This window comes from Epinephelus lanceolatus, chromosome 11 (assembly GCF_041903045.1).
Source record: "Epinephelus lanceolatus isolate andai-2023 chromosome 11, ASM4190304v1, whole genome shotgun sequence".
Classification (NCBI taxonomy): Eukaryota; Metazoa; Chordata; class Actinopteri; order Perciformes; family Serranidae; genus Epinephelus; species Epinephelus lanceolatus.
The window spans coordinates 42,428,130-42,572,308 of record NC_135744.1 but is presented as its reverse complement, the minus strand read 5'-3'; the positions used below and the strand labels follow the sequence as shown (position 1 = coordinate 42,572,308).

Below are 144,179 nucleotides of genomic sequence, written 5' to 3'. Positions count from 1 at the left end.
CCAGGCAAGTTTCTGAGCCCGTAAGTCACCACTTCAAGTCACAACTCACGACTTCATAGCATTCCAGGCAAGTCACGCCAAACTGTCAAAGCAACATGGCGGACCGTGCGGGGTTTATGTTTGTTTATGATCACTTCTGTCACCAAAGGTGCCGGTTCCTTGCTCATTTGAGCGAAACGGAGGAGAAACGGCACATAAGGTCACAGATGCTTTTATACTTTTTATTTAACGTTATCTGTGTGTTTGGAAACGTATTTTGTTTTGATTTATTCTTGCACTGGAAACTAGCTGTTAGAGCGGCTGCCAATAATGCGTTAACATTAGGGTTATTTTATGTCTATTTCTCACCGTGTATCACTTGCATCAACACTGCATCCATGGGGCTGCCGTTGTTGTTTAGAGGAGTAAGGTCATTGGTTTAGAGGGATGTGTGACATCAGAAAGCATAACTGGGAGTACATCGATCTGGTACGAGTTCACGGGTGGTAAGTTACGGGTTTGACTGCCGTTCCAGTGCACTTTCACGGGTAGAAGGTTGTAAACACACAAGTTACAGGTTGCCTGGAACGCAGCATAATTGCCAGTGACTCCCACCCAAAATGGTTGGTGCGCAGTGCAGAGTGGCCGAGGCTAACATTAGCTAACCAGTGGAGACTGGAAAGTGGGCAGTTAGCGCTATGTTAACAGTGATGCAGCAAAGAAAGACGAAAAATAATCAATAATTCACAAAAAAGTCACATTTTTCTTTTAAAAACATGAATAACAAAAAAGTTTCACTGTTTAAACTTAAACTGTCAGTTTGCCAATTTTCATTATTCAAATGTATTTAAAGAAGTCATCTACACTTTACATGTTAAGATATTCCTCTGGTATTACTTGAACTCTGGGTTTGTGCCATCCAAAAGTTCAACATCTGAGTGCACCGAACAACTTGTGTAATGTAAGAACTGAGTAAACATTAAAATTTCAAGTGGTAGTGCTGGTATTTTGAAGCAGGGTTGTTGCCTATCTGGAGTCAGTGTACATACAGTAGATGGCAGTTAGCTTACCCCCAGTTTGGAGAAGCAGACAGGAGTACCACCAGAGCCTCAGTGAGGTGGACAGGGACAGCAGAAAAACTGATAGCACTTAAACTGATACAGATTTATGCTGCTTTACCTATTAAACACAATCACCACTGACACCCTATATTGTTTTTGAACGTAACTGAAGTACATCTCCACTATTGCCCCGGACGTCTTTCGTTATCTCCAGGGTAGTTGGTGGAGGGCCCCTCCATTTTAAAAAAAGTACTTCTGCCTTGAATCGATGCTGTTGGAAAGGCGAAGTTTCGGTGTCGACACCGTAGCCTGATGTGCACCTCTCCAAAAATGTACACGCCACGGCAATGCAGACCTCCTGTTTATTTCCCTCAGTGGAAACAAAGCTTTTTACTTTAATTTCACAGATAAGAAATAAATTGTGAAGACAATAAAGCCTCCACTAAAATAGCATTTTACGTCTTGTGTGTGATTTATCCTGGCAAGTGGCAAGTGCAAGTGTTTGTCTGTGAATGCTGCGAGTTATAGTGAAGCTGATTTGTGTACTTGTGTTTGAAACTGTCTCTATTAAGCCATGTTTAATGCGCGTTTAATGTGTGTTTGATGCATTTTAACTTGACAGCACTTCACAGAAACCTCCACCGCCGACTAGTGTTTTGGAGGTGTAACTGCACAGTGACACAGACACACCACCACACAAGTATAAATGCTCAAAAGGTGTAGGCCATGTGCGTAGGGTCTGCCACACAAGAGTAAATCCCCCTTAAGAACCCATGGGGTCTCTTTTTGGCACATCATCATGAGGCACAGTGTTCCATATTGCTTTTGCAAGTGAATGAAAAAATAAGACAATAAGAGTAAAGCAGTTAAAGTTGCCTACAGAACCAGTCAGCCCACACACACACTCCGAATCTCCTCATCAACCCAACCCTTCATCTCCCCTGGGCATGGGTGCAGATCTGATGACAAGTTTGGGGGGGACACAATCAGTTGTGATTTTTTTTTTAATTGCACGCATGCAAATCATGCCCACAGAGCGCTTAAGATTGCCAGCATATTTCACGATTTCGTAGAGGCTCATCACCATCACCAATCATTCAAAAAGCACTACAAAGAGAATCATATGCTTACCTTTACTGTTTATTTCTCTTAAACAGCCAGTAGTACATGGAACCAGCCATCACCCTCCTTTTCACTGCTTCGCTGTTAGTTAATGCTACTTCTAGTTTCAGGGTCTCAGGCATGTTACGTCCACTCACGTTCTCATCTCTCGCCTCTCACGGATTCCCATTTCTCCTCATCATCTTCCCTTTCTCCCAGTATATGGGACTACTGTATACATTTATTCAATTTCAATCATTTAAGCTATTTAGAATTGGGGCGGGGGCAATTTGTGTTTTTCAGAATTTGGGGGGGACATGTCCCCCCCCCCCCCCCCCGGGATCTGCACCCATGCCCCTGGGCTACGATCGCAACATAGATGTCGAACTTACAATGAATGATGGCATAATAGATACTAAACATGAGTCTATGAGGAAACATTTATACCCAGTTTAGACGCCCCTAGGAGCAGCATGGCAGAAACTGTAAGTGAAACATTTGGCAAAAAATTGGATGTTCAGTATCAGAGCCCCAAATTCAGTGTAATACATCAGACTATCTTCTGAAAAAAGTGTTTATTAGAAAAGATCGGCCTACAGAACTTCCGTAAAGATGGATTAACACTTAACACTATTTTGCCCAGACCATGTCACTGTAGAGCCTTAAAACTTTGCTTCTGACCTTGAAAAAAAAACAGTCCACTAAATCCACGACAGTATATTTGTAATACATGATGAAGCGGGGTATTGGGATCAATCAAAACTATGACACATTGCAGTTTCTCCTGGGTTGGGCCCTTTTTATGAGTTAGACTGACTGGACTGTCACTACACACTGTCTGCAGGGCAACACAAACACCACCCACACTATGATAGTCACATATTAGTTTAAGACAATCACTGCCCGAGGTGTGTGTTCACCTCCGTGTTTAGAGAAGCTGGAGGGGAGGGCGCTGCTACAACACACATACAAACACACTTAACCTTAACCTGAATCTTCATCTCAAAATTTAACGATTTACATTATGGGGACTTGTGTTTTGTCACCTCCCCAAAAATGTAACTACATGTCGTGGCGACACAGACCTCCTGTCTGTTTCTGTAAGCTGAAACCTCAGTGGAAACAAAGCTTTGATTTACTTAAAGGCTCTCTAAGTCTTCCTAAGCTTGAAAACTTTTTGTCACATACAGCAAACATCTCCTCACGATCCGCTAGCTACATGTCCTCAGAATATGCTGTGAAAAAGTCCAGTCTCTGTAGGCAGCCCAGGCTCCGCAAATACATTTGGGTCCAGGCTGCACCAACCAGCCAGCGTGAGACCAGCGAAAGCAAGCACACGCACATGAACGCGGTGCCCATGTCTCACGGTCTCGCACAAGCACGCACACATGAACGCGATGCCCAGAGAGGCAGTTAGAGCTACAGGCTACAATGAGGCTAAAAGGCGAGCTAGCTCCGTTGTGTTTGATAACATTATTGAACGTAAACAGAAGTGAAGTGTTTTTGTTGTGCAGAGCATGTGCGGAGCCTGAGCTGCCTACAGAGACCGGACTTTTTCACAGTATATTCAGAGGACATGTAGCTAGCGGACCGTGAGGAGATGTTTGCTGTATGTGACAAAAACTTTTCAAGCTTAGGAAGACTTAGAGAGCCTTTAATTTCACAGATAAGAAACAATAAATTGTGAAGACAATAAAGCCTCCACAAAAATAGTATTTTAAGTCCTGTGTGTGATTTATCCTGGCTTCATTTGAGCAGAGGAAATCTCTGCTAGTTGCTAGTTGGTTAATTTATACAATGTAAAATGCCATAGGCTTGTGCTAATAATGTTAGCATGTTGTATATGTTTGGAAAACGTGTTTAGTATAAGACAGTTGTTTTGTTGGTGAACCTTGTGAGCTGTAATGGAGCCAAATGTTGTACCATTACCTTTGTTAAATTTTGTTGTTGTCCCTGGATATGAGAAAAGAAAAAGTTCACTAGCTGCTTGGCTAATTTATACAATGTAAAATGCCATAGGCTTGTGCTAATAACGTTAGCATGTTATATATGTTTGGAAAACGTGTTTAGTATAAGACAGTTGTTTTGTCGGTGAACCTTGTGAGCTGTATTGGAGCCAAATGTTGTAACGTTACCTTTGCTAAATTTTGTTGTTGTCCCTGGTTTTATATGAGAAGAGGAGAAGATCGCTAGCCGCTATGCTAATTTCTACAATGTAAAATGCCATAGGCTTGTGCTAATAACGTTAGCATGTTGTATTTGTGGGGAAAATGTGTCCAGATAAAGACAAGTGTTTGTCTGTGAATGCTGCGAGTTATAGTGAAGCTGATTTGTGTACTTGTGTTTGAAATGGTCTCTATTAAGCCATGTTTAATGTGTGTTTAATGTATGTTTTGAATCAACTAAACTTTACAGCACTTCACAAAAACCCAGACACCAACTAGTGTTTTGGAGGCGTAACTGCAGAGTGACACAGACACACCACCGCACAAGTATCAATGCTCAAATGGCGCAGGCCACATGCGTAGGGTACGGTGTAAACTCTGCATAGAGCTGACGCACAAGTATAAATCCGCCTTCAGAGGTAAATATTCAGAGGTGAGATAAGGTCACACAGGCCAGTCACAAGCAAACCTCAAGTTACTGTGGTGAGAATCAAGTCAAGTCATGAAATTAAAGCTAATGTTCGATGACCTGATAAGATAATAAATTAGCTAAAAAGACACATTCATGTTCCTTTCTTTGTAGGTTTTCTGATGATGGGTGAAGTTGGTTGTGGAGGTTTTTACATACTGACATTCACACACTGATTTTCTGAACTCTTGCTTCATGTTTATCTTTTGATCTGAAACCCAGATGTCTTCAGTGTACAACAAAAAACAAAGGAAATGGCCTTGAGTTCCGGTAGTATTGAGGGGACTGTATTTAAATGTTCTCTGGGTAGCTTTTACTTGTGTCAACTATTTTTTATTGTCAGTGGGTGAAAAGATTGTAACTTAAAAGCCGAGACCTTCCCCCAATTCCTGGGTTGCCTGTTACAGCCTGTGGACTGACGCCTGTGTAACAGACTCAGGCTGAATTTTTTGAGGAACTCCAAAGGATGTGACGTTACGCATGTTCCTGAGTGTCTTGCCTCTCTTCAGGTTTGCTACAGCCCTACAGTGTACAACAGTAGCTAACGTTAGCTAGGAAATGGAGTCAGCTAACATCAATAAACGACCAATATCCACCACAACACAGTTGCGTTATTTGCATTTTGCGGCGGCAGCAGAGACGGACCTTCACTTAGTGTGTTGTAGCAACTCAAATTCAGCCCGAGCAACACCAAGCACGGGGGTCTGACACCGGACAGCCCTGTTGGCCACCCTAATTCACCACTGGATCAGCAAACTTTCTGTTGCTGCTGTTACACAGGTTATACCCAGTGCTGCCGCTGGCCACCAGCTCGCTGTGAATTCCGGCACCGTGGTTTACGGTGACTGAATTTGAGTTGCTACAGCAGATAAGGTCTGAGCTGCAGTCCACTCTCCTGCCAGTGAAGTAGTGTCCTAGTGACGGAAGGATGGCGGACAAGGTTAGCTTCCTAATTCTTGTCTCATAATACTTTAACAGTCAACCTCCTTAAATGCTACATGTTGACAACGTATTAGTGACATTGAAAATCTAAAGCTGTTTCAGTTGTGCTGCTGATGAATTTCCTCGTCATGTGCTGCGGTCTGAAATGAAACGCAGTCTATCAGTGTTAATTTTGACAGCTATTTTAAATTTAGTCTGAGTCTTGAGATGAAAATGTTTATTAGTTTTAGTCACATTTTAGTCATTGTTGGAGGGGACTGTAAGTCTGTGATTACTCCCACTTACAACACATGTTGACTGAAACTCTGCGATGTAAAAAGAATTGAAGTGAACTTTGATATCAGTTCGAAGATCAGTGTCAAGTTCACAGAATAGCATAGAATATCTTTATTGCCGTACATGTGCAACAAAATTGAATGTAACCTCCTCAGTTCAAATAAAAGTAAAAAACAAAAGAGCTTATGAAAACATTTAGGAGATCGTACCGGCTGTAGATGTTCGCAAAACAGCATGTTGTCAGAAAGAGTAACAACACACGTACAGAAACAGCCATATGAAGCACCAAAAGAGAGAGCAATGAACCGCTGCGTCTATGCACGCCGCCATCTTTAAGTTTTAGCTGTATCTTACATTCTAGTGGACATTTTTCACAGATTTCAGATATATCAGGCTGAATATGGGAGAACTGTGCGTGTGATGCAGTTGACATCTTGGGTCTTGGGTTTGAAAATTTCATGTCATGGGCAAGATTTTTTTTTTTTTTTTTCATCAATTTAAAGACACAAGAGACAGTGAAGCATTTAGGAAGTTTAAGTTGGTGTTTTGACCAAGTATTGGGTCAGTAAACGCTGTTCTTAGGTGTGTGTGATGTTTTTAAAGTGAATATCTCGAGGCATTAATTCATTAGAACCAATGATTAATCCGCTGTCCCTGCTCCAACACCCCGGGAGTCTCAATTATTAAAATAAGATCCGAGTGTTTGATCTCAGATGTTCCACCTGTGAGGTGTGTTCTTAATCAAACAGTGTGAGTCACTGACAGTTCACAGCGTATAAATGATTAGGTTGATTCAAAGGAATTGTCACTTTCTTCTGGATCCTTGGAGCTGAAAGTTTATGGTTACAACAAGCCGAGTGCCGTGGTGAGCTGCCTGCAGAGCCGACTGCAGACCCGCCCACATGGTTTCACTCAAGTTCAGCCTGCTGGCCTGTGAGTAGTCTGATCTTTGCACCATCAATACGCCATATCTACAGAGAAATTATACCCAGAGTTAAATATTAAAACCAGGTATTTGTGTTGAGAAATTAACATTCAGAACTCCATTTAAAAAATAAATGTTTTTAATGTTAACGCTCTCTAAAAAAAGATGAGACAATCTAGAGCCAGAATTATTTCTTGAACTGTTCTGAGGACATTTGGTCCATGCATCTCGATTTAATCTGAAGTTTAGACTACTTTGTCCTTGACAGGGACTTTTTGACTTCATGAAAATAAAAATGGAAATAGATTTTGTCTTGTTTTTTTTCCTTTTAGGGGCTGTCAGTGTTTTTTTGTTTTTTTTCAATATCAATTCATCTACCAATCATTTTCTTGATTTGATTAAATATTACATCAGTCAAACTGTCCCAGTGTCCTTGTGTAGTCCTAATGTTAGAAAAGCTGAAACCAGTGACTGTCAATTTTCCATCAGTCGGCTAATCAACTGATGGAATAATTGCTGAATTGCTAATTTTTTTTCAAGATTAATATAAGGTTGCACTAAAACTAGGACCAGAGAACAATAAATTTCATACATTTCCAGATATTAAAGTGATATTCCACGCTCTTTTCTATTTTTAATCAATATCTTTGTGTATTGATCTGTATGTGCAGTGACAGGAATGCTGTACTCGTGTTGTAAGTGTTATTGGAGTGTGTTAAATGTCTGAATTTAACTGTTTGTGTGTGTGTGTTTTAGTGCTGGCCATTGGACTCATAGCATCAGGTAAGAATTTAATATGTCACGTGTGTTTCTACCTACTTAACCTACACTGTGGGGACATGTGCAGTATGTTACATTACGAGGACTCTTAAAAAAAACACAGGTGCCCATGAGGTAGATCATTCAAGAGCAACTTAACAACCTGTTTTGGCTCAAATCAACCCCGTCACAAATGCATTTCAAGTCTGACACACAGAAAGAGCAAAATATTGTCAGGTGAGGTGTGGTTGCTCTACAGACACTGAGGTTTGTGCTATCGCAGTTATAAAATTCATCACCCTATCTAACAACAACAGATAATTCTTTTTGCAAATACCTGTCAAAATAAAGTCTGTGATAAAGTATGACCATAGTAAGAAGAAATGTGAAGACGACTGTCATCTCCTCGAACATTATGCATGTTTTTCCTCACTGCTACATTTTCACTGTGTTTTGTCTGTGTACACTCTACTTTTTTGTCCACATGGATGTTTGCTTGGTCATCGATACAAACTTTGGGAGCTTGTGTACTTCAGATTTTAATGAATGTAGCTGTTCCTACTTGTAACTGTTGCTTTTTGCTGTGTGTCATCAGAAGAAGCACAAGCACGAAAATGCGAAGGAGGCAAAGATGGAAAAGGAGGAGGGGATGACAGTGACAGTGACAGCAACAGTGGCAGTGACAGTGACAGTGGCAGTGACAGTGACGAGAGGTCAGAAGATATTTCCAGACTCGTTTTCAGTATTTCTCTAACTTTATCACCTGCACATTTTCTGTCTTTCTGTAATAATTATAGATCTGGTGCAGCTGTTAGATCATGTGTCAACAGTTAGCTTGTTTTCCTCATTATCTCCACAGAGTGTCTCTGTTTGACTGACTTATTTCTGTCAACTTTTTATGTCACATGCTGATTACCTTGAGAATTCCACGCTGGTATTTAATATTATGGCATTGATCTCAGCTGACACAACACAGGAATAGACACATTTAGACTAAATGAGTATTGTTACTTGCTGTTGCATCCACATGCAGCAAAAAGAAACTTAAATTAATTGCAATAACTTTTTACATTTTCAGCGACTGGAAGTGACTTTTTGTAATAGTTTTTAATGAGAATGAAGCTTTTTGCTCGCTGTTTTTGCGCCATGTGCCTCGTGTTTCTGCGCTCTAGGCGCCTGGCTCTTTTGTTGGAGCGCTCTGAACTCCTTGAGTTGAAAAAACTTCACCTCAGAGCAGAAAAGCGCCTCACATCATCTCTGCTTTTTTCCCATTGTCCAGCTGGATGATCCTTCTGTGGTGGTCACAACAACAATTTTACAGTTGTAAACAAACAAACAGTTGTTGTTGGTAAACAATGGAGGAGAAACTGGTGGTAGTGGTTGCCGGATACCCAGAGCTATACGGCCTGACGATAGACAGCAGGTTGTCAAACTGCCCCCGAGTCATCCTAAAATATGCCTGATAACGTCCATGATGGAGGAGAAGCTCCTGGACCAACTGGTGGTACTCCCCATGATCCAGCCTCTTTTTTTTAAGGGTCTCATGTACCCACACAGATCTCTGTTTATCTGCTGACAGCCTCTCACCCTCAACCAGAGCTACACACAGCACCCTCTGCCTCAACATGGCAGGAACTAGCTGAGGTCAGAGTTTCAGAGTCGTTAGGGTCATGCATAAGCTCTGAGTTTCATAGTTTTGTCATTAGGGAACAAAACAACCACTCCACAAGCGCATGGCACTACACAGGAGAGCCAGCTCCTCAGGTCGAGACTTAGCTTTCCATTTACATCTAAAGGAAAAGGGACATTCCTTCGAGGACAGCAATGTTCAGATCTTGACCAAAGATGACAGATGGCTTGAAAGAGGCATGAAAGAAGCCATCAACGTCAAACTGGTATGACCATCATTAAACAGAGGAGGTGGCCTACGACACCACTTACCACCCACCTATGATGCAGTCCTGAGTTCCCTCCCGAAAGAGCTTAGTACCCATTCATACCTGGACCCATCTAACCCTAATGACCCTCATGATGGCTGACTGGTCAATAACTCACAGGTGACCCTAATGACTCCGAAACTTAGAGCTCACACGTGACCTCAATGACTCTTTTTTTTTATATATATATACTTTATTAATCCCCGAGGGGAAATTCAATTTTACACTCTGTTGTCAATTACACACAGGTCTGAACACACACACATGCACAAACTGAACCTATACATGCACTAAGTGGTGAGATGTCAGAGTGGGCTGCCCATGACAGGCACTCCGAGCAGTTGGGGGGTTTGGGGGTTCTTGCTCAGGGGCACCTCAGCAGTGCCCAAGAGGTGAACTGGCACCTCTCCAGCCACCAGTCCACACTCCACATTTTTGGTCCGGACAGGGACTCGAACAGGCGACCCTCCGATTCCCAACCCAAGTCCCTATGGACTGAGCTACTGCCACCCTCTGCAAGGGTTCACACCTGCACAGGGTTTAAAGTCTGTGACTCATAACCAGTCGGTTTGAGCTGAAGAAGCCTCTTAAATGAGAGGTGAAACGTCTTCAAGAACCTCAAGCAAGTCCAGTTGTCTACAGTACTGCACTTAAATAATGTGATGCAGCTTGAATATGGCACTGACTAGTGAACAATAGATCCGAACATGACCAATAAACTGCTGCATGATCAAATGAATAATCAATTATTCCTCTGTCTTCCTTTTCAGTTTAAAAAAAGCACAGTATCCCCGCGGGGTATATCCCTTCTCTCCAAGACAACTGTATCCACCCCCACCACATGGATGTCCTTCAAGAACAGCCATAAACCTCTTATCTGCAATCCTGTCACATTTCAAAGCATCGCCACATCCTGGACAAACCCAAATACCTGCACCACCTCCACACCCCGAAAGTCTTCACATACACATATCACAGCTTGAATATCCTCTGCCACCTGGTCCCTCACCTTTAGGACCTCTGTGGCCTGGACTTCCCGCACCACCTGTAGAACCTCTGCCACCTGGACCTCCTGCACCACCTGTAGAACCTCTGCCACCTGGACCTCCTGCACCACCTGTTGAACCTCTGCCACCTGTAGTACCTCTGCCACCTGCACCTCCTGCACCACCTGTTGAACCTCTGCCACCTGTAGTACCTCTGCCACCTGCACCTCCTGCACCACCTATAGTACCTCTGCCACCTGTAGTACCTCTGCCACCTGCACCTCCCGCACCACCTGTAGTACCTCTGCCACCTGTAGTACCTCTGCCACCTGCACCTCCTGCACCACCTATAGTACCTCTGCCACCTGTAGTACCTCTGCCACCTGCACCTCCTGCACCACCTATAGTACCTCTGCCACCTGCACCTCCCGCACCACCTGTAGTACCTCTGCCACCTGCACCTCCTGTACCACCTATAGTACCTCTGCCACCTGTAGTACCTCTGCCACCTGCACCTCCCGAACCACCTGTAGTTCCTCCGCCACCTCCACCTCCCGCACCACCTGTAGTGCCACCGCCACCTCCACCTCCTGCACCACCTGTAGTGCCACCACCACCTCCACCTCCACCTCCTGCACCACCTGTGATGCCACCTCCACCTCCTGCACCACCTGTAGTGCCACCACCACCGCCACCTCCACCTCCCGCACCACCTGTAGTACCTCCGCCAGCTCCACCACCCGCACCACCTCTAGTACCTGCGCCACCTCCACCTCCCTCACCACCTGTAGTACCTGAACCACCTGTAACTCCCTCAAAACCTCAAGTACCTACAGAATCTAAATCTCCCAGCAAACTTCCCAGCATACCTAAAAAGCCTAGTGGACCTATAGTGCCTATACAGCCTAAACATCCTAAAGAGCCTAAAGATCCTAAAGAGCCCATGAAGCCTATGCCTAAACATCCTAAAGAGCCTAAAGATTCTAAAGAGCCTAAAGATCCTAAAAGGCCTAAACATCCTAAAAGGCCTCAACGTCCTAAAATGCCCAAACATCCTAAAGAGCCTAAAGATCCTAAAGAGCCTAAAGATCCTAAAAGGCCTAAACGTCCTAAAAGGCCTAAACGTCCTAAAAGGCCCAAACATCCTAAAAGGCCTAAACGTCCTAAAAGGCCTAAACGTCCTAAACGTCCTAAAATGCCCAAACATCCCGGCAGTCCCAAAAAACCTACACATCGTGGCAAACACTCTGGCATTGGCAAATGTTGTTGCAAAGGTAAACGCTGTTGCAAAGGCAAGCAAAACTGCAAAGGGAAGTGTTGCTGCTGCAAAGGACAATCTTGCTGCAAGTCACTGGTGATCTGTGAGGGACGGAGCGGGAAGTTAAGATGCCGTAAGTTACTAGCTCCTGCACACACTGCCAGTTGTGTGCCATGGTGTACATGAATGTGTCTCATTGTTGCTCATGATTTCACTCTGTCTCTCTGCAGCTAAGGGGACAACAATCCAGCTGCGGTCCGCCATGTATGGTCGACAAAGTGGAGGTGTTTGCGCAGCAAAACAGCTGGAGGGAAACCTACAAAGCTTGACCTGCAGAAAAGATATCACCAACACTGTGACCAAAAGGTAAGACCACGTGTAGACAGACAGGTAACAAAAATAACAAGAAAAATGTATCAGATTGATCGCAAGTTTTTCTCTTTCCATCCCACTCTTCTAGCTGTAACAAGAAGTCCGAATGTGATATCAAGGCATCCAATGCACTGGCGGGAGACCCCTGTCCACTCACCAAGAAATACCTGTCTGTTGGTTACCAGTGTGTCTAAGGGGTAAGATAGTTTTCATTTTCTAATGTGTCTCAATAGTTCCGTTTCCACAAACACTTTCTGTATAGTACCTTTGGAACCAACAGTAACCCTTCAGATGCCATAAGTTACTAGCTCCTGCTGGTTCCTAAAGAGCCAAAGTTCCTTAAGAGCCGGTGAAGCCACTGCCTGTGAAGTCTATGCCCAAAGGTCCTAAAGAGCCCTGCAGTGAGAGTCTCTCTCCATGGGATATTTAAAAATAGCAGCTTTGTGCATTTAGTCCTTCTCAGGCAAGCTCAGGGGTTTAGTGTTGCTGTAGCCCACAGGAACGATGCTCTGCAACACTTTCTTTTTTTCCCCCAGTGAGGATTAGAATATATGCAGTTCACATAATCCGGTCCAAATTAATAGATATAAACGTGTGAAGATCCACTCATTACTAAAAGTGTCTGTCATCCAAGAGAGACAATAAAAACTAATGGAATGGTCAAAGTTGTCACAGTGAAATTTAAGGTGTGCTGATGGATTCACGTTGTCAACTCAGGCATTGAGTAACATTAAACAGGATAAAACAGGATTTATACTTGTGCGGCAGACCCTACACTGTAGCCTACGCACATGACCTATGCCATTGTGAGCATTTATACTTGTGCGGTGGTGTGCCTGTGTCACTCTGCAGTTACGCCTTCAAAACATTAGTCAGCAGCGGGGTTTCTAGGAAGTTTTCTGGGGGTTTAGTTGTCCAGTCCAGTCCAGTCCACTTTATTTATATAGCACATTTCAAAAACACAAAGTTACCAAAGTGCTGCACAAAAATACACATACAGAAATATACAGAAATCCACATAAAAATATACAGAATATCCACATAGGACTATACAGAAATACTCATATGAAATATACAGGTCATAGATACAGAAGCGAGACAGACAGTACAGCAAGCTCAAGGGATAAAATGACACAGAGACAGGTTGGTCTACTCGTCAACCAGAATCAAAAGCCAAGGAAAACAAGTGGGTCTTGAGGCGGGACTTAAAAGATTCTACAGTGGGGGCCATTTTAACATGGGCAGGCAGGTCATTCCATAGCCTAGGGGCAGCAGAAACTGCTTGTGTCTTTCTACCGTTCCACCATGGAGAGCATCCTCACATACTGCCTCTGTACGTGGTTTGCCAGCTGCTCAGTGGCAAACAGGAAAGAACTCCAGAGGGTCACCAAAATGGCTGAGAAGGTCATTGGGTGCCCTCTGCCCACACTGGAGGACCTTCATGGCTCTTACTGCCTCAGGAGAGCCAACACCATCCTGAAGGACTCCTACCACCCGGGCCACTTCCTGTTTGAGCTACTGCCATCGGGCAGACGGTACAGGGCCATCAAAACCAGGACAAACAGACTGAAAAACAGCTTTTTTTCCAGCTGCTGTAAGAGCCCTAAATAACTCTTGTCTGTAATATGTGCAATATACTGATACAACTGACACTACCTCTATATCCACTGTATATATACACACTACAGCCTCTCTGCACCTTATGTACATACCCTTTTCAATCTGTGCTTTTTAGACTGTGCCTATTTATTGTAATTTATCCTGTCTTTTTGTGTTTTTATTTTTACAAAGTTTTTATATATTTGCTTTGTTTTTTTGCACTGAATGGCCTGCACCTTACCTTTCGTTGCACTTGTTGCAATGACAATAAAGAAAATCTGAATCTGAATCTACCAAGAAGGCGCGGTCACCTCTCATTTTCAAACGGCTTTTTGGGACCACAAGCCGCAGCTGATCGGCCGACCTCAGTGACCTTGAGGGGATGTACACTTTTAGGAGGTCAACGATGTATTGGGGAGCTCGCCCATTCAGCGCTTTAAAAACAAACAACAAAATCTTAAAATCAATTCTAAAATTGATCGGAAGCCAATGGAGGGAGGCCAGGATGGGTGTAATGTGCTCACGCTTGTAGGTACCTGTTGGGAGACGTGCTGCCGCGTTTTGAACAAGCTGCAAACGCGCTAGGGAGGCCTGGTTTAGCCCCACATACAGTGCGTTGCAGTAATCCAAACAGCTAGAAACAAAAGCATGGATAAGCATGATTCAAAACACACATTAAACATGGCTTTATAGCGACAATTTCTAACACAAGTACACAAATCAACTTCACTATAACTCGCAGCATTCACAGACAAACACTTGTCTTTATCTGGACACACTTTCCCACAAATACAACATGCTAATGTTATTAGCACAGGCCTATGGCATTTTACATTGTATAAATTAGCCAAGCGGCTAGCACACTTTTCCTCTACTCATATGAAGCCAGGGACAACAGCAACATTTAACAAAGGTAACATTACAAAATTTGGCTCCATTACAACTCACAAGGTTCACTGACAAAACATTTGTCTTATACTAAACATGCTAATGTTAAATTAGCACAAGCCTATGGCAATTTACATAGTATAAATTAGAGTAGCAACAAGCAGAGATTTCCCCTGCTCATATGGGGCTAATGATTGACAGCTGGTGGACAGATTAGAAAAATAAGGTATTGTTCTATCCCTGACAAAGTGTAAAATCTTGTATTTTACAGATTTATAAAGTATATTTTCAAACCAAAAGGATTTGTCAAGATGGAAAAAAAACTCAACACAAAGAAATGATTCTCGCCTCAGTCAGAAAGACATATTCATATGGGGAAAAAAATGTGCCGAGATGTCAAGACTTTGCAGTGATTGCTTTCTATTGATACAACAGTGCACGTAAACAGCGTAGCCTTTTAAAATATATGTGTTAATTAAGAGGATTTTTCTGCCCATAGCTGTGCAACTTATGACGAACAATGTGGTTTTCAGTTAACATTTGACTTCATGTGTATTGTTGTCAATATATTGCCTGTTTATTGGTCTTATTTTTATGTGCATCACTTTTTATTGCATCCTCCTTTTATTAATTGCAGTTACATTATGTTCTTTATTTAGTGGCTCAGGTGGCTCCTGAGTGACACTCATGTCCTGTTGGAATAAGTTTTAGACTTGATACTGTTCTAATCTCGTCTGTCTGTGTGTCTTTTACAGAACCAGTCCTGTCGCTTAAATGGGAAGAAGGGTTTGGCCTCATTGTATGAATCTCTCTATCATCGTGTCCCAACTTTACACAACAACTAATTTGAACTGATAACAGTCAGAAACTGACTAAATAAAGTGTAGTTTAAAAGAACTTTGTTGGGGACTAAAATCAAATTTTGGGGTGTGGTGCTGTTGGACACTGTTCTGTCACTAGGCAACACTAAAACAAAATTAAAATAAATTGTGGTGCTCCAGATTGTTCACTACAAAAACAGTAATGACTAAATACATTGGAGTAAATTTTGGTAGTAGCATTAAAAAGTAATAAAAAGACAAAAACAAACCACAGCGGTAAACATGGAGTCCCACAGGGCTCCATTCTGGGGTCACTTACTTATGATTATAATATTAACTCGCTTTGGCTTTTAAATTTAAAATTGGCAGTCTGTCATGTTTATCGCTTAGTAACTGCAGAATTAATACTCACACATGACTACATCATATCAAACTGGGACATGGTGTCAATGATCTGTTCTTTATTTCTTTCTAAAACATGGAGAAGCAGCCGAACCATCAGCAACAAACCAGAATCAAAGATATGTGATTAAAGACAATTAAATATATATTATCATTATAATTACACTCATTACTATTGTTGTAGTAATAACTATTATAATTATTGTTGGTGGAAGTGTTATGTGTTTATAAATATATATATAAATAGTTTATTATATAGGTATCCTGAGTTACATGCTGTGATGTAGCCTGCTGAAGGACTTAAGTTATTGCTCTTTTTTTTTTCTTTCACTCTAATGGATGGGCTTGAAATTAACTTTATGGATCAAAAATGGCTACTGATTTCTAAAATGACCAGCCACTCTGAATTCTCTGCAGTCAAAATTTCAAATAAACCAAAAATCACAGGTAAAATTTAAAAGAATTCAGAGGATTTTGGCTTAAGTCCAATTCAGTAGGGTTCTGTGATATTTACAATCTCACTAACACCCCCAAATGTAAACAAGTTTGTACCCACATTCACCATGGTTACTGTGCGTTAATTTCAAGCCCTGCTGGTGTCTGTCGTCTTAATAAGAAGTAATAAAATTCAAATTGGTGTTTGAAAAATAAAGAATCATCTCATTGGACCTGTGCTGTCTTCGCTGTCTAATAAACTGTTTGTACGATGACTTGCTCACAATAACGAATGTATGCTAACAAGCTGACGCTCACTCTCTTAGTTTAGCGTGTTGGCATGCTAACATTAGCTAATTCGCAGCAAATAGACCCTTTAACTGTTAGCAAACAGTATGACATTTTTTGGTGAGTGGGGCTTAGCTGGAGGCAAATAAATTCTCCACAGACATTAGCTAGCGCTAGCTAGCAAGTTCTGTTGACTTGTTTTAGACAATGGAGGAAGACGATAGGAGTCCTGCATTCAGAAAAATTAATTCACACTCTGGCACAAACTGGACAGTTTGTACATTCAGAGCACTGTCTGAACGTGCCGCTCGGTTGGACACTTGAACAGTTTCCTCTGTTTTGTTTTGCTTATGAAGCTAACGTTAAGTTAACTAAAAAGTTAGCGTTCCAGAGAAATCCAATATTCCTCTTAATCCCTCCCCAGTTTCTGATGAGGTGGACATGATAACCCTTAATACACATAACGTTATTCATCCCTACAACAGGAAATACTTTTTCCCTAACCTGATATGAAGTGTGCGCTGCACATGTGAGCATTTTTGATGACGGCCTCCGTCCAGTCCTTTGGTCTTATCACATTTAACCATAGTTGTCTTTGTTTTTGTTGACGGGCAGTGGCGACTGGTTTTGAGCCATGACTCCTTCTATTCTGGCTCCCAATAACACAACAAGACAAACACATTTTAACACTCCTATGGAGCCTACAGCCCTGTGAGGGAGAGGCAGCTGCACCTCCAGCTGATAACATGATGTCATCGTGATATCGGCCTTAAAAGGGTCTATACAGAGTCCAGCTGAGGCTGATGTGAATGTCATTAGTTTTGCAGGTATTTAATCATAAACCAAAATATTTTAGAGATGTCAATGGTCAGCCGTTGATCGGTTAACTGCTGAGAATATATCTGACCAGCTATGCATGTTGGTCTATCCACCTAATTCCTAGCCCCCACGATACCTTGCGTGAATTATGGGCATGGCTTCCTGCACTGAACCATAACTAAGCAATATTACACCAGAAGCTGTGTTTTGATGTCATTTGTAGCACAACAGTGATGTGGTCAGGGCTGAGGTTTGTACGCATCACTGAAATGACGTTAAAGCACACTCTGTCGTGCCTTTATAAGTATATTGGAGAACTTTTGCAAATGCAGTGGTTAAGGTAAAGTTCTGAAATTGTTCTACTGAGGTTAATTATTCTATAAATATTTATATAACAGCTGCAGAAACATCGTGAGCATTTGTCAGATCATTTGTTTTTAAGATATCCTAAAAACCTATTTTTAGGTGTCGTTTTGCTCATCAGTCTTTCAGGTCATTTGAAATAAAGAACAAAAAATGTTTCAGATATTATTAGTTTAATGAACGTTGACTTCTGGTGTGGTTATGTTTATATATTAGACTACATAATATTCACAGGATTGTGAAGAGTTTTTCAATAAATCTTAACCCATATACATGAACACATATGGAGCATGTGTGTGTCCAATATGAACCAAAGCAACAGCCGCAGCCTCATCTTCTTCCAACTGTTTATCAAACTGAGTCGGCCGTATGGATCCAAATAAACAAAACCATCAATAGCCCCTTTTTCCACCAACATTTCCAGGAACTTTTATTCCCAGGAATTTATTTACCTGGGTAAAAGAATTCCTGGTAATCTGTGTGGTTTGTGTTTCCACCGCACCTCAAAGTTCCGGAAAATGTATTCAAATCAGGCTCATGGCGTAGATGATTCGCTGTGTGCCCTGTATTTGGCCCCGCCAGCTTATTGGCTGGTTACATGGTGGTGTAGAGAGTTGGGGCTGTTTGTCTCAGCCAGCAGCTCAGTTTAAAAGTATTTTAAGATAAGTGTCAAACTAAGTTAGTCTACATACAGACAGCTGTCATTTGAGCTTATTAGTAACAATTCACTATCAGCTGAACTAGCGTGTTGTCCTTGTGTCAGACATAACGTTAGTGTCTGTGGATGAGAGACTGTGGGCGGAGCATATTGAATATCACTGTCTACATGTTTACATGTTCATGCTGCTGCATTGTAGCCTATCTGCTCTGGTGATCCAGGTGTGCTGTTTTGCTGAATCGAGCACATTCGGAACTACTTGTTGCATAACCTGCATTTTTCGATGGCATTGGTACCTAATGGTATGGTAATCTTTTCTAAAGTCATTTGGAAACAAAACTTGTGGAACACATCACCTGTTACACCTCAGACAGTTTAATGTGATCATACCTCTGTCATCTCTGACAGCCGTCTCAAAGCGTTGATTGTTCAACTTTTCACCAAGCACATTAGCAATTAGCTTGCCTTGCTACGTTAGCATACTGTTAAATCTTGCTCGAGCTAGCTAACGGTAAACATCTGCTCCTTCCTAAAGTTCCCAGATAGCACACATACATCTGGCCGACGTCGGCCTGAGGACGACACATCGGCCCTGAATTTATAACGTCTGACAAGCGTCGGCCGCATGGGCGGATATCTTTAAATTTAATACTCTTTTGTCCCAGCTCATCAAACGTCTCTGTTACGTCGGCTTTGGGTCGGCCCAGTGCCGTATAATGTCTGCCCACATACGGAAGTTGCCACAGAGGCGGGATTTCATCTCCGCGATGTTTGTTCGGAACTGAGCTCGCAGCACGCAGCATCTCATCGCAGTTGGTTTCAGGTAAGCTAACTGGAATAAACTGGCAGAAAATAGCTTTGTTGTTTCTTCTGTGACCGTTAAAAGAGGGTCCTGGTGAGTGGCGAGGCACGACTGGGTGTATATAGCTTAGCACATGTCCCCACCAACTAACGCTATCTTTCGTTAGCTGTTAGCTAGTTTAGCGGTTTAGCTCATGTTATGCTAACAGGCTACAACTGTGGTGTTTTCATTTTATTTTCCCTAGTTGACGTTATCTGCTCATCTGGTTATCGTGAGCACTCCTTTTTGGTTAAAGTGGAAGTGCCCGGAGCTGCCACCCGTGGTCCCGCGGTCAGGCAGGGCGGGCCGACACTGTGTATCCCAGAACGGGTGCTGAAATGTCGGTGAGACCAGCAGAGAGGAGCGCGGAGGTGGAATAGTGAAGTTTAAGGATGCCTTCAGTATGTTGTTAATGTGATTTTATGGGCAATTTATCAGTCAGGTCTCCTCCTCTGCAAAGCAAACTGACCCGGTGGCTACAGGTAGTAACGCAGTTTTGAAACCACTGTTTTTCCGAGATGAAGGACTGATTGTTGAGCTGCAGCTTATTTTATTGATCGTTTGAATGTCGCGTGGTGGTCATTTTCGATTAAAGGCTGACGTCTCAGCGACATCTTGGCAATGAGCAAACACTCTCCCTGCTACGTCTTAACGATCTAAACTTGATACATCGGGCCGACGTCAGCCAGATGTATGTGTGCTATCTGGGTTGATTTGTCATTTCTTACAAACTCAAAAAACAGACACTAACACCTTTGGCGATCATTTAACGTAATTCAGTATTAATTTTAGCTCAATGCTACTTAAGAAACGTGATGTTCACCAGCTAAAGCTCCGCTCGTCTGCCTTAAGGGGGATTTAAACTTGTGCGGCAGAGCCTACACTGTTGTGAGCATTTATACTTGCGGTGCAGTGTGTCTGTGTCACTCTGCAGTTACACCTCCAAAACACTAGTCGACGGCGAAGTTTCTGTGAAGTGCTGTAAAGTTGAGTTGATTCAAAACACACATTAAACACACATTAAACATGGCTTCATAGAGACAGTTTCAAACACAAATCAGCTTCACTATCCACCTTATTTTCAAACACGGAAGTAAATAGTGATCAACTTCCGTTTTTTTGTGCGTGACTTCCGGTCAGCCGCTTTCCCTCATGCTTTCCCTTACCGGAGCTAACGGTGCAAGCTAATTTTTTTTCAATTTTCAGTTGTTTATGTTAGTCAATCAGTTAGTTAGTTAGTTAGTCTGTGTATTTTGTACAACGTTAGATAACTGTGCCCACGTTTCCGTTATAACGGAAATTTATTCCCTCTAAACTATGAACCAAAAAAGCACAATCTATCCCGAGTGAGACAAACTGCTTGATCCCCGTCTCCAGTGTACCAGCAGAGAACCTGCAGAACCGAATCAGTGAAAAAACACACCGGGCTACACAGCCTCTCTACCTGAGCAGCTGAAGCTGCGGCTCGCACCCTCGACACACAGACACACAGACGGTGCTTCTGCATGCCAGCCACACGTGTGCGCAACTGTGATAAATAAATATGTGAGGTGTACGCTGCTTTTCTATCTTTTTTTCCCTTTTCTTTCTTTCTTTCTTTCTGTCAGCGACATACACTCCTAACACAGGACGGGTTGTTTTAATTGACTGAGTTGATCATTAAGCCATAGTGATGCGCGGATCGGCTCTGATAGCACCTGAATCAGCATGTACGCATCAACCATCCAGCCGTTACAACATGATTGAGCTAGCAAAGCAGTTTTGTGTTACTATGTGTGGTATTTATTCAGTTTTGGGAAATCACGATTTCTAGAAAGCATCAGTGGCTGCAGCTGACAGGGACAGCTAACGTTAACACTAGCAGCAAAGCTAACATCAGGACGTCATCTGTTAAAAGCCTCCCGTTGTCGGATACGACATGAAACTACTCCAATTAGCTCAATCATGTTGTAACTAAGACATCCGCTGGAGAAAATATTTTTTTCACGGGCCACTTTGTGAGTTTAGTGAGTTATTACAGACACAGCTAACGACTAACAGCTAACGGTTAGCCCAGCTAATCTAAGATAACCATGTTATTAATTACACACAGAGAAAATACTAATGTTTGTTCAGTCATTGTGTTTATAGACTTTACAAACATCAGATTAGTCTAAACGGTGATATAGAGACGTGAAAAATGTGATATGTACATAAATATAGCTAAACTCAGCAAGGTAAACAACAAGGGGATTCCCATTTACACAGTGGTAAGAGTGCTGGACCGGAAGTGTCGCACAAAAAAAACGGAAGCTGGCTGCGTTCTGTTTTGCCTCCGTGTTTCCGTGAAAAATAAGGTAGATAACTCGCAGCATTCACAGACAAACACTTGTCTTTATCTGGACACATTTTCCCCACAAATACAACATGCTAACGTTATTAGCACAAGTCTATGGCATTTTACATTGTATACATTAGCCTAACAACAGTTCACAAAGTTTGATAACTGCTAATTCATTAAATCAGAGTTCTGCTGACTGAAGTGTGACGCTGAATTTAGCAGCAGATCTCAATAATATCAGTAATTTAAAGTAGTAATACAGTAGTTTAAATAAAGTAAATAAGTAAATATTTATAAGTTAGAATAAATATATAATGAACAACTTAAACAATCCATACTTAATTACCGTCATCTACTCAGTAAAACCCCACAGGAAAAAATAATAATAAATGTCAAGTCCCCGTCGGGGAATCGAACATCTGCTGACAGGAGGAGAACCTGAGAACGAATTGCTGCAGTACCATTTTTAACCATTACACAGGGGTCTATGGACCGGTGGCGCTGTTTCGGTGTGTTTAATAAATGACACACAAAAGAAATGAACAAATGCAAACGTGTGTTGTAGAGCTGCAACGATAGAAAGACAGACGTGATGCCGTCACAGACACAGGGTATTTTATTTTTATTCTATAACTTTAAAATGGGGAAATAACCAGTGTGTCACTCTGCAGTAGCGACAGGTTGTAGCGCAGTACATCATCTTCACCACAAGATGTCAGTCTAACACAGTCAGAGGGCTTCACCCAGTGGCAGCAGTATTTACATTGTTTTAAGAATGAAAAGAAGTTCATACTAACAGAGCCATGAGGTGTAGTCTGCCATCAGTCAACAGCTGTTTGACTTGTTTATGTCTTATAGAGCTTCGTTCTATGTCCTTGTCACTGCTAAGCAAACCTTATAAAAGTAAAACAGTAAAACTGGATTTTTCTCAAAGTCTGTAAATAGAGCTCCAGATCAAGATGTTACAGCAGCAGGGAGAAGATTATCACTAGTGCATGAGTTTGAATATCTGTGTGTAGTAGTAGATTCACAGCTGACACTCAGAACATGAGTTCTGGGGGGTGAGGTAATAATTTAAGAGGAGAATTTAATTTTAAAAAAAAAACATGTCTTCAAACAACTAAGAAGAATCTGTGTATTTCAGTGTGTGGGGTGGAGTTGTGGAATGAGCTGTGTGATGAGTTATGTACATATTTGTGTTAAAGAGGAAAATAAACACACACGTCACCAAGTAGATGTGAGGCCGAACATGAGTTGTAGCAAGTTGCTTAGACGTACAGTACAGGCCAAAAGTTTGGACACACCTTCTCATTCAATGCGTTTTCTTTATTTTCATGACTATTTACATTGTAGATTCTCACTGAAGGCATCAAAACTATGAATGAACACATGTGGAGTTATGTACTTAACAAAAAAAGGTGAAATAACTGAAAACATGTTTTATATTCTAGTTTCTTCAAAATAGCCACCCTTTGCTCTGATTACTGCTTTGCACACTCTTGGCATTCTCTCCATGAACTTCAAGAGGTAGTCACCTGAAATGGTTTTCCAACAGTCTTGAAGGAGTTCCCAGAGGTGTTGTTGGCTCCTTTGCCTTCACTCTGCGGTCCAGCTCACCCCAAACCATCTGGATTGGGTTCAGGTCCGGTGACTGTGGAGGCCAGGTCATCTGCCGCAGCACTCCATCACTCTCCTTCTTGGTCAAATAGCCCTTACACAGCCTGGAGGTGTGTTTGGGGTCATTGTCCTGTTGAAAAATAAATGATCGTCCAACTAAACGCAAACCGGATGGGATGGCATGTCGCTGCAGGATGCTGTGGTAGCCATGCTGGTTCAGTGTGCCTTCAATTTTGAATAAATCCCCAACAGTGTCACCAGCAAAACACCCCCACACCATCACACCTCCTCCTCCATGCTTCACAGTGGGAACCAGGCATGTGGAATCCATCCGTTCACCTTTTCTGCGTCTCACAAAGACACGGCGGTTGGAACCAAAGATCTCAAATTTGGACTCATCAGACCAAAGCACAGATTTCCACTGGTCTAATGTCCATTCCTTGTGTTTCTTGGCCCAAACAAATCTCTTCTGCTTGTTGCCTCTCCTTAGCAGTGGTTTCCTAGCAGCTATTTGACCATGAAGGCCTGATTGGCGCAGTCTCCTCTTAACAGTTGTTCTAGAGATGGGTCTGCTGCTAGAACTCTGTGTGGCATTCATCTGGTCTCTGATCTGAGCTGCTGTTAACTTGCCATTTCTGAGGCTGGTGACTCGGATGAACTTATCCTCAGAAGCAGAGGTGACTCTTGGTCTTCCTTTCCTGGGTCGGTCCTCATGTGTGCCAGTTTCGTTGTAGCGCTTGATGGTTTTTGCGACTCCACTTGGGGACACATTTAAAGTTTTTGCAATTTTCCGGACTGACTGACCTTCATTTCTTAAAGTAATGATGGCCACTGGTTTTTCTTTAGTTAGCTGATTGGTTCTTGCCATAATATGAATTTTAACAGTTGTCCAATAGGGCTGTCGGCTGTGTATTAACCTGACTTCTGCACAACACAACTGATGGTCCCAACCCCATTGATAAAGCAAGAAATTCCACTAATTAACCCTGATAAGGCACACCTGTGAAGTGGAAACCATTTCAGGTGACTACCTCTTGAAGCTCATGGAGAGAATGCCAAGAGTGTGCAAAGCAGTAATCAGAGCAAAGGGTGGCTATTTTGAAGAAACTAGAATATAAAACATGTTTTCAGTTATTTCACCTTTTTTTGTTAAGTACATAACTCCACATGTGTTCATTCATAGTTTTGATGCCTTCAGTGAGAATCTACAATGTAAATAGTCATGAAAATAAAGAAAACGCATTGAATGAGAAGGTGTGTCCAAACTTTTGGCCTGTACTGTATATGTTATATTTATTTTTTGTTGGGCAAAGATAATTGTTAATATTTATATCATACATTTAGAATAGTTTATATTTGTAAGTCATGGATTATTAGTAATTTATATCATATAATAAGACAGGTTCATATTCTGTTTGGTCATTAATATGATATATTTGGGTTAATGGTAATAAAACTGTATATTTAGAAAAGCCTAAGGTACAGGTCGTCTGTATAAGGAAGGTGCCTGTTTCTTTTTTCACTTCATGACTTTTGGAGCAGGGCTTCGATTTATTATGTTTATATTATATATATTTCAACAACCTGAGTCAGCTGTGTCACCTGCTGTCATTTAAATAATCATTATGGGAAAATTAAAAGATGTGCCTCCCTGTCGGGGAATCGAACTCCTGTCTCCTGCGTGACACTTATACTAACGAGGAGATGACACATACGGAGGCCTCTACGTGGGAGCCGTGAGTTCGATTCCTGGTCAATGCAACACCACCATGTTAGACTGTTATTGTAGTGTTAAGTGAGATTTATACTCGTGCGGTGCAGTTACACCTCCAAAACATTAGTCAAGGCTACAGCATTGGCTCCGTGTCGACGCAGAGCCTACACCGTATCTACAGCGTCGATTCAACACAGAAGTATAAATTCTGCCTTAAGGGGGATTTATAGTTGTGCAGCAGACCGTACGCCGTAGCCCACGCTGTTGTGAGCATTTATACTTGTTATATTGCTTTGTGTTTTCTTCACTGATGCTTCCTGTTTGCATTATCCCTTTGCTACTGTAATGGACGAATAAAGGATTATCTTGTCATTCTGCACAGTGAAGCTCAAACATCCAAGTGATGTAACAACAAGCAAAACACATTTTAGAGTATTTTTCATTCTAGTCAGTTACCATCACTTTGTTGCACAAAATCTGTGCTTATCTGATTATTGCACACCGAAGACATGATAAGATAAGATGACTGTCTTTAACAGAAGGCTCTTTTCACATTCATCCGCTAAAGGAGGCAACTTTCTCTGAGCACATTTTGAATCTGAGTTTGAAACTTCACATACAAGATGATTTTGTGACATTAAAACTAGCTTGGAAGCCATTCATGGTCCAGTATCCAACTTGTTTCCAAATGCACACGTGTGCTGTGGAAACTTAAAACCTTTAGTGCAGATGTAGTAAGAATGGACCATGGAGACACTTTGTGTCCAGCAGATGAGCTACTGAAATGAAAAATATTTGCATGTTCATAGAATTTTCAATGAGGGCAAGACAACATTTAAACTTCCTTTTGAAAGAACTGTATTAGACACAAATAATTACTCCAGGCAACAGACTTGTTAAAAAAAATCTATTTTAAATAAATCAGATGGGAATCTCTTAGTAAATTAATAATAGTGAATTCCATGTCATATTCAGATTCGTGATAACAGAAAATTAACAAAACTGAATGCCCACGGCACACTTTCAGAAATCACTGTGCTGGTCAAACAAATGTTGGTGACAGTTTCCTGCAGAAGGAGATATTAAATCTTAGCTATACTTTTCAAACTAAGCCTGCTTGTAGTTAAAAAAAACTGAACTGAATAAAAAAAATCAAACTAGATAACAGTGATAATACTGAGGCCGTGACATAGGCCTGAGCCTTTGTGACAAATAGAAATAAATCAGCGTATCTGCCTGCTTTACATAAGCTACAGCACTGACATTATGCCATAAAAACACACGCACAACACACAGTTTGAGACACATTTTGTGATATTGCCCATGGCACTTAGAACACACAGGTCTGTTGTCTTTGCGCTGAGTTAACAGTGACTGATTTTTTGTAATGTGATACTGTGGCCACAAGATGGTGCCACTCAGCAGAAACTTACCTGTGTGATTCAATATTTGAATTTACCCTGACAAGTTAGACTTTAATCAGACTTTAATCATTAAAAACACACCAACACCCATGTTAATAAATCCACACTTTAAAGCTTCGTGGGACGACATGAGCCGAGCAGAGACAGATGAGGTGTTGCGCAGCAGGGTGCGTAGAACAGGTTATGCAAGAGGTGAGGGACTAAACACCGCCCATCAGGTGTGTGCGCACGGTGACTCACGTTTTCACCACCGACGAGCACGTTCACAAAAAGGACTTTACCTTCGATAGTCAGCGGCGACATTTGCGTTCAGTAACTGTACATGCCGGGACTTTCACAGAGGGATTAAGCCACCGGAGCTGAGGCAGTATAAATGTTTTGTCCCATGTGTCGGATATGGCTTCTGCTTCTCCTGGGAGGATTCGTGGTGCCAGGTGAGTTTCAACAACTTCCTGGAGAGACAAGACGAGTTTCTTGTGTCTGTCCTCAGGCTAAACAGTGATAGACAGCCGCCACAAATTCCACAGAAGAAAGAAAGTGTTAAAAGTGATTTTTGGACTGGTTAGTATGACCCAGTGTCCACTGCAGGTCATGAAGAGACATAACAAAGTCTGTAGGGAGATTGTTCAGTTTCAGTTGGCTCAGACCGACCTTTAACACGAAGGCTACAACTGAGTAGTAAAACTACTGGCAAAAAAGACTACAGAGTATCAGCGTCATAGGCCTACGGCAGCAATTATTTGTACACATCCAGAATGCTATGTTATATGGTAGTTCTTGAGGCCATGGATTATTTTCCTATATTGGATTGTTCTACAATTGAATATGCTTATATCACTATATATTTTTAAACCACTGTTTTACCATTCCTTGTATTGTATACTGTATATGTATTTCTTTCTCAGTATATCATTAATCCATAAAGTTATCATCACTGGCGGTAAAAACATTTTCATCAATATTCTTGTTTTGTTTTTTTGTTTTGGTTTTGTTTTAAGATAGCCGTACTGTGTTGTGATCCACCATGTAGGTATATGGAGCAAGTAGGTCCAATAAATTGTAGATATTTTCTCAGAACCAAATTGGCCCAGTATAATAATGGCGCTGTGTCTCATCATGGGCAAACAGTCAAAGAAAGAGGGGTAAATACATTTTTAATACAACTAAGTTCAGGCAGTCAATAAATCACAGCTGTATATGTCCACAGGTTGAATCACTGGTGCCCCCAAGGGGGGAACAGGGGGGCCATGTCCACTCTGATGCGGTTGGCAATAGTTGGCCTTTGTCAGCCCTTGTTAGCTTTTTCGTAGCTCGTTCAGCATGTTGCATTCGCCGATGGGCTCCACTGTCGTCAACACCGATTTAACCTACTGAATCAGCCGAAAAAAAAGTCCACTAGCGCCAACGAGGGCTAACAGTACGGGATGCACTGCACTGATGGAGGCTGCGGATGCTCACCAACAGGCCAGCTTTGACAAACGGCCAACCGTCAGGGCCTTGAGCTTGAACAAACGTGTTATATATGATAAGATTATGTTTTTAGCCATTGAGGTCTTTAGCAATGGATGATAATTGTTTGTGTCATTGTTTGGTCGTGCCCAGTAAACAACACTGGGTTGAGTTGTTAATGTGCTAACTGGCTAGCTAGTCCTCCAGTTTCCTTTTTCAAGAGAGATTACAAAATACAAATAACAAATACAAATACTGCCGTTTGCTGGTACAGAGAGTTATTTCCTCTCACGCAGATCCAGATCGTATGTACTAGTTGGCTGTTGACTGTAGTCTTTATGGTGTGTTCAGTGCAAATTTTGGTCAAGACACAGGTGACACGAGGTGAAACAGTCAGCCCTCAGTCACCATTAGTTATTTGATATCGGTTTCTAAGGAAAAGGAAACTACCCTATCCAAAGAACAATGACACCCCTGTGCCACATACAGAAATGCATTAAAACAGGATTGTTGTGGAACTCAAAATGATTAATTTATACAATATGAATACATCAGCATGAAATTCGTTAACTCTCCATATTGACATAGTTTGAAACCACAGTAAACTACAACAGTGTAATCAAACCATAGCTGTCAAGTCTCCCGTTTTGGCCGGGAAACTACCGTATTTTACCCCTCTTTCCCGCCGTCCTTCCGTATTAGTATTTTCCCGTTAATCTCCCGTATTATAATATAATTAAAAAAAACAACATTCCTCTGCCTCTCCAAACTGAACTCTGTCACTAGCCTCGCAAGAACTGCCACCTGCAGTAGCCTGGGTGGCAGTTGTCGTGGGGTTAGTGTCGACAGCGGGTCTGGTTGACAAGTGGTTATTTTAGATTTCCTGTACACCCAGGGATGGTTTTTGCTATGGGCAATGTGGGCGACCGCCCAGGGCGCAATCTATGTGAGGGCGCACGAGCACCCTCCAAAAAAACCCCAAAAAACCAACAACAACTCGCCAGTTTTTTAGACTACCGCTCATTTCCACGTCAAGTTAGTGGAGTGGGCGCTGGGGCACCTCTATTATCACGTTTCAACCAGCAGCAGAAAGGAAATGCGAATCTTGGCGGTTGTGGGTTGAACAGGGGTCACAGACAGGAATATGGCAGAGGCTAATAGTGCTCTGCGGCGCAAGATAACGGCTTACCGGCGACAGAGAAGTCTGAGGGATGGTTCGCCCAGGGCGTAAAACTAGCCAGGACCGCCTCTGTGTACACCTGTCTTAAAATATAAGGGAGGGCGCCAGACAATTTCCCTTATTTTCAAATCCAAAACTTGACAGGTATGAATCAAACCTCTGAAATTCACTCATGGCTTTTGGTTTTGATGTGTCACCCCAAGATTTTCATCTGGCCGCCTCTAAAAAAAAAATGTGAAAGAACACTAGCTAGACGAAATGCGTTGCTCCACTGATTTGATTGTTGGAGCTGCAGTGACAAGGGTTAAAAATCCAGTGCCAACTTCAGTGTTATTTAGTGTCATTTCAGTAGATTTTGTCAAAATAAAATTGAAAATACAAATAATGGCCCAACTATGTGATGAGTGGGCAATTACATACAGTTTGTTGGCTCTGAAGAACACATCTTTCTATGATGTTGAAATCAGATTTAACTTTGCTCAAGTATCCTGCCAGTTGTGAAGAGGACGGAGCTGTCAGGACAAGTAAGCTTGGACATACTTGGTGTGGTGCTCTGGGCTGTGTCTGATATTGTGATTAACTGGTAGTTCTGTCTTTGCTGGAACTAAAAACGAATCTATGGAAGAAATGATAGACTTTGAAACTTGAGGTTGAAGCCAGTCATTCGTGGAGCATTTACCATGAGAGCATATCTAAACGTAGAGTTATATTTAAGGTTGTCTGTCCGATAAGCACTCTCATGACCTCACAACGGAGAGATAGCGTGGAGCAGGCTTTGTAACAAAAGTAATCATTCCTAATGTTCCCAGGCTCTTTACAGTGAGGGGATATCATGGAACGACTGAAACTAAACTTTAACTTTTCTTTTAAGCAGCACAGACCAGTTAATATTACCCAGTTAATATTAAAATCACTTTTATAGGTACTTTATGTATTTTATAAGAAACACTTCCAGGCTTGTTTTTGCTCATTCATCACATTCCTCTGTCACTTTATTCCGAGAAGATTGCTGTCTGTTGAACAAGTTCATGCAACTTTTTTGGCTTTAATTCAGTTTTACTGCTCAGTCTGCGACAGGCTACAACTCTACTGAACTTTGTTACTGACAGGAATGTCTAATGCAGTGTTCAGGAAACCACACTCAAATGAAAATATAATGAAAAAACGATCAATAAAAACATGTAGTTGCTGGTCAAACTACATTATCAGTCTAAATCTAACAAATATTATCTAAAATAGAAAGAGTATGTGCATCATTTAGGAAAACATTGGTCTTGAATTCAAGATTAAATATCATCTGCTGATGCTTCCTGTATTCTACACCCCTTGATTTCACTCTCTGTGGTTTGCAAACAGATGTTACATATTGCTGCCAGTTTTGGTTGCAGTGAATGTCATTCAAATATAGCGTTTGTTTTTTGTCCCCCAATTTGGTTAAATACACCGACACATTCAACCATCTTTTTCCTTCTGTGGCTCAGTCAAAACACATTTACTGTGGTCCAAAGCCTATAATCAACTGCACATTTGAATACATTTATTTATTTAATAAAAAAGATCAAGAGACAAAGAAATTAAAAGTAGACAAATTAATGCTTCATGACAAGTCCCTGCAGATTCACCGCACAGAGACACTGACCATGTCCTACTAAGTACTATTATCCTTGTTAAGATTAGTTATCCTCTGCAGTCACACATTTTATTTTATCCTTCCCTGTCCAGGATTACAGAACATTCTTGGCTTCTTCTTCTGTGTGGTTCATTAGAAGGAATGCTTTAATCTGCAGGACGAGTCTGCAGGTCTGTTCTTCTCTGCAGCTGACAGACAGTGATGAAGATTTAGCTCACATATTTAACTTTGCCAAACCTCTGGAAGGAGATGAACAGTTTCCAAATTGCACTCACTCTAGTATACTTTACCAAGTTAAACTTGATGGAAAACTGTTCATGTTGGGGTCACTGATGAGGTGTGTTACTTAACGGGTGAACAACAAACATTATTTTCAGATAATTTAATATTCCCTGTGTTTTTAAGACTCCTGTAAAGGCGGTGCTCATCTAACCCTCTGTACTTGCACACGCATGCAATCATTAACCCATAGTAGGTGTAGCTGGTGCTAGGGTATTTGAATTATTTGCTCTCCTGTTTGCTGAAGCACTGAAGTCATGTAGAAAAGTGAAAAACACAATCTCATGCAGTGGCTGCAGAGTAGATTGTGGGCATTTGTCGTCACAAGAAACTGACTCACATTTCTTAACTAACAATAAAGACCAGATATTTAAAACTTTCTAGGTCACTTTGTTCTCAACTGTCAAGGACCTTTTCTGTGTTAAAATAAGCAGTGATAACTACAGCATGTGTGGTTCAAACAGCTCTGCTCTTGTTTGAATGGTTTCATGAATTGCTCTGTAACAGAGGGGTGAAATAAGAAACCTGGGCTGTTTGAACTATAACTTGTGGTCTGTGCATGAGTCAGGTAGAGCAGGTTTGTCTGTAAAGTTAAGCTAATGTTCATGAATATTCTTTCTCACTTGTTTTACTTTATCACAGGGGTGCGGCATGTCAGCGGAATAGATATTTACACTCCGACAGAGGTGGAAGCAGTCAATGGGACCAATGTTAAACTGAAGTGCACTTTCAAGTCCAGTGCGCCAGTGTCGATTCAGTCCGTCACAGTGTCCTGGAATTTCCGACCCATAAATTCAGGATCGGAGGAGTCGGTGTGTAGAGACTGTTTTTATGAAAATGCCTTGAATGAGTATTTATTGTATTTTAATATCATTATAAAAGGGACAGTTCACCCCAAAATCAAAAACACATATTTTTCCTCTTACCTGTAGCGCTAATATAAATCCAAATTATTTTGGTGTGAGTTGCTGAGTGTTGGAGATCTCAGCTGCTGAGATGTCTGCCTTCTCTTGAATATAATGGTACTAGGGGCTCAAAGCACTTAAAACATATTTAAAAAACTCAACAGTTATATCTCTGTCTAGAAATCATGACCCGATTACTCAAGATAATCCACAGGCCTTGTTGAGAGCAGTTTCATGTAGGAACTTGTCTTCTACCAAACTACACACACCAACCGTATCACCACGCCGAAGGAGGCTTGCATCTACTGCTAGCTCACCTAGCACCAAATGCAAAAAGAAATACATATTTTTGATTTTGGAGTGAACTGTCACTTTAATGACATCTACTAATGATTACTTTTTTAACCATACCTTTTTATTTGCACACATAGTAAAAACAACGTAGAATCCAGATAAAATAATAGAAAAAAAAAATAAGGATGTGACAGGAGAGGTCAAGAAGCTATAAGCTTATACAACGGACCCCCCCTCAACTTAAGATAGAAAACTATATGAGCAAGAAAAAACAAAATAAAGAGAAAAAATACATATATTTTAAAAAAACAAAATGAAACTAAACTAATATAGTATAGATTAAGGCCCTTAAAGGTTCAGTGTGTGGGATGTAGTGTCCTTTAGTGGTGACGTTGCAGAACTGAAACTCTGTGGGCCAAGTGCGTATGAGAACTATGGTGGCCGATGCAAAAACGCAAATGGCTCTTTCGGTGTTTGGTTAGGCCATTCTGGGCTGTTGTTGAACAACATGGCAGACTCTGTGGGAAAGGAACTGCCCCGTACGTAGATATGAATGGCTCATTCTAAGGTAACAAAAACACAACTATTATTTTCAGATCAGTGATTATAAACTAACTAGTCCATAGCCATTGGTAGCTTTGTCACCTTCTACCTATGCCAGTCCTCAATGCCTATGCGCAGTTTCACATAGATTGACCACGTCAGTGAGTAGAAAAACGTGGGACAGACAGAATGACTGACTGACAGAATGACACACTGACAGTTTCCATGGTTATGTACAGCATACCATACCATGACTTAGTCATACCAAACATTAGAAAACACCAACATTGGTCCACAGGGGGAGCCACAGCGATCGGTCGCATTTTAGCCATTTTGAAGCATTTTTCTGTTGTTATAGCGCCACCCAGTTGCCAGTTAGAGTTAAATTTCTCCAGTCACCTTGAGGCGTCCTGTTCTACATATCTACCAAGTTTAGTAAAAATCCATATGGCGGTTAGGCCTAGATAAGAAATGAGCTCTCTAGCGCCCCCATTTTGTTTGATGGGGTCAATAATGGAGGGGTCCCCTCAGATTATGTGTGGTCATATGCCTACAAAGTTGCGTGGTGATGGGTGAAACCCTTGAGATGTTATACACCTTTATGTGATGAGCCACGCCCTCCGCAATATTCATTGCCTTATAGAAGCTCAGTTTTAGTAAGTTTTCCAACTTTTGCCAAGAGGGAACTTTAGATATTGGTCCCTAGATTATGTTCACCCAGTTTCATGCAGATCGCTCAAACTTCCTAGGAAGAGATCCATTTGAAGTGTTTTTCAAAAAATTCAAAATGGTGGAAAATCTATATAAGCGGAAGTTATGGGTTCTTGAGGCAAATGTGTTCCTCATGAGGAGAGGCATCTCTGTGCAAAGTTTCATGTCTCTACGACATACGGGGCATGAGATATGCCCATTCAAAGTTTGACATTTCAATGGGTTGCTATAGCGCCCCCCTTTGGCCAATTGATGTAATATTGCTTCATTGGCATCCTCCCATGACCCTCTACCACTGTGCCAAATTTCACATGGATTGACCAAGTCAGTGAGGAGAAAAACGTGGAACAGACACACAGAGTTTTCGTCATTATATACTAAGATGAAAACATAGTTCTGAATATTATGTACCGTTTCTGCCAGTCGATCCCGCTACATTCTACACACTGGACCGTTAAAAGTTTTAATAATAACATGTTTATCTACTTTTTTCATCTCTGTTCTTGTAGTCACTCAATATACTCTTTGTGCCCTTTTCTAACAGCTCTCAGTGTACAATCTTAAATTCTTGATGGCAGACTAGGTCACACTTATTCAAAACTGAAGTAGTGGAAAACATATTAAAAAATGATGCCTCGTCCTGCTCATGTGAAATGCAGAGGGAAAGGCCAGGGGCTGGTTTGCTGCTAATGGTGACACATGCATATCTTCAGTTCCTGCAGTTATCAGGAGTTGTCGCTCCAAGCTGAGCTATGGTGGCTGTGTTAGCCAGCTGACAGCTGACACTGCCACAGCAGCGTGTTTAGTACATTCTGTATGAGCAGAATATCCTCATGCATGCTGATTTGTTTGGACTTATTCTCTGTGCAATTTTGCTGGATATGTGTTTTTGTGTCAGGTGTTTTACTACCATGAGGTACCATACCCTCCCAAGGAAGGGCGTTTTAAAGGCCACGCGGTGTGGTCGGGAGATGTTACCAGATACGATGCTTCCATCTCCCTGCATGAGGTGCCTCCGACCTTTAATGGCACCTACATCTGCCAGGTGCGCAACCGTCCAGATGTGCATGGCAGAAATGGAGAGATCACCTTCAGAGTCGTCAACAAAGGTTAGACTGCTTGCACTGCACGATGGGGAGAAAAGTGTGTCACATTTCATCAGCATCAAATATGCTACAGCGAAATAAGATTCATAATGTTGAAGCCTGTATCTCATTTATGCTTTTCAGTCCATGTTTTCTACATGTAGAAGGTGGTACTTTATTCATCCTTGTAGAGATTCTGCTGTATCACTCAGGGCTTTTCACAGGGAGGTCAAAGGTCAGGGTCCTCCCTGGAACAGGTAGGGGTTCTGTGTCTGGGTCAAGAGCACTTTGAATACCCACAGCACTAAGTGAGGGACAGTGTGTCAGATCACTGGGACACTGTTTTATTGTGTAGTCTAATTGCATCTCTAGTTTGTTCTCTCACATTTCCCAGCAGGCAGCATTCAGCTTTCACACACTGTTATCACTGATGTTGGGTCTTGCTGCTTCTAGTTTCCCTCTCTGAGATCGGCATCTTGGCAGCGGCGGTTGGAGGCGCCTGTGCTGTCATACTGATCCTGCTGGGTATCTTCGTGGCAGTGAGGGTCTGCAGGAGAAAGCACATGGAATTCGACCCTGAGATGCAGCCGCGGGAACACGAGCGGAAGGACCCGACTGTGTGGTGAGGGCCAGGGAGCCGGAGCTCCTCTTCTTCTCTGGACTGGTGTGGAGTCTGATTAGCTGTTTGGGTCCACTCTGCTGGAAAAGACAAATGAAATCTGAGGGTGGGGAGGCATCTTTCTCTTCCATGTCTGCTCCTCCAATGTGAACCTCTCAGATATTACTGTAGTTTGTTTCCGTCAGTATTAGAGATGTAATGTGTCACCCTTCCATTTGTTTTGTTGCCAAATCTTGATACACTTTTATATGTTTTTAACAACAGTTGCCAGTGATTGTAATTACTTACTTAATTTTACTGAGAGTTTTTAAAACTGTTAAAGGGATAGTTCAGATTTTGTAAACTCGGGCTGTGTGAGGTACTTAAGCACAGTCTGTGTATTATCTACAGTAGATGCCAATCAGCACGCCTCCACTTTGGAGAGGTAGACGCAAGTACCACCACAGAAGTTAAGCAGTGCACTACTGTGGATAGGGGGCAGCGACAAAATGTATTTTAGCCACCTAAAAAAATAGTCCATCTTAAAAAAAATAATCAATATCAACTTAAAGGCATAGTGCACCCAAAAATGAAAATTCAGCCATTATCTACTCACCCATATGCCGAGGGAGGCTCAGGTGAAGTTTTAGAGTCCTCACATCACTTGCAGAGATCCAAGGGGAGAGGAGGTAGCAACACAACTCCACCTAATGGAGGCTGACGGCGCCCCAGATTCAAAAATCCAAAAATTGAAACCACAAAATATCTCCATACTGCTCGTCCGTAGTGATCCAAGTGTCCTGAAGCCCCGACATAAAAAGTTGTTTGGAAAAACGTCATTTGAACTCTGTTTTTAGCCTCATTGTAGCCTGTAGCACTGACTGCCTCTCTGGGCACTGTGCTCAACGTGTGTGCGCTTGCACAAGACCGTGAGACATGGGCACCACCTTCATGTGTGTTCACGTGCTTTTGCTGGTCTCACACACAAGTGCACACGTGAGCGTGGTGCACAGAGAGGCAGTCAGAGCTACAGGCTACAATGAGGCTAAAAACAGAGTTCAAATGACGTTTTTCCAAACAACTTTTTATGTCGGGGCTTCAGGACACTTGGATCACTACGGACGAGCAGTATGGAGATATTTTGTGGTTTCAATGATGTGTTTTTGGACGTTTGAATCTGGGGCGCCGTCAGTTGTGATGCTACCCCCTCGTACCCACTACTTCACCTTCCCCTCAAACAGCCCTTTCCTTTGGCACTACATTTTCTCAAGTCTTAGACTCCTGTATTCCTACGCAACTGTGCGATGCACTGTATCATGCTGCAGGTCAGCTGTTGGGGTCAGTAAGTGCTGTTGCACGATCCGACTGAAACAAAACTTCACTTTTGGTGAATGGTGCATACTTGTGTTTTTCGGGCTGTTGAAACAAAGAAATGAAACCAGCTGTGGTGAGTTACACTGAATATAGACATCGGCACTCCAACCACAAGACTAAGACAACTCAGCGTTTGCAGTGAACATTTAACTTGAGTGGTTATTTTAAACCACAGCCAAATGAGCGAGAGAGAGACACTTGCTGAAGAGCACTGCTCTGCCCTACCATCAGGTAAAATTACACTAAATTTCAAATACATGAAACAACTTTCCAAACAGCTAGTGAAGTGTGAAGCGTGGCATCTTCTGATTCAGAAAGATCCTGACGCTGTGTCGTAACCAAGTCCCATTCATGGCAGCAGAAGCTTTCTGGGTCTGTTAGCATGCGTTTACAGTTCAGCTTCTGCTCTTTCTTGGCTTCCAGTTTCCACAGAACTTTCCCCTCCTTAGCACTTTGTCGTTGCTGTCATAATCCCGCAGTTTTTTTATTTTCTTGTAATCATTGTCACAAAGTCTGACCCAGACACCTAACCTGCAGAGTAATACAGTGCGCAGTATAAGTGTGGTGAAGACAGACTCTGTCTGACCACAAGTGGTGAAAATATTCTCAACATATTGTTCACTTCGACTGGTTTAGATTTTGTCAAGTGGCTAAAATACATTTTGCTGCTGCCTGCACCCACAGCAGTATATTGCTTAGCTTCTGTGGTGATACTTACATTTGCTTCTCCAAACTAGGTGCGTGCTGACTGTCGTCTACTGTGTGTTATTCACTGACTATGGATAAATACCTCTTACACAGCCCCACTTCAAAAAATCTGAACTCTTCCTATAGGAGATGTAAATATGGAGGGATTTGTACATGCTGTTCTTGGAGCTTGCTCATTGACCTCAATTCACAGCAGCAGTGCTGACTGCACCAAATTTGTTCTTTTATCATTTAAATTATTAGTTTTTTCATGATGCTATGTGTAGAATTATGCTTTATCTGAATCATCAGACGTACATGATACTGCTGCGGTGAATTGAGTCATATCCTCTCGACTGCCTGCTACTGACGGTTTGTGTTTTAAAGCTATGGTACTGATTAACCCTTTTCTTGGTAGAGCCTTCCCTTCTCTCTGTGAAGCAGCAGCTGCAACAACAACTGCTGCTTCACAGTTTGTGCCACTTGAATTTGTGAACACAGGAATTTTAGACCCAGAGAAGCATGAACTGGTTTTGGTGGAGAAACGTTCATGAACTGATGTTTTGGTCATCTCTGTCCTCGGAAGGACGCAGTACATCAATTCTCTGTGGCACTCTGACTGGGTTCGTTGCAAGCTTAGGATTCTGGGTATTGTATTCTTTACAGTGTCTATCTCTGTTATTTTTGCAATGGATGTTTGCTAAGGTAAACCAGTGCGGGCTTTTTGTTATTTGCTACACTTTCCATGCAGCCAGATATCCATGAGTTGCCTGTTTCATTGTTTACCTTTGTGTGTGTGTGTGTGTGTGTCTGCATGCGTGTGATTGCATTTGTTTGCGGGGGCTGCGTTAGTTCACCTGAAGAGGCTGTTCACCTGATGGCTGTGTCAAAGAAGAAAGAGGCTGATAGTTCAGATGATGAAGAGTCTGAAGGCAGCAGTGGAGATGATGATGAAGAGGAAGGCCTTGACGGTGATGACGATGATGATGATGATGACGACGATGACGATGATGATGGTGGTGATGATTTAATCGACATACTCGAATGATTAGAACTATCTTTCCTGTTTTACCATCAGACTTTTTTGCTATTTGTTTACATGATTTAAATGTTTAGATGATGCGTAATTTATTGTACTTTTTTAGAGTTCAGTGCTTCATGGTTTCTGAATTACAGCAAACGTTAAGAGAGTACTCCACTGATTTAACATTGCACTCCTACGACACTGCTGGACTCATGATGTAATTAAAAAAAGTGTCAAATCTGAAGCAGTAGAATCAGAAATATCGTCCTTTTTATTAAACACCTTCCTTGTCCAATGATGGAACCCATTGGTTATCGGTCGGAGGACAAGAACCCTCTGGGGGCAGCTGCCAATATTTTAGCTAGATCCGGTGTAGCCAGCTGTTACGTGGGCCAAGACTGTCATAGGGTAATCTCTATAAACAGATATGTGCATATCAGTGCAGACCAAAAAACAACAAAAAACATATATAAAGAAAAACACCATCACACAATAGCTGATGAGTTCTGAGATTGCATTTTGGCCAATGCATTCTGCATCTCCACACGGACTGTCTACCTGTCACTCAAACGTGATTCGTTAACACTACTCGGACTACAGTGGACAACAAACGGAAACCAGAACACTTCTGATATCAAGATCTTGCCCCTCTGCCTACAGATCCTGCACACTTGTGCAGATATCTGTTTATAGACATTATTCCATGTCAAAGCCTGGCGCCTCCATTACCCACAATGCTCCTCATCTGCCAACAGTTTGGTCAGAGATCCGCATGCGTAATTGCTTGTAGCGGCTAATGTAGCCCCGAGCTTCTAGCCGCACTCAAAAATGAAAAGCAGGCTGCAGAGATACGGCAACTTGTTTCTAACACCCAGGTTTTTTTCATTTTCAAACTCATCAATGAAGACCCAGTTTTCAGCCCCGACTGACACTGACTCCAGTGACATCATGTGAGGCAGTTTATCTGACTAATCACAGCTCCCTCTGCAGCTACAAAAGGCTTTTATAGCATACAATTGTTTCTCACATGCAGTAGCACCCCCCACCTGTCAGCAGATTGATATGTATAAGGGGCGGAGTTCCCCTTTAATATCTGTGTGTTTTATGGATGTAGATTAGTGGATGTGAGTTTGTTGTACATGACTGCTGTTAACTTTGCTCCTTTGTGCTGATTTGACTGGATTTCCATACAGCTACTGCTGAAAATCCTTTGCCTTCGATCAATGTTGTTGAATTTTCATGTGGAATAAATGAATTATAGATTTTTAAAGAGAAGAGCCAGCGTAATTTGGCTCATAGCTAAAACCACCCCTTACTAGTGCAGACAGTGTTTGTGCAACTGCGGTGTTGCCAGAGTAAATGTTTCCTTGTTGGTTCAATAAAACGAAACCAAAATTTGAATAAGAAACAGATCAACTGCTTCACTGTGTGTCTTTGCAAAAGGGTTTGCATGCTACTGGAAAGGAAACAGGAGAGTGAGGTGCTGTTGTGAGATTTATGAGTGATAAACAATTAAACGATTGTTTACTACGCTGGCAATGCTGTGCGAGTGATTTTGTATTTAGATTTTGTACATAATGTAAAATGAGCAGAACTTTACACTTTTTTGTAAATTAAAGTCCTGATATGTCATATCTATCTCTATTTAGCAACACTGCAATAAAGAACTGTTTTTGAAATGATCAAGTTGCATAAGTGTATTTCATTTAAAAGAAAAAGTTTAGTGTGGGGAAACAGATTGGGTGGGTGAGTGTGAAATTCCAATCATCGCCACTCCTCTATGTGTCACACATAACAATGAGTTACAGACACACTTCCTGCCTGGCCTGGCAGAGTAAAGCTCTGAGTTTATTCACTTTTCAGATTGAACAGTGCATAAATGGAGCTGCCTGTTTGGAAATGAGTTGATTTGTATCGTAAACAGGTTGAAATAATATCAGTGGGACCTTTTTTTGAGTAGTTTCAGTAAACACCTACTTAAAAATCATGAAGATACCACAGGCCTCACTGTCACTCACATTACAACTCACTGGAAATCTGAGTGCTTTTCCAGTGCTGTGATTGGAGCATTAACTTGTAAAAACAACAGAGGAGGCATGTAGGATACATCACCCCCTGGTGGCATCATGAACTCCCATTGTCGTAGTCCTGAATGGTATTTCAGTATTTTTTTTTTTTCTTTAACTTTAAACACAAGCCATTTCTTTAAATCCATCCTCTTAGAAAAGAAAAAAACTCAACAGTAGACTGTTACGGAGTCAAGGTGGAGAGAAATGCTAACCTGAAACGTGGGAACCTGTCGGAAGACACAAGATTGTTGTAAACCACACGCCTCTCCACACTGACTCTTTTGCTCAGTGTACATTATACATCTTATGGAATGAAAACATGCCGTGTTGAACAGGTTCTGTTCAACACATGGAGAACATTTAAAGACCTCTTACAGCTGATTACCTTGTTTTTTAACAAATGACCAGCGAGAGGAAGGAGCACTTAATGATGGGTAATAGTTGTCTAACAGTCAATTGACCTATGGCTAAGCCACGCCCCCTCCACTCACTCAGACAAACTATCAACATTCAGTGAGCGGCGCTATGGCAGGTGTCACAGTACACGGCATTTCACAGGAGGCAACTGATGATTTTTGGAGACATAACGATCAGATGTCATTGAGAAGTAACCAAAAGGGCCTAAACTACGCATTGGAGGGATATATTCATCATTTTATTGTTGAGAAGGTCGATGAAAAGCTTAAATTACAAGCCAAAATTTACAGGTCACAGTGTACGCTTGTGAACCGCATCTGGTTGCCGTCACCATCAAAGACAACAAGTTAAAGTGCCACTGAAGTTAAGGTTTTTGGCTCAGAATATGAGAAAAGGATAACGGCCTTTTTACCATCTTTACCAAGAGAGTCTCTCCGTTAGTTTGGTGCTACAGTATTTACACTGAATCATTCAGCATAACGTTTGCCAACCTTTGTTATCTCTGCCATTACAGATAAGTTAATGAAGCTAAGCTCCAGAAGTTAACGTTAGCTTAACTAGAGCCCTTTGGACAACAGCTAACAATGATGTACGATCACCAAAGTACAAAACTAGAACAAAATAGGCTAATGAACTCCCAGCAAACAAGGTGACATGATGAACAATGCAGCTAGGAGCTAACGTTAGGCTAACTTTAGCTAACGTTAGCTAGAGATGTTAAAGATAACTTTATATTTCTTTCCAGCAAAGTGACAATATGTTGCCTCAAACACAATGTTGACTTACCTTAGAACAGATGTAGACATCATTGTTAATCTTATTCACGTTGAGTTGATGTTGTGGTCTAACGTTACCACACAACTTTATCCAAAGGAGACACTTTTCTCGCTTGAGATGTGGTTTAAAGTGTAAAAAATACACCTGGTCGCCCAGCCTCTCAGGATACCTTGTGTCAGAGTTGCATGTACCCCATGCACACCGTTTGACCATTTTTAAACTTCAAATCTCAGAAAAAGCTCATAAAACCGAACAAACTGACTTTCTGTAATGCATTTCAATGGACGTCCAGGCAGAGAATGTCCCAGTGTATGGGAATGGCTATACGCACTGTGATTGGCTCATCGCGTTTGAGGGCGGGGCTTAGCCATAGGTCAATTGATGCATCTGATAATATCATGAAATGTCACAGGGACGATTTTCTGTTCAAAAATTACTTTAACTTTTCTTACTTAAAGTACATTTTCTTGATGATGTGTCTGTATTTCGACTGAGAACTACAGTTGATAACTTTCATGAAAATAACTCTGTGTCATATTTGAAGAAAGAAGAACCTGAGACAGATGATCTGTGGAAAAAAAAGTCATATCCTTCCTCCTCTTCCTACAACCACTAATGGCATTTGCTAGAATCAGTCCGTGTGCTTAGCAACAACCAGTCAGAGCCGAGGAGTCTTTAACACAGCTGTGAATCAAGTCAAACTTCAGCTCTGATTAAATATGAATTCAGATTATGTTCCTGCATTGCCCATTTCTCACCTCAAATGTTTTCAGAAACACAGTTCAGTGTACTGTTTAGCTGTAAAATGGGAACATTTGTGACCTGTGGCCACCGTGTTGGAAGCAGTTGACTGGAGTACCATCACCGCCTATTGGCCAGACCAACTTTTTCATTTTACAGCTAAACAGTACACTACAATACATTTCTGAAACATTTAAGGTTAGAAAGAGGCAATGCAGTGACAGAATGTTGATTCATATTCGATCAGCGCTGCCTAGTTTGACAGTCTGACCAGACGAGCAGTGATTGACCTAACGGACAGCTGCGTTAGAGGCTCCTCGGCTCTGATTGGTTGTTTTGGTCCACATGCAGTAAGGCCATTTAAAGCAGTACAAGATGAGTATAATTTTTTCACACATTATTTGTCTCATTTCGTGTGAATAAAGAGACGTTTTGAATGCAGGGGTTTTACTTGTATTTTTTTTTACTGTGTTGTGCTGATACATAAAAGATCTGAAATCTATCTTCCACCACTGAGTTTATGTTTTCATTTTGTGAGTACTTGTGTCGGTCTACGTCACTAATGTACAGGAGAGCGGAGACGTGTGTCCTTGTGTCATTCCTTTGGGGCAGCACACATTTTGCTGCAGTAAGGGCAAATGACACCTTATATGTGCTTTTAAAGGCTGAGGGTGCCCCTACATGGCATCTATGAATCATAATATGGGGCATGTAATAATTATCTGTATAGTAATAGTAATAAGATCTTGTGGCTGTGTTTGTGTGACTCTCTGTGTGGTTGCAGTTGTCCTGCAGCAGCGCTCGGTCTTTCTGCAGCAAAATGCTGTTGGTTTTTTTTTTCTTTGCAGTTCTGGAAGAGTTCCCACCGTTGCTGCATTGATACTCCAGTGGAGGGGCCTGGAGAGGAGAGCAGTGAGCCCGCAGCCCAGCCACATGATCTCTCACTTTCGAGCTCCACATCCGTAATACCGCCACCCACTCCACCCACTGTCACCTCGCACCACGCTTCATTTATTTGCATGTGCTCATTATGTACCAGAACAGTGGTCATTGTTGGTGCATGTTTGTAATCCTTTCGACTCTGCAGGCTCTAACTGGATACAGTCTCACACAGTTTAATTAAACACGAGGTGAATTTGTTCACTCATGAGCTCATGACACACATAAGACTTTAATTTAGGTATTGCTGCTGGTTTTGAATAGTTTTGCTTAGTCATTTGTGTCAGGTTCCTCCTTCCTCCTCACTATCCAGCTCTACTGAATCTTGCCAAACTATATATATAATGCAAGAGTGTAACAGCTGACATCTGAATTAGACATACTTCACATAATTACCACAAGACAAATGATAGGTATTTGAAAAGTCATTGCACAAGCTACTAAAGAAAAAGGATGCCAATAACCTGCTCAATGAATAATACATCACGGTGTTAAGTGCTTGCATAGTAAGTTAAGTACAGGATATGCTTACATGGCAAATGACTGCATCTGTCTTCATAGGTGAAGTTTAATCTGTCAATGTAAAGTTCAGTACAGCCCTTCAGAGTTGCAGACATGACCTTTTCTTCTCCTGTGAACAAAAAGCTAAGTCCAAAATGGATGTGTAGTTGTCTCCTTGTCCTCTGCCTGTGTAACTGTACCTCAGCTCAGAATGTGCGCTCTGTCACGTGGTCTCAATTGCATTCAGTTAGCACTCATAATTCTTCCTTTGTTTCCCCAATCTGAAGCTCTGATTAACCTCTCACCTGCCATTTGCCTTCTAATACACTAATAACAATAAGACATTATTACCGTATCGTCACCTTCTAATTCCAGTAATGGATGGGCACACTGTACAGTCTTAAGTGTATGACTGCAGTGTTAGCCAGGTCTAAAATTGACTAATCAAATCTGGAAGCTCTGAGCTAAGCACTCCTTCTGTCATGTCCTGCAGTGAGTAGTGCAGACAGACGCTACTGCTCTGCTGCTGATGACTGATGCGGTTGTACATTTATGGGAAAGGAGCTGTCCCATTGTGAAAAAAGACTGCACACTCTGCCTCATATTATAATGCACTTGCAGCTGCATTGCACTGATCACATGAGAGGAATGAACGCCTCATGCTACACAAGACAGTTTGACCTTCTAGGCACTGAATGGGACACACTTAGTACATACATTACTGGTGGCTGTGGGTGTTGATTATCCTGAGGAAGGGGAATGTGAGCCTGTCTTTCAGGAAAAGAGGAGAGGAGACTCATAGAGAAGCATTACTCCGTCTATCTGGGGAGGGAGTTTGAAAATAAAGGACGGGAAAAGCTTTTAAAGTCACATTCCAGGTAAAAATCAGACATTTAAATTGTGTTAGAACAAAAATAGATAGATGAGATTATTCTGTGATGCTCAGTTGTGATATCTTAATGATGAGGTTATCAGTGAAAGAACATGTGTATTTATGAATGGAGCATTCTGATATGGGACTGTGTGTCTGGGCCGGTCCTGGGGCTGCATCACACACACCCCTCCTCAACCTGCACTGCAGAACTTTTCTCTCTGATCTTCACAAACACTCCGACAAAAGTGCCTGAGTCTGCATACACACCCCGAGTCAGGAGATGGGGAGGAGGGTGAGGGAGGGGAGCAGAGAGAGGAGGAGTGAACGAGGGGTGATGCAGGAGAGAAAGAGAAGAAGAGGGATACTGGGGCAGGTGAGGGAGGGGAGACAGAGGGATGAGGGGAGAGAGAGAGAGTGGTGGCATGCAGCCAACAGAGAGGACAGGGAAAAGTTGTGAGGTAGCCAGAGGGACGGGCAATGATAAGAGTGAGCGTCATTGGTGCTCTGCTGAGGAGGGATGAAAGCAGCGGCTTCTCCTCCTGTCCGTCTGTCTTTCTATGTTTCTGCCTGTCTTTCTGTTTGTCTCCCCCTTTCTAATTGTCTCTCATCCTGGCTGGCGCTGCAACGTGGCTGGCTCTGCAGTGAAAGTGCTGGCTGGTGGATTCTCCTTGAGTGAACCCTGACTGTGCGCAGTGTTTGCCGCTCCGCTGCTGTCCTGTCCACACTGACTCAGCTGTGCAGGCAGCCTGCCGGCCTCTGAGCGGACCCCGGCTGCAGGAGCAGGTACGCATGACAAACCTTGAACTTTGCACGTTTTTTCCTTCAGCTTGACCTCTTTTATATATCAGGCAAAGAGATATAGGGTGTGTATGTGGACTCATGCATGCAAACACACTCCATATCTGTACAAAACTGTAACTTTTTCCTGTACTGTCGTTGCCTTTATAGTGATATTCAGTTCCAGCTGAATAACTTTTTCCTCCTCTCTCTGTTCCTCTCCTCCGTCCTCCTCCTTTGCCCTCTGTCTAACCTACAGTCTCTTTGACAGAAGTGTTGGGGGGGCAGGCAGGCAGGCAGGCTCTCTACCCCCGGGACTAGTGTAGCGTGTTGCGCAACTGGGACGTGCCTCATTTGGGCTCCAGACACTCACACAGCATCTTCCAGATTTACTCCACTATACCAAAGAGGCCAAGTTGTGCTGAAGGATATTCTCTGAGCGCTCCAGAGCCTGGACTGGACCCTGCAGCAGTATTTGTTTTGGAGCAGATCTGGCTGCCATGGAGGTCCAGTGGGTTGGGGTTGAACCCCTGAGGCTGGGCCCTCCACACACAGCCCTCGGCCTGATCTTCTCTGTGCTGCTTGGTAATGTCTACCTCACTTTACCTCATCTCCTTTTATTTGCTCCATGATTGCTAACCACAGATGATGTGCATGGTGCCTCCTCATCTCCCTCTTTTGAAAACTTCTTTTTGTCTCTCACTCTTTATTAGATACCAAAAGTTTTTGTTGATATCGGGGCACATTTGTGTTGTTATGCAGAGCAATGATGCTGTGGATTTTCCATATCTGACACTGACCTTCATCAGCTTCTGACTTGTGTAGGTGATGGCTGCAGTTCTCTGTATGACGTGTGTCAGCACACTAGGATTCGCAGGAGGGTTTTGCTTTGGTGACAAGACTAGTTTACTTGTGAGGATTTTCTGGAGGTTGCATGTTTCATCTCATGGGCAAAATGTGCTGCTGGTTCTGCCTGGAAACACACAGAGGAAGAGGGTTAAAAGAAGTCTTTGGCTGATAGTTGTGGCAATCAATCAGTTTGGCGTTATCATGTTGGTTGGATTGGGATTGTATGTCCACAAACTCAAATGTCAGCACATTACAGTGGCCCCTGAGACACAAAAGCTGTGTCAGATGGTTGGCGCTCGATGAGGCCCTGCCGGTCACAGCATATTGGGCTTAACAAGAGATGTATTTGCAGTAACTGTGCAGCAGAGTCACTCTTAGTAGCGTCCAGTAAAACATCAGTTTTATTTGAGTTATGAACTCCTGTTTCAAGCTATATGAGAATGAACTCCTTTGCAGTGACAGAACAGTATCCACATCTGACATTGTTGTTTCAAGTAAGTCGACAGGCAGATCTGAGACTGATGGTGGTGATAAGCTCTTACCATGTGGACTATGGTGCTCTGGATATAGAGTATCAGGTGTGAGTATTGGATTCGGTTTGTCTGAGACGACACCCAACCAGACATCACCAAGAAAGAGTTTCCTTAACCGAAAGAAAAAAACATCCCATTAAAATCCAATTTCAGTCAAAGCTGACACGTCTATATCCTGCGTACGCTGGCATAGATGTTGCCGTCCTGCATTTATCCTGCATTAACATTTTCTTTTAATTAACTATCTTAAGTAAAACAAATCCGTAAACATACATGTTATCTCTGTATAACAGTGTTCCTTCAGCCATTACTAACGGTAAACTTCTTGAAATTGTCTGAGCCTGCCTATGGGTGTGGAGCATCACTGCAGCAGTAGTGCAGTAAGCACGCATTAAAAAGATAAACCACCATGAGACGCTGGTCTGTGACGTTATGTGTACCTTATAACACTCTCAGTTCAGTAGAGTTGATCACATTTTTAATTTTAAATTAAATTAACATATTCAGCTCCCTCATGCACTCATGAGCTGACGTGTCAGTGGAAATGTGTTGCCAAGTCAACATTTTAACGTAGCTATTTCTTGCTCACAGGTGTCATCCTTATTTAGAACAAATATTTTTTCAGCTTATAACAAAAACTGCAGAGTCGACCTAATGTGCAGATGCAGGTGAAGGAGTTGCAGAGAGAACGATGCTGCTGCAGCTGCAGCTAAGCATCATCATTATACTGTGTATAAACCATCAACAGTGCTGTGGTGATCGTATGTGTCTGCATGTTGGCTGCCAACACAGGCTGCTCAGGTTCAGATTTAATTATGTTCGTCTTTATCAGACATCTAGTGTTGTTCCTCGACATCCTGACCATTCAAAACTGTGTATGTCTCTTACACTTCTGTCACACCTCTAATGAGTAGGATTGATTCTCATCCCTTCCTAAAATCTTAGTCTTGATATCTCAAACTAGTGCATTCATGCGTGGTCAGCCAATATTACCTTGTTGCAGATACTGTATGTTTGCATTGGTGTAAATATCAACCGTTAAGTAACAAGAAACTGCAGTAAAGAAATGCTGAAATAAAACTGAGGTCATTTAGAAACAGTGTCACCATTACATTGTTATCCACCGGAGATTTAGGATGTAACTTGATTAGAATTTGTTTAATCGCAGGGATCAACATTAACATCATCTATTTACACTATGTGTTCCTTTTTTTTTAATCATTAGTTTACACAATTTTATCCTAAATATGGAGCTCAGTATCAGCATCTAATAGTTTATTACTGTTTGGATATACTCCGTGTTTTAAAGAAATGATGTGGAGAGCATGCTGATATTCTGAAGTTGACATATATAGGCTAGAAACTGGAGCATCCCTGTTCTACTTTCATCTGAAGCACCAAAACTTTATTGTGGAAAACTTCAAACTTAAAAAGAAACCAACTTGAATTACAGAGCTTAGTATGAAATTCAAAAAGAGATAATAGTAGTGGACTATTGTTTTAAGGGAGAGTAATATCTGGGTGTTGTCAGAGACAAAACACAAAGAGATACAGATACTTTATGATATAATTCAACTTGTTTTGCTCGTGGTCTTGTGACAGCAGCTTCAGCAGCTACAGTGACAGAGACAGGCTACTCTTCAAGGACACACACAGAGGGACACGAGATAGAAAGAATGAAAACGGCATGTTACACAAAAATATCGTAACAGGTTGTTAAAAAAGCCGGAGTGACACTATGAAATGTGCACGAGGAAAGAGATGGGAGGGTGATGCTGTTGTTCTCATCACTGTTGCTATTACTGTTTTTGCAAGCTCACTGTGCTGCATTGAACCAGCTGAGGAAGAAGATTGGACAGAGTGAGTTTTGCGAGATAGCAAGAGTGAGATGAGAATGAATCAATACGCTGTGCCTTCCTTCACTGTGTGAAGCCCCATCTGCTGGTCTTTGCAATGTTATTCCTATTTGCTGCAACGGTGCTTGTCAGGTGTTGACCTTGACCGTGTTATGGGCAAAGTGTAACACAGTGTGCACCAAACAGACGGCAGAATTGTGGCAATGTTAGAGGCAGTGCAGGAAGTACAGCTGCTCCTGAAACCATTCATCTTATTCAGGTGTCAGTGGTGTTTTCTCTGTATAACCTTTGCACGTTTACTAGTTCTGCACAGTCGGCACGAGGCGGAAGCATTAAGCACGAGGAGCTCTGACAGTGTAAAAGAGGGAGAGAACAGACCTACAGGCCAATCTGTCCTTGACCTGCTGAAATTATATACTGTAGCTCTGCACTACCTGTGACCTTGCTGGATATGCAGCTACATGGGAAGGTGGAATACCTGCCAAGGCTAGACCTAATGAGTAAATAGGAATGGACAAACGATAAAAGAGATGGTTTTCCTGCCCATCTGTTTTGATTGGAAGTAAGATTTCATCACTGTGACTTCCTGATGCTGTGTGGTCAGGTGTACAGTTACAGTTCTTACAAGAAGCACTTCAGCTTTCGCCCTCTCTTATTTACAGCAATGTCATAGTGAGGACTTTGTGGTGTCATGTTACTGGGGCTTCAACTACCCAAGTGCCAATAACAGACGTATTATGTATGTATGTATGTATGTATGCATGTATGTATGTTATAATGTGTTCTTAAGTTCATTAAAGTTAGCTTGAATAGTCGTTACGATAAATAATCTATGATGTATGCCTATTACATTGTCCTGTAACATACAGTGTTAGTACGTTAACCTAAAATTATATAAATATTGTCAGAAAAAAGATTTCATGAGATCAGTCATGCATGGGAGAAGTTTTAAGTCTTGTGTTCAAGTGTTTTTTTTTTGTGTGTATGAGGCAGATTCACTGTCACTGTTCACATGTAAACTGGCTAAACAGACCAGACTAGTTTTGTGATGTGATTACAAAACAAGTCCAGGGAGCATGTGCACAAAGTGCAGTGAGTCTGAAGCTTTTAATTTGGAAAAAGATTTAATCACAGATACTGTGTACGACATAATCAATGGCAAATGTAGAACATCTTATAAAGGAAAAAAAAAATCAGTGGTGAGTCATTCCTTTGTGGCACAAAACTTAAAGGCTGAGGTTACAGAGATACTTGCAGGTGTGAATGCTGCATGCTGAATAGCTGACACTACATTGCAATGCTGGCTTTAAACTTTGTATAATACCATTAATGTATGACTGGTGGAATATTTCAAGGTTTTTTGAAAACCTGATGCAATGCTAAATTGCTGGCTTTAAAGGGAAATTTCGGTTTATTTCAACCTGTCTCCTATCGTCCTAAATTTGTTTCAAGTGACTACTGACATAAAAATAATAGTTAGCATGTTAGCTGTTAGCCTAGATACAGCCGGGGCGCATAGTAGCGTCAGACCTGTTAAAACGTAAGTGAACGGGCAACCTTCAAGTGCAAAGTTAGTCCACTAAACAAGCTTTTTTTCCACAAAGACCGCCTCATATCATTAGGATAAATGTCAGAGAACATATAGAAAACAACATGTAAACGTGTTGTCTTACCTTACCGGTGTGCTGCCATGTTTGTTTACCATCTAGCTCTGCTTTCCAAAGCACGACCGAAATATCGCGAGAACAAGCAGCAGCAGCTGGAAGGCAGAACCGGACAGTAGCCTGAAAAGTTCATTCGTTTATTTTATGAAAGATTTAAAGAATAATGGCTGACTTTTTGCCAGACTTTGACTTTGTGGAGGAGGAATTTGATTTTGCAGAGTTTGATGGCCGCCCTTATTTATTTGAGCCAGAACATACTGACGAAGAGCTTCGTGAAATTGAAGAACGGAGGAGGAGAGAGAGAGAGGCGCAACAGGTAGAGGACGAGAGAGGAGGAATGGCTGCTGCAAGGCTGTGTAGCTCTGGAGATTGGTGGTGTACCTGTGAATGCTGTGCCGCAGTGCCCACAGAAGAGGAATGCCTCTGTTGCAAGGAATGGGACCGGTTGCAGCCTTATTTTCAAGGTCTGGATGTGACCGAGGACGAGACACCTCCACCTGGAGTAGTATCCAGCTGGGCTTTATCTAGAGCTCGCCAGATATATTTCGGCCACGCTTTGGAAAGCAGAGCTAGATGGTAAACAAACATGGCAGCACACCGGTAAGGTAAGACAACACGTTTACATGTTGTTTTCTATATGTTCTCTGACATTTATCCTAACGATATGAGGCGGTCTTTGTGGAAAAAAAACTTGTTTAGTGGACTAACTTTGCACTTGAAGGTTGCCCGTTCACTTACGTTTTAACAGGTCTGACGCTACTATGCGCCCCGGCTGTATCTAGGCTAACGGCTAACATGCTAACTATTATTTTTATGTCACTAGTCACTTGAAACAAATTTAGGACGATAGGAGACAGGTTGAAATAAACCGAAATTTCCCTTTAATGTGTAAGAATAAAGTAAGTTAAAGGAATAGTTTCAGCAGTGGAAATGGTCTAATTCATATGAATGACATTGAAAAGTTGAATGATACCCCTAATGTGGAATATTTAAAGGTTTTTGAAAAGCTGATGTTTAAGAAATGTTTAAGAAAGGGTGAATTACTAAGAAAAATTGAAAAAGTAGTAATAGACTTAATTAGTGTGAATGTCATTAAAAGTTGAATGAAACTAATACCGTGGAATTTTTCAAGGTTCTTGAAAAGCTGAAGTTACACTGAATTGCTGCTTTAAATGTGTAAGAAGGTGAAGTAATAGGAATAGTTGGAAAAGTGGTAAGGGGTTTAATTAGTATGGATGTTACTGAAAAGTTGAATGACACCAATGCTGTGAAATATTTGAAGGTTTTTGAAAAGCTGATGCTACACTGCAATGCTGGCTTAAATGTTTAAGAAGAAGGTGAAGTTGTAAGAATAGTTAGAAAGTGTGAATAAGTTTAAGTATTATGAATGTCATTGAAAAGTTAAATTCTAGCAATACTGTGGAATATTTAAAGGTTTTTTAAAAGCTGATGCTACACTGCAGTGCTGGCTTAATTTTGTAAGAAAGGGTGAATTACTTAGAAAAATTGAAAAAGTAGTAATAGACTTAATTAGTGTGAATGTCATTAAAAGTTGAATGAAACTAATACATACGGCTTGACAAGTTCTATCCAAAGGAAACAAATCAAGACTTTTTTTTTACCCTGGGGGAAACTTTTTTAAAGTATTTGTTGGTTTTCTTACAGTGTCAACAAGACTTTAGGAAGTCACTGCTCCCAGGCAAGAAATCTGGCGCAAAACCTCCCAGACTACTGCAACCTGCCATTTTCACACTTTGGTGTTGTTTTTCCACTGGGCTTTCAGCTAATTCAAATGTAAACCCATCAGCAACAATAGCTGACTAGAAGCAACTGACTCAGAGCAAGAGAGTCTGAGGAGGGTGGGAGGGAGGCATAGTGGATGCGCCATTTAAAACACAGACTTTGATCCAGGAGACACTGTCCTTGTTCCATGTGAAACCAAAAGTCAACAAGGTCAGTTATTAACAGTGTCACGTCTGTGAAATGACCTTGAAATGATCTTTTTCTAAACCTATCCAAGTACTTTTGTTGCCTAGTTGCCAGGTATGTAATCATTTCAGAGACTTAACAACGTGTTACAAGGTGTTTTACCAAAGAGATCAACGTGCATCACATAAAGATGCTGAAGATTGCCTTCAACGTCGGTATGAGACGCAGAGGGGTGTGACAAAGTGTCGGTATTTGCCGACCTGGGAATGAGACTGGGTTGCTCATACCCTGTGTAGTCTTATCATGTTGTGTTTTCTATTCCCCTCCCACCTCAGGTGTGTGGTCTGTTCAGGCCCTTGAGATGTCTGTTGGGAAGATTCCCTTCCTGCAGGCAGTGAATGGCAGCACAGTCATGTTGCCTTGCACATACGCCAGCTGTATCGGCATCGAGGATCTCTACTTCAGCTGGCAGTTCAATGACAACGGCACCATGCAGAAGGTATGAACCCCCTGTTTAAGAGAAGGATTTGTGTTCAGAGAACTTATTAAGTGGTAGTTTTGGATGACTGACAGCTTGCTGGTCCTATCAGGTGTGTGATTCAGTGATAGCGTCAGAGGAGGTGGAGCCACATGTAGCTATATATCGTGAACGGGTGGAGTTTGTGGGGAAGAACCATAAAAACAACATCTCCATCTTGCTGTGGAACATCACCTTCGAGGACGGAGGCCAGTACACTTGTTTTGGACGGAACCCCAAAGAGAAGGGCAGGAACCACAGCGCCATCTTCAACCTCATCGTGGTGGACGAGCGTGAGTGATCAAGGTCTTTGCTGGTAATGTGTGCTGATATGTGAGGGAGGGGCCTGCTTGATTTTTCTTACGTTATACATAAACATTTTATTATCATTTTAAGTTATATATGAAGTCGACATAGTTTTAAAAACCTGCCTAAATGATCTTTAACCATTTTTCTGCCCCTTTCAGCAAAATAAAAAATGAGCCTAATTACTGTATGTGGAAAACTGCCTAATCTGACAACACTTTATATTTTTAGTTTAACTATATGCCCTGACATACTATATATTGGCTAATCATAAATGTGGGACAACTCATTGGGGCTCGCTCCACGGCCCCATAGTGTGCATACTGAAGGGAAAATAAAGTAGAACATGCATTCATTCATATGTTGATGATGAAATAAATCAGGCCACATATACAACACACACACACACGCACACACACACACACACACACCAGGATAGCTGATAACCCTTCTTTCTAACTAAGCCACTGTAAGCATTCTCTGGTTTTTAAGCATTTATAATCAGGCACTTCTTGTTCATCACTTCTAATAGGTTTCAGTGCTGTTTTGACAAGATGTTTGATTTAAAAATAAACGTATTAATTAGCCTCTTCTCAATCTGGAAATCCATCGGTAAAAACAAACAAACAAACAAAAAAAATTTTTTTTTCTTCCTTTACCTCTGGAGGCACAGCCCGGAGTTTTTCGACTAATAGAAGTGCAGGGGCCTCGGCAATCGCTCACGCCCTTCACTTCCGGCGGTGCCCCCAGGGAACCGCTGTGTTGTTTACAAATACTTTGGGTAGGAAACCAGCAGAGTTTAGCTATATATCACATTTTTCATGTCACTATATCACCGTGTAGACTAATCTGATGTTTGTTAAGTCTATAAACACAATGATTGAACAAACGTTACTATTTCTGTGTGCACGTTTTGTAATTAATAACATGGTTATCGTAGATTAGCTGGGCTAACCGTTAGCTGTTAACGTTAGCCGTTAGCGATGTCTGTAATAACCACAGACTGTATAAAAATAAGGTAATAACTCAATACACGCTCCGCGAATAAAATATTTTTTTTCCAGCGGATATCTTAGTTACAACATGATTGAGCTCAGCAAAGCAGTTTTGTGTTGCTATGTGTGGTATTTATTCAGTTATGGGAAATCACGATGTCTAGAAAGCATCAGTGGCTGCAGCTGACAGGGACAGTTAGCAAAGCTAACATCAGAACGTCATCTGTTAAAAGCCTCCCGTTGTCGGATACAACATGAAACTACTCCAGTTAGCTCAATCATGTTGTACCTAAACATCTGCTGGAAAAAAAAAATTTTTTCACGGTGACGAGACAGCGTTTTGGGTGGAGCGATCGCTATGGACGCAGAGCTTGCTGCTTCTGTAGGTACACATTTCCTGGGGACACCTGCACGTCTCGGCCACGCCCCCTCCATTGTGATTGGCTAAAGCGCAGCATTGTTCAAACTCAAAGCCCCGCCCTCCCCCCCCCCCCCCCCCCCCAGTCGTCTTTCACACAGGGCTGCCGACAGATTCTACAATGTAAATTGCAGAATCTGTCTTGAGAGATTAGCGTCTTCTTCAAAAGAAAGTCCATCAGAGAAAGTACCAGCAGTAGCTTTAAAAGTCTTAGAGGACCAAAGGTCACATGAGATAAACTCTCCCTCAATCTGTGTGTCTATTTTATATCACTGTATTGGTGTGTCAGGCGTAAAGAAGATGGCTGCAGCCAGGGTCACAACCAGTCACCAGAATAAGTGTACAGTCCCACATTAGCAAATGCAGGCGAGTGACCATTACCTGCTGAGGGGATATCCATGCTGAATGTGGGCGGCGCCTGATGTGTTGTACACAGAAAGCTAGCTTGCTAATAAATACCGCAAAATATGATGTTATTTGTACATTTGCCATTTTCTTATGTTCCATGCCTGTGTGCTGACTCACTGCCAGCCGGGCAGCATCTCTCATGTGGGGCAGTTTGTACTCTGACCAGCCAATATCATGTAGTATTGGCTGGTCAACACAGCAACAATCAGTGTTTCGTCCATACAAACTTTTTTGCCAGCCTGGTCTCACTCCGACGCTTGTCAGTGACTTCCAGCGTCAGACACTGATGGAAAAAAACATCCTTTTATGTCAACATGACACGCGGCTGGTTGCCATCATTGTGTAACAGCACCCGGCATTGTCAGGGGGAAGCGCGGCTGGGCAACAGCGTAAGTTAAGGGGGCGAAAGTCCAAGTAGGATGGCTGGTGGATGAGTCCAATAACCACCGACTTTCACCCGGGAAGCCGGTGTTTGCTTCCCGGAGGAATGTGTTGTTTTTGCTAATGTGTGACTCTGCTACTTCACTTCAATTTGCTTTGCCACTGGAAGTGAATGTTTTATTTGCTCCTTTGCTTGCATTGAATGAAAGTGAATGGGAGGTGAATATTCACTGGTCTAAATTTCGCTAATGTGTGACTGCGCCCTAAATATTGGCATTGTACGTTTCTGCAAACCATGGATATGTTACATTTGTACATTATTATGTTGCAGATATGTTAAAACTTTATATGTCTTTATATTTCAACAACATTATGCACAAAAAACATTCAATTACAGTTGGGAAAATATCATGTTTTGGCTTAAAATACCCGGTTTTGGTGCCACAGTCACGGCTTGAAATGTCACCAATGTCACACTAAAACACTTTTGTTTAACATCTGGCACCTGTGTTGCCTAGCTGACAAACCATCCACCATCCTCTCCACCTTCTGATGACAAAGACAGCTCATATACATGTTGTCAGAACTAAATCACTTAAGAAATGTTGCTATGATACATATGAAACGTACAAATGTAACATATCTGTGGTTTGCAGAAACGTGCATGTCAGCATCTTCTTCTTGCAACTGGTCTGCAGGCCACACTACAGCTTTAATCTCTTGTGGAGGCACCAAACTTTACTGAATAAGAAATGAAAGGCTGCATAGGCTCTCTCTCACAACAATGTGATATGTAAGTGTTTGTTTTGTAGAGCCTCCCTTAACTTTTTCTACATCATCATTCCTCTGGTGTGTTGTTAATGTCTGCAGTGAGGGTGGTGGACAACACGCTGACCATCATCATAGCCTCGTGTGTGGGTGGAGCCATCGCAGCGTTAATGGGCTTCATGTTGCTCAAGAACTTCACTCTCTATGTTATGTCTAAGCTTGAGGAGAAAAAGTGAGTTTTCACAGCCACCTGGATATTTACCAGCAATGCACCTATTTCGTACTGTTTCATCATCAGAGTACATTGTTGGTGCTCGGCAGCATGTTCAGATACTGCACATGCTGAAGTAGGTTTTAAATGGAGCGACCTCAAAATGTTTTTTTTAAAGGTTCTGCATATGTACAGTTCTAACTTTGTCTTCTTTTTTCCACTGCAGTAAGGAGTGCCTTGTAACTTCATCAGGGATCGACAACACAGAAAATGGCCTCTCAGGATCCAAAGCTGATTCAAAGCCGACACCAAAAAAGAAATGAGAAAGTGCATGTATTCAAAACAATATTAGTACCCTTGTTTATGTACCTTCTTTGCATATATGATGCACATGTGTCTGCACACACGCAAATTCATTATGTTCAAGTTGGGAATCCTAAAAACTGCCTGGCTGTGGCCTCCAAAGGGGAATATATACATGTGCACACAACGCTACAACCTGCGCACAATAGTGACTGTGCAGATTATATACAACTAAAGAATAATTATTTAAAATGTGCTCACAATTTGATGATTTATATCTAAAGGATAATTGCACCTACCAGAGCCTCTTCAGCTTGATTTATTTAGGGTCTTAATCTTATCATATTTACATCCCACCTCTCACCTGGACTTCTATATATCTACCTTCTTTGCCCACATTGGTCGACACATTGCCAGAAAAAAAACAAAACAAAAACATTAACGATGTTATCTTTATCAGCAACTGGGTCAGTTAAACATTTGACAAGTAAAGCTAATGTGCACTTTTACCTAAAATCTAACCCTAATGGAACGCAGAGCATAATGTCCAAAAGGTCTCTATGGAGAACACTCCTGCAGAGACTGTGACTGTGGGACTGACAACTCGACACACAACAAACACACTGCTCTGACAACAGCAATGAAGGAAGTGCAACCTTAAAGATTTCACAACAGGCAGGAAGAAAGCATGACAATCTCAACTAAGAAAGAAATAGTCTGGAATCTAAACCTTCAACTGGTCAGTTCCCCACAGTTTTAGCGAGTGCTGAATAATATAAATGTGCAATCTGAGATTTGTTGATCTTTTGACATCCTTATTGAGCAAGTAAACAAACTGATTATTAACCTTTCCTTCAGTATAAGCCCCTGTCACACTGCCTGTTCAAGGTGGCTTTGTCGTGCCATGGTGCCGCTCTGTATGAAAAGTATGATCGCAGAATAAGGGAACAGAGTTGTCTCGCCTCTGAACAGTGAACGGAGGTATTAACAGAACCAAAACAATGTCTGTATAAACAGGGCACCAGCAGGGCAGGATCATGGGCGGCACAGGTGTGACTTTTGACGCTGTGGTATGCATGAGATTTAAAAAGTAGCAGTTAGCAGCTAACTCAAAGAAGAAGGCTGGGAATGTTGGCAAATTAGGAAAACAATGAGGTCTGGGAGTTCCTTACCCTCTGAGCAGAGGACGAGCGCTGCCAATGCATATGTTCTACGTCACACATAAGCCCTTTTTAAACAGGAGTTGTGCAAATTTGCAGGAAAGCCCAATCAGTCTTTTTTCAGCATTGGCAGTATAAAAACAAAATCGGGGAGTGCAGCAAAATGCTGCCTACCTACTTTTGTTTATACAGAATGTGCCTTTTTCGGGGCAATGGGGGGCGTGAGCAGGTAACAAAGTCGGCCCGTCCTTCACCGTCCCCGTCATCTGACGGTTAATGGCCTCTTCGTTTGCGAGGACAAGGAGGGCGCGCAATTCCTTGTCTCCCCAGTTGCTCATCTTTACAGTGTCTGTCAGGTTTGTGTTTCCCTCTTGCTACTAGCTGCTCGCTAATTCCTGCTATCAGCTGTTTCCTGTTTATCCACTGCCAGTGGGTCACACGTGCGGCGTCATCAACAGCTCCTCCCACATGTCATCAACAGCTCCTCCCACAAGTCTTCAACAGCCCCTCCCGTTGCGGACCCTTTTTAAACTAAAAGGGTTCCACCAACATGTCTACCCTACGAGGCGGAAAATTGGGCACCTCAGATCATCTCGCTAATCCGGCTCTGTGTGTCTAAATGCTCGCAGCTTGACGGCAAAACGGCCCAACATTCGCGGAAAATCTGGCAGTGTAAAAGGGGCTAATTGAGTTACCTGTCAAGCCCATCATACCTCTTTTGATTCCGTGATGAAGGCATGCTGTCTAAAATCACACATGGAGCAGCATGATAGCACCGTTGTTTGGTTGTGTGTAAAAATGCAGAGGCAGCATTAAGAAGGGACTTTGTAGCGGCCCTATAGTACAATCTGTAAAAAAGACTATTGTTTTTTGTTGCTGCTGTTGCTGTTTGTAATTTGGCCATTACGCATTAGTTTAAAAGCACCATGGAGAACCCAAGAAGGTAGAATTTAAGACAGAGCCCATTTAAAATGCTGTGTGGACACACAGTGGCAGATCTTTCTATAGGCGACATAGGCAGAGGCAGAGTGGTGAAATTATCTGAAGATCCAACGCTCTGTACCACCGCTTTGTCGTGGCAGCGTCGTTCACCTTAATGTGTTCATCAGTGAGTTATCATCAGTCAGACCCTGCTTCAGTGATTGGTTTGTATTCTTTTTTGTCGAGTTTTTAGTATTGTTTGTTACCTCAGTTCATCTGGCGCTGTGGACACGGGGATGCTTATCTTGCTGGCAGTAGTCGTGTGTGTTTGCTATGCAGTGAGTGTAGTCTAAGTAAAAGCGTGCCTGTTAATGAGCAGTGAGCTAAGTGTCTCTGGTAGATGCTTTCTTTTTGAACTCACTACATTAAAACCAAATTATGTGCACGTTTTATTAAATTATGGGGATGTTTGTGTGAATTTGTTTCACAAAAATGTGCAAAACAGTTGTGTATCATTTTGCACAGTCATGCTCTGTTTATTAAAGTGCTTTGTAACCATGATATATCAATAACTGTCTGTGGCCGCAGCCAGAGTGCAAAATTTTAAAATTTGAAACTGTTTTTCATCTTAAAAACAAACAAACAAACAAAAAAACACTTTTTTGTTTAAGTGCTTGAGACAGGAAATAATGCAATGTAGTTACAGCTGGGCTGAGTCCTAACACCATATTCACAGTAGTTCTTTGATAATATGGTCAACCAAATCAAAATTAAATTTTCTATTGATCAATTTGTGGCTACTTTCCACCAAAACACCCAGCGTGTATTGTCTAATTGTTTCAAACAACTACATTAAAACAAAGGGTGCATTTATAGTGCTAATACAAATGGTACTTACACAGAATATTTTAGGATTCGGCCCAGCTCCTCATCCTGTACCTTCTCTTTGCTTGATATAAAACACAGGTGCCTGTTAATGCTTCTACGCTCCTCTGCCAGCGAGGACGACTACATACTGCGGAACAGTTTATAAAGCTCAGCAAACAGTAATAATACAACAAGCTTCTAAACTGGCCTGATAGACAATCCCCTGAAACAACCCCACCCCCTAGAAAATGAATGCCCCTCTGATGATGCTGCTTTAAGACAAATAACCAATGCATTTTAAGCATGTGCAACATGGGCCAGATTTTAGACACAAAGCTTGAAAACATACTTTTTTGGCAAAATAAAGTGTTCCACTGTACTAACACTGGTAGAGTCAGCACCGAGGTAACTGTAAATCCCATTGTATGCCATGCTAATTTCATTGTGCTAACCCTGTAAGCACTATTTGGTGATGTGGCCCTGGACACTGATTGCCTGGATCAGACTCAACACATTTGCTTAGTATGTGCCTCTTTGTGGAAATGGCTCATTTTCCCCCCTGAACACTTTACGAACCATTCGGTGTTTTACTTTTTGCAATAAATTATCTTTACTAGCTGCACTGCAGTGAAAAAGATAAACATTGTTGCCCTGCCCATGCATACAGAAAATTACCCATAAATTTATACTCTGAAATTAAAACGATTGTAGGATCAGGTTTCAGTTAGCAGACAGAGTAGAGGGGCTGTAGTTCAAGTATTAACTCTGTTCAAGCAGGAAATAAAAGACAGGCAACGCTCTCAGTGCAGCCAAACAGGGATGATTCCTGCTGAGCATCATATTAGGAGATGAATGTCTCTGCATCATCTTTTGCACATTCAAGACACTGAATGTCTGGCTTTAAAAAGAAATACCTCCGCAGAGTGGGACAGATGTGTGGGTGAGCACTCGGTCAAGATATAAACATACCTCCCCAGTCGCAGCAGGTGCGAGCTGAGTGTACTGTACAGTTCAGTGAGTGTCTGAAGCTCACTGTCATGTTAGTGATAATGTGCCTCCACATTAAAGCAATATTATGAAGGGGGTGTGTTGGGCACTTTAAACATGTCTATTTTGTGTATGTATGATGCATATCAGTTTGTTACATGTGTCATCCAAATGAGATTAGAAGAAACCAAACAGCACATATGAGGACATATTCAGGCTGCTTCGAGCTCCCTTGACATTATGCTGGTAGTCGTTCAGTGTGATGCATTTGTTGTTGAAACAGCGTTAAATTGCGAGAGATGGGTCTTAAAGGGGAACTATGCCCATTGTCAAAATTCATACATGTTATTCCTATGGTCTAAGCTACCTGCCGTTTTTCAAAATTCTCCGGCTTTTTTGTGCTTCAAGTCGAAAATCTCTGAACTTTTCACAAAGGCACTGGTGTCATCATCACTGCTGCTCCCTGAGCTAGTGTCTGCATGACATGTCACTCAGAAGCTATCACAATAAAAACAGGAAAGCCCATTTGATCAAACAGACACTGAACGTTGTTGGACTCAGCTGATGTAAAATTCAAGATATTGTTGTCATAGAAACAAAACCCATTTAAAACACTTTTAATGAGGTGATGAAGGGCTCCCCAGTGCTCTGCCACGCCCTGTTCAACAAAACAAAAATGCTGTGTGGACACAAGCCCTAACTGGGTACATGTTCTGTTTCAGGACTGAGATCACTACAGTGAAATAATAAAGCTCATTTGGGGTTTAAAAAGAAGACAAACATTCTGTGGATCCACAAAATCAGGCTTCAAGTCATCATCGTCTATTGAGCAGCTCCAGACTTTATACTTGATGACATCAAAAAGTTTGAGACTTAAAGAGGCAACAGATAGGATTCGGGTTTTTTTTTTTAGCTTGGTGCCACCTAGTGTCAGTGGTGTTGTGTCGCACTGTCGCAACGACCAAATTGACTGTGGGGATCAGAGATAATCAATAAAATATACCAATGATACCAATATGCACAGTACCAGTACAAACAGCTCACAGTAAATGATACCAATATGTACAGTACCAGTACAAACAACAGTAGACACAGTGGAATTATACCAATATGCACATGTAAACAGTCCCCATTCTAGAATAAACGCTACCGTATGGAAACCATGCGGCCGGTTGGAGCTCAAATTGAATGGGAAACAAAGTTCAGTGTTCACTTAGCTGGGCGTAACTTAGCTGGGCGATGTCCGTGGATAGCTGCCTCCGTGAGAAGAGAACAGAAGGAAGGGAGGGGGGTATCACTGTCCGAGGGCTGCCGTAGAATGGCAACCAGGATGTCAGCTAGGAATGAACTAGCAGCCAGTACAGTACAGTCCTCTCTGGTCTAGCTAACATTTAGCCGTGTTACTTACTGATCCATTAGAAAGAAAGCTAGCTGGACATGGGTTTTGAAGCCTCTTTGGTCACGGAGCTCCCTCCATCTCTTGAACGCCTGACTGAGGTTTACTCTTGTTTTTCCTCTTCTTTTATCACTCTCCTTTTTGCTCTTCTTTGCCTCCTCACACAGAGGAGCTCCTTTTCTTTTGCTAGGCCGTTTTTCACTTGTCTCCAAACTTTGTCCGTCTGCCATTGTGCTCGTGACTCAACTATCTCATGCGCAACTCCTCATAAGGACCAGCTCCAGTCCCTGATTGGCTGACCGACCAATTTTGCAATACATGACGCATTTCCTGCCGTAAGGCAGATTTTTTTCCGCAGAATTTCGGCACCGTTGGCAGAAGCTTATTGCAAAGCCACTAAGTAACCTATGTGAACGCTGATAGTCTGATTTTACTGTGGACACTGCCCTGTGCAACCCACATTATTTTCATAATGATATATTTAGGAAAAGATGCGCTCTGTTGCCTCTTTACCTCTCTAGTTTTTGGCTTTGAGAGAGAGTAGCTCATGTTCACAAATATTGACTGGACTTTCCAAGACCATGTAAATAACATACTAGAATTTTGAATTTAGGTGGTGTTCCCCTTTAAAGCAATAGTTTGACATTTTGGGAAACACACTCGTTTGTGTTGTTGCAGAGAGTTAGATGAGAATATCGATACCACTCTCGTGTCTGTCCAGAAATGAAGCTGTAGCCACCAGCTGGTTAGCTCAGCTTTACATAAAGACTGTAAACACTAGCCTGTCTCTGTCCATACGGAAATAAAATCCTCCTGCCAGCAACTCTAAAACTCCCTAATTAACTTGTTATATCTTTTTTTTTTCAATCCATGGTACAAAAAGTGTAAAAACATGTTGCCTGGCAACTGCACGGTGACAATAACACTACATAAATCTATCAAATAAGATCTAATGTTTTAATGAGTGAGTTTAGCAAGTGTTGGTACAGAGATATTGTTGGTCTTGGACAGAACCAGGTCAGTCAATTCCCCCTGCCACCAGTCTGTCTGCTAAGCTAACTGTGTCCTGACTCCCATATTTTACAGGCAGAAATGAGAGGGTTTATTCTTATCTAACTCTGAAAGTGTGATTTGTTTGAACTACTGTTTGAGTGAATAAGTGAATTGGGAAAACAAAGCTTTGGGTAATGTTGACACTGTGTCAGTGAGGGCCTCACGATGACAAGCACCTCTATGCAAATCACAACAGAAGTGACAGTTTGTCACACTGCACCTTTGAGTTACTGTGACAGTTCTGTGAGCAATACAACAGGAGGAGATGTCCTGGATCAGGGAGTTGTGATGAGGGGATGCAGGTGAATGGGGAACATCCAGAGAGGAGCATGGAGTGGACTGGAGCCCCGCACAGATCAGACCCTGCAAAGTGTAGAGACTCAGCACGTCATACTCCACTGCTGCTCTCTGCACACAAATATAGCCTACTGTGCAGCTGTAATGCTCTGGCTCGCCCTCAAATGATGTCTCCATTTTCAACCTCTCATCTGTGCATATCAGCTTGTAATGTCTTTATTATAGAAACTTGAAATCTAATAAAGTTTTGAATAAAATCCATCCTGTCCTGCTGTTTGTATGTGAAGTAGATCTTTGATAACACTGCCTCCTGTTGGGCTGAGGGAGGAAGAACAATGAAAACAGACGACCACACAGGTAAACCTTTACAACACAATAAATACCTCAAACATATGTTTCTAAAAATGTCCACTTTAACCCATTCAGAACCCAATTGACCTATGGCTAAGCCACGCCCCCTCCACTCACCTGGACAAACTATCAACATTCAGTGAGCGGCACTATGGCAGGTGTCACAGTACACGGCATTTCACAGGAGGCAACTGATGATTTTTGGGGACATAATGATCAGATGTCATTGAGAAGTAACCAAAAGGGCCTAAACTACGCATTGGAGGGATATATTCATCATTTTATTGTTGAGAAGGTCGATGAAAAGCTTAAATTACAAGACAAAATTTACAGGTCACAGTGTACGCTTGTGAACCACATCTGGTTGCCGTCACCTTCAAAGACAACAAGTTAAAGTGCCACTGAAGTTAAGGTTTTTGGCTCAGAATATGAGAAAAGGATAACGGCCTTTTTACCATCTTTACCAAGAGAGTCTCTCCGTTAGTTTGGTGCTACAGTATTTACACTGAATCATTCAGCATAACGTTTGCCAACCTTTGTTATCTCTGCCATTACAGATAAGTTAATGAAGCTAAGCTCCAGAAGTTAACGTTAGCTTAACTAGAGCCCTTTGGACAACAGCTAACAATGATGTACGATCACCAAAGTACAAAACTAGAACAAAATAGGCTAATGAACTCCCAGCAAACAAGGTGACATGATGAACAACGCAGCTAGGAGCTAACGTTAGGCTAACTTTAGCTAACGTTAGCTAGAGATGTTAAAGATAACTTTATATTTCTTTCCAGCAAAGTGACAATATGTTGCCTCAAACACAATGTTGACTTACCTTAGAACAGATGTAGACATCATTGTTAATCTTATTCACGTTGAGTTGATGTTGTGGTCTAACGTTACCACACAACTTTATCCAAAGGAGACACTTTTCTCGGTTGAGATGTGGTTTAAAGTGTAAAAAATACACCTGGTCGCCCAGCCTCTCAGGATACCTTGTGTCAGAGTTGCATGTACCCCATGCACACCGTTTGACCATTTTTAAACTTCAAATCTCAGAAAAAGCTCATAAAACCGAACAAACTGTCTTTCTGTAATGCATTTCAATGGACGTCCAGGCAGAGAATGTCCAAGTGTATGGGAATGGCTATACGCACTGTGATTGGCTCATTGTGTTTGAGGGCGGGGCTTAGCCATAGGTCAATTTCACTTCAAATACACGAAAAAAAAGATTGTAAAAGTGAATTTCTACTTTAAATGCACTCATTGATCTTCAGAAAGAAATGATTAGGATGTGTTATGTTTTCTGTGCTTTCCAGTGGACAGAATCTGACCATGGAAATCACCTCACAGTTAAAACAACAATAAATGGTCTTAACAGACCTTTTTGAAACAAAACGCATGAGTTTATTAAGTTTTACAAAGTTTTACTCATATCAGTGAATAAAGTGATGCTTTAAAACACATTGCATATATATATTTTTTAAATTAAATTTGTCATCAAGACTCAAAATATTCTCAATTTCTTAAGTGTTTCCAGTGTGTTGAAAACCTCTTGAGATTAATAGATATAAAAGATATTAATCTTTATCATACTGTTACAGGTATAAATAATATAACATCTCATGTTTACTTTAGAAACAGTTCAAACACAAATTACGGTCTTCAACAATATGATTAACAGACTGGAAAGTACCTTGCGATTCCTCCTTGCCTCACGGTCGGCCATGTTTGTTTAAAACCTGTTAAGCCCGAAAGTTCCCCAACTGGGGGACTTTGAGAGCGACTTTGCAAACACAGTGTGAAACAATACACTGATGACGAAGAATATAGTGATGTTGCACATCAAATTAAACAGCAGAACCTGGGCTACACAGCTGTAAAAACCCTTTTTACATGCCCCAAACACAGCTCAAACAACAACTAAATAAACAACAACAAATCCAACTCGGTATATTTCGGGCTGTAACTCGACCACACGTTATTCAAAAGGGGTCATCCCTATGTTTCCCGCTTGGTTGAGCGGGCAACATAGAACCTTTTTTGCAGGGTTAAGTGGGGAACATAGAACCCTGGGAACATAGAACCCTGGAAACATAGATACGCTCCCATTCAAAACACACGCCGTTCATCTCAAATGAAAGCAGAGACTCTGCTGTTTCCACACGTATTCACCAAATCACTCTACACCAAACCATCAGAGAGATAGAGGCCAAAGAACAACAACAGAAATCTTTTCGCCAAAACATATTTGTAATATGTCTCTTACCTTGTTGTTTTTGCCGTGAAAAGCGCATTCTGCTGTTCAATCACGCTTCATTCCTGTTTACCGGATGTGGTCCGTCATTCAAATGAATCCAGGCGGACAGAAAGGTTCTGGGGGAAGCATAATGACCACTCACAGCAGCCGACATCACCGGTATAGCGTCATTCTATTGGCTCTAACGAATCAAACGAGGTGTCAATCACTCAAATCGGCCAAGCCGTCTCTGAGATACGGTCCTCCAAAGCTCAGAATAGAAACTCAGGTTCAAATGTAGTAGGTGCATATTGGTCAGTTTGGAGTGGGAGATAGAGGAAAAAACGAAACAGATAGTTGTATGTGTATACCCTAAACATCAGTAGGGATTTACAGAAACAAAAAATGAAAGATACAGGATTGTACATGACAAATATAACATGCAAACATGGTGCAATTTTGGAGAGCTTGCCTGAATTCTCTGTACTAAAACCTCTCTGATATTGTTCTGCTTCACTTTATCAGAATCAACCTTTGCAGAGTTAATGTTCACATATTGTACTATGATGTGATCGAGGTTTAGAGCTGCTGCTGCTGCATCATTCCAAAGGGATACTCATCCTGAAAATGCTTTTTTTTTTTAGGCGAACCTCAAAATGTTTCATTTGTGCTGTGTGCCATCTTCATTTACTCTTCACATATAACACATACACTGATATATGAACTGGACCTTGCATTGCTGCAGTTCTACACTCCATCTAAACACCCCAAACAGTCCCTGCTCCTCTGGCTGCTGTTTATTATTTATCTATCTATTTATTTCCTTTTTCTTTTTCTCCTTCTCTTTCTTATTTATTTATTATTATTTATCTTTTTTTTTCTTTCTTTTTCTCTGGTCTCAGGCTCAAATGTTTACCATGTACTTTGCAAAGTAACTAACAGCTCTTGGAAAATAGCTCTACAGCACTTTAATTTCTAGTGTTTTACATTACTCCAGCATTTTAACCCCCAGTGTCTCCACATCTACTACTGTCATCTATCACAACTGATCACAACTACAACAAGATCTTTGTACTGGACTCTGCACTGCTACAGGCTTACACACTATCCACACACCCCATACAGCCCCCTCTCCCCCGTCTGCTTGGTTGCACCCAGAAACACAGCGTAAAGCATATACATACTACATAGGCACTGGAGGCAACATGATGTGTACAATGCTTCTGTTATGTGTCGCTGGCCGACTCTATACTGCAACGATAAGACTGTTATGTGTTTTAATGTATCTAATACTGTAACTGTATATGTAGTGTATTGATTTTATACTACCTTTTAGGAACTATGCTGATAAACATCTGGCAGGAGGACTACCAATGTAAATCAGCCCCTGGCTACAATTGGGTGCATCTGCATTTTCTTTTTTTTCTTCTCTTTAAAAGGAATGTTTACTGATGTACACTGTCCCTTCTTAAACAAATAAATGTTATTGTATTGTATTGTATATTTACACATTTAAAAAAACCCCAAACGTATTCAAATAGACCTTGTGGTTGCAGAGATATATTCATTTCATTATGGGTATGCAGTTTTCGAGCAGAGGCCTATAAAATAGGCTTAGCTTTGAAAAGCTGATGTCACACTAAAGTGTAAGTGAATTCCACCAGAGATAAAAACTCATAATTGTACCCTTCTCATATGGTTCTAAGAAAACTCCGAATGCAATGATTGGCCTCCACCTGACGTAACCGCTTGCGTAACATCGGCTCTGCTTTCGAGCGATGGCGAAGACTGATGCAGCTTCATCCTGAGCTGAAAACAGACGAGATGGTCGCAGAGTTTCTGCTGGACAGGTATGTTTAGTTTGCCTCTAACGTAACATATGACTCCTCTTCTCTTCTACTCTTCTTTTGGCGTGTTACACTCACTCTCCTCTTCCGTGTATCTAACGTTACTTGACCAACGCCTACGTCTATCATAGACGTAATGAGGACGTAATGGAGGAGGGGGGAGCTGGAGTTGTGGATGTTCAAATTTTTTCTAAGTGCTGTGTGAAATGCAAGAAAGGTAAGAGTTGCTTTAAAGGTCATCTGCTGTGCATTTATGTACAGTGATGGTATATAATATTCACACCTATGTTTTCATCAGTGTATTATCACCTTGAAATAAGAATTGTTGTGTTTTTGTTGCCTTAAAATGAGCCGTTTATATCTACATACAGAGCAGATCTCTTCATCTCTTCCATGGAGTCTCTACAGTATCCCAGAGCAGACAAACCAAGATACGACCATTTGCATTTTCACCTCAGCCACCTTAGTCCTCCTACTGCTGCAGCTCTGCAGCCTCTCCACTAGATGCCACTAAATCCTACACACTGGACTTTTTAATCACTGGCGTGCTCCTTTAATGTCTTCAACAGCACACTGAGGAAAGTATGGAGACTAACCCATCATCTTGTCAATAACAAAAACATTTAAGATCAGCCTTTAAACAAATCACTATTCCAAGTTATCTTACCTTCATTTTCTTCCCTCCCTCTGATATTTGGAGGGCTGGGGTGAGGGAAGGCTCTGAAATCTGTGATGTGTGTTGATTCTGATTTTTATGTTCGGCCATTAACAATACGTGAATCATCCAATAAAACATGGCGTGTCCTTGCATGCAGAGGAATATGCAAAACTAAAAATGTGTTCAAATGTGCTCAGATAGTTTCAGCCTCTCAGGGTATTGCATGTGTAAAATTAAAATCAACCTGTTCCCCACACATTGTGCTCTTCAGACGCCTCTCTTTACACATTCTATAAAAAACAAAGCATCATGTATTTAAACTTTATGAAATCACATAACAAAGGAAATGTTCACATCAACATTTAAACATTTTATTTCATTTTGTTATTAGTGGAGCTTTTACTTCACACAAGACATCCTCAAGTGTTATTTAGATGCTTATTATGACAAACATAATCACATCTAAACTTACAAGGTCATATTACAATAAATCATTGTGCTGAAATGCACCAACAGGGCCCGCTTGCATGTGAGCGTGTGACCAGCAGATGTCAGCAGTGACCCGCATGTGCAGTCAGAGGCTTGAACCTCCGGTCACATCAGATCAGATCAGACCGCAGCAGCACCGTGTGGAGAGGAGAGAAGGTTCTGCTGCTCACCTTGTCTTGAAGTTTCTCAAGTTTAAAGACAACCAAGTTTTCAGTGGGTGACCTCTGACCCACAGGCGTCAATACACGTGTCTAAAAAATTCTTCTTTGCTGATTTGTCTTGAGGCTACAGGATTGTGTTCTTAGATGTAGGCTGGGAACTTTTACTCCCATAAAGTTTGAGCTTTGACTTGTGAACAAAGCAATGATTATGTTTGTATCAGAGAATGGAAACAGTAAGTAATAATTAGTTAATTAACCTAATTACATGTACACCAATAAAATGCACATCTATATTGTTAATCTGATCATTTTTGTCATTAGTCTGAAGGGACTGCATCCCTCTCAAAACCATCTGATTCAGTCCGGATATACTTGTTCATATGAGTCGTGTGTAAAATGTTAATACAACATTATGCCAGATAAACTTCTATTGAAGACATTGCGATGGTTGATTTTTTTTCCAGGATTTTTGTGTGTCAGTGCTCTGAAAGTATCAATCAGTCAACTCTCCGCCTCACATCACCCTGAGAGACAAAATGCCTGTTCACATTTTTTCTTTTAACACTTTAGTTTTATTGGTGTTTCTGTGTGTGCAGATTATGCGGCTGCTGCAGCAGACGACCACTTCTCAGATCCACCACTGGCCTCCACAGTGACTTTAAATATTCTATGAACTGGGAGTGTCCTGCAACTTACCGTCCTAATGTATGCTTATGCAGGGGAGCTTTTCACATCAGGCGCAACAGCGAGCAGAGTCAAAGGGGATGGTAGCAACATGGAAAGTTGCTCAATTTCCTCTAAGGATTGACTGAAACCTTTTATATTTGATTTGATTTACCTGCTGTGTGGAAGTGTCATGCCCCACGCCCCGCTACCCTCTTTCTTTCTCCTCCTCTCTATCTGCAGTGCATATCTGTGCGCAAATGTCTACGCACGTTTCATGGCTCCGAAAGACAAAGAAAAACAGTCATTAGTCTGTGCTGTAGCTCCACGGCCCTGTGACTGAGGCCCAAACTCAGAGGAAAAGATATGAATACATTGTTAGAGTCTTCACAGCAGCCTGAGCGGCGTTTGTAGATCCATATTGCGCAAAGAAACGCGGTCATCAGGGGCGCACAGGTGGGTGCGCTCTCCAAGGTGCCAACAGATCTGTCTGCGCAGCTCCGCCGCTCACACACACTGGCAGTTTGGACCTAACTGGACCAAAATCCACTGTTCAGCTCACATCAACCCCTCGGCTTTGCTGTGACCCATCGTTTCCGCGGTGTTTGATTAGAGTAGGGAGGATGGATTTGTATGCACAGTAGTCTTGGGAGGAGAGGAGGGGACATGGGCGGGGCCGAGGCGCCTCTCATTTCCCCTCCATGCTTAGCGGGGCAGCAGGGCTGGAGAGACCTCCGGGGAGCACAGTCGCCAGTCCAGCACGGAGACCCGCCTGGCCAAAAAACCGCGCCTCACACTTGCCAGGATTGCCAAATATTCCTGAAAAATATACCTGCTATTTATGGCATGTGGCTTGTAACTTTACTCCTGCTGTACTCTCTCCAAGAAGGTAAGAGAAAAAGAGATGCTTGAAATATTTCCCATCCTGTGCACTGAGTGCTGGAGTCTTACTGTGTTTAAGTTGAATGAAAAGTGATAATTAATCGAACCCTTGATTGATTTGTGGCGGTGAATGCTGTGTGGCTGGTGCTTTGATGTATCCTCGGATGCCTTGTGATGAGGAATTGATAGAAAATGATTCTTTAAATCAAAATATTAAAAGCTGCTGAGCTGAAGTGCATGGTGGAAATATTTTAAAAGTAAAGGTGTGAAGTGATTTCTTTTTTTCACCTGACTGTTGTGTGGTTTTATGCAGCGGCCTCAGATGGTGCTGATAGCACGGATTGTTTTCGCATTACCAACTCCAGTTATGAATATGTAAAATGGCTGAATAGGGAGAATGAGGTGCAAATACAGAGGGAGGGTGAGAGAGAAATGAAAACATGGATCGGCCTGCAATTACATCAATTGATCACCAATTTTAGAACGAATTCACTGGAAATGTGTCAGTCCTGTAAAGTTTGGAGTATGATGTTTGTGATTTTTACATGCTGCCGCTCTCATTGTGTATCCTTTGCTAATTGCAGCTGTTTTCATTTGGCACAAGCGCTCCATTCCACAGACATGCTCCTATTTTTTTAGATGAATTTTTGGGGAGGTTTAAATTCTTTCTTTCGTGTGATGACAAATTGTTGCCATTAAAAATTGGATGGCAAATAAAAGGCTGCCTCTTTTTCCCCACAACGGCCTTATTAGTTTAATAGATGTGCTCCCACATAAAGGCCATAATTGGTGCATTCAGATTTGTCCTCCTTATTTAATTCATCTGCTCTCTTCAATTTCTTTCTTTTGTTTAATTGTGTTTATAAATATAAAAGGCGGGTTATTTGTTTAAATGGATTCTTTCTTGTGCAGTGTATGCAGTAAATCCCTGATCCTGCTGCAAAGTTGATCTTGTGCTATTACAGTGCATTATAATAATCCTGAACAAATCTGCGTCGAAAATAACAGAAATTCAACACCATCTCCACATGAGAGCGTTTCCAGGGCCTTTGTGCAGCCTGCCTGTTTGGAGCCATGTTTACATATTGTTTTGCCCTTATTAGCACAGGGCCTGACAGGGTGTGCATTTATTTAGCAAAAAGTCTGGGCTCGGTGGATTTGCTGGAAGGATGAATATGGCGTCTCTCGATGCAAACGAGTTGATTAAAATAGGCCATTAGGTCCATTTGCCATTTTAAGTTCTGGCATTTCTCACAGTGGTTTAACCTCCTTTTCCCCAAATAATGGCGAATATCAATCAGCTGCATATATGCTGTGTTTGTTGTCTTTTTCTCAACTCTCTTAAATTCACATTTACCAAATATTTATTGCTGATTTAAACCAATTATTCACCTTGAAAGCTGTGATCCCAGAGTCCCTCTGGGTTTTGCGGAATCATATTAATATGCGCAAATTTATTTCACCAGATGAGAAACTCCAGGGGCGTGGGTGCAGATTATAGACTTGCCCGGTCATGTTCCTCACTAATAGCGCACCTGGACCCCGCGGACGTGTTCGCGCGTGTGTCGGCGCGTGCGTCACGCCCCGCGTCTCTCTGTGTGTGTGTGTGTGTGTGTGTGTGTGTGTGTGTGTGTGTGTGTTTTGGCGGGTGCGCGGAGGAGGGGAAGTGACGGGGACACCCCTCGTGGTTAAATGTTGGACACTTTTTGTGTGTTATTTCTGCAGGAGATAAACTACAGTTTATTTACGTATTTATTTATTCTTAAAAATATAAAAATCCACTACTGAATAAAAAAATCAGATTTAGTAGACAATCATGGTAATGTACAGATCTTTGCAAAAAAAAAAAAAAAATGCTCATAGGGTAACACCAGTTAACCAATTAGAGCATAATGCATATTATTATTATTATTATTATTCAGTGATGTCACCCAATTAAAGGATTTTATTGTGATTTTTAATCGGTCATTTCAAAACAAAATCTTGTGTTTTCTCCCAGCTGTCATTTTCAATCAAACTCAGCCTGCATTACTGTAATTGTTGATTAATTAGCGAATAAAATCCACTTTAACACACAGGCCTGCTGTAGGCCTAGTCTGAACTAAGAATGTTAAAATCTGATTAATTAGACAAAATTAATTTTAAAAAAAAGGATTTGTGTAACATTCAAACGATACAACGTGAATTTATTTCTAGGTGTCCAAAGCAATGAGCTGATCCCTCACGCTGGCACACTCTCGTCCTCCTCACTGCTCACCGGCTCCAAATAGAAATATGCAAAAAAAAAAAAAAATCCCCCCTCCTTCCCTCCCCAGTCCAATTCCCTGTGCTGCCTTTGCAAGGCTGCACAATTAAAGCTGCAATCTGAGCTATAGGCACCACTCAGTGACAGAGCTGTGTGGTCCACAGGGGTGCCAATCATTACTCAGGCAGGGCACAGGCCTGCATTTTTTAACCAGCTCAAACCCAGCATTATTTAATTTTACCAGCGCAGCCACCTTAAAGAGGGGTGAAGTAGAAACAAATGAGCTGTGGGTGTGATTTTGACTGTAGGATACATCACTCTGATCCTTTTACTTCAAATGAGAAAACGTGCTCCCACAAAAATATGAAAAATATAAATGTCTTATAAACTGACTGTTGCTGGACATTTTTAAATCAAAGAAGTCGACTTGACTTTTACATCTCCTGCAGGTTTAATTCGGAAAACCACAAGTTAAATATAATTGAACTACAGAAGTGTCAGTTATTCCTCTCAAATTAACTAAAGACAAAATATCTGCACACACATCTTGATCAGTGTTGTTGCCTAATGGTGGGCAAAGTGTGCTGCTGGAAGACTGTCAGCAGAGAAACGGAGCTCATTGCACTTCCCAGCTTCCCACCAATAGGATGTCACAGCTCTGTCACTGGCATCCCTGCTCTCCCATTCGTCCTCGAATTTATTATAAATCCCAACGAGATTATGAATAAGAACTAGTCATTTAAAACAACAACAACAACAACAGAACATGCAAATGAACACAGTCGACAGTAAGATGTTTTTGTTTTTTTTTTAGCAAGATTTGCTAAATTGAGCCAGACCTCCTCCAAATTTTATTGGATGCTGGGGCGGCACATTTTCAGAAGGAGGGTGCGTTCAGCAAATGTCAAATCTCTGAAGCAAGTAGTTGTTTTTGTTGGATCTCTCTCTCTCTATCTCCATCTCTCTCCATCTCTCCCTCCCTCCATCGCTTCCTCTCGCAGTAACTCCCCTCCCTCTCTCTCCCTCATCACTAGGCAGAATTAAAGGTTGGGGGAGGGGCAGTTTATGCAGACTGTGCTGGGACTTGTGATCCACAGATTTGATATTCACATTAAGAGAGAAACTGGCTGCTTTGATGTGAGGGGGAGCAGGTCCCAGGGGACTGCTGAAGTAGCACACTTTTTTTTTTTTTTTACTGACACAGCACAGGCCGGGGGGTGTTAGTTGTGGTGCTGGTGGGTGGGTGGGTGGGGTGGGGAGCAGATTGTTGGGGACAGGGTGTACAGAAAGACAGTAGGTGGGGAGCGGCGATACCCCTTCTTTGATTAGATGTAACCCCGACAACCTTCCCCCCGACTTCTCCACCCACCAACCACCTACTTACGCCAGACCCCTGAGGATTATCCATCAGCTTACACCTATCTTCATCCCCCTGCATCCCACCAATATTCAATTCACACCCCTTCCGACAGTGCGTCTCCTCCCACTTTCTCCTCTACTGCTGTATGTTTCCACACACGATTTCAATCCTGCAATCAAACACACAACTTTCTGTCCCGAAAAACACCTGAAGGATGAGTGACGGCAGGACAGGAAGGGAGTGAACACAAGAGTCACAGTCTGGGTGGAAATGAAGCTGTTTCCAAAATAGCAAGCAGCGAAGAAGAGGAGGGAGAGGAGGGAGAGGAGGGAGAGGTGTTTGACAGTTCACGTGGCTGATGTCTTGTCTCTGTTAAGTTGAGTCCTGCTTTTGACCTTTATCGCGTTTCCTATCACTTAATCCAATAAAGATAAAATGCTGTGAAAATGATTCTACAGTGAGAACGAATTGGAAAGACGGAGATGGGTGAGAGAGGAAGAGGAGGAATGTGTGGAGGTATTTTGCCTGTGGTTGGGCACAGGGAGCTCTGGGTGTGAGAATGTGTGTATGAGAAACATTGGGGGTTCTGGGGTTTGTTTACCTCCGCATCACAATACAGTTGTGAGCATCAAGTGTGTGTGTGTGTGTGTGTGTGTGTGTGTACACTCCTGTGCCTGTGCGCACTCACATCCTGGAGAGGCGTAGATCAGCTGCATTATGCATGATGAAACCTTGCATAGGTTATGACTTCTGCCTCTCTGACATACATATTCATGCGTGGCGCTCTGGCAGGATGTATAAAACAGTGGCTGCGACTCTGACAGCCTGAGCTTTAGCTCCAGCAGCGCCGTCAGTGCTCCAGCACTCCCAGTGAGGGCTGCATGGTTTCCTCTCCGGTGCTGTGTCTGAACGAGGTTGATGAAGCCTCCTGGGTGCAGGTGATGTGCAGCAGCGGCAGCACAGGAACCCCTGCAGCTTTGGTCAATACTGCTCTCAGGGCAGTGACTGTCCGCTCGCTGCCGGGGTCAGATATTTGTGGGTGTGCATCACTGGGAGAGGTGGTGTCGCTGACATGGACAGGGGCACCATGTGTGTGGGATACAGTTGTCTCAAAGTGTTAATGTCCACTTGCAGGTTTCATTGTGTCTCTATTAAATCAGAATAATGTAGAGCTGAAACAATTAGTTAAATAACAGTCATCAATTGGCAGATAATTAATCGGCAGCTATTTCAAGGATTGATTAATCGTTTCAGCTTCCAACTTCTCTCATGGGAGGATCTGACACTTTTCTGTTTTCTATCACTGCAAGCAAAATATCTTTGGCTTTGAAAATCTTGGTTAGACAAAACAAGACATGTTAAGACCTCACCTTGGACTCTGGGAACTTGTAATTGCCATTTTTTAACATTTAAGAGTCTAAGTAATTGATCACCAGTTGATAATGAAAATAACTTGTGCATTGCAGCCATAGATTAACGTGAGAATGCAAACTGACAGAGCATTGAGACTCAAATTCAGCATTTCTTCTGATAGACTAACCTATGAGTAAATAACCATACATCTGTTATCATTGACGTCTTACTTATGAAAAACATAATATCACTAACCAGCTGTATGTCCACTGTAGTGACTGGTTAGTGGCAGCGTGCTGGTTTGACAGGTTGATAACTTTACTACTGGTATTTTATAAAGATGTACTGATACCACTTTTTCCTTCCCGATACTGATTCCGATCCCTGAACCTTAGGTATCTGCCGATACCGAGTACCGATCTGATACCAGCACGTAAAATAAAAATGGATGGGATATGAACTGTTGTATGTCTCAACTCCTAAAACTCTGTGTAAAATATTAAGAAATAAATACATAATAGTAGAATCAATGCCATAAAACTTTTTTATTATTGTTATTATTATCCAGTGTTGACACAGATCAAGACACAGGTTAAAGTGCAGCCACACAATTTGGTAAAAAGACATTTTAAAGGCTACAGTAGAATGCTTTTTAAACTCTGCTCCGTTTCCGTTTCGTTTGCCTGTAGTGTGCGTATGCGTAATGACGTGAGGCATTAAGTGGTATCGGATTGGTCATAGGCTGTACTCGCTGATACCCGATACCGCATTTTAGGCAGTATCGGAGGCATTTTTGATACTGGAATCGGTACAACTCTAGTATTTTACTGTCAGGACTGTGATCGACACATATCTTGCACATTTCCTTAAAGATCCCTATCAATCAAAGGTTTTGTAAAAATCTGAGTGGCAGAAATTAGATTTCAATATGCTTAAAAAAAAAGGTTCAGCTATGGTAAGATGGCATGACCATGAATTAACCCTTAAAGGAATATTTCACCCCCCAAATGATCATTTGCATATCAATTACTCGCCCTGTGTTCTGCTGAATTCATGAAAAAAACTTTTTTTGTCACAAACCTCCAGAGAACGAAGAATCCAAAAAACAGAAAAAATCCTTGATGAATTCAAGTCAAAGGAAGTCCATATAAAACAACACCAAAATATGTCAAAACATCTGTTTAAAAACTCTCACACAACTTCTGCAGTAAAATCCGAGTCTCATTTATTCAGTCGTATGCTCAGTTCCCCCCAAACACATGCATTTTCATTAAAACCTTCCTTTTTAAGAACTGAAGTAAAGGTGAAACTTCTCTATGCTCTCATCAAAGCTGGACTTCACTGACAAAAACAGTAACGTCACCTTGCTGAATTGTCATTCTGTGACTTTGGTAAATCTGAATCAACCCTTTTAAACACAAAAGTCACACAATAACACAAACTGATTCAGGCGGCAGTAGAGCAGCAGCTCCCGTGTTCATCAAGGTAAAATTACTGTTTTAGTCAATGGACTGGCTTTGATGAGAGCATACACAGGTTTCACTTAGAGTTCAGTTATAGTAAAATGCATGTGTTTGGAAGTACTGTGCGACCAGCTGGATTACACTGCACGTGTTGCGTGAGAGTTTTTAAACAGCAGTTGCCTTTGACTTAAATTCATCAAGAATTTTTCTCAGTTTTTGGATTCCTTCTTCACCATGGAGGCATGTGCCAGAAAAAAAGTTTTCTTCATGAATGCATCGTAACACGAGGTGAGTGATAAACAAATGGTCATTTGTTGGATGAAGTATTCCTTTAACTTTACATTAAATCAAACTGTTTGGCCAAACCTTAACATTTAATTGATCTGTGTAGTGGTTGAACATTAAATGAGCTGTCCCAGTTGCCAGAAACAAATGCAAACCACGGATACATTACATCTATCTGTTATTATTTAGAGGATACCCTGAAACTTTAAGATTCAGCATGCTGTGGTTAATGTGTGGTTCAGTTTAGGCACAAACACCACTTGGTTATGGTGAGGAACAGACCATGTACTACTCCAAAAACAGCCACTTTTTGTGTCACTGACCATGCTGGAAAAACAGCAACAAGTTCCTAAAAAACACCCACGTTTGGTGGCTAAAAGTCACAGAAAACACAGCGATGAATCACAACCGGTTTTGTAGTTTGTCGGTCTTGAACAGTGGTCTGCAGCTCAGCAGGTGTCTCGCCTAGGTGTCATGCCGTCCTCCACTTCCGGATGACAAAGGCAGCTCACACTGCGTCACATTAGAAACGTTGATGTGATACATCATGTAACATATCCGTGTTTTGCAGAATGGTACAATGCCAACATATATAAACATGTTGAAAGGCTGTGTGTTAGGGTGAGTGCAGCTGGCCCAACTTCATCTTTGACTTTGACATTTCAGAACGTTTCCATTTGGACTCAGCCATGACAAAGATGTGTTTAGCATGCAGTCTCTGTTCTTTACCTCACTGTTGGTGCGTGGGGCATTTTGATGCCCTGCCACACCAGCCGTCTACGCAGGATGGCACAGGTGCTTTGTAATTTTTTGACTGTTGGTTTGAAATGGAGTGGAAAGTCCAGCAGTCACTGGTGCCAGTTGAGTTTTGGAGCACACCCAGTCTGATGCGCTAATGTTGCTGTGCCTGAACACACATCGCCAAACAAGTTTTTCAATCTATCCCTGACTGGCTCGGCCACTGCTGGCATGTTAGGCATTTACACAGAATTTGATGGGTATTCACACATAAATGAACAATCTGCGTACCTGCATGCACTCTCTGCTTCTTGTTTCAAACATATTTACTCACTTCAGCTTTTTTGCAACCTGCAAATATCAGAGATGGTGTGACAGAATTTTGGGTTTGGTGACTTGAAGTTTCTAAATTTAGATCCTTCAGTGTGGGTCACTGTTGCTCAGTTAAATTGTTGCATTGTTTTTTTTATTCAGTCGCAGCTTTCAAGTGCCAGCGCCACCATGGCAACCCGCTCTGCCTCCTCCCAGTGTGACTGAGCGCTGAGAGCTGCTTGGAGTGTGTATGTGTTTATGCGCACGCATGTGTGTGTGTCGGGAGAGTGCATGTGTGGCTCGCCTGGTTTTGACAGGCTCTGAGTGGTGGGAGTTTGCTCTGATCCCCTTTCTATTCCACTTCCCACTCCATCAGTCCCAGTGCGCCCCCGCCCCCCAGTGCCCAGGCCCCCAGGCCATATAATCTACTGTATGAGAGGTTCTCCTGCTGCCCAGCCCCCCCGAGCTCTCAGGGTGACCCCCTCACTCCTCCACTTTAGTCCTGTCCCCCCATTGGGAGATTATAGATATTGCAATCTTTAATATGGGCTTTATGCTCAGGGGCCATTATCAGTAATCTGCAGAGGGGAGGGAGTCTGACCTGGTTTTTGCAGCCCACCACTGGACTGGCAGACACATGTTCATATACCATCTGTAACATTCTGCCCAGCTTTATCAATCTCCAGTCTACAGATAGAAGCACTTCTTTGAAAGGAAGCTGGAATTATTCAAGAACCCTCCTGGATGATAAAGATCACTGTGTCTTTCTTCAGTCTGGCGCGCTGAGCTCGGTGCCAGCGCAGTGACACTGTTGATGGTGGTGATTGATTCTCTTAATGTTCTTCTGTTTGCACCGTCACTGTTCACGCCCATGATTCTTTTTATTGTCACAACTATTTTGGGTACTGCGCTTCATGTACCTGTGAAAACCTAATAATGGCTCACACAATGTGAGCAACAGGATGCTTCTCACTTACCCTGTTTCCTCAGCCTCAGCATGAGTCCATGATTATTCAGATATGAAGTGACAATGTTCCTTGAGGAAGACTATCATTCTGCTGGTCCAGCACAGTTGCCATCATGAAGAGGCTATGATAATGACAAATAATGTAATGATCATCTAAATATCAAAACTTGTATCTGCAGACACAGGATGTGTGTACCTCTGTGTCATGGAACATAATATGTTTTTGTACACTTAGTGCAGGTCTTGATTGATGTCCTGTACTCAGTGCTGCTATTTAAAGTGAACTTAGAAGTTAGCAGGTGTTACACAGAGTCATAGAACACATAATCTGGATCACAGGGGACCCAAAACCGTTTTCACTTCCTAAAAAGCAGTCAATCAATCAATTAGTCGATCGACAGAAAAATGAAAGGCCAAACATTTTGACAATAATGAATCATTTTCAATCAAAGAGGGAGAATATTCTCTCCTTGCTGGTACTCAGGCATGAGAATATGCTGCTTTTCCTCATCTTACGTGATAATAAATTGAATTATCTTTGGGTTTTGGAGTGTTGATCGGACAAGACAAGTAATGTGATGACATCAGCTGTAGGGAATGTTGATGGGCATTGATTAATCAGTTTATAAAAATACAAAATAAGAGTCATTAGTTGCAGCCTTAGTGTTTATATTATAAATACTGAATCAACTTACTGTGTTTTGCAGACATATTTCTAGATCTATTTTTAATGATATGTTGCTGACATGCTGAACTTTGACATATGAACTATAAGTTCTATAGTTCTATAGATCTATAGTCCCAGACCTTCAGCTGTTTTGTTTCAGTATCAGTTCTGACAAAATGTTTTCAGACTAGAAGAAATCATCCGATCTGTTTTGTAATTAAAAAACAGTTCATGAAATTAACTGATGTTCATTAATTATAAAGCACAAAGAGTAAACCTGACCACTAAACTTTTAACTGTCGATTAATCTACCAAACATTCTCTTGATTAATCAATTAGGTGTTTAGTCTATAAATGATCAGAAGATCAGTCTTTTCCAAAGCCCAAAATGACATCCTCAAATATCGTGTTTTGTCCACAATGAAAAGATGTTCAGTTTACCGTCAGAGAGGATTCAAGAATCCAGATATTCACATTTAAGAAGCTGGAATTTTTTTTTTCCTTTTAAAAACTACGTTTAATTGATTATCAAATTTGTTGGTGATTGATTTAATAATTGACAACCTACTGATTAATCATCGCAGGTCTAGACCCGAGGCTGAGGTAAAATTTTTGTGACGTTATCAAATGTTAATAATTATAATTAACCATTAAAGCTTCAGTCCAAAGTGAAAATATATCAAAGCGTGCAGACTCCACCACTGAAAGTTTGCGTTTATTGTTATGTGATAAACATTGACATTGTGTTGAAAATTCAGCTTTCAACCAGCGGTATTAAATAGGCGAGAAGTATAGAGAGAAAAACCAATTTGATCCATTTTGTAAAAAAGAAAAACACACAGTCATGATTTAACAACGAGCAGAGTGTGCTGAGCGCTAATTTCACCCAATTTGGATCAAAATCCCGGATCCTTCAGTATCTGTTAGTATCTTCCATCATGTTTTACACACTTTCTGTGCTGAACTGAACACTAACACGGTGAACATGCAGTGGGGTGGTGTGTATTAGATGATATCATTTAGAAGCAGTGGTGGTTAACATCCACATCTGTCTGTCAGCAGTGCCCCCCCCCAACACACACACTCTTCTTTCTCCTCTAATCTGTCCTATTATGACCCCAAATTTAAGAGACTCCCCTCCTCCTCTTCTCTTCACTCTTCTACCTCTGCTCGAGCTGTATGTGTTTAATCGGAGTGCCAGTGAAGAACATTCCTGTGTGTGTGTGTGTGTGTGTGTGTGTGTGTGCGCGTTTGTGAGTATGCGTGTGCATGTGTGTGTGTGTTAAATATGTAAGGAGATTAAATCGACTTAAATCTCTGCGTCTGGCATAGAAATTCCAATCACATAACCTATCATCGAGTTCCCTCTCTCTGTCTTTGTTTGTGTATGTGTGCACACACTGTGCGGAGGTAACAGGCTCCTCCCCACTCCGATCCATCTAAACCATCACAGGCTTTAGCCCAAATCCCTGGCTTTCTGGATCACATGACTGATGTTTGCAGCTGGACATTTGACATATATTTGTTATGATTATTTCGCAACACATTTGAAGGACATTCCCACTGTGTCCATTTTATTGTCCATTAATGTGATGCGATTGCTTTAAATCAGCAGCAGTGGAATCCTGTTAGCTTCTTTGTGTGTACAGCGCATAACAGGTGCTTATTGTTGGCCTCTCACCTTCACCTCGGCCTGTTAAGTGATGTTGTGTTGTCTGTTTGCAGTACACAGTGAGGATGTGGGCTCCACCAGGCTGTACTTTGTGAATGCCTCCCTGCAGAGGGTAACCTACTCCAGCTCGGTGGGGGTGTCCCTGCCCTGTCCAGCAGGGGGCACCCCCAGTGCCATACTGCGCTGGTACCTGGCCACCGGCGACGACATCTACGACGTGCCCCACATCCGCCACGTGCACGCCAATGGCACCCTACAGCTGTACCCCTTCTCGCCCTCCGCCTACAACAGCTACATCCACGACAACGACTACTTCTGCACAGCCGAAAACCAAGCCGGCAAGATCCGCAGCCCCAACATCCGCATCAAAGCTGGTGAGTTAGTAGCACAGTCAGGAGAGGAAAGACTGAAGGGGCCAACTGGGCCAAGTCCCAGGAGCCCAAAGTGTCAGAGGTCCCTTTGGTCTGTACTTGCAAAATGTCTCAAGTAAACATGTACTGACCAGGAAGAGTATCATAAAGACCACAAAGACACACAAATCAACCAAAAGGAGACATAAAACCACAAAAAGATGCATAAGAACTAAAAAGAGATGCACTACAAAGTCCGTGTGTCTTGCTCCTCTGCAGGAGAGGGGTGGGGCCCTTTGCATTTCTGTGTCCAGGGGGCCCCTTGTCTTATTATAATTAACCATTAAAGCTTCAGTCCAAAGTGAAAATATATCAAAGCGTGCAGACTCCACCACTGAAAGTTTGCGTTTATTGTTATGTGATAAACATTGACATTGTGTTGAAAATTCAGCTTTCAACCAGCGATATTAAATAGGCGAGAAGTATAGAGAGAAAAACCAATTTGATCCATTTTGTAAAAAAGAAAAACACACAGTCATGATTTAACAACGAGCAGAGTGTGCTGAGTGCTAATTTCACCCAATTTGGATCAAAATCCAATGGCACCAATGGCACCCTACAGCTGTACCCCTTCTCGCCCTCCGCCTACAACAGCTACATCCACGACAACGACTACTTCTGCACAGCCGAAAACCAAGCCAGCAAGATCCGCAGCCCCAACATCCGCATCAAAGCTGGTGAGTTAGTAGCACAGTCAGGAGAGGAAAGACTGAAGGGGCCAACTGGGCCAAGTCCCAGGAGCCCAAAGTGTCAGAGGTCCCTTTGGTCTGTACTTGCAAAATGTCTCAAGTAAACATGTACTGACCAGGAAGAGTATCATAAAGACCACAAAGACACACAAATCAACCAAAAGGAGACATAAAACCACAAAAAGATGCATAAGAACTAAAAAGAGATGCACTACAAAGTCCGTGTGTCTTGCTCCTCTGCAGGAGAGGGGTGGGGCCCTTTGCATTTCTGTGTCCAGGGGGCCCCTTGTCTTATTATCCGCCCAGGGTTATGGAGCAAAAGGCCAAAGTGAGACACAGCATGAAGAGGAACGGAGCAAAAAGAGACAGTTGTGACAGCATAAAGTAGAGCAGATGTGATTGGCAGCTGCAAAAAGCCCTACCCACACACAGAATCACCTGCCCTAAAATAGCCCGTCTCGACCTGAACACAGATTGACCTAGAACACAGTCTACAGAGAGAACATCTGCATCACATACTACACCAGGCCTCGGCCTTCGCTCACACCTATTTGACTGAGCTGGTGATGAACCACTGCACTTTATTCCCACATAACCCCTTCAGCTCCATCTACAGCACGGCACCATCTGGTAGGATGAAATCAGAAACACAACCTCTACAGTACTCAGAGTTCAGCAGCAACTCCAGCATGATTTTTAGATGATATAACCTGATCGCATGAGACGGAAAAAGTGTGACAATAGGTTATATCACATTATCGCTTCATGCTCATCGACAGTCCGTCACTTTTTAAAAGGTTAATGCAATAAAGGCAGGAACGTCCTTTTCAGGAGTGCTTTTCAAAGCTTTGCAAGGTGAGAAAAGTAATTCATCACCTCACGATAAAGACAGAGTCAGTGACCTTATCAGCATCTATTACAGCTCTGTATGCTGACCTAAAACAGAAACTAATATTTTTTGATATACTGTTACCGTACATGGAAAAATATCTAAGGCATCTTTTCAGTGACAAAAGAGAAGAAATTAATTATTTTCACGAGTCACTTAGAAGAAAGACTCGATGGAGCAGAACTCTATTTTTGGACAGTTTGACCAAAAGCTGCCTCTGTTGCCATCATATTCTCTTTTCTGTCCTCCTCCTCCTCCTCCTCCTCCTCCTCCCTGCTCCCTCATTCTTCAAACTGTCCTCTTGTGCCAGACTAAATATAGCCACAGCACACTTCTTTAATTATCTCTCATTAACAAACCTAATTGGTGCTTTCCATTGATTGGACCGCGTGAGGCTGCTTTAATAAGCGAGACCTCATCTGAAGTAAAATAGTCCGTCTGGGGGTTTGTGTTCCTGCAGCTCTACAACCAGCAGAGATACACGAAGAAGAAGAAGAAAGTGAAATTTCACCAAACAGACAGTTACATCAAACTGCAGCTGGAACAAAGCTACAGCTGGATGATAGTCACAGTGCATCTATCGTCCCGCCTCCCCCTCCTTCCCATCATTCATTCAGGCCAGTCGGTCCCTCCCCCTTCCCTCCTGCCATCAACATCTGTTTTCATATTCTGCCTCCCAACACCGACCTGAACTAATACTCATATTCATTCTAATACTAATACTAGCGCCAAGTTGAGGATTTGAGCCAGGACCCTGAGCTGCATGCCAGCCGGTTGCTGCCTTCATTCCCACATGACCCAAAAGCCTGGCCTCAGGAGGCGAGGGATTAGCATGAACCAAACATCCTGCAGCCAGCGGCCTCTGTCGGGCCCGGCAGCTCTGGTGCACAGGTTACGGTCACACAGGATGCGGACACTTTATCTCGGGGTTCAGTCTTGCGGCCGTGGTGTTGCACTTGCCGCTGCCATCGAACAATAACTGGAACAATATCTAAGCAAATTCACATCAGTGGTGGTTCATTCTGCGTTATTTCAAAAGAGCTTGACAGAGCTGCTTTATTCCACTCATCAGCGTTCAAAGAAGATGTAAATTTCCATGCACTTGCATGTGTTTCCTGCCTGCAGCAGGAATGTATGCATGCTGTCATCGTGTCTGTTACCAGGGAAGGGATTCCGAACCAGTTTCTTAGCAACCTTCGGATACGTCCTAGCTTTCATGTGATTTTGCTAATGAGTCCCTGCTCATTCACCAGAGTGTAAAATATTGCATGAACCTGCATAAACTGAAGCGCCAGTGAGCCTCCAGTTTACTGTAAATGTGGAAATCACTGTGTTTTATCCTTTTAAAGTTCTGTGCTAAAAAACAGGAGATCAGTTTCGTGATGATGTCACGCCAAAGCTAGAGGACCATTTCCATGATTATCCTGCTTAATGGCGGCTCGCGCCATTTATGGTGAAATAGCAGAATTAGAAACCGTAGGCCAGTCACGTCCAGTGAATGAATGTAAAGGTCTGTGGTTAATAATGAGAGGGCATTGTGCTGTGAAGTGATAATGTGGTGTTTTTGATGATGTAAACACAAGAAGGTTTTGTCTCAGAACAAAAAGGCTCACATCCATTGGCAGCATCAGGGTAGCTGATGTGAGATATGAATCATGGGTCACCACACATCAACTATACACCTTTTAAATCCTGAGCTATAAAGCATTATCAATATCATGTGTGTATTTATTTTGTAGTTTTCAGGGAGCCCTACACTGTGCGGGTGGCGGACCAGCGTTCGATGCGGGGCAACGTAGCTGTGTTCAAGTGCCTCATCCCCGCCGCCGTGCAGGAGTACGTCAGCGTCGTGTCCTGGGAGAGAGACACTGTTTCCATCGTACCAGGTAGGACATCACATAAGTGAATCTGGATTATCCTGGGGTGGGCAGGTTGCCTCATTTCATAGGATTTAGGTATGTCTTTATCTCCTGTGTGTGTGTGTGTATGTGTGTGTGTGTGAGGACGGCTGATGCACCGCTGTGCTCTATGTTTGACCGAACTCTTAACTCGTGTCTTCTGTCTGCTCACTGTTCTGGATCACTGATCTGCTCCTCCTCCTCCTTCCTCCCTGCTCGATATCTCCTCCCTCACTCTCCCTCTTCTTTCTCCTCTCTTTACAGACATTTCCCTCTCTGCTATCACTGCTTTTAAACCTCATCACATATAATTTTCCCCCTAATGTCAAACCCTGCCTTTAATTGTGATTGACACTGCATCAGACAGACCTCTTCCAAGTCGCATGATTATTCCACAGTTTCTCCTCATCAGATCTATTCCTGTCGTCTCCCTGCTTGTCTTACCACCATGTCCTTGAAGAACAGGGCCACAATTAGAGACATAGGATGTCAATAGGACTGTGCCCCCACATTCATCTTCATTAACCTCATTTGTGTGTGTGTGTGTGTGTGCGAGACAGAGAGAAATGTAGCGTTCAGTCTTTCTGTCTGTTGTTTGTGAACACATTATTGTGTGATTATATATTGTGTGTGATGTATGTTCGAGGTGTGCGCACGCTTATTTCCCACATTTAAAACGCTTGCAACAACAATGTAGGAGAGAGGGATGAGAGGTAGAGGAGAAAAATGAACCAGAGGAAGAGAAGCAAGGAGGGTAGTAGGGCAAGAACGGCCTCAGGTCCTGGCAGATGGCGTTTTATATTATATGTATGCAAAACACACAGACACTGTGTCACACATACACATGCACCAAGGCTGCAGTAGTTTGTTATTTTCAGACGTTTCAGTGTGTTTTTATCATTAATTTTAAGTTTTCATGTACAGTATTGTAGTTTACTGTAGTTTGTATTTATATGTTGTCTTCAGTTGCCATCCTGGCAGAAAGCTGCTAAATTAAGGAGCTACTCATTTTGTCGGAATAAGCAAAACATGTTTTTGTTGTACTTTAAATTGAAAAAACAATTTTCTTTGTGCTCCAGCATGACTTCATGCTTTAATTTTGACTTTAATTTTGGGTTCATTCAGTCACAAAAATCACTTTTTCGAAATTCAGTTTGACGTTCTCTTGTTTTTCCGCACGCTTCATCTTATTATATTTTAGCTAAACACAGTAAAGTTGCACACATGGTACACACATTTAAACTACACATTTTCTTGTATGAAATTTTCTTTAAATTTATTACTAAATCAGATCTTAGATTTTGTCTTGTGTTGTTTTCAAATGACATTTTAAAATCTCCATTCCGATCTGCTGATTTCCCTCTAAAACTAAAGGCAGTTCTTCATTTGTCTTTCCTTTGCATCAAGGGCGAAGGTTTTGTTCCAGTATTGTGAGGACACATTTAAAACTGGAGGTTTGGGGGGTCGTCTGCTACATAATTTCCTGCGTTTTCTGCATCAGTTTATGGTGTAAATGTCTATAACTTTGTCAAAATAAACATGTGCTACTTTTCTGTTTATACTGGGGGGGAGAGGGGACAAATGCACATGTTCTAAATATTTACATACAGAGAGAGAGCTCCCTTCATGTTTGCTTCTCAGTGACAGTTGATCTTGTTTGAATGTGCCAGTCCTCTGTTTTTTCTATATTGGGTGTTGCTGTGTGCCGTCATGAGGCCGCTGTGTGTAATTAGAGGTATATAGGTCAGTTGATGAGCAGTGAGTGTGAGGATCAGATGTTGAACATGATGAACAGCTCACTGAACTTTCGTCTCCAAGCGACAGTGGCGCAAACACAGCAAGCGCTCGCAATGTGGTCGTGTTCAACCTTGACCCCAACCTCTGCAGTAATCAACGTGTCGACCTCGTCGTCCTTACAGCCAGTCAGCGCAGTCACTTGTCCACTATATGACCTCTAAAACACAACACGTCTGCAGATCAGCTCATGATCTGAATATTGTGTGCGCACACTCAGATGGATGCACAACTACTGCACACACACACACACACACACACAAACAGTCAGTATCAATATACAGTGGATACATGTGGTTATATAAACAGTCCAATGAGAAACATTATTGATGCTGATGTCCAACTCCTCCGTTAACCATCTCTTTGAGTTCACTAGTCAAACTCTCTTTCTACCTCTGTCTCCTCGCTGCTTGGGCAGCAAAGACCTGTCTGGATAGGTCTAATGAAGATGTGAAAATTAAAATTGATTTTGTGACCAAGAGCTCTCTGCATGCCGATGAGTGGGAGGCTGCCTGTCCTGCCTGTCACTATTTCCTTGCTTAAGAAAGACAACAGGAGGAGTTGCATTGGATTTCGAGTGAGTAAATCCATACATGTTATGCACACATGCACGCGTCTGTTTTATTCAAAAACCTTCACTCCATCATTTTCCTCACGTTTGTTTCTGTTCCTGAGCCTATCCCAGCATGCACTGGGCAGAAGGTAAGGAAACACGCTGCCTTTTCAGTGCTCGATCAAACAGTGAAGAGAGATAGACAAACAATCACATTTATGCAACCGACTTGCATGCCTTTTATTTTGTTCAAATCCCCATTAGCTGTCTCTGTGGTCACTAATGCTCTGCCTGGGATGTTGTCTGGTATTGTATTGATAGAAAGAGACATTGTCTGCTGAATCCCACTGCAAACAGTGAGTTAAAACACTCAACCATCACTGAATTTCAAAGGCAATGGTTGGTCGCATTGTTGCAACACAAAAGAAAAACATAGGATTGCTTCTATATCCTGGCAACGCATTTCAGCTCCAAATGTCTGCACAAATGATAAGTGCTGGAGATTTTATTAGTTTCACAGACTTTATAAAAATAATGGATGTAGTCACTGAGACTTCATGCATCAGTTTGTGGACTCCTGTTTTAAGGCCCTGACACACCAAGCCAACGGTCGGCCTAGTCAGTGCAGAGTGTCCCACACTGTTGCCCCTTACTGGCCCCTGTAGGCTTTTTTTCGACATATTGAGGAAAGTAAACAAAGAGCTAAAGTCGGCACGGTAAATTTGCTCTGTGCTTTCAACACTGGATTGTGTGTTAATGTGCTAACTGGCTAACTAGCATCAAGATGGTTGTGCAGTTTCCTTTTTAGATGAGGAATACAGACTACCACCACCTGCTGGTGTGGAGATTTTTTTTTCTCACACAGGCACAGAAGGTACATGCTGGAAGGCCGCTGGCTGTAGTCTCTGTGGTATGTTCATGTGCTACTTTTTGGCCAAGAGACAGGTGATATGAGGTGCAACAGTCAGCTTTGGTTGCCACTAGTTCTTTGAGGTCAGTTTGATGTGTCTGGGCTTTGTACTCCACCCCTATTTTGTAACAAAAACGCCTAAAATGACATACCCAAATTAAAATGACTGTAGCTTCTGAACTGCTCTGACTACATGCATGCATGAGGTCTCGCTAGAAAGAAAACTCTCTGAAGTTTCTTGTGAAAGTGTCAGAAACACTCTAGGTGATACAGAGACAGAGTAATGGGCCTCTGAAGTCAGTAAAAAGTTGAAGATTTTGCCTAAAATAAAATAAAAAATGATTTTCAGGATGAATAACTGTCTGTGGCTTCATCTGAGCAGGTAAATGACACTGTGGGGCTGTAGGCACACTATCAATGAACATTTGTTTCAAATTTGAAGAAGACTGCTCAAAGTATGACCATTCTACAGTGTTTTTTCCATGAAAAGATCCAGGCGGAGCTCCTGACAAGAGCGCTCACTCGGCTTCAAAACAGTACTATCAGTGATCAAACAACACTCAGCCAGCTTCAAACATTGTACCTTATTGAAATCAGGTGTGATTATGATAGCTGATGTTGTTTATGACACACGAACACCATAAAATATCACCAAATAAAGCCATATGAAACGTGAAAGTTATATTCCCACTTTCTAGACGGTATATCTCAGCCAAAAATAGTGGTAGGAGTGAGACTCTTACCTTTTATAAAACAGCTAAGTCCCCGCTAACAGTTCCACATAAGATCGCGAGTAATCCTTTAACTTTTCCCCTCGAAAAACGGCATGACATGACTTGTCACCACTCATCGCGATTTTGGACTTTGTGTGTTTAGGCTGCTCTGGTGCGAAATCCATAAGAAATAAAAGAAAAACGATGTTATTTTTGAAAAGTCGAGAGCTTCCTGAATCTGGCAATACCAAATATCACATGATTTGATGACGTAGTGCGCCTGGGAGATACCATTTAACAGAGGAGGGGGGGAGCGAGGATGTCAGTGTCCTAGAGTTAGAGAGGTTAAAGCCACGAGTTTTTGACCATCGCCATCTTGGCTTTTTGGAGCCAGAAGTGATGAGAAGTGGCCATATTTGGACAAGAGGGTGGGGCTAACCCTAATGCTAACTGCTAGCTTGGTTAACACAGTGCATTTACAGTCTATGGTTACTGCATTCACGTGCTCCTCAGATGGTCCCATTTCCTGACTTTGATGTGTTCATGAGCTTCAAGTCGTAATGTGTAAACAACATGGACGCTACAAAGATGTGTTGTATCTTCTTGCTCAGAGCATTTAAACAGTACATTAGTAACAGTTTTAAACTGTACAAAGTGTCATAATGTGACTTTTTCTCAGACGTGTTGCTGCACCAGTGTATTCCCTCAAACTACTAAAATATTGCTATATATAAATACTTTACTAAATAATGTAGGTCACTCAGCTTGGACAGCAACTAACCATTACAACCGAATACCATATTACAAATCACATGTGAGCAACAAATTGACATGCAATATGTGAATTAATCCATCAACCAAACATTTACACTTGCCTGCCATGTTTATTTCATATGACGCCAACTAGGTGACTCATGCATCCAATTTTCGCCAACTTTCTGAGTTCTTGTTTGGACTAGTGGGTGCATTCAAATGAATTTTCTCAGACAGAAACTAATTATTCCGATTATTCCACCACCACATAATGCAGGTTGTGATAATGCTAATGCTAATGTTTTAGCCAAAAACTCACACTTAAACCCACTTAAACAAAATGCACTTACTGGAAAAACTGATTATCCAACCAGGCAGCCAAAATATTAAAATGGACTTTCATGAACTGAAAAACACACTTGACTTAGCAACCGCTACAGCTATGGCTACACTCTGTGAGCCTGGAGTTACACTATGGTTACATTAACCAATGTTGTCATGTCACTAGACTCACAAGTCAGTCTTTAGACGCTTTGCTTAACTAAAGACTGATGACTTTCTCCCTGATTTTGTGTTTAGATGGGCGGATACAATTTCAGAGTTTAAAAAAACTCCCTACGCTGCAGAACCAATAGTAAATCTGCAGGGCGGTCCTTTGGTGGCTCGCTGAACTCTTGTGCTCGTAAACACAGTCCCACTAGAAACACGTGTAGCAGTGCAAAATGGCTCAAGTCGCTGTAAGTCCTTCATTTCCACAATCTTGTGGACTGAGCACATGTTTGATAAAACGGAGTTAAATCTCTCGGCATCCATTTTCAAGCTCTCTGTGTGTTTGTTTCCTTGCGGATGAGAAAAGGGGGAGCGCACATTTCCGGGAGGGCGTGTCCTTTTCAAAAATACAAGAGGCGTTGCTTTGTTTTGTTTTCGCCGGTGTGTTAAACACACTTTAGAAAGGAGTGTCCCCAGACTATCAGAAGGTGGAGATCTCTGATTGTGTGGTGCCGAGACTATCATGTCACCATGGTAGCGACTTGTCAGTGGACAGCACCCACCTGTCATTCAAAGCAGCCACGCTGCAACCAAAATCATTTTTTGCACCAGGCTGTAAACATGTTCATTTCTATGTAAAATGTGGCATTTTAACACGGTGGTCTGTTTGGATTGACTCACTATTGGAGCCTACCTCATGTGGCCATTCGAGGAACTGCAGTTTTTGGCATTTCTGCGTTTCCTGTTTTAAGCCTTGAGGTTGCTGCTTGGTGCCAGTAAACACTTTATAGTTAACTGACTTCTGTTAGAGGCATTGATGCATTCAAGTCATCTACCTTCAAAGCAACATTTGTGCCATCACAGACCTGAGGCTGAATCCCACCACAGGTCCTTCCTGTGTCTCTCCTCCCCACCATCTGAATACAAAATAAGATTGCAAAAGTGACAGCATCTCCCACTTTTCTTTACACTAAAAGATAAGTAGTGAATCTAAATTCACCGACTTCATCCTCACTTCGTACCTGTGCCTTTGCACGGAGGAATCATTATGTGCAGACCCTGATCAGTAGCACGATCACATACCGGTCTGAAGGTTGAGTTGATGACATAACACAACGCAGCCATGCCCTCTGAACCCCAGCAGGTTCCATTTTGTCAAACACACATGTTCCCCATCTGGAGCCACGCGTGTGTGTATGTTTATGTGTGTGTGTGTGTGTGTGTGTGTGTGTGTCCCCTTGCCTGCCCCACTTTCCTGTCCAGCCAGGACAGTGAGGGGGTTTAAGAGGGGAGGGGTGCAGGCAGACTGACCTATTTCCCTCTCACTTCCCCGTCCCATGCCATCCCTGTAGTTAAGCTTTGTGTGTGTGTGTGTGTGTGTGTGTGACCCTCATGAGACAATGGAGGCCTGCTAGTCTGAGCAGTGATCTGAAGGAGGAGAGCTGGAGCGGAGACAGAGAGATGGAGGGTTTGTGGATGGGAATGAAAACAACAGTGGGACACAGAGAGGGTTCAGCTTGCAGATCGAGGCCGTCAGTCTAACCAGCAGAAAGCTAATGAGTGGCTCCGATGAATAGAGACTGGACCAGCAGATGGCTGCGGCCACATGGTGGTCCACAGAAGATGCCCAACCATGCTCCATCTAATCCACCTGCCACACAGTTTGGCCTTGTTTATGTATTTGTTCAGTAATTTGATGCACGTGCCCATAAAACCCAGAGCTGCAGAGTAATGACAGAAGGGAAAAAATCACAATTTATGGATGAGATTAGGAAAGAAACAAGATAAGAAAACTCTTCTCACACACGTCAACACTTCACCTACTCATCCTCAATACTCTGTGCACTCTTTTTTTCTCACTTTTCTTCACTGTCACTTTGCTTCTTGTACTCACTCTTCGTCAAATTGTCCACGACACAGATGTGTTTTGCATGAATTTTGACAGACACTGCTTGCACTGTACATTTTGAAGGGTGTATATTCGATCTCATCAGTTTAGTTAAGTCACCGCTGTGTAGAAAATAAGTTGGATTTAACCTGTGTTTAACCTGTCGGTGTGTAAATGCTGAGTTATCAGGCCTTAATGTGAACTTGGATCCTAATGGGTGTCACCGGGTGGGGAGGTCACTTACAGGCTACATTACAGATCAATCCTCTGCCCCTGGGGTCCCTGCTGGAAGTCAAGCGGTTCAACAGAGACACGACCGTACACACACACACACACACACACACACACACACACACAGATAGGGGTTAATTGGGAACACCTGGAAAATTACAGTTGAGTTTATCAGTTTGTTGGATAAGCAAGTTACAGTTTTACGAAACTAATTAGTTTGCACTTGAGTTTGAAGATGATGGATTCAGAGATGCTCCATCTCTCGACTTTTGGTGTAGACGACTGTATTTCTACATCATAACCAGGGCTGCAACTGCAGATTGTTTTCTTGATTAATCGTAATGTCCAAAAAACAAAAAAAAAAACAGTCTGAAAAATATAATATAATATATATAATTTCCCACAGTGCAAAAGCGTCATCATTATATGCCTCTTTTTGACACTTCACAACCCAAAAATAGCCCACTGAGTTTGGCACTTAACAAAATGAGTAATAGATTATCATAAAATTAATCGATTAATTGACATTTGTTACATCGTCACGACTCTTGTCATAACCAGAGCAATTAGCTAAATGAAGCGAATATGCAACTTGTTTTTATTTTTATTTCTAAAAAAATATTTGACACACTCTGAACAGAAGAGGAACATAATGCTGAGACATTCAAAACAATATTCTGCTTCTTAGTGACGTTTATAATCGAGTGCTCTCCATACAGCAATATCAGCATGAAGTCGCAATTCATAAATACTTTACAGCACATCAGGGTTTAGTCATCAGTAGAATATCACACAGGTTATGAGGGCGTTTAGACCACATGGACCGAATGTTCAGCAATTGCTAATCGGGCCTTTACATGTGTAATGTTTCAGAGGCTCTTTAGACTCTTGGTACCCCAAACCCAAAGATAAAAAAGGTATGTTACTTACAAAGTTCGCCAGGAATGAATTCATTTCCCTTCATTTCCTGAATCAACTAACATTATGTTTCACTCCCAGCAAGTCAACGCTTAAAGTCGAGTTGCAGGAGAGAACCAAGAAGAACCAATGATATGTTACTGAGTGACAGTTGGAAAAAAAGAAACCATAGCTAGTAGCCATGTTTCCATCAGCCTGTTTAGATGCACATCTAGAAGTATCGCATCGGAAAATTATGATGGAAACGCAAAAAATTAAAATTAAAATCCCCTGATTCGCACAAACTAAAATACGCTCGCTTTAGCCGGGTTTTGGTTGATTTGAAAAAATGTTGATTCGCAAAACGGGGGATGGAAACAGTTATGTTCGAATTAAGTCTGACGTAGCGCACCTCTCTCCATGGTGATATCCACACTCCGGGTCGGGAAGGCGGTAATGCATTTACAAGCTGGTTGCCAACCGCCAGAAAACGTAGCAGAAGAAGAATGCGAGACTTGTTTTGTTTCCGGTTCTGTTTCCGGTTCTTTCATTTAATGGAAACACACAGGATTCATATTTCTTTTAATGCACATTTCCCAATGATTCGAATCACTTTTGGATGGAAACACAGCTTGTGTTGTTTAAGTACAAAAACTAAACAGGGTTCAACAAAAACAAATTTCAGAATGTAAAACGTGGAGATCGAAAATTACAGAGACACAACAACTTCCAACACATTCCTGAATTTTGTAAATTTAATGTATCATTACTCTGTTGTTAAAATGGCAAAGCACCTGACTAGAACATGACTAGACCTCAAACTGAGTGACTTGAAACTTACTTGCGTCTTGCAAAACAATGACTTGGTCCCACCTCTGCAGTATATACAGTACATTTCTATTAGAGTAGAAATATGAAATATATGTTGTAACATTAATGAGTGCAATACAGTTATACTGTATGTATACATGCTCTCTCCAGTATATATTTTCATTACAGTTCTGATACAGTTGCATACATATTGCCCCTTTCTTTACACACACACACAGACTGCAGCTTCTCCTCTCAGTAATTAAAAAGTTGGTGTCACAAGGCTCCACACAGGTGCAGCGAGGAGAGAGGTGGCAAAGGCAGCGGGACCTCATGGAGAGCGTTGGTGTGTTAGGACACGATGTCTGTTTGTAAATCTGTGCTTTTGCACTCAGAGCAGGAATACATTAATAGATACTCTTGTCTGGGACACAGCAGACTCTTGTAAACACCGGTCTGACACACACACACACTCACACTCGCTTCTGCAAAGTACAAATGTACAAGCCTGCCCCCTCCACTCGCACACAGATCCTCCTCAAAAGTAACACAATAAAGCCATTTTCAGATTTTACATGAAGCTGCCTGAATACGAAGCGCTCATTAAACATTAACTCGGGATACATTAAAGCTGAGCGCTGCTGTGTGATGGCTGTCCTGTTGTTGTGCTGCTCAGGCTGCCTGGGTGCAGCAGGACGTTGTGTGACAGAGGAGGACAGGGAGCACGTGGCGTCCCCAGGGCTCATTGAACACAACCCCATCGACTGTTGCCCTCTGTCACCCCCACCCTACAGTCTCACACCATGCCTCCCTCCCTCACCTCTCTCTCCTCTGTCCCACATGGCACACAGCATGGCCATGGGGGTTAGCGGGGGACTGTAAAGACTAAATCATGCAGCTGAAGGTGCTGCTATTACATGCATACACATGCAAACATATGGCGGCAACAACAAAACCCAACAAGGAGCAGCTTATTGCAAACTTACCCAAGAGACGACAAAACAACCTGGAAATAAATTAATTTTTAACCTCTCTAATCCAGTTTCAAGAGTAACCAATGAAGTCACTTGTTTGTGCAGTTTGTTTACCTTTGTTTCTTCTTCTCTCACTTTCTCTGAATATTTCTGCCCCTCTCACATTTGCCCCAATGTGCTGAGAGCGACTGAGAGCCGGGCAGGAACAGATGGGGTGCTGGCAGCCATCTTTTACTCAGTTAGGTTGAGTAGGCACGTGGGTGGGTGTGTGAATTAGCACAAACAAGTGTGTGTGTGTGTGTGTGTGTGTGTGTGTTAAGGGGCACAATAGGCATAATTATCTCTGCTTGAGAGGCCCAGTTTGGGGGGTGTGGGGGGGCTGGCGTAGAGAGGCGGAGTTCAACAATGGCTCAACCACGGGCTTTGTGTGTACAGAGCAGAGGGCTGACAAGTGTCGGCTATTATTGACTATTTACACACTACTACACACGCCTGCTCACGTGCACGTAACACAGAAACATGCACACACTCTATTGCTGCTGCCGCCGTCGCTCTTCACGGCCTTTTTTCTCTTTGTGTCTCGGTCAAACACACACACACACACACACACACACATGCAGTGTGAGCATGTTTACGGTGCATCAGTGTATCAGTGTCAATCAGTGTAAGAGGGAGAGATGGGGAAGCCCCTGCGAGCACATCACTCTGACAGAAATCTGGCCACTATCTCACCCTTCAAGCCAGGCTGTGTGAGAATATATCAACGGAGAGAGAGTTGGGGAAGTCTGGTTTGGATTCACACATTTCTAGTCTTGTGGCTTGAAAGACAATTACAGTCCGATAAACCCGGGGTCTTATTTTCTGCTTTGCCATTATTTCTTTTGGTCATCGTAACATGGCACTAGCTGAGATCTGGGAATACAGCATGAATAGAATTTGTGAGGAAAACTTTGTTTTTCTTGCATGCCTCAACGGTGAACGAAGAATCCCAAAACTGAGAGAATTCTGAGAATGGGGGCCACATTTAACAACAGCAAAATTATAACAAAACATTCATCTACAAACTCTCACACAACTTGCGCAGTATAATCCAAGTCTCATGTATCAGCTCAGTACCTCTCAAACATGCATTTTTTTTAGGGATGCACCAAAATGAAAATTTGTGGCCGAAGCCGAACAAAATTAAACGCTTGGCCGAATACTGAATATTGTTGTTTAGTTTTTCATTAGTTTTTGCAGATGAACCCTCCAGATTAGTGTTGTCACAGTACCAAATTGGGACCCACTGTACGATACCAGTGAAAGTATCACAGTTCTGAGTAGCACCACGATACCACAACGAAAATGAGGCAGATGTGCCTTTTGTCATTTATTAAAATATAAATCACTTTTCTATAACACATCAATGATATTTCAATGGAATAAATTACTTATTGACTTATTCATACTTCAAAAACAGCATCAATGAGTGATGAACATAGGGGGGATCAAAATAAAATAAATAAATGAAATAAGAATCAACCAGCCACCCTCCTCCCCTGACAAGTAAAGACCAGTCCCTTCATAAGTAAAGAACAGTCCCTAAAGTGCGGTCAGGTTTGTGGAGCGTTACCTGCCACAAAGAGAGAAATGTGAACAGCTCGTTTCTCCTCTGACACGTCACATACCTGTGTGCCGCCACAGCTCAGCTGTTCAGGTACTACTGGGCAGTCATGACACCAAGAAGAGGAAATTATTGGACCTGGAGCTGGACTTCTCCGTCGCCGGTAAGCCTTATCTTGCGCCGCGGAGCACTATGGCCGCCGTATTTGACAGGAATACATTCCTGTCTGTGTCTGTGACCCCCGTTCAACCCACAACCGGTGGGATTCGCCTTTAGTTTCTGCTGCTGGTTGAAATCTGTACTCGCACAGCGTGCTGAATGATTTATTTTGCTTGCACAAAACTATTTTTATTCGCACCTGAGGTACCGCAGTACTACGATGCTCCAACATTATGGTATCATATGTACGGTGGTGTTTTAGTACTGTGGTCTACCGTTGGTACCAGTATACCCTGCAACACTACTCTAGATAGTTCAGTATTACATTCTTTGCAAACCGCTTTTATTCTATCACTCTCCAACACTTTGAAATATCGCCACACAGCCGACATTTTACTCCATCCGTCACGGCACGCTGTTTGATTGCGTCATCAAAACACGCCGCTATTATTCGGCCTTGCTTTTCACTTATTCCACCAAATACCGAATGTGTGTTTTTTTGCAACATTCGGCTGAATATATGTGGTGCATCCCTAAATGTTTTACTTAAACCTTACTATTTAAAACACTTATGCGTTACTGGTATGCGGAAGAGTTTTAGGTTTTAGTGAACCATGTATGTTTATGGTATGGTAAGTGTAGCGGTTGTGTGCTCTCTCTTTCTTGCGTTGTGTATAATCATGAGAAAAATCAGAGCACTGTTGACACTTGCCGTTTAGAGGAATATTTGTACAGTCAGTCTTGGCCTCATTTACACACATGTGCCCTCACACTGGGAATACAAAATAAAAAAGGAGTGCAAGTTAGCTAAACCTTGTGTTACACTAACCACGTTACACATAAATAATTAAAAACACCGTCAACTTTTACAAAAGGACGTGCTCAACCGATCGGGAGCTCCCGTCTTACACAAGGTAACATAGCTACACAACCCTTAGATATAAAATTAAGATAAATAATACAAAATAATTACGGAGCTGATAACACGTGCACATACCAGGGAGACAGCGCAGCCAAACTGTTGCTATCTTCTGGGGTACACGACCCTAGTTTGCAGGGGTGTTGCGTTCGCCGACCATAAAATAAATCAGTTTCAGTGAGAGTAATCAATAAAATGAAGCAGTGTGAGCCATGACAAGTGGACTCATACATACTGTATATTAACTCCATTACATAAGCATGAAACTGGATAGATGAGACTTGAATTGTTTGTGGACGGATGTTTTGTTATAGTTTTGCGTTTGTTAAATGCAGTCGCCTGTGGCTTCAGTTCGTCAAGAACTTTCTCCATTGTTGCATTCTTTGTTCACTGTGGAGGCAAGTGAGAAAAACAAGTATCTTTACAAACTCAACGTGACACCAGGTGAGTAACTTCTATACAAAGACGAAGCAATCCTGTTGGCTATACAAATAAAGTTTGTCATTATTATGAATATATTATTGCAGTAATCTGGTTATCTTCAGGAGTTGTAGTTTGATTGCAACTCCAACATTCGTACATATGCCACGTTATGATGAACCAGTTATTCTTGTATAACCTACGTATTTCTGAAGGCTGTGGTCCAGTTAGGAGGCAGGTTGGGGTGATGGATGGGTCACAAAACTCAGGACTATGAGTTCTTTGAGTCATTTTAAGGAATGTCCTCACCATGTGTCTTTTCCTAAACCCAACCCCAGTAACTTAACTTGCCTCACCTTAACCTCCATAACTTTACGTTAACGACATAACGTCATTCGTGGGGCACCAGTCTAGGATATCATTCGTCAGGTGGTGTGTGGTGTTTTATAGGATATCATATGAACCCTTGTATGGGGATACACTCTACATTACATTGTTGTCAAGGTAACGTGATCACATCGCTTCATATAGATTGCAGGTCAACATCCAGTCTTCAGTCTTTCAGATGAGAGTAATTATTTCTGTTTACTGGCTCTGTGAGGGATCGTTGTTAATCTGCTCTGCTCACCACATCCAGAGTCGTAAGGAAAGTGAAAGCAGGAATGCTTGTGTCGAGGCTTAGAGTAAAAGAGTCGGAGGGTTTATGTGGCCTGGATTGGGTTAAGAAATAGGATTTCAGTAAAGAGGTTTTACCACTTTCCTCCCGCTTTCTTCTACTCTTTTGTTTAGGTTAGTGAAAGAGGGATTAGTGCGAGGAGATTACAGCAGGCTTTACTAAGAAATAGTATTTAAGGAAATGCTTCTTTACTCATCAGCTCGCAGCGGTGGTACAGTAATACGTTTGGTTCTGCTTTCCCCTCAGTTTTCACTTATTTCATTTCCGTCTTTCTCTCCTTAAAGGCAGAGACTGTCTTTCAAATCCTGTCAGAACATTTCTTAACTTATTGGTTTTAATAGTGGTTTTACAAATTTCCATCTGATTTCATGGGATGATTAGTCTAAAGTGATAATTCTGTCTAAATGTGTAATGACACAGGACAAAGATAAGGTGTGACAGGAAGAGCACTAGAAACTGAAAGTGTATGCCAGAATCAGATATTCTTAATGAAGCCATGAACAGATACACTGGATACACTGCACACTGTGATTTATTCTGGTAGAGAGTGACAGATTTCACACTTCAGTGACCCTGATGGAGACATTTGTTTTTTACCGTGTTACCGTGAATGCAGCTGGTTGTCTGGGGACCGTGTGGAGACATGAACAGAGATCAAATGGGATCCCTGGTGGTCATCCAAGTGCCATGTTCCTACATGACCTCTCAATCAGACCTATTGATCCGCCTCACTATTAGCTGTCCAAACACACATAAAGGCCGGATCAACAGAGCGGGCTGTGATTGACGGCGGAGGGCGGAAGATGAGGGAGGTGAGCGGATCGGTAACGCTGTGTTAATGTGACAGAAAAGTCATAGGGAGAGGTTGTGATGTTTCCTGGCTGCTGTTTGTGGGTTAGTATGTACATAGTAAATATTATGTGTAAGCAAGTCAATAATTCAACATGCTTACAGCACGGAGCTGTTTGCTCTCTGTGTTTCTCTCTGCAGTGAAACTCTGTTAATACTTAAGTCAACATTTCAGCATGTTGTATGTACAGTAGGGATGATGTAGTGCAAACAGCAGTCACTATCTTTGTGGATCAATTAAAAAAACATAGGGTCAGTCTGATTGTTTTGTCTATACAATCTCAGACAATACTGACATGAAGAAGAGACATCTTCATGGTCTCCTGGTTTGCGTTGGTACCTTGAGTTGTAAACTGACCTTCTTCATGTTCTGCAGATTCAAACTGGAATTTTGAAGGTTTTTTTTCTCTTATATTTATACTTCTACTCCACCACATATTTGATGACTGTAATTAATTTGCAGATTCAGAATAAACAAAGCAAATGATCTTTTTCACTACATGCATTATTATATATTAAACTATATGTGTCCACAGTGTACAGTACTTATAATTAGCTCTCTTTTGACTATCTACACCATCAAAATGCTGCATATATATGTTGAAGCATCACTAATAAAAAAGTACTTTTTGCTAATAATACTTACATACTTTTACTTAAAGTTCCCCTCCAGGCACATTTTAGTACGTAAAAATACTCTGCTATGACTCATATTTTGCTCAGCATGGTTTCCCCCAGTGACTATATAAAGCAAGCAGATGCATCTGTACTTCCTCCCACTGCACAAATATGAGGTTAAAAATATCCTGAATACAGCCGTTGCTGTCTTGCACTGGTGTTGTCGTTTAAAGTCAGAGTCCGCAATCTTCCCACTGTCTGAACAATCACAAGCAGCGCCACTGATTGAGAGCATTTGATTGGCACACGCAGCTGTCAATCATGACGCCAAACTCTCTTTTTATGGCAAAAAAAAAAAAAAAACACTTCGAGGATACTACATACACATCTATCTGTCTCCCTCTTTGAGAAATTCTGGATCTGGCCTCTGCCCTGCCCACCACTAGGCTTCTAAAATGATGATGGCTAACGTAAGAGGAAACATGGGAGACATTCAACCATACATGTTCAGCCTCGGTCAGACTCAGGGTGCCTTTGGAAATACTTGCGCTGGAATTCCACTGGATGCGTGCTCCGCCGTCCGTCAACACCCACCAGCTGCGTTTGCTGTGCGGAGCGGTGCAGCTCCGCCGGACAGCGGGAGTAACAAGGACCCACGAGATCTCGTGAATTCACACATAATCACGCGATATAACAAGATGTAGTTTCTATAAACAGAAGCACAAAACCACAGGAGTAGTAGGAAGACATCTGGGTGCACCTCCATGAGTAACATTTCCTCGTCCATGGTGTCAACGGGGTGAAATGACGTCTGAAAACCTGCAGGGAAATATGGTCTGCCATGAACACTGTGTATTTTATTTTGAAAATTACCCGGATGTTTTATTTTGTTTCTGTGCACGACTTCCTGCTCCGTGCCAAATTGCTGCGTTGTGCTCCGGCGTCCGCCAAAAATAGAAGTCCTGCGTATCTATTGCAGAGGGCTCAAGCGCCGCAGCTGTGCCGCAGCCGGTGGAAGCTCACACATTGACTAGAATTGAAACGTATCGGCTCCGCTGCCGTTCCAGAGCACAGACGCAAACCAACACACATCTGGTGAAATCTGGGGGTTACTCCAAGTGCCAGAGAGCACTCTGGCGCAGACTGGACCATTTGTAAATTTGGAGTGCCTATTCACAACACTTCACTGTCGGAGCAGCAGAGCGTAATCTGGGCACCTTATTTTGGTGTGATTAACATAAGCATTCGTAAATTCATGTATTGCATTTTAGTGTAGAGCGTCTAATTGTAATTACAAACGCATCCTCAAACTCAGATGAGGAGTTTGTTGTGCACCAAAAGTGGTGACTAGCAGACGTATCAGAGTGGAACGTGCAGTTAGCATCTTTAATATGTTGAAGTTGTTTGTTAGCTTGGAACTAGCTGTGGCTGACACAGCATTAGTGGTTGTAAAACATACAAAAATCTTTGCTACGTGTGTTTACATTGGTTCAGATTACATCCAAAAACTGCACACTCTGCAGTCACTATGCTAATACTCACTCTGCTATCTGCATTGACAAGGGGTTTAGGTCTCTTTGCCAGTGTTGTGTCAGAGTCTGTTCCCCCGTGGAGCTGTACTTCCTGTATTGGATGATGATTGGCTCACGCGTCAGTGATGCACCTAATCTAGCTCACCTAGCAAACATTTGAATCCCAGATTTGAGGAAAGCTCTCTTCAGTAGATGAATGTGAAAACACCTCAGTCAGTCAGTACAGTCAAGGTCAGACATTTTATTTGACATAAACATAAGAAAACACATTTTTGAGTGGGGGAGATCTTTAAGTGAGGTTTTTAATGCAGGACTTTTGTTAGTAATAGAGTAGTTTTAGTAGTAGTTCTACTTTATTGCTGCTTCTGCCACAGTAACAATGTTGAGCACCTCTTCCACTGCTCTACTTTACCCACTGCATGTTTGTGATGGTGCAGAGGCAGAAAGCAGTGGGTGTCACACGCACTTAAAAAGCATCTTCAAATCAGTGATCACTGCCTTGTGGTGCCAGCACAGAAAATACTGCACACTGCTTCCCACTGAAAGTTACTGTTTATGTCTCTATTGTTGGTGAGGTGAGCAGGATGGTTTCTGCAGGTTAATTTTGGTAAATGATATATGATTTTCTTTGATTCTGAGTGTATTTACCACCATTTGGTGTGCTGTTAGAGATTTCTACTGTGCTTTCTGGTAAACAATGTGCGTGTGTGTGTGTGTGTGTGTGTGTGTAGCAGCAGTTAAGCTCTCTCTCTCTCTCTCTCTCTCCCTCCATGCTGGGCAGTGACACTCCTCTGCCACCAGCACTCTAATAGGGAGGGACCAGGCCGCTCACTCAGTCCCGCTAATGCAGCTCACTGCCCCGGGCCATGGGCTAAGCTGAAGTACACCGCATCACACACACACACACACACACACACACCACACACACACACACGATGGCAGACACACACCGTATATCCAACTCTGTCTCTTCTCTACTGCTAAATCAAAACAAGGTGGAGGGCGAGAGCTTTTTGCCGCTGGATGTTTACTTTGGCTGAATGACATATTTTTTTAAAGAACAGAGTTACTTCAGTGTTTAAGCCTCAGTGCACACGCGATTAACAGTTCAATAAGAGTTAACGGGATATCCAGTTGAAGGGTAGGTGTTTGGACCATGGTGGCACACTTCTGTATGGCGCGGTGCATCGGGATGTCTGTGTGTGTGTGTGTGTGTGTGTGTGTGTGTGTATGTGGTTTCTCTCTCCCGGGACTCTCATTATCACTGCTGTCCCAGATGTCACCAAGCACATGAAACACACGTCATGAATAATGGAGTCCTATTTCTACATCTCTCCCCATTTCTCTCCTATCCTCCCACCCTCTTCCCTTCCATCCCTCGTTTCCTCTGATGCTTCTACTGATGCTTAATCTCCTCAGCGCTCCCTCTATCTGAGATGGTCCATTTAGCTTTATGCAGCATCGTCGGCCTGTCTGGTTAGGATGGGTTTATGGGGGGGAACATGGCGTCTCTGCAGCGTTGCGTTGAGTTATATTCACGCAAACGACGTCTTTTGCATACGATCAGTTTTATGTCTGTCCCCGACTGGCTGTTCAGCTTCTCGATAGGCCGCCCCCCCCCCACCCCTCCGCATCATCCCCTCCCCCAGTGTTTACTGTTTAAAGTCACACAGGGCAAATTGGGACAGAGCAGTCAAGTGAAGCAGAAGAGACGTGGTCCCATCGCAGTGGAAACTGGACTCTGCTCTGTCTGTCTACTCTTTCTCATCCCTCTTTCTCTCCTCGACCTCCACCTTTGTCCACTCCTCCCCTCTGTCCCCTCAACTTTCCAACATCCTCTCTGTGCTCGGGGTGAGTCGGTGCACAACACAGCACAGTGGCAAGGGACAGGCAGGGCAGAGAGATGTGATTGAAAGATGAGGTAAGCAGTCAGAATTGGTTAGGAAAGAGGACAGCAGTTAGGATTAGACAGTGAAGCGTGGCTTTTTAATGAAAACATGACAGGGCCGCGGCTCCTTCTACGTCTTGCATCTCGTCCCCCTTCCAGAAAATGAACAAGCGACGGAGAAGAAGAAGCGAGAGTAGGGGTGAGAGAGAGAATTGAATGCAGAGATTCAGATATTGCTCATGCAGTGTCAGTCTTAACTGGCAGCGTGACTCGTGCTCCGTCTGAACAGTTTGGTCGTGTTAACAAAGTCTCTTTTATGGAGGAGATGCAACGGGGTGGGCTCCCATTGCACAATTAGTTGTTACACATCAGTTGTGCCAATAAAATCTGCTTTGAATGTGAATTGAAAGGAGTTAAGAGGGCGCCATTCATAGATGTTAAGTAAGTGTGCAGCAGAATAAAAGCCAGGAAAGTGTATATATTTAATTGGCTGACACCTGCTTCTACTCGGGCTTTTAATGTACACAGCGGAGAGAGGGGAGAGAGCAAAGGGAGGGTGGAGTGGGCGCTCGCTTTGAATACAGATGCAACACCCCTCTTTTTTGCATAAAGGTTTGAAAGGAGGGGAGAACACAGACATGGACTGTTATCTCCTCCACAGTTTACCCTCCATCTTTCCCTTTGCTTTCCTCCCCTACTGTCTTCTCTTCCTTTCTCCACTCATTCCTCTCTAAATCAAGTCATTCAGCCCAACAGCGCCGATTTTCTGCTTTAACACATTCCTCTGCTGCAAAACTGGACCACTGCCATTCACTGACTCCACTGTGCTAATTTTGTAACACAGTTTATTATTTCTCATTCCAGCCGGGAAATATTTTTTTGTCCTATTTTAAGCCCGGTAGGTGTTTCTGTGTGTGTTTGTGCCTAGCATGTCTGCATTTGTGAGCGCCAAGCACATTCCAGCACCGCAGAGAATATCTCCCGAATATGCTGCGTTTTTTTTCCCCCTTTCTTCTTCTTTCTGTGACAGTCACAAGTCTTTGATCCGCTTCTCCTTCTCCTCCTCTGTCTTCTCACCTCCTTTCTTCTCAGCAAGAAGGCAGACATACAGAATGCAAACGTTAAAGTCAGAATATCGGCCACTTTTTCTGTCTCCATCTTCAGAGGGTTATTATTCGTTTGCTAAATTACAGCGTCTTACTAAACTTTGACGTTCATGTGTGGTATGTGTTTATTTGTGTTTGTGTGTATCACAGTTTTTTGGATATCTGGAGTTCAAACCAGACAGTATCCTTTGGCAGTGGGGTTGTTATCATCAGAAGCAATGATGACAGCATTTCATTTGAACCAGAATACTCACTATTACTTATCAAAACAACAAAACTAAACATTGTAATTATTACTGTTTTAAAACCGGGCCTTGATGATGTAAAGCTGCAACCTCTTGCTTCCGCAACATGCAAGTGTCAAAAATTGCAGTTCCTCAAATGGCCACTTGAGGCTGGCTCCAAAAGCGAGTTAATCCCCACAGACCTCCATGTTAAAATGCCCAACTTAGCGGCTAAAATAAACATGTTTACAGCCTGGAACAAAAATCGATAGCTAATTTCAACACTGATGTAACTGTAAGGGGGTTGAATTTTTACATAAGTCACCAGTTTGCAATAAAGTTACTCATATTTAAGGGAGAGGCTACTTTGAGTGTCCTGGGCTTCTCAGTCAGATCGACCCCTCACTCCTCCACAGCACCAAACTCCTGTCCAAATATGATCACTTCTGGCTCCAAAAAGCAAGATGGCGACGACCAAAATGCCAAACTCAAGGTTTCAAAACAGGAGACCACAAACCAGTGGATAACATCACTGTAGATTGCGTTAAGTAAATTTAGGAAGGGCCCATTCACTGGATATTTTCAGGGGGCCAGCCATTTCTATAGGCAGGCCTGCAGTGCAGTTGGAAGACTACTGGGGCCAAATGTTTACAGTCACTGCTGCACCCATTACATATATAGATAAAATATGTAGGCCTATTTTTTATCATTAAAGTTCTATACATTGCTGGTTTATTGGTGAAAAAAATAAATCCAGGGCGCGTCAGTAGTGTAGTGGATAGTGCCGGCGCCCCATGTACAGAGGAGATACCTTGCTGCAGTGGTTGCAGGTTCGACTCTGGCTTGCAACCATTTGCTGCATGTCAACCCCCCCGCTTGCTCTCTCACCCCATTACACTCTGTCCTGTTCATTAAGGGCAAAAGCCCCAAAAAATAATCTTTAAAAATAAAAAATAAATCCAACATTACATTTTTGAATTTTAAAGCAACTGGCTGTTTTATGAGTATCAGTGGAGGGAAATTACAAATCACCTTTTATTTTATATTCACTATTCATATCAGTGATCCCTTCAAACTCTATGTGTACTAGAATATGAGATAACTGTCTCTTATTAAAGCCTCAGGTGATGTGTAGATATTTCAGCTCACATTTCAGCGTAGTGATACCTCTGAAATGGACAGCGAGAGCCCCTTCCCATCCCTCCTTTGAAGCATAATCGTAATGGTAACCGTTTGAATAAAATTCTTTGAATCAATTTCCCTCTAATCTTTTAACTTAAGACCACAACTCTTTAATGGGTAAACATGTTGTGCTGCAGGCATCGACTGTATCTGAAGATTGTTGTTGTGGAGGAGTGAAGCCTCTGACCCTCCGCTGCTTTGCCACATTTTCTCCTTGCGCGAGCTTATAGTCTTCATAATGAGCAGCGAAAATACGCTAACCTTCATTTAACTGGCAGAGCCCTTCAAGGCAAGGAACCACTGCCTTTGACCATCAACAGTATTGAGTTGGACGGAGACTCCAGGGATCAGACTGTAGTGCTCTGCCAGGAGGAAAACAGGGATGTGAGTTCGATAGCTCATTAGCCTTTTCCAAACTGATTAGATATGGGGTCCATACTGGGAGCTCCCATGGGGACACCAGTGTTTTGACTCAGAGCTGTGAGTGCTGCACGATCATACAGTCAGTTTGTATTTCTGTTTTGTTTTTGTTGTGCTTTGTAGACAGGAAAAGCTGTATTCTGGATAAGATAAGATAATTCCTGCTAAGAGAGGAAAAAGGTTGTCTCCTAAAATAGATTAGTCTAGATTGTGTGGAAATTTGCCCCTTTAAAGCATGTAGGTCAGATTCACATCCAAGAGCTAAATTAGTTTCCTGTTGAGGGTAGAAAAGTCCAACTTAGTTTCCAAACTGCACATAAAACTGCCAATGAACAGGCCCCAAGTAATTTTTAAACTACTTTCGTGAGTCCTGAGGGTGTGAAAAGCTAAATAAGTTTCTTATATTATACTTATTTTAAGGCACAGAATTGGACTAAGCTGCCTTTCAAACTAGCAAACTCCAGACTGAGGCTCAGGATACAGGAAAACTAAAAGAAAGTGTGTTATGTCTGTGTGTTTTGGGGAATAATTGTGATTGGATAAAAAACCAACTTGCATCTGAAAAGCTATATTTAGCAACGTCATGCAATGCTATGCTTTTCCCATTAACTTCACCGACTTCTACTATCCCACCTTTTTTTTCTGCGGTCACACGACACAGAGGGTTTCACTGTTTCGTCCTCGATGATTGCAGACACATTGTGCTTTAATAATTGCTGAAAGTACACCGAAATCGTAACAGGATGGCAGTGAGAAGACCCTAGCAACAGGGAGAGGATGAAGAAAGCGTGAGAGTGGGAGGGAGGGGGGAAAGATGCAGAACATCAATAAATAATGGCCCCACTGAGGAGGTGGAAATATGGGCCTCGTTATCTTTGCGCCGACGCCTTCATTTGCATGTGAGAAAATGAGGCTGCTAGCTCGCACACACACACACACACACACACACAAAGTGCACGCACACACACTCTTGGACCCACACGGGCTACAGTATGTATCCTATTTATAGACTCTCTATTATGTTTTTATTTTTTTCTATTCTCTCTCGCACATTTATACTTCCATTATTTTCCTTTTTCTTTCTGCTCTTTGGAATTTGTCATAGCAGCAGGTCTGGCCTGTTGTGTGACTGTGAGGCCGCGGGCATTTTGCTGGATTAAAAAAAATGAAGCGAAAGAAACCCTTTAATACACGAGAGAGGTTCGCTGAGGACATACAGCATGATTCATTTGAGTAATGGCACTTTTTTACATTGCATACATTCAAACATGGCGTACAGTTGAACTTAGCTTTTTAGCCGTCTGTGGATTTGAATCAGTTTCAAATAAATGTGTGTTACCTAATAAGGGTAGATGCAAACAGTGCAAGGCTAAATTTGTCTATGTATGCTACTGTTCATGCACTCATGTGAACATAGTAAAAGCAGCTGTGGAATGGCCTGTTGAATTAAAACAACTTTAAAGATTAAAAATTAAACATCTGGACAAGCAGACTGTTCTAATGCACTGTTTGTACATATATGTAATAGTAATGTGCCACAACTTATATGTAACCTTCATAATCGTGAGCCAGTAATTCATATATAACCCATGTTATCGAGAAGGCTGCAATAACATGACCAATTTGCTGAGGGGAGTAAAGATGGAAAGTCTGCATAAGCAGGCAGGTTGGGGTGGTGGATGGGGCAACAGGCACAGGACTTTCCTCCAGGAGACTGGTGTTTGTGTCCCCTGTGAACCCAAGTACACAACACCATTCATGGAGTCCTAATTCGTTAGATATTATACAGATCGTTGTATGTGCATTTTCGTAAGATATAATACAAACCGTTAGAGGATACATCGGGAGAAGGAATGGGAGGCATGTGGAGGGAAATAATCTTGTTTTTACTGATGGAAAAATGACCCAATATCCAAAATCCTAAAGTTTCTCTTTTCTAAAGGTGCAGTATGCAGCTCTGGAGAAAGATAGTTAAATACAGATGACCCTGGGCTGGTACTGAACCACTAACCCAAAGCATCCGTATTTTACGTCCTGGGAATGACACTCAACAGTTTTACGAAAGAGAATAATACACAGTTGTTGAGTTCTTCTGTACCTTTAACTTTAACTCATCATTTTCCTGATCCAGTACTTGATTTAAGACTCCAATAGTCCCCCTCTGGACCCCATCTGCATCAGGAATACACAAACAATTTTGCACAATCTCTTCCGTGAATGTATCTCATTAAGACTCTGACCGAACTCATACAAAATCCAACAATGTTGACATCCTCTAGGCTATACAGCTTCTTACAAAAAGCTTCTTTCTGGGTGAGAGAACTCTTTAAAGAGCCATTTATAGCTGATGAAAAATACTTAAACCTCTAAATGGTTCCATCAGAGCTTTTTTGAGGATCCATGAGTGATTCCATTTTTTACCTAATGGTCCTTCTGGTTCCTTAGTTCATGGTGTTTTGCAAAGCACAAAGCTCCCATGATGGCCTTCTACAGATATGAAAACATGGATCACCACAGTCTATATAGTTTTTGGTATGAGTCTGCCATGAAGAAACGTGTCTGTGAAGCACAATGTGTGATGCAGCAGTTGCCTCTGTCACTGAACAGGAAGAAGGCGTCCCAACCAGGCCTTTCACAGTGGAGTTTTGGTTCACATGTCTTTCTTCTAATTTGAATACAAGAAAGTACATATACATTCATGTAAAAACAATTTCCTCTCTACCGAGCTACACCTGCCAACTGCATCAGCGTACATTAGGTGTGCCACCACTCATGGACAAGAGGCTCAGCTTGTGACAGTGCAAGATGTAAACTCTAATGGCGTCCTTGGCTGAACAGAGCTGTAAAGTTAGCTCAGCAGTGCTAGGTGAGCTGGCAGCAGATGCATACTTCCTTATGCACAGTGATACGGTTGGCAGATTTAGATTGGTAGAAAGAAAACAGTTCCTACATGAAGCTGCTCACAACAAGGTCTGTGGATTTTATTGAGTAACCGGGTCATGATTTCTGGAAAGAGACACTGCTGCTAAATTTTACAAATGTGTTTTCTGGCACTTTGAGCACCACAAGCCAGATGCCATCTAGTTCCATAATATTGGAGAGAGGGCAGACATCTGTACGACTTATATCTCCAACACTCTCACCAAAACAATCTAGACTGATAAACAGTCCTACAGGTAAGAGGAAAAATATGAAATTTAGATTTCCGGGTGTGCTGTCCCTTCAAAGTGGAGGAAAAACTGCAGGTTTGTGTAAGAATTTCACCTGCCAAACAAAGTTGTCATTCTCCTACAGAGAGACTGTAACATTACAGAGTAGTGTGAATGTGACACAAGTGAAAAAAAACAACAAATTACGCAACACTAACAACTGCGGTCATTTTCTGCTCGGAGCGCCTGCATGCATGTCTGCATGTTTTGCTGCAGCTGTATATGTGTGTGTGTGTGTGTGTGAAATGCACATTGGCTCAGTTTCTTGTTATCTAGTCAAGTCAGCATGAATAAAAGCTGAGGGAGCACAGTGATTTAGTAATTAATATTTTACTCTGTCTGCCACTCTGCTTAGAGACTGAGAGAGAGAGAGAGTGAGACGATGAGAGGGTTCACACAAAGAGATGGAGAGAGTCGACTAAAGATAGACTGATAGACTGATTCTGTGTACAAGCCACTCACTTAAACAGTACACATCGTATTATTCCCCTCATTATCTTCCCATCTTAATCAGTGTTGTTTCAGAGGGATGAATTCCTGCTGTAGACAGAAAGTGTGGCTTTGACAGATCCAGCTGACTCTCTCTCTCTCTCTCCCCCTGCCTATGTCAGGGTGTTGTGACAGGCGAGTAGTCGGTGTTGTGGGAGTAGCAGTCTTAAAGTGCTCATTATCCAGTAAGGCTTCATTCTGGGGGGCAAACAAAGGCTGCTGTGAAATTGCAGCCTGTGCCTCCCTCTCGGGTCATGCAGTATATTCCATGCAAACACATGCACAGTCCATAACTGCTACCTTCAGTGTTCCTGCTCAGCCCCACTGCAACACACCGACAAACACAGAGCTTGTAGATAAAATATTGATGCTGATAAACACACAGGTGCACCTGAATGTGGCCAATCCAGCTGCTGGTCTGATACTAAAAGACACAAGTGATGACAGTTGCTATTGTGTTTAAAGGTCCCATGCAATAGTATGGCTTCATTAATGTGCCTCTGGTTTCCCTCTCCTCCTCCAATCAGTGGGCACAGCATGCAAACTTGGGGTTATTTACATAAACACAGATCTGTGAGTAGCATAAAATGTGAGACACAAGTCAAATGCTATGAAAGAGAACAGGCAGCTCTCATCACACAGCCTAATAGCCAAGAAATTGTTAGCGATGTACACTGCTGCAAACCATGGATATGTTACATTTGCATATTATTATATAGCAGATACACAATGGTTTAGGTGTGGTTAGTTTTAAGCACAAAAACCACTTAGTTATGGTTACAAAAGAGATCTTGCTTTGGCTAAAAAATACCTCATTTGGGAAGCACAATCCCAGCAGGAAAAGCGGTGATGTCTTGGTGAAAAACAACCACTTTTCCAGCCACATTGCTAGCAGCAAAAGCAGCAATGTCTCGGTAAAAACGTGCCACTTTTTCAGCATTTTTTCAAGCAGGAAAAGCATCGATGTCTTGGTAAAATACGACCACTTTGGGGCCATTATCCTAGCAGGAAAAACATCGATGTCTTGGTAAAATACGACCACTTTTGGGCCATTATCCCAGCAGGAAAAACATCGATGTCTTGGTAAAATACGACCACTTTGGGGCCATTATCCTAGCAGGAAAAGCATCGATGTCTTGGTAAAATACGACCACTTTGGGGCCATTATCCCAGCAGGAAAAACATCGATGTCTTGGTAAAATACGACCACTTTTGGGCCATTATCCCAGCAGGAAAAGTAGCAGTGTCTTGGTAAAGTACAACCGCTTTTCAGGCCACTGTCCTGGTAGAAAAAAACGACGAGTTTGGGTAAAAAACAACCACTTTTCAACCACTATCCCAGCAGGAAAAGTAGTGATGTCTTGGTGAAAAACAACCGCTTTTCTAGCCACATTGCCAGCAGGAAAAGCAGCAATGTCTCTGTAAAAAAGTGACACTTTTTCAACATTTTTCCCAGCAGGAATAGCATTGATATCTTGGTAAAATACGACCACTTTTGGGCCATTATCCTAGCAGGAAAAACATCGATGTCTTGGTAAAATACGACCACTTTGGGGCCATTATCCCAGCAGGAAAAACATCGATGTCTTGGTAAAATACGACCACTTTTGGGCCATTATCCTAGCAGGAAAAACATCGATTTCTTGGTAAAATACGACCACTTTGGGGCCATTAACCTAGCAGGAAAAACATCGATGTCTTGGTAAAATACGACCACTTTGGGGCCATTATCCTAGCAGGAAAAACATCGATTTCTTGGTAAAATACGACCACTTTGGGGGCATTAACCTAGCAGGAAAAACATCGATGTCTTGGTAAAATACGACCACTTTTGGGCCATTATCCTAGCAGGAAAAACATCGATGTCTTGGTAAAATACGACCACTTTTGGGCCATTATCCCAGCAGGAAAAACATCGATGTCTTGGTAAAATACGACCACTTTTGGGCCATTATCCTAGCAGGAAAAGTAGCAGTGTCTTGGTAAAGAACAACCGCTTTTCAGGCCACTGTCCTGGTAGAAAAAACCGATGAGTTTCAGTAAAAAACAATCACTTTTCAACCATTATCCCAGCAGGAAAAACATCGATGTCTTGGTAAAAAAATAACCGCTTTTCAGGCCACTGTCCCGGTAGAAAAATACTACGAGTTTCGGTAAAAAACAACCACTTTTTGTGCTTAAACGCCACTGGAAAACAGCGATGGATTGCTTAAACAAACACTTTTGGTGCCTACAAAGCCACTGGGAACACAACAATGACCAAATGGCTAAATTACAACCAGTTCTGTTGTTTGTTGGTATATAGTGGTATGTAATGGTCTGCAGGTGTCTCCCTAGTTGACGGGAGATCCACCATCCCCTCCACCTCTAGGTGACAAAAGTCAGCTTATACATTCCCTTATATATGAATGTTGAACATTTTCTTCTAGCGACTGTGCTTCATCACATTTGATCTTTGGCCTTCTACTTTTGTGAGCACACTTGAAAGGAAGAACATTTAGATAGTTTGGCGATGCTGCACAACAGTTTTACATCGTGTGTAGAGGGGCAGTAAAACCGTCTCTGCTCTGTCTATGGTTGGTGTAAGTGACCGCTGTGTGTCCTCCAGGCCTTGAAAGAGTGCCAGGTTTTTGGGAAGCAACATTATCAGGCAGGTAGTGCCAACTGTTCAGGCAGCTGTTTGTTCTTAGCGCAATATGGTTTTGCAGTGAGCACAATGCATTTGTACCAGAGCGATCATCTTAATGCAGGTGTTTTTTACAGCGTGTTTGTGTCTGTCAGCAGTTTTTCTTTTGGGGAAATGAATGAATGAAGTCTTGAATGATGTGTCTTCCGCAGGTAACAGGTTCTCGCTGACCTCCTTCGGGGCTCTTTACATCTCTGATGTTCAGAAGGAGGACGCCCTCTCCACGTACCGGTGCATCACCAAACATAAGTACAGCGGCGAGACGCGCCAAAGCAATGGAGCGCGGCTCTCTGTAATGGGTGAGCAGCTTGGTGTTGTCACTTCACTCATGTTGGTCTGATTCATTGTCTTGACAAAATAATGACTCTATCTCTGCCCCCTAGACCCCAACGAGTCCTCACCCACCATCCTGGACAGTTTCCAAGCAGGGGAGGTGCAGGCAGGCCAGAGCATCGAGCTCCCCTGCATAGCGGGAGGGTACCCCAGCCCCACTGTGCGTTGGCTGAAAGATGGTCGCCCACTGCCCTCAGATGCCCGCTGGACACGGCGTTTGACAGGGCTGACCATCAGTGACCTGAGGCAGGAGGACAGTGGCAGCTACGCATGCGAGGTCACCAACAGTTTTGGCTCAAAGGAGGTGTCTGGACAGCTTCATGTTATAGGTGTGTGAGCACAACTACACACACATGCACACAACTCTATCGCAAACACCCTGACAGACTCCCACGCTGTCTTCTCGGTGAATCAGCCTGGCAGATGGACACATTCACAAACTCCTCTCCTTTTGGTTTGAGGCACACATATAAGTCGCACCTAGAGTGTGTCTGTAACAAACATGTGTGTGAGCTGTATGAAGCCCCGTCATATCAGGTCTCAAAAAGAGAGACAGGGCAGTAATTCACTGAGACTGAATCCGTAACACAGCTGCCAGCACCATTCACCGTCAGGGAGGAGGGCGAGGAAGACAGAGATAAATACGAGGGGTCGCAGAGGGGACGATCAGACATCCAGACAGTGCTAAAATGACATTATCTACAATGTAATAACAAGATAATAAGAGAGGCGGAGATAAATGTACATTGTGTGAAGTATACAAAGAAACAAAGAGCTGGAGAGGGCGAGACAGAGGGAGAGAATAGAGAGGCGGTAGGCTTTGCCAGTGGGCACATCATGGCAGCACACTCTGTGACTCTGACAGGGTGAGGGGGGGGTTGGGAGGCACAGCGATGCCCCCCAGCACACACCACCAGCTGCCTTATTGCTCACTGACATTTGCACACACACACACACATGGACATACACACACTCTCTCTCTCGCACACACACAAGTGGACAGAGATGTGAAGAGATATCTCCAGCTGCTTTTTTAATGAGTGCGTCGAACTGATTGAGTCACCGCCGCTGATTGTGCTCTCTCGCTCTCTCTCTCTCTCCGTCTCTGTGAATGTAAACGCCTACTGTATGTGTGTGTCACACTTTGAATCTAGCTGAATGATTTTAGACTAATTGGTATCACTAGATAATATGACATACTCATAAAAGGTTTTTAATTCGTATATAAATCAATTAATAGTTCATTAATGTTTTGCAAATGAATAATAACCTAATGTAATGTGTAAAGACAGGAAGTTAAGTTAGCAGAGTATGATGTAAATGTTCACTCACAAATCTGGCAGCACAAAATGTATTTTTATCTAATGGATAAAACTGGATCACTGGTCAGTGAAGCATTAATACCTGTGTTATTAAACACCAATAAATTAACAAATAACAACTGATAATCTCTATAATTATGATTCACTGCACAGTAGACCACAAAGTTCTATAAGCTTTACATCTTAAAATTTAAAAATTTATAATCTAATATATATAATGGTAAATAAAAGGCAGCAAAGCAATGCATACTTATAATAATAATTTCACTTACACAGCAGTTTTATAAATAACCATAAAAATAGAATATGCACAAACCAAAAGATAGAAAAAGTATATTTTTTCACATGTCTGTATTCTAACAAACAACGTGTCCTTTTCCCAGATCCACTTCGTGTGACCTTGTCCCCTAAGAATCTGAAAACTGGCATCAGCAGCACCCTGTTCTTCACCTGCACTGTGGAGGGCTCCCCAGAATACACCATCAACTGGTACAGCAACACGGAGCCCATTGTCCCCGACCAGCACATCTCCATCCAGGGACAACACAACGACACCTTGCAGATCACTGCAGCACAGAAGTTTCACTCTGGGGCTTACCAGTGCTTCGCCTCCCGAAAGGGCCACACTGCTCAGGACTTTTCCATTATTCTGCTCGAGGGTATGTGAACAGAGACTGTCGGGGAACTAAACGAGTGCACATTCTGTATAAATGGGGATGCAGCAGGCACTTTATTGCAGCAAAATGACACATGACAAAAAGGCTGACTGAATTTAGAGCTTCTACTTTTGCTGTTGACTTTTATTCTTTATATGAATTACTGGTGCATAAATTGTTTGAGATTGCAAATGTCATTTATAGACACATAAATATGACACCACAGAGCTGTTTGGTATTAAATATGCAGCAATGATGGCAGCACAAACACATCTAAATCTTGCTTTTCTCACCATTCGCTCTTTATGTCCTTCTCTATTTGTCATCCTTCTCTCTCTGTCTTCTCTTAGATGGAACTCCTCGTATTGTGTCTTCCTTCAGCGAGCGGGTGGTGAACCCCGGCGAGCCTTTCTCCCTCATGTGTGCTGCCAAAGGAGCCCCGCCCCCCTCCATCACCTGGACGCTGGACGACGAGCCCGTGGTGCGAGACTCCACCTACAAGACCAGCCAGTACACCCTGTCGGACGGCCTGACCGTGTCACACGTCAACGTCAGCAGCCCGCTCATTCGAGATGGGGGAGTGTATCGTTGCGTCGCACGCAACTCGGCCGGTAGCGCCGAGTACCAAGCGCGCATAAACGTAAGAGGTGCCTGTCTGCTTTTCAATATAAATGCACCCTACACCTGACTCTACACAAACACAAAAGGGCTAGTGAGAGGCATAGATCACTTTGCATTTCACACAGTTAGGCCTACTATCTATCTATCTATCTATCTATCTATCTATCTATCTATCTATCTATTTATCTATCTATCTATTTGGTGCTACAAAGACAGGGTGCAGTAACTTTAGGTTCAGTTCTCAGGCAGGCAAAGTGCATTACAGATAGAAACTACTGCCATTGAACCTACCGAAAAAACGCAGATACTGTACTCAAAAAAACTTTATTTAGATTATTTAAAGTCCATAGTTCTTAGTGACTTATTTTTTTCAAAATCTAAAACAGTAACATAAATTAATAAACAATTTAAAACATTAAAATGTTTGATTTACCTCACCAAATAGCATGAATTCCACTAGAGCGAAAAGTTGGTTGCTGCTACTGAACTTAGTAAGCTAACGTACCTTTAGCAAAAGTTTACCTTGGTTCTCTTTCTCCATTTTGATTTGCAATTCTCCCTTTTTAGTTATATGAATAACAAACTACCAAGATAATGGTTCATCAAAGTGGATATTTTTCAATGACAGCTGAGGAAAAAGTAAGTAAAGTAAATAAATTTAGTTTAAGCTTTAGCTAAGGCTAACCATGGCTATCTCACCAGCTAACTAAAAAGACTAGTGGTGTGTCATACTTCCATTAGTACACTTCCATGTAGTATACTGTGTGCACTATGTACTCATTGGCGTAGTGCGCAAATTTCGACAGGGTAGTGTTGTCTCAAACCAAACACGGCCGTTGTGCACTCACTGGAAATGACGACCGCAAATTAGCTAGTTAGCAAACTAGCATTAGCATTCGCGTTATCGTTCGCGGTACCAAATCATTACAGACTGCTAATTTAACCCAACAAACATACTGCTGGCTTATACCCGACAACAGTATAGTGGTGCTTAGTGCAAAAAACGTGTATTTGTACAATGCAGCGACGTTCGCACAGTCCTCAGCCACCATTTCCAGTTCCGCTACGTAGCCAAGATGGCGACCATTGAGGGTGAGAAGTGTCCATAGTTCCACACTCAACTTTCTGACCGTTTTGAGTGCACTATCTGGGTACTGATAGTGCACTGCATTTTTCCAAACTTCTCAGTAGCTATGTTTGAAAAGTGATTCGAATCATTGAGAAATGCGTATTAAAAGAAATGTACATTTAATGTTTCCATTAAATGTACGGACTTTGGTGAAAACTACGAACTCGCGCGACTTTTCCGCAGAACCGGAAACAAAACAAGTCTCGCATTCTTCTTCTTCTTCTGCTACGTTTTCTGGCGGTTGGCAACCAGCTTGTAAATGCATTACGGCCTTCCCGACCCGGAGTGTGGATATCACCATGGAGAGAGGTGCGCTACGTCAGACTTAATTCGAACATAACTGTTTCCATCTGCCGTTTTGCAAATCAACATTTTTCGAATCAACCAAAACCCGGCTAAAGCGAGCGTATTTTAGTTTGTGCGAATCAGGGGATTTTAATTTTGGCGTTTCCACCATAATTTTCCGATGCGATACTTCTAGATGCGCATCTAAACAGGCTGATGGAAACATGGCTAGTGTGAACAAAGTAACAAGTCTTTACAAACTATTTTGGTGGAAATTATACATTTACTTGGCAAATTCAGTATTCATATTGTAAAATAAAAAATAAAAAGTCAGATATGGGTCTTACTGTAACCAAACTTTCTATCTATCTATCTATCTATCTATCTATTTGAGGGTGATTTAGCAAAGTACACAGTCACTTAGATACACAGAATATTTGATTAGATTAAAATCAACAAATATCCTCAATCAGATTTTAGTAAAGGGAGCTTAACTAACCTCCCTCTCCACCTGTCAACTTGCCCCAATCACTCTATCCCTCAACCTTTATCTCTTCACCTCCTCTCGTCTCTGTGGCTGCTCCCTTACTCTGCCATGACGCCCCTCACCTCATCTGCCCCTCTCTCCGACCTCTCTGTGTCTCTCTCTATCTCCTCCCTCCATCCCCTCCCTCTCTTCCCTGTGTCTCCAGGTCCACCCCGAATCAGACCCATGCGGGACATCACCGCAGTGGCGGGCAGGAACACCTACATAACGTGCCGCGTGATTGGCTACCCGTATTACTCCATCAAGTGGCTGAAGGACGGCATGCAGCTGCCTGATAATCATCGTCAAGTGGTGTTTGAGAACGGCACCCTGAGGCTGACGGACGTGCAGAAGGGCGCGGACGAGGGCACCTACTTGTGTAGCGTTCTGATCCAGCCCCAGGTGTCAATCAACCAGACCGTCCATGTCACTGTAAAAGGTTAGCGTGAAGAGAAGAATAGATACAAAGGGATAAAACCGCACGAGGCAATGTTATTAGGTCAAATATATCCATTCAATCCAGACAGAGTGACCCTCCAGTGACTACTTCACCCTGTTTTCCCAAAGAAGTATTCCTGCTTGTTGTGGGCATTTTTTTACTCACATCACTGTATCTAAAACACAAAATGTCGCAGAGGCAATGTGTCCAAAGAAAGCTGAAATAGATAACATTAGTTCTTTGCCTTTCTCCTCCAAAAGCACCAACAGACCGGTCTGGTTGGTAGAAAAAAACCCAAAAACGTCCACAGTTTACAGAGCTTTCTGGATATCAGAGTAACCACTGCCAATTTGAGACACCAGTGTTTGAAGTTGTGCAGTGCAGCTTTACAGCAATGCTTGATGGAGGTAGATGGTGTTTTAGGATAGATTTATGTCCCAGTGTGCGCCTGTATTTTGTTTAGTCTGTGAGTGGGGTAGTGATGGTAGCAGGGCAGCTGCAGAGGTGTTTAAGGGTGTGTGCATGTGCCTGCGTGTGAGTGTGTCTCTGATTTAATTAGATGAATAATAATGAAGCCTAGATTAAATCCCCCAGATGTCTCAGCTGTAGTACCCCCACCCCAACCTCCATTACTATGGCAACGGAATGACTTCCTCCTGCCAATTGGACTCTAACCAGAGCAGCTATTATGGGCTGCAGGAGATGGGGGCTGAAGGGGGAAGGGGGGGGGGGGGTGAGACGAGAGCCCCACTGGCCAATGACCTTCTCTCTCTCTCAGCATTGCTCCAGATGGCCACACTGCCACTCTTCCACGTCTATCGCTACCTTCATTCCGCTGACTCTTTGCACTCTACCTCTCTCCCCAGTGCCGCCGCTCATCCAGCCCTTCGATATTCCCTCTACCTCAGTGGGGAAGCTCATGTACATTGCCTGCGTGGTGTCATCTGGGGACATGCCCATACGCATCACCTGGCACAAAGACGGCCAGCTCATCGTGCCAGGCTCTGCCTCTGGCGTCGCAATAGAGACCAAAGAGTTCATGAGCTCCCTGCAAATATCCAAGGTGACACTGAAGCACAACGGAAACTACACCTGCATCGCCAGCAACGCCGCCGCCACCGTCAGCTGGGAAAGACAGTTGATTGTCACTGGTGAGGGTCTGAGCAAAGGGAGGATGGCACGATGATGAATTAGGTCACATCAGAAGTGATATCTACTGTGCAGAGGGAGCTTAGAATTGTACATGTTATTTTAGGAACACTCCCATTTTCTACCTTTTACTCTACGATCTTCTTTTAGTCCTCCATTTAGGTTAATCACATCTCTATGTTTCACAGTGCCACCGCGTTTTGTGGTGCAGCCCAACAATCAAGATTGCATCTATGGCAAAGCTGGAGTTCTCAACTGCTCTGTGGAGGGTTATCCACCTCCGAAAGTCATGTGGAAACATGCCAAGGGTAACACCATCCCTCCTGTCAACACTGTGAAAACAAAATCACTGGAGCAAGGAAAATTCAGCACTAACTTGCCTTTACTTTGTGTGGTGCAGGTGTAGGAAACCCTCAGCAGTACCATCCGGTCCCTTTGACTGGCCGTATCCAGATCATGTCAAACGGCTCTCTGCTCATCCGACATGTGCTTGAGGACGACCGTGGGTACTACCTCTGTCAGGCCTCTAACGGAGTGGGCTCAGACATCAGTAAGAGCATGATCCTCACTGTCAAGAGTAAGTGTCAATCTCTTTGGCTCGAACGCTTTCATAACCACATCTCCTGGATTGAACATATACTGTAGACAGAGACAAGCCTGTTAAGAATTTGGAGGTGAATGAGCTCTTCTAAGATGCACTTTTGCCCCAGGCTACTGCGGCCTGTACTCAACCTAACAAAACCTTGTCTCCATCCTGCACATCACTAACTGAGGGTATCTTTGCTATTGATTGATGTGTTCCGGCTGCTGGTTTGTGTGCTTCTGAATGTTTGGTGGGGAAAAGGGTTGATGAATTAGTGATGAAAACAAAACCGCAGGAACCCCTTCAATCAATAATCTATGTCTCAGGAAAGGAGGTGGAAAAGATTCAGGAGTAGAAGAAGAAGGCAGACAGGGAGGAGGTAGAGTAAGAGGGCCAGCGAGGCTTGAAGCGTGAAATGAAAATGGAGAACGAAGTGCAGAAATAGAGATGTCTATACATCTGTAATATATCCTCGGTTTCCAATACCACATCCCTGTTCCCTTGTCTCATTACTCCATATAATACCATTCGTCACACTGACATATGTCTGCGATTCTGCTCAGTTCCCGCCATGATCACCAGCCACCCCAACACCACCATGGCGAGGAAGGGCCAGACCAAGGAGCTGAACTGCACAGCGCGGGGTGAGCAGCCCATCATCATTCGCTGGGAGAGAGGAGACACCGTCATCGACGCTGAAAGAAACCCCCGTTACTCGATCACCATCAACAAGAAGGGGGACGAAGTCATCTCTACGCTTAAGGTCAGATACAGCTCAGCAGACCCCGAACTCAGCACAGCGCCCTCATCAAAAAAACTGAGAGGGAATGTTTGATGCTGTGAAGAGAATATACAGAAACTAAAGATGAATTAAAATTAGTTATTTGGTAAAAAAAGACTTAAATACTTACACGAATCCTTTTGCCTTATAAGCAAATCCATTCTCACTCCCAGCTTGTCAAATACCAACGCTTAGTGGCCGCTGGCGTCTGATACTGACACACTGAGGCATCTTTAGCATCTATATTAGATGTACCAAGTAAAACGTGTCAAGTAAACTCTCTTCAGCTTTTTCTTCTGTATAATTTTGCATGATTGCAGAGAGTTAGAGAAGATCAACATGGCACATTGTAACCTTTTCTGTTTGTGTTGATGCTCACAGCTGAACCCAGCCGAGCGAGGAGATTCTGTCTTCTTCTCCTGCCACGCAATCAACTCCTATGGAGAGGGTCGAGGGCTCATTCAACTCACTGTGCAAGGTATCTCCCCCACATACTCTGTACGTCTCACTGTCTTCTTTAATTTACGGAAACCCTAGGCCTCATAACACAGTACATGTGGATATGCAAACAGTCCAGGAGAAACACTGCAGTTGAAAAGCTCTCATTTCTGGTCTTTTTTCTCTCATGCACAGAACCACCAGATCCTCCTGAGCTGGAAGTGAGGGAGGTGAAGGACCGGAGCATGAACCTGCGCTGGATCCAAAGGTTCGATGGAAACAGCATCATCACCAGCTACGACATCGAGTACAAGAACAAGTCAGGTAGATATCCTTCATTTAAATATGCATGTCAGATTTTTTTAAGATGCAAACATCTCAAATCTTTTTGTATTCCACAGACTCCTGGGATCACATGTACACAACCAGAAACATCTCACCCACCAACAACCAGGCCAACATTGTAGAGCTGCACCCGGCATGCGTTTACAGCATCCGCATGTACTCCTACAACAAGATAGGCCGCAGCCTTCCAAGTAAAGAGCTCACAATCAGCACTGAGGAAGCACGTAAGTGGTTGTTTTCTCGTCTTAAAAATCACACTTGTCTGTTTGTCTCTATGTGTGACTCACTTTTTCTCTGTATGGAAGAGGGCTAAGAATATTGACAGTAACACTTTATTTGACATCTTCCATCAACAGCGCCGGACGGGCCGCCGATGGATGTAATCCTCCAACCGATGACTTCTCAGAGCATACGGGTTACATGGAGGGTAAATCACTACCATGTGAACACATCCTGTGTCTCTGTTTGCACAAGAGTTTATTTAAAGAGACAGTTCACCCCAAAATCAAAAATACATGTTAACCTTACCTGTGCTGCGGTTTATCAGTCTTGATGGTTTTGGTGTGAGGTGCTGAGTGCTGAAGATATCAGCTGTAGAGTTGTCCACCTTCTTCCAAATATAATGGAATTAGTAGGCAACTGCAATGTGTAGCTGCTAGCTCATCTAAGACCACTGAGTTAGCTAACGTTATAGTTAACAAAACAAAAATAACTCACCAATGGTTTAGGTTTGAAATGCACTTCACTATTAACTGCTATCACCACATTCCTTTCAGGCTCCTAAGAAGGAGCTGCAGAATGGTGTGATCCGAGGCTACCAGATCGGTTACAGAGAGAACGGTCCGGGCAGCAACGGCCAGTACAGCATAGTGGAAATGAAAGCTACAGGGGACAGTGAAGTGTACACCTTGGACAACCTAAAGAAGTTTGCCCAGTACGGGGTCGTGGTCCAGGCCTTCAACAGAGCAGGGACGGGCCCATCCAGTACTGAGATCAACGCTACCACGTTGGAAGATGGTAAGAGAGCCAGGAGAGAAGGGTGGAAGAAAATGTACCATAGATGACAAGATGAAGGAAAAGGAGTGTAGACACAGCTGAGAGAGTGGGCTGTTAAGCTGTGTGTAGGAGAGAGCGTGGGACGGCATGAGGGAGAGTGGAGAGAGACAGAAATCAAAAGATCCATCACGCATTTCTCTTTGATTTGTCAAAAAGAATAGAAAATAGAGTTAAATGCAGCAACAGGATGGAGGACATATACATTAATACAGTTAACATACATATATGGACACACTCACAAAAATGGATGGACTGAATTCGCAGCACATCCCCCATTCTTCTTTCGGCTTTAATTAGCACCCTCATTAGGCTGGTAGAGAGCGAGAGAGGAACAAGGAACCCCATTACTCTCTAAATGTCTACCCACTCTGCCTCTCCTTCTCTTTATCCTCCTCTTCCTCCCACTGGTTCCCCTCTCTTCCTCCTCATCTTTCCTCTGTCTATTTTACATCCTTTAGTTTCTCATATTTTTATGTCACTGTTCATGCAGACAGTAATGATAGACGCCCTGATCATGGTAACAGTTAAAGTGACGGTAATTGTCCAGACAGGTAATCTCAGGCTGCTTCTACAACAGCAGTGACCTTAAAGATGAACGGTGTCTTCCTTCAGATTTTATCCTCCACATTTCAGCTCACCCCGACCTCCTAATCTGCATTTTAACCCCTTAAGGTGAAGCTGTTTAACTATTCACGTTGCTCTGTCTCAGTGCTCTTCCTCCTCTCCACCGACCCCCCTCTGCACCTCCTCTCCTTCTCCTCTCTGTGCTCTAAAAGCTAGCACTGAACAAGGAGCTATTGAGAGCTAATCTGACTGATTTGTTTGAGCAGAGATTGCCTGTGGGTTGTTGGTGTTGAGTAGTTGTTAATTTTCTGTGCTTCAGCCGCCATGCTACATCAGTCAGGTCTTCTTAACAACAGCAATAACTTAAGAGTTTTGACAACTTGTTAAAACAGCCTCAAAACTTGTGTATTTGAACCATGCAGCACTAACGCTCACCTGTTTCTCTCTCCAGTGCCCAGTGAGCCTCCGCAGAACGTGCGAGCCATCTCTGTGACGTCGGACGAGGCGGTGATCACATGGGCAGAGCCTCCACGGCTGACGCTGCACGGTGTGCTGAAAGGCTACCGGGTTGTGTTTTGGTCCCTCTTCCCCGACGGAGGTGGGTGCTGTGGGGGCCAGGCCCATTGGCCAATGCAGAGTAATTATCACCTATCTCATTCTAAACTTCACCGAAAACCCACCCTTCCACCCACCCACCTGCCTCTCTGTCAGTGTTGTAAGTCAGAGTGTGTTAACCTTTCCCATAAAGCACTTCTTGTTCCTGTGTGTCTTTGAATTTGTCCACGTTTGCCCGTGTGTCTTTGTATCACCATCAGTACTGATGGGATAGGATTACAGTTACAGTAGTTGAGTGTGTTTGTGCTCTTATGTCTGTTTAACTAATTTGCACTAGCAAATATATTTTGTGGGAAATGACATCCTGATAATGGAGAGAAAAGCACAATTAAGATTTTTCTGGTTGTGTCTAGTCTACATAAGTACAGCAGCTGACAAGAGCGAAGGCACTACAATGACTCAAAACATTTCCATTAGGAGAAACTTACTGCAGCTTCAGAAATGATGCCTATTCAGAAACACATAGGAAAATCAAAAACAAAGAACAAAACAACGGAAATGTGCTGCAAATTAAAAAAGGTACTGCAGAAAGCCAAAATAAATCCATTAACAGCAAACACACAACAAATACAGAAAAGTCAAAAGTCAAAAACATACAAACCTCAAATGCAACAAAAAAACGGTGCATATTCAGTCAACACAACGGATGTTTTCTAAACCACTAGAGGGGGCGCTAAGCAGAGCAAAGAGAGAGAGAGAGAGACACCAGATGAGTGTGTGTTTGTTTATGAAGCAAAAGTCAAAGAGAGAGGCAACGTGGCACGTATCAGTTTTTACAGTTGGCCTTATTCTTTTATGTAAATCTGTTGTTATTTAATCATGGTATGGTTGTTATAGAATTGAAAAAGACCAAATGTAAATATGAATATGTACATTTTCAGATCGCCTCTTTACTCCATTTTGCTTCACACTTCAAAAACAAACTCATTCTCTCGTCTGGTCGCTCTCTCTCGCAGATCAAGCTGTTCCCCTCGCTGCTCCCCCTAGAGGCCTGGAGACTGTTTTCTGTTGCATTATTTTGGGGCAGCACGTTTGCCGTTAATATATTTATTTTGGCTCTTTGTAGTATATTTCCATTTTCATTTCCCTTGTCTTACTTGCTCAGTTTTTGTTTTGTGTTTTTGAATTGGCGTCATTTCTGAAGCTGCCGGACTTTTCTCCATATGGGGATGTTTTCGGTCATTGTGGCACACTTGCCCTTGTCAAACATGCTGCAACTTAATAAAGCACTCTGTTAAGGTTGGAGAAAGACTGTGTTGCAAGACAGACGGTGCTGACTTTTACAATATTTAACCAAAACCACAATCTTTTCTTAACCTTGATCAGGAGCTGTAGTATAACATAAGTCCAGCACACACATCCTGGTCTCTGCTTTGAAGTTTTGTGCTTTGTATTTCCAATCATCCACCTCAATGTCCTCCTTACAACTGCTGCCTTGTAATCCACGGAGTAACCACATATCCTCCAAAACATGTTGAGCAAAGCAACTTAGTAGTATATAAATGTGTTTGATAGAAGACAGAGTCAGTGTGTGTGGCCAGTCCACCAGATAACCAGCAGCCCTCTCTAAAACATCCTGTTCTCCTTAGAATGGGGAGAGATGCAAAATATCACCACCACACGTGAACAGGTGGAGCTGCGAGGGTTGGAGAAGTTCACCAACTACAGTGTTCAGGTGCTGGCCTACACGCAAGCTGGAGACGGGGTCCGCAGCAACGTCTTGTATATCCAAACCCGCGAGGACCGTAAGTACACACGGAAAGAAACCCTGAAGAAAAAGATGTCAGCTTTTAACTTATGTGTTGATATATTTCAGTGCAGACAAATCCAACCGGGGGAATAAAGCATGAAGTATCCTTGCACAGTGTATGGGGTGATGGTTAGGGGGTAGGGAGATGGAAGGGGGGATATAAAAAGAGTGCTGGGCTGTATCAAACCCATGACAAAAGCTCATTTATGCTGGGAAGCTCCATTAGCAGTGCTAATGAGAATTAAGAGGCTTTGGGTCCACAGCTCAGGGCTCAGGGAGGGCTGGCGGGAGACACTTGGGGGAGAGGAGGGGTGCTCCCTCGGAGCATATACCATCCAGGAGTCAGCCGTCAGCCCAGGCCGCATCCTCTCCACCAGCCCTCTTGCCATAGGCATAGGGATTAACTCCTCTTGGATTAGAGAGAATTAATTTTCTGCTTACACCATTGGAGGCGGGATTACAGCCAGATCCATGTCTCTTTACAGAGCAGGGGAGGAGGAGGGGCCTTGGGGTTGAAGATGGAGAGATAGAAAGGTGATCACAAACGTAATAGAAATGTCACTACCAAGAATTTAATTTTCAGACTTACAGACTTACATTCTTGGCTGAGTGTATTAGCCTTTTACTGTGACACTTGGCACAGTGGTGCATAATATATTCACGTAGGTGGGGATGCTCGCTCAGCACCATTGTACCTCGACTCCTCGTCATCACGCAGGCTGAGCAGCAGACTGTCTGCCTGTCTGTCTGTCTGTCTGTCTGTCAGTCCTGGGCAGATTTTGGGCACCAGATGGGACTTAACTCTTCCCCCTCCCACTGCCACTCCTCCTTTGACATGGAGGTCCAGTTATGATAATGATGACTGCCTCATCTGCCCCTCCCCAACACCACCGCCATCATCACTCCCCCAGGAACTGCACCTATCATTCTCGCCATTCTTTCATCCCCGCCTCCCTCTTTTAAAACCTCCCTCGCTACATCTATCCTTTAGAGTTTGTTTTTATCCCTGCTCATGTAATGTGCCGGATGGAGGAGTGTAAGGGCATGGGCTGGGTGAAAGACTGGATCAGGGGGCCTCACATAGAAGAGAAAGAGGAGTTGGGGGTTGGATGTGGAGAGCTGGGTCTTACACTGTGGTAACCACCTTCTGTAGAGCCCAGATGAGGCCCACTGTCAGGAGCAAGTCATATTTATAGCGGGGGCTGAATAGGCTTGACACTGTGAACCCCATACTGTAAAGCCAATGCGACAAAAGCATTATTGTTCACCTTTCACAGCATCCAGTGTCCTGATGTGTGTGTGCGTGTTTTTTTTGTAAAGTGTGCATCCATTTTAAACCCCTGTTATGCCTTTAGATGAGAGTATTAAGTGGTGTCCAGTGTCGAGCTTAAGTGGCTAGCAGAGGATCAGACGCTAGTGTCTAATCTGTTTGTGGTTTCAGAGTTAAGAGAATGCTGGGTGTCACAAAGTCAGAACTGCTGACCAATGTCTGAATGAACATATGTCACCACCACTGTCACCACCCAAAGGGAGTTCTTCCAAGTCCTCACAGAGCGGCTTAGTGCAGGATAAGACTAGCAATCTGCAAACAAGCCTGCTCACTTTAACAAGCATCCACACACACAAACACACACTGGAAGCACACGCATGCCCGCTTTGCTGATGTTTCTTTGTGTTTTCTACAGTTCCTGGTCCACCGGCTGGCATCAAGGCAGTTCCCTCCTCTCCAAGTAGCGTGGTCGTGTCCTGGTTGCCTCCTCACAAACCAAATGGTGTTATTCGCAAGTACACCATCTACTGCTCCAGTCCGGGGTCTGGGCAGCCGGTAAGTCCTTCCTCTGTGGGTGTGGCTCATCGGGGGCCAGTAGGAAATGGTCCAGGTGATTGAGACGCAAGGAATTTGTGATAAAAATCTTCCAATTGAAATAATTAATTTGTAACCACTATTGTTAATTGAACCCGAGTGTGTATGTGTGTGTGTGTGTATCTTTGCGAGTGTCTCTCTTTCACCGTGTTTGCACCATCGCTTTATTTCCTGCCCTCCCAGATGAACAGATGAGGTTGTCTTGGCAACGTGATGAGACGTAGATATGCAAATGAAGCAGAGAACAAGCTCACACATGCACACTGCCGCATCAGAAACACACACACACATACAGACATCACATTTCAACATTTTCTATTTATACACGCGTGTGCGGCATTTCAGTTGTGGTTAGATCATGTGCACACAAACACCAGCACACAGTGAAATCTGATATCAGGATAGAATCTCACTTTCTTATTATTCACAAATACTCCTCCCTCTCTGTGCATGAGTGCCATGTAAATGAGCACAGGCAGGGAGAGAGGGGGGAGGGAGGGGGGAAAGGAGGTTGGGAGAGAGAGAAAGAGAAACACCATTAGAGGAAGGGAGAGACCAAGGGGGAAATGAGGGAAAAAAGAAAGAGATGAGGGGAGAGGAAGAGGGGGAGACAGGCTAGGAAGAAGGGAGGAGCAGAGGAGGGTATCAGTCACATCGAGATGAGAGTGCTTTTGTCCGTCTTTTCATTATCTCCCTGTATCACTCCCTGGATCACCACAACACCGCCGCTATGCTGGAGGAATGTTCGAACGCACCCCCTACACACACACACACACTCGCACACATCCTCCCTCCCTCTGTCCCTCCATCCTCTCCTCTTCACTGAGCTAGACAGAGGGGGATAGAGGGAAAGGGGAAAAAGCAAATGGTGAAGGAACTGAAGATGAACACTGAGAGATGAACAGATTAAAGAGATAGAACAGAGGATCGACTTGAGAGAGAACAGTGCTTTTGTGTGTGCGTTGGCATGTGTGTGTGTGTGTGTTTGTGTGCCTGCAGGTGTATGCGTGAATATTTTCTCAAAGATATGTTTATAGGAAAAATATCCACAGGAACACATAATTTAATCCAGCACTGAGGCCTGAAATAAGATTTTCTTAACCCAGTGAATAAATCAGCCTATATGAGGTGAAATCATTTGTGTCCACAGTGTTGGACCAGTGTGATCTGCTCTATTCTGTCTTGTTCCAAAAAACTAAACAATGCAACAAAAGGGGAACTTTTATTTCAGTTTTTATCTTACAAATTTTCTCAATTAATCCAACAGTTCTGAAACGCTGTCTCCAAACATTAAAAGCAATGAGCACATTTACTTCTACTGTGTAGCACAACACCTGATGTGTCCTGCAAAAGGCCGTCACTCACTCAAAACATTTAACATGTGTGTGTCAGAGGTAAGTCAGTTCATTTTTCGCCTGCTTCAGGATTAAAACCAGTAATTATCTGAGTTCAGTTTTCAAAGCACTGAGTTCACAGGACAGTCTCCATGAACACAGAGGTGGAGTCCATACAGAGGTCAGCAGTCATAGCTGAGGAAGGCCTTCAGTGTCAACATGCTCCCCTTCCAGAAACCAACAACAAAATATGAAACATCTAAATGTTTAAATTCAATTTTGGCAATGTTGCAGATTGTAAGGAAAATGAATGTTTGAGGTAAACCAGAGACAGCAATTCATTTTAAACTTAAGAAATAGAAAAGCTTTAAGGAATCCAGTATGTATAAATAGAAAAAGAGTCTACATGAAAATACAGGAATGGGTAAGCGTCAGGAATCTCACATGCAATCTGCTTTTTAAAAATCCCTATTTATGTTCCTGTTGATTACCAGCAGAGATGGGCAAAAATACATCAAAATGTATTATGATACAAAATACAAAATACCCCTCAAATAAATGTACAAAATAAAACACATGTATTTTGTATTTTCAAATACAGAAAATATTTTTTCTTTTTCTTTTTATCAGCAACCTGCAGCTCTATAGGTCCCTCGGTCGGTTGGTTGGTCGGTCCACAAAACTTTTTGTGAATAATTCAAAAAGTCCTTGACCAAGACTGCTCAAAATTTGCACACTGCAACTAGAGACCATGAGTAACTATACCAGAAAGAATGCCCACGGTTCGTCCATAGGTGGCGCTATACTAACAGATTCAAATCTTTTTGTGAATAACTCAAAAAGTCCGTGACCAAAAACGCTCAAAATTTACATGCTGCAATTAGAGACCACGAGTAACTATGCCAGAAAGAACAACCATGATTCATCCATTAATGGCGTGATAGTAGCAAATTTGGTCGCAGCTATTGCAAATTTGTGCTTGTTTTCTCACAGTTTGGTGTAGCAGAGTATTCAGGTTTGGGCTATCGCTAGCTTGATATTATAACTATCATCATCATGTATTTATACAATAGGCTATGTAGCCAGACCCAGACATAAATCATACATCAAACCAGTTGACATCTGTCACACTCAGATGAAATATTTACCTTGACAGACAATCTGTTGAACTTGGAAGACGTGAGCAGCAAGGTAGTCTACTGGTAGTGTGGGTCCATCCACGTGAGCAGCATGCCCACCCAGTCTAGTCTAGCTGTGCTGTGAACTGTCCACCAGCGGTTGAGCTAAACAGCAGCAAGATACTGTGGGGGCTACTGTAGCTAGTTCACTTGTCTGCTGTCTAACTTGGAGCCTTTGGAGCCCTGTGTTCAACTTATTCCAAATGAAAAAGAGAGAACAAAGCTAGGGACATGTAGGCTAAAATATAGCCTAAAATATTATTTATTGATTCAGATTTAGATTCAGACAAATTTATTGATCCCACGTGAGGCAGTTCATTTGTAGCATACTCATCCCAAGCATCAACCACAACAACATACAGTTTCTTTTTTTTTTTTCCAACAATATCTTTATTGAATTTTCCAAATTTAGAAAACAAGACAAAACAAAAGGCCAACGAAGTGACACAAATGAGACAGTGTGTTAACATACAGGTCCTTGTAGGACGGGGACATTCAATGAAACAAAAATATTAAACCCTACATTAGGTTTTCCCCTTTACACACATATGGTCAAACAAAATGGGACAGAAGAAAAACAAAAAAAAAACAAAACAAAAAACAAACAAACAGAAAAAAAAAAACAAAAAATGGCGGTTAATAACATACAGTTTCTTATGTTGTTATGCACAGTCCAGTGAAGGGCACATTGAAAAAACATTCAGATAAAGATATTTAAAAAAAAAAAAAAAAGAAGTAAAAAAATATTGTTACATCCAATATTATAAGAATGTGTAGCCTGTTATTTTTGTTTTTTGATTCATGGAGAAAGTATTTTGAGTATTTTAAATACAAAATTACTCCACTCAAGTATTTTGTTACAAATTACATTTGCTTTTTATCGGCCTCATCAAATACAAATTACAAAATACTCAAATGTAACTGAAATATGTATTTTAAATACAAGTAACAGAAGTACTGCCCATCTCTGAGGTTCTACACACTGGGCAAGTCAGATCATTTTATGGAGAAAATAGAGGGTGCTGCACTGGGTCAAGAAACTGTTTGTAAAAGTAAAAAATCAGGTGCTCTTCAAGGACAGGGCAGGTAAAGACTGTCCAGCTTACATAGAGTAGAAGTCCATGGCATAGATTGGCAGTCTGAAAAAGCATTTTTGTGAGACGGCTTAATAAGTAAAGATCCAATTTAATACATGGATGACTGAGTCTTCATTAGGGTATAAAATGTGCTGGGGACAGGTGTTCAATCTAAAACTCATCAAGAGGTCATGTGACGTGTAAATGTTAATGTATAGTGTGACTGACTGACATATATAATAGCAGAACATCTGCTATTATGTATGTGAGCCAGTCAGGCTGTTTAAGTCGAAACACGTTGGTCATCCATGTATTAAAGAAGGATTTTTACATACAGTCAGACTGCCAATCTGTTCTATGGACTTTTACAAAGGACAGTCATTGTTGTTTATTCTCATCAGATCATTTTATCTTGAAGCAGGGAAGCTGTGCTGCTATGTTAATCTATAGAATTTAAAATGACCAGTTAAAATGAAAAAAGATATACTGGCAGATGTGAAATGAGAGTGTCTTTCTGTACCTGTAGCCTTAGTGTACCTGTGTTGAACACTGAATCTAATAGGAATGATTTATTTGTTGCACTGCATGCTCTTTGTAATGTCTGATGCAATTTGTAGCGTTTGTGGTGTTTCCTTCTTTATTTAAAGTTGTTTTGTTGACGTCCTGTGAACCAAGACAAATGTCATATTTTTTTCTGATGCTAAAGTTCAATCAAATCATTTCAGATGTGTAACCTGTAACACTTGTTTTTGAGTTTCTGTCACATGGGCTGTCACAGAGCCTGCTGTGCCACTGTACTATCATCATTTGCTAACATGACCTTGCGCGCCCTCTGTCCCAGGCGCCCAGTGAGTACGAAGCCAACCCGGAGATGCTATTCTACCGTATCACGCACCTCACCCGTGGCAAACAATACCACATCTGGGCTGCAGCCGTGACAACTGCCGGCAGAGGCAACATCAGCTCAAAGGTCACAGTGGAGCCTGCTGGGAAAGGTGGGTCCTCCCGGTGAACCTGTAGTGGGGAGGGGTGTTAAGAGATTTCTGTAAAGGTTATGAGGGAGAGCGCTCTAAAGATGGCTATGAAGTGGTGACATGATCTCCTATACACAGATCACTTTCATCACTCTGCTTCTATCTCTGTCTGCTCTCTCTGTTATTGATTGACAGCCGTAGTATTGATTGAGTAGCGGCTATGTTGCAAGGAACGCTGTTGTTAATTATGTGGTGATGAACAGGGCCTATCCAGTAAAATGACCCTTGGGGAGAGAGGTAGCAGGCGAGAATCAATAGAGGGGAGGATCTGTGGAGAAAAGATAGACTGAAACTAAGAGGTTAGAGGAGGGGCCACACTAAAACACTGAGCTACAGCTTTTTATTCACTCAGCAGTGAGTAAAGGTCTCTCCCCTCAGGCAATCTGGGCCACTCATTCAGAGGCAGGCGGTTAGACATCTGAAAGTATGAATAAAGACAGTTTTCTGAAGATGATGCTGTGGCAGTTTTTTTTTTTTCTCGGTACATCTATCGTCATCTGTGTGTCAGAGTGTGTGTCACATATTCAATTTTAATTGCTTTATTTTTGTGTACAGTCCCGGCTAAGATCCTGTCCTTTGGGGGCACGGTGACCACACCCTGGATGAAGGAAGTGCGTCTGCCCTGCAGCTCAGTTGGAGAGCCGGCCCCCACGATTAAATGGACCAAAGACAGGTCAGAGCTCATCTTATATCGCTTATATGTCAGCGTCATGACTGATACTGCTGCCTGTGAGAGAAAAACAACTTGGATGAGATTAACATCTGTAACCTGTCTGTACTGTGTCAGTGAGGACTCTGCCATCCCGGTGACGGCTGACAGTCAACGGCAGATCTTATCCAACGGCACACTGGTGCTACGTTCAGTCAAAGCAGAGGATTCTGGGTACTACACCTGTACGGCCACGAACACCCTGGGCTTTGACACCATCATAGTCAATCTGGTGGTGCAAGGTAAGACGAAACAGAAGATGCATTTGAGTGACCAGTGTGTTTGCTTCGTTCCCGTGCTGTTGTTGAGTTACTGTCGCTGTGTGTTCGTTCAGTTCCCCCTGATCAGCCTCGTCTGACCGTCTCCACTACCTCCACCTCCTCCATCACCCTGGCTTGGATCCCTGGGGACAATGGGGGAAGCTCCATCAGAGGTAAGACCCTCTGTGAACGGAGAAACGCCTGCCCACCTCGCAGGTGTCTCGTGAAAAACATTCCTGAGCTTATAGCAGATTTTTTGATGCATCATTTTCATTGTACTTTAGTTGTACTAATACTGCAAACAGCAGTGTAAACAATGCTTCTCTGTAAACAGTAGTCAAAGTAGAGCTGATTGTAGCTGATTGCTGCCCCCTGGTGTCCAACAGACGTAGCAGCAGCAGCAGCAAAGATCCTCCTCAATCTTCATTTCTTGGATTTACTGTAGTCGTTCTAAATGATTTGTGTCGTGCGATTCTGCAGGATTTGTGCTGCAGTATTCTGTGGACAACACAGAGGAATGGAGGGATGTGTTCATCAGCTCCAGTGAGCGCTCCTTCAGGCTGGACAACCTGCGCTGTGGAACCTGGTACAAGGTCAAGCTGGCCGCCAAGAACAGCGTGGGCTCAGGGCGCATCAGCGAGATCATTGAGGCTAAGACACATGGAAGAGGTGAGGGGCAGAAACTGAAGTGTTGTAGACATGACTGAAGCAGGAGACAAGTGAACAGACTATAACTCTGGTTGCTCAAAACAGATTGAAATGCTTTCGCTAATTTCACTCAATGATTTCACTCAATTCAGATCAAGATCAGGATTCATACCAGGAATGAAACTAAATCTAAGTTTGACGTTTCTTTGCTTAGTTTGACAAATCACATCTGGCTTCTAGTTTGCTTTGCTCCATCCTAATTAATGTTTTTGTTGCCTTAGAATGAGCTGTTTATGTCTACATACGGAGTGGGTCCTCATCCACAAAGACAAATAAAACACTGGCTCAAGACAGGGCAATTTCCATTTTTGTGTTGTTACGCCCCACCCTTATGCGGCCCTATGGGGCGAACAAAACTCCAAACACTGACCCAATAATAACCACATAAACACCTTTAAAACAATCAAATCCATGGGACTTATCAGAATGAAAACAAGCAGACAAGACAACAAAAATCCCACGATGAGAGGCAGCAGGACCAGCAGTCCCCACACCAGAGCTTCTCCCCTCTGCTGCTGGCACAGGAGCTCTTAAGCACCTCCTCCACGCCAGGTGTGCTGCACCTTGTTAGGTAACTGCATAGTTTACCTTTAAAGGTAAACTATGCAGGAACATCCTAGAACAATGTATAGACTCACATAAAAGCAATCCCTCTCAATATTACTCACTATAAGTGTGTGGCAGTGTATTGATCTGCAGAGACTCTGTCTTGTGCCTGTATTTCCTTATCCTGCTGTGTCCCTGGCCACATTGCGCAGGTGAGGTCGGGGCTGTATAAAAAGAAAGCAACCGGGTGCCAGGCCGTAAACAGCACGCGTCGTAGAGGAAGCTACAAAAATCGTGGTCACAGCACCAAAAAAAATGTTAATTTGGTGAGGGAAAACACTAAGCACACAACGGTCGTTACAAAACAAAAGTGACTCTGGGGTTGGCTGTTATTTTGACTTTCACTGGTGACACTGTACACACACAGTGACAGACAGTTCCTGCATAGTATACCTTCAAAACTTGCCCCTTGCAGAGAGACACAAATGTCTCCAGAGTGTTGCTGTCATGCAGTGAGATGAAATTAGATAAAACGTCAGTTTCTACGTGGAAATATTCAGAATCAATAATGCAACAAGCTGGGACACTCAGTGTTCTTTTGTTACGCTGCATAGTGCTGTATAACACTGAAAATCTCCACTGTGACTTTGTATTTCAGAACCCCACAAAAAATACAATTAAATGTGAAATAGCACTTACACTGATGGTATATTCCTCCCAGATGTTAATGTGATAATAAATACATACAGACATGTTTCCTTTGTTGGCTTTACCAACCTCTTTCTAACCTCCTGTTGGTCTGTGTCTTCTGTTCCTCTCTTCTCTACAGAGCCAGTGTTCAATAAAGATCAGCCGCTGCTCACTCACATCAACTCCACTCACGCGGGGCTCAACCTGCAGGGCTGGACCAGCGGTGGCTGCCCTATCACCGACATGATGCTGGACTTCAGGCCCAAAGGTACCTGGGCCTGGCAGAGCCTCAAGGCCAACTCTACCACTCAGCTCTTCCTCAGTGAGCTGCGCGAGGCCACCTGGTATGAGCTCAAAATGAAGGCATGCAACAGTGCTGGGTGTGGCAACCAGAGCTCCCAGTTTGCCACCACCGACTATGACGGCAGTAAGTTCATCCTACATCTTTTTCTATCTGAGTGCTGAAATTTCTGTACTTAATATTTCCCTCTGTCTTGTGTATCTCCACAGGTACAATCCCTCCCATTAAATCAGCTCGTGGAGAAGGGGATGATGTGAAGAAGCTGTTCTCCATCGGCTCTCCCGTCATCCTGGTTACTCTGGGTGTTGCTCTGCTCTTCATTATCCGCAAGAAACGCAAGGAGAAGAGGCTTAAACGACTTAGAGGTAAGAGACAGAAAGTGAGAGTTCAGAGGGAGATCAGCATTATTGTGTGTAATGGATTAATGTAACATCGAGTGACAAGTTGAAACGATTATCTTCACAGCCAACTATGATCTAATTAAGATATTGTCTTCTTATAGATGCTAAGAGCCTCGCTGAGATGCTTATCAGGTAAGAGCCGGCATTTATGGCCCGAGATTTTATGTCTGCTGTGTAGAAGAAGTAATACTTAAGTTAACCTCATACATTTTTGGAGACTTTATCTGTCATTTCCATGTGTGTGTGCAGCAAGAACAATCGCAGTATTGACACTCCAGTGAAGGGCCCTCCTCAAGGACCAAGGCTGCACATTGACATCCCACGTGTTCAGTTACTCATTGAGGACAAGGAAGGCATCAAACAGATAGGCATGTGGCTGCTCTCAACTGCAACACTCATCATTTATTAGTGTCATTTTCTAGTATCTTATATTAACTGTCATGTCATCATTGTTTACCTGCAACAGGGGAGGACAAGGCAGCAGTGCCAGTGACAGACACGGAGTTCAGCCAATCGGTGAATCCGCAGAACTTCTGTACAGGCGTGTCTCTGCACCACCAAGCCCTTATCCAGAACTCAGGGCCCTTGATTGACATGTCAGACATCCGCCCAGGCACAAGTGAGTTTGTTTTTCTTTTTAAATAAAAGATTCAGAGTATCTGTTTGCACCTGGGCAGCTTATTATGGATCCCACTGCGTGCTGTGATCGGAGGTGTTTTTAAGGTTTAGGGTAAAGAGGTCATGGTTAGGGCTACTACTAGCCAATCTTGGATATTCTCGGGGAGTAAAGTGGTACATTTATGAGGAAGATTTCACCAATTTACTGCCAGAAAATTAGGTGACATAGTATAAAGAGACACAGTCCATGGAGAGAGTAAGACGTGGTGGACAAATGGGTCAAACACAAGACTTTGACACAGGAGACTGGGGTTAGAGTCCCGTATGAGTCAATGTTGGCTTTGATTTTTAAACTTAGCTGACGTATTCATTTCAGTTTTTAAGATATACAAAGCTGCTGATTGCACACTGTGTACATTTAATTTAGCAGAATAGCTGAGGAAACCTGTTCACATCATATTTCGACGTTGCTCAGTGTAAATAGCATTGATGCTAATAGCCATAAAGATATGTGCAAAAGTTTCACATCTCTTAAAGTGACAGAACATGACGTCTATTGAGCAGGTGAAAGCTTTGATCTCCTATTGAACTGAACTTCATCCACTTCAGTCAGTGAAGACAGCATCTAGTCCTCTTGATAATCAATACATGGATACACAGTGTTTGTACCACCAAGCCGTTCTCTGATCATTGTAACCTCGCTCAGATCCCGTGTCCAGGAAGAGTATAAAATCAGCCCACAGCTCCAGGAACAGATATTCCAGCCAGTGGACGCTGAGCCGCCCCAGTCAGAGCCAGTCAACAGCCTCAGCACGAACTCTGACCTCCGACTGGCGGACGATGGGCTCGCATGGCATCACCGCCACTGAGAGCGACAGCTACAGCGCCAGCCTGTCGCAAGACACAGGTGGGTCAATCCCACACTCTGCCACTGACACAATGATGCGGCTACACTTTGTGCTACTAATGCGATTATGTCATTTCCAGTTTTTACACCAAGAAGTGGCTCTTTTATGAATATATCTGAAATGTCTTTAGTGTTTTTTAATCAAATTTAAGACCTCTGGAGACAAATGAATGGTATATACCACATAATATGCAATTTAAAGAAAATATTGAACAAAAATCTTCACCTAATGCTGCCTCTCAAAATCTCTTGACTTCATTATTTTTCTGTCTTTGTTAAACCCCTGACTACTGTCACTACTATCACAAGTGCTATCAGTGACACAGTTATAAAACAAGGTATTGTAAAATAAAAAAGGGAATGACACAGACGCAGATAACAAAATGACTCTGTAGCAATAATATCATCGCACAAATGTATAAATAATGAAACTGTATCGAACTTCCAACCAACAGCCTTCTCTAAATGTTTCTCTAAGATGATACATATTTCCAGAGACACCAAAGGTTTGTGTCTGTACATCATCCTTTTCTAAAAAAATAAGATAAAATAAAAATATATATTTTTAAATCAATCAAACCACCTGGAGGCCAATGTAAGGAAACAGAACACCTGACTCATACGAGCTCTTACCTGACAGCTGAGGAAATTATTTCTTGTATTTCCAGATAAGGGTCGAAACAGCATGGTGTCGACGGAGAGCGCCTCCTCCACTTATGAGGAGCTGGCGAGGGCCTACGAGCACGCCAAGCTGGAGGAGCACCTGCAGCACGCCAAGTTCACCATCACAGAGTGTTTCATCTCCGATAGTTCATCTGACCAAATGACCACAGGTACCAATGACCCGGCAGACAGCATGACCTCGCTCAGCACGCCGTCTGAACCAGGCATCTGCCGCTTCACTGCCTCACCGCCCAAACCGCAGGACTATGACCGCGGTAAAAATGTGGCAGTGCCCATTCCCCACCGCGCAAACAAAAGTAAGTACAACAAGATTCAGATGAGCTGATTTTTCCTGATTTAGCACCTTTGATAATGCAGTGTGCACTCAATTCAGCTGCTGTACTACATATTGTTGAAGTAAAGACACTCATATAGACCGCAGATTCTTGCGTCTTCTGTCTATGTACTGTTACCCAGAGATACCCTGAAACAAAGGACAAAGGACAGTAAAGTTAAGTCATGAGACTCTGAAACCAAAAGTGGGAATTTTATTCCAAAAAATGACGAAGACAATGCTGGAATAGAAGCCAAAGTGATTTCAACAAATAAATACAAATACATAGTGGGAAAATACTGGACTCTGTGGGAGGAAGTGATAGTTAGACAGTAATTAAGCAGAAAAAGAAGCAAGGAGTCATGTTTGTTGGCTGGTATGTCTCCAAAGCTTAGTTTATTGCCACACACATGAAAAATCAAATCAAGACCACCAATGCTTGTGTTAGTGTGTAGGCATATGGGCACATGTATAGAAAACGAACTTAAGTTTAAAAATATTTTCTTGCCTCTCAGGTGAATTCTGCAACCTTCCCCTCTATATGAAGACAGACCCATTCTTCCGCAAACAAGGGGAGCTGCATGACCCGTGCCCAGCTGTGCCACCGCGGGAAGCCTCAATCCGCAGCCTGACGCAGCGGGCGTATCACACCCAGGGCCGTCACAAGACTCTAGACCCTGCCAAGCAGCAGGTCCTGACGCTGGGCCATTCTGGGCTGGGCAGCTTGGGTGCGAGCTCAGGCACTGCCACCTTGCCCCAGAGGACTCTCACCATGCCCAGCTCCAACACTGCAGCAACAGCTTCCACTTCCAGCACGAGCAGCAACCCCACCAACAGTAACAAGGTGGGGGGCTCCAGAGACTCGCTGCTAGAGAGCAGCTCCTCTGCACTGGGGAGACTGCAGAAACAGAGTGTGGGGGCCTACTCCAAGTCATACACGCTGGTGTAGTCCGTTCTCTTGCACAGACTTGCATTGCTGTCCCGCCCCTCGGCCAGCCCCACTCTGGTGCTCTTCAGTCTGGGCCAGAAAGGGCATGCAACCATCTTTCTTTAAACCCAACTAATGGTGAACTGCCCAGCGTTCTGTCTAATTTTCCTCGGGATAGGTGTTCTCCCAGACAGAGACCCAGCTAACCCTACTTTCCATGTTCACCTGGGACTCTATAAAAGAATTACTAACTCCAACTAACAGTTCCAGCCGGCTGGTGCTCAGCTCCGCTCAGTTCTCGCGGGAGAAGCGCAGCAAAAACCCAGGAAGCGATTCTGTGGTCATTCGGAAAATATTGACTATAATTGAAGAGCTAAAAGCTCTGTGTTTATGACGATGAAGACTACGATAGCCAGTATGAAGCTGTGTGGCCATCCTGTCTCTCATACGCACACGCATACTGTCCTCCATAGTTTGAGTATTATTGTCAATTTGCAGGACTTCCAGTTAAGTTCCCTATTCTTACTGTATCTTTCACCCTCTATGTGTCTCTTAAAGCCCCAAATAGCTATTGGCAGATTTTCTCTTAATGATGATCCCAAACGAAATGATTCAGGTTCTCCTCCAAGAAGACTTCTATCACATTAATCTTCTCCACACATCTCTCTCCAGCTGAACAGTGTCTAACTTTTCAAACAAATCATGACAACCCAAATGAACCAGCTATAAGTTCTCACATTACAAATAGAGAATATTTGGTATTATAAAGAATTTACATATATATTTCTATGTAGGTATATTATTGACATCTAAGTGAAATTATGACAAAGTATAAACTGTATGTACTACGACAGTGTAGTAGTATATACAGCAATTTAATGTTAATGTCAAATTTAAGAATGAGACAATCGCTCAATCATGAAATTTAAAAAAGAGAAATTTAAAAAGGTTGGACTAAAGAAAGAAAAAGTTTAGTATATATACGGGATGTTCTGTATGTTACTGTATGTAGACCAACTTAGCGAAGAGTGTTTCAATCCTGTATGAACAGAGAGTGGCCCTTTCCAAAACCCATGTTGAGATGGGAGAAGCATGATAGGCTACTTAGTTTCAGTTTCAGTTCCTGAAAAAAGGCAGGCTGGGTGAGCAAATAAAACCTCCCTAGTTTGAATGCCTACTTTGCTGTGGGTGTTCAGTGGAAACAATCATGGCAGAAAGCCTCCTGTAATATTATTGAAGTCTGCTCATGAGACTATAAGCTCTTTGACTCTATTAAGCTTGTCGAGAGCCTGAGTGGTTGGTAAATACAGTGACATTAAAAAACCAAGTCAGTGTCGCAGAGGAACATTAAATAAGTTTTATGTTGGGAGGAGGGTTGGTGCGAAGCAGCTGCAGACTTGAATTATGACACAGAATTAAGGCTTCACTAACACATCCTGCCAACTTCCCAGCCTGCCTCGGTGTCACCCGGCTAATCTTCGCTCTTCAAGGAAACAGATAACTAGCTGAAGGAATCCCAGTCTTGATGTGAATGAAGTAAAATAATATAATGTTGAGCGATGTTATATGTCAGGGAGTTCAGTTTTGAAAATTCAACCCAACTGCCAGAGAAAAATGTTGGCACTGTATGTTCCTGCACACCACGGGTGCGTTTCATTTGCACGATACAGTGAAACTTTATGTTTCAACAACGCTGTGGCTGATGTGCGGTTACGTTTAGGCACAAACACCACTTGGTTATGATTAGGAAAAGATTATGATTTGGCTTAAACTAACGCTTGTGGGGGCACAATTCCTGCTAGACAAGCGGTGATGTCACAGTGAAAATCAACTGCCTTTATTGCCACTGTCCCCGCTGGAAAAACAGTAACGGGTCGCCACAAAACACCCACGCAGGAAACACAGCAATGACTCACTAAAAAACAACCTGTCTGGTTGTTGGTGAGTCTCGAACAATGGTCTGCAGCTTGGCAGGTGTCTCACCTATAGGTGACTCTCCATCCGCTCCACCTCCAAGTGTCAAGGTCTGATACGATATGTATGAAACGTGCAAATGTAAAGTATTCGTGGTGCAGAAACGTACAATGTGAACATTTTCTTCTGGTGAGTGGGCTGGAAAATTATATAATGTTCACTCAATTGATATCTTTGTTGTTGCCCTGTCTGAAGTACTGTATATGTCCCGCTTTCTTTATCTCAGTACCCCTCCATTTTGCGATAATGTACATTCACACAAGAACCTATTGGAATGTGTTTCTGAAGCATCTCCATGATAGCGTTTTGTGGTTTATATTTATCCATTTGCTTTGTTTGTTTGTTTAGGGGAGGGGTTTCTGTTGGTCTTTTGATTTTGATTCATAATTTTAAACATTTTATTTTGTTTTGTTTTTTTTGTTTGTTTGTTTGTTTTGTTCCAGAGGCCAAACAGTACTGAGGTATGTGGCCTGTGGCTAAAACCAGTTCAGCCAAGTGAAATCAGGGACTCGTAGCTCTTTTGGTCACACAAACTGCTGTTGTGTATATACTGGACTGGAGTTGGTCTGTAAACCTGAAGCAGTCTGGCTCCCGTCCTTTGCCCCCATTCAGATAAATTAAAGTAAAATTCACCACCCTAAACATACTAGACCCGTCATCTCTCCCTTTGTCAGTGTTGTTTATAGATTAAGTCTTGTACATAAAACACAGTTTTGTATGAAGAGCTATTTTCGTCAGAATAAATCAGGGGACACATCAGGGTTGAATGCCCCAATTTCAAAATTGAAATAGTATCAAAAATAAAATATTTTACTTCTGAAATGGGCAAAAAACATTTTTCTTTCCCTTTATGTTTTTGATACTAATTTGTTGAATTTTTATTCTTTTTTAAAGGTCTTTTGATGTTGTCATTTGTCCTACTTTACTTTTTTATTATCATTATTTTGTATTTTGTTCATCCTCAGAAAATCATTGCATGCTTGCTAAAAGGGAAAAATTGAAGGAAAAAATGTATGAAAATCAAAAAGAAAACAAACAAAAAAAAAATGTTGAGGGTATCCCAAACATTTGTTTGAGTTGCTTGTTATAGCAATTGCTTGTGTTCAAAAGTACATTTTCTATGAAAAGAAAGCAAAAACTAAAAAGATCATTCTAACACCTTGTGCAATAAAGCTATCTTTCATACGTCACGGCTTCTGTCATTCTCAACAGGTTTGTTGGCGTATCATCTGAAGATGTTCGAACTGACGTTCATTTTGAAATATAATAATGAAGCGTTTCATGTGCAGCAGAACATTTAAAAAGAATTCCCTAACATGTATGGAGCATCATTGGAGGTACTTGTTGGTAATACTCTGCTAATAATATTAAAATAAAATATAAAATACACAAATATTATGATATATGAGAGGGCGGCACGGTGGTGCAGTGGTAAGCACTGTCGCCTCCGTGGTTTGATCCCAGGAGAGCCCTTCTGTGCAGAGTCTGCATGTTCTCCCTGTGTCAGCGTGGGTTTCCTCCAGGTGCTCCAGCTTCCTCCCACAGTCCAAAGACATGCAGGTTAACTGGTGACTCTAAATTGTCCGTAGGTGTGAATGTGAGTGTGAATGGTTGTCTGTCTCTATGTGTCAGCCCTGTGATAGTCTGGTGACCTGTCCAGAGGATAAGCGGTTAGGAAAATGAATGGATGGATGATATATGAGAGTCCAAGGAAAGCACATGATATGTGAAATTTAACAATGAATTGGGGCGTCGGTGGCTTAGTGGATAGAGCAGGTGCCCCATGTACAATGCCCTTTCCCTCTCTCTCTCTCCCCCTTTCACACTTGACTTTCCTATCAATTAAAGGCAAAACTGCCCAAAAAATAGATTTAAAAAAAACAATGAATTAATGTGTAAATGCATCAGTCATACTAACTTGAATGGGTACTCCAGCCAGTTTCGGAGCTTGTGAGAGGTAGTCCAACTTGATATTGTCTTTCATCAGACCCTCCTTGCCTCCACACTGGCTTTCTGTTATAAATTCGAAGTATCTTGCCAAAAATAAAATAACCCTGATGTCCAGGGGTATTTTCCAGACCTGACAATAGCTCTTCCAGAACCACAGAAGTTATTACATAACTCCAATAGTACTCTTCATGACAAGGAAATTAACTGATACAGTAGGTACAGAAGAATGTGTATTGACTTCATGGGTCACCCTTTAGATTACAGTCTGCAATTTACAGCATAATCCCAATTTATAGTGTAACTGGGTGCACCAGTACAGTATTTACTAATACACACATACAGAGAAGGGAACAAGATATAAGGCGAGGGAATGAGGGGGTAGCAATCTGTAAACATATAAAGAATTTATACAGTAGGCATTTTTAACTATCAGGTACCTATTCTAATATTTGGGGGGCACAGTATAAACATCACTGAGCAACAAGGATGGACATCTGGGGGAAGATGGGGTAATATAACTCACAGAGGATGTCAGATTCACGCTGGTAACTGACTGTGTGCTCTCTTACTCTGGTGAGCACTTATTAATGAGACAACATCAATGAAAAGGCTAATTGCACTCAGTCTGAGTGATACGCCTCATTCAGTCAAATGTGTTGTGAGGAAACATCCCACATATCCATCCTCTCAGCCTGTGCTCAGTGTCATCTCTCTCATTCACTGCAGCGTTTATCATTTCAGGCTGGAGAGTTGCTCAATTCATAGTTGTATATCTTAAAGGGACAGTTCAACACTG

The 144,179-nt window shown here is 42.5% G+C and overlaps 4 protein-coding genes across 5 annotated transcripts; all 4 read left to right on the top strand.

Annotated features, from left to right (window-relative positions):
- The first annotated feature begins 6,788 nt into the window (after positions 1–6,788).
- LOC117269436 (uncharacterized) lies at positions 6,789–16,608 on the top strand. Its single transcript, XM_033646450.2, has 7 exons — positions 6,789–6,926; positions 7,675–7,701; positions 8,273–8,390; positions 10,385–11,991; positions 12,089–12,224; positions 12,319–12,427; positions 15,473–16,608. Exons 1-6 carry the CDS (start codon positions 6,896–6,898, stop codon positions 12,422–12,424), a joined length of 2,025 nt encoding a protein of 674 aa, XP_033502341.2. The 5' UTR covers positions 6,789–6,895; the 3' UTR covers positions 12,425–12,427; positions 15,473–16,608.
- Positions 16,609–26,629: 10,021 nt separating this feature from the next.
- Positions 26,630–39,860, top strand: LOC117269575 (myelin protein zero-like protein 2). The gene is made up of 5 exons (XM_033646687.2): positions 26,630–26,853; positions 31,600–31,769; positions 34,309–34,519; positions 34,949–35,117; positions 38,007–39,860. The coding sequence occupies exons 1-5, from the start codon at positions 26,793–26,795 to the stop codon at positions 38,200–38,202; spliced, it is 807 nt and encodes a 268-aa protein (XP_033502578.2). The 5' UTR covers positions 26,630–26,792; the 3' UTR covers positions 38,203–39,860.
- A 5,148-nt stretch (positions 39,861–45,008) lies between these two features.
- Positions 45,009–56,642, top strand: scn4bb (sodium channel, voltage-gated, type IV, beta b). 2 transcript variants are annotated; one of them, XM_033609234.2, is made up of 6 exons: positions 45,009–45,279; positions 45,533–45,858; positions 52,440–52,603; positions 52,695–52,914; positions 56,000–56,129; positions 56,335–56,642. In XM_033609234.2, the coding sequence occupies exons 2-6, from the start codon at positions 45,774–45,776 to the stop codon at positions 56,429–56,431; spliced, it is 696 nt and encodes a 231-aa protein (XP_033465125.2). In that variant the 5' UTR covers positions 45,009–45,279; positions 45,533–45,773; the 3' UTR covers positions 56,432–56,642. The 2 variants fall into 2 exon arrangements, with proteins under 2 accessions (XP_033465125.2, XP_078028773.1); XM_078172647.1 differs by lacking the exon at positions 45,533–45,858 and having other exon boundaries at positions 45,175–45,279.
- A 13,555-nt stretch (positions 56,643–70,197) lies between these two features.
- Positions 70,198–140,424, top strand: LOC117268888 (cell adhesion molecule DSCAML1-like). The gene is made up of 33 exons (XM_033645644.2): positions 70,198–70,383; positions 81,492–81,812; positions 85,166–85,312; positions 113,469–113,615; positions 113,700–113,978; positions 115,355–115,630; positions 115,978–116,274; positions 118,355–118,627; positions 119,494–119,778; positions 119,965–120,084; positions 120,177–120,353; positions 120,923–121,122; positions 121,522–121,618; positions 121,774–121,902; positions 121,980–122,147; positions 122,280–122,350; positions 122,700–122,940; positions 123,995–124,141; positions 125,748–125,903; positions 127,594–127,733; positions 132,202–132,355; positions 132,950–133,067; positions 133,182–133,345; positions 133,438–133,536; positions 133,844–134,032; positions 135,447–135,734; positions 135,818–135,973; positions 136,111–136,141; positions 136,259–136,377; positions 136,476–136,628; positions 137,334–137,534; positions 138,203–138,514; positions 139,047–140,424. Exons 1-33 carry the CDS (start codon positions 70,341–70,343, stop codon positions 139,478–139,480), a joined length of 6,132 nt encoding a protein of 2,043 aa, XP_033501535.1. The 5' UTR covers positions 70,198–70,340; the 3' UTR covers positions 139,481–140,424.
- Positions 140,425–144,179: the final 3,755 nt, after the last annotated feature.

Bases quoted from the DNA above. Each gene is read 5' to 3' on its own strand.
- LOC117269436 (XM_033646450.2), top strand. From the start codon at position 6,896: ATGGTTTCACTCAAGTTCAGCCTGCTGGCCT. The intron at 11,992-12,088 runs GTAAGTTACTAG...GTCTCTCTGCAG, and splicing joins GAGCGGGAAGTTAAGATGCC to CTAAGGGGACAACAATCCAG. The intron at 12,225-12,318 runs GTAAGACCACGT...CCACTCTTCTAG, and splicing joins ACCAACACTGTGACCAAAAG to CTGTAACAAGAAGTCCGAAT.
- LOC117269575 (XM_033646687.2), top strand. From the start codon at position 26,793: ATGTTTTGTCCCATGTGTCGGATATGGCTTCTGCTTCTCCTGGGAGGA. The intron at 34,520-34,948 runs GTTAGACTGCTT...TGCTGCTTCTAG, and splicing joins CTTCAGAGTCGTCAACAAAG to TTTCCCTCTCTGAGATCGGC. The intron at 35,118-38,006 runs GTGAGGGCCAGG...GGGCTGCGTTAG, and splicing joins CGGAAGGACCCGACTGTGTG to TTCACCTGAAGAGGCTGTTC.
- scn4bb (XM_033609234.2), top strand. From the start codon at position 45,774: ATGGAGGTCCAGTGGGTTGGGGTTGAACCCCTGAGGCTGGGCCCTCCA. The intron at 52,604-52,694 runs GTATGAACCCCC...TGGTCCTATCAG, and splicing joins ACAACGGCACCATGCAGAAG to GTGTGTGATTCAGTGATAGC. The intron at 52,915-55,999 runs GTGAGTGATCAA...TAATGTCTGCAG, and splicing joins CCTCATCGTGGTGGACGAGC to TGAGGGTGGTGGACAACACG.
- LOC117268888 (XM_033645644.2), top strand. From the start codon at position 70,341: ATGTGGCTTGTAACTTTACTCCTGCTGTACTCTCTCCAAGAAG. The intron at 122,941-123,994 runs GTAAGAGAGCCA...TTCTCTCTCCAG, and splicing joins CGCTACCACGTTGGAAGATG to TGCCCAGTGAGCCTCCGCAG. The intron at 136,629-137,333 runs GTGAGTTTGTTT...AACCTCGCTCAG, and splicing joins AGACATCCGCCCAGGCACAA to ATCCCGTGTCCAGGAAGAGT.